Genomic DNA, 138,761 nt, shown 5'->3' with positions numbered 1-138,761 from the left:
GGGCAGGTATTAAGTGGTGTTTTTCCACTTGTCCTTTTTCACCCTGTGTCTGCCTCACTCTCCATGCGCTTGGACCTGTGGGCTACTTCTAAGATGATCTCTCTGACAAGGACCATCCCGCTGCATGGGGAGGGGAGGCTGGTGGGTGGAACGGTATTTTCCCAGTTGGCTGGTAGAACGGGGATCCTGACTGAGGCCTGCCGTGCTCTGGTTTTGGGAGCCTTGGGAAGAAAAAACATGGCCTGGGGATTATTCTCTCCATTGCTCCCTAACTCAGGGGAAGCGACAGGCGTCCAGGGCTTGGGGTTGGGGAAATGACAGATATTTCCCTTGGGAAAGGCAGCAGAGCAAAGACTCGAGGCTAAGATACCTAGGTTCACATCTGCGCTCCAGAGACAATTGACTTCTCTGTGCCTCAGTTTCCCACTCCTGAAACAGAGATAACAGTGGTCCGCAGCTGCGAGTTGTTGTGAGGATGGAATGAGTGAGTACGTGAAGAGCTTGGAGCAGGGCCTGGCACAGTGATAGTGTCTGCCCTGATGGTTATCACTGGAATGGGAGGAGCCAGCAGGAGGCAAGGGACGCACTTGGGCATGGCAGTCAGCCTGTCCTCGTTTGACCCCTGGCACCACCACGCCTGGCCATGGAACCCTCGGCAGGTCACTCCAAGTGGACTTTGGTGTTGCTGTCTGTAAAGGGGACTGCTGCTCACCTCACAGGATGCTATGAGGCCTGCGTGAGGTCATGTGTGGGCGCAGCAGCCTGGCACATAGTAGGCACTCCATACACTTTATTGTTTAAACTCAAGAGCGGTTGGTGGTCTACCTGGCTCCCATGTGTGACCTCGGGGAGTCTTGGTGGTGGAGGGCAGGAAGACAGGTCCTTTCTGTTCCCACTTGGCACTCACCTGCCTCTGGGAGCTAGAAGGGAGCTTGGGAGGTTGATACGGCCCTGGGGTAGAATCCTGAAGTGTGTGGTCAGCTGAGGCCTTGGGCAGTACAAGTAGAGGGAGCAAAAGAGAACTTAGCTTGGAGGTAAGTGACAGCATGTCTGTCCCCAGCAGGTATTTCTCCTCCCACCCAAGGTCCTGGGCAGTGGGCCAGCCTAGCCCAGGTTACCTCAGCTCATGATTCACTGGCGTCTTCCTCAGATGTTCTGTGGGGGCTGACAGTGCCCGAGAGGGTGGCAAGTGGGCCCAGTGGGCTGGCCGTCGTAGGACTGGGCCCAGGTCTTGGCAGCCCCTTCCCCATCTTAGTTGGGCAGAGAAACAAAAGCTGGGGGTCTGGGCCTTCCCCACCTGGGAGGCCTTGGCCAGGTTGCAGGGCCAGGCACCTATTTATCTATATACTTTCCCAGCCACCTCCTGGTGGCATCAGTGAAGGGAAGACGTGTGTGTGTGTGTGTGTGTGTGTGTATGTGTGTGTGTGTGCGCGCGCACATGGGTGGATAAGCAAGGCTGGGTGTGGGTGGAAATGGGAAGGGTGAAATTTTGCCAGCACCTTGGTGACCCGCCATGCCACTAAAACCCAGAGTCTGGGCAACAGAGTCACCTTCAGCCCCCACTGAGGCCGGGGGTGTTGAGAAAATGTCTGGGGAAGAGCTAAAAGTGGCAGAAACATCCTGTTCGCAAGTGCATAGCTGGATTTAACCCTTGCAGCGCTGTTCCGCCTACACCCAGTCTCCATAGACAGGAGAGTCCAGACACCTGTCTCTGAAGCTGGCCAGGCCCTGGGCCGAATCCCAGCCCCCACGGTCCCCAGCTCTCCTAGGCTCCTCTGTGTCCTGCATGGGGTGCCCGTCTCCTTCCTGCCCTCAGCAGCCGCCAGGCCTCCCTGTGGCTCTGCTTCTCTAAGAACCCCTCAACTCGGGGTGGGGGCTGCGGGAGCAGGAATGCCCCCTTAGAAAGAAGCCCTCCTCCCTCCTGGCACTCTGCTGTGAAGGAAGGACCTCCAGCCGATGCTGCTCCTCCCGCCGCAGGGATGGCCCTCCTGCCTGCTGCCTGGCGCCGCCCCTCATCCCTGCCAGCTAGGACATGGCATGCCTGCCCTCAACAAGTCACTTCTGTCAAGTTTCAGTCCCGGATCCGGGAACAAATGTCCTTGGAAAGAGCCTCTGTCACCTGCTTTTTGGGCTCCTTAGAGGACTGGCTATGAGGTTAGTGCTGAACTGTAGATAAAGCATTCCCCCTTTTTCGTTTCAGAGTCCTTTTGGTCAGAAGTGTCTGTGAGACCTCACAGAAGGGCACCCCTGGGCTCGACCTACCTGCCCCCCTGCTCCTTCAGGTGGGTGTTTCCTCATCGGCTACAACCCCCATGGCCCTGTGTCCCAGGGCAGGGGCGGGCTGTGGGAAGGTGCTGGGCAGAAGAAGGAAAAGGATACTACCCCGGGCTTTACACATGCGGGTTGGTCCTGTGTCAGCAGAATTCGAAGCAGCCCGCAGCTGAGACCCAGAGCCCTGCTGGAGTGGCCGTGGGGCCTCTGAGGGAGGGACCTGCTGACTCCCGGCTGGGACCCTTGGGGGCTGTTCAACACGGTGATGTTTTCTCTCCAGCTCCCAGCTCCTCTGCTCTCTCCTGCCCTCCAGTCTCTGCCTGTGTGCCGTTTGTGAGGCCTGGGCTTCTTTTCCACCTCTGGACTCTGGTCCTGGGCTCTGGCTTCCTGGCAGCAGCAAATAACTCCAAGCAGGGCTGCATGTTCTTTCAGCTCACCTGGAAACGGTCCTTGGCACAGTGAGCCTCTGGCTACCAGGACCAGCCTTCTGTCCTGCCTAAAGCAGTGCCTGGGCCCCCATCCCCCGGCCAGAAGCCTTGCTGATATCAAGGCAATACCCCACCCTGAGAGGTCCCAGCCCCCTTGTGTCATAGCATCTCCTAATATGCCCCTGTGATGCTGAACATTTCTTATACAGATATGACTGATATTCCCCAACCCCCACATCTGACTTCTCCTTTTCCACCAGATGGTTGGGCTCCCAGATGATGCAGACTCTGTGGCAACGTCATGATGACTGGGAGTTGCAACATCTCAGCTGACCTGGGGTTAAGCCACAGGCATCCTAGACAGTTTCTCCTATTGCCCTGCAGTGCGATTGGGCCTCTGGGATCCCTGCCCACATGTTAGATGTGTGTGATGCTCTAGAAGCCGGGGAGTCAGCCTAGACTTGGGATGGGCTCTAGGGACACTGTTGACGGCAACAGCCGATTTTTATTTTCCTTTTAAATTGTTTTAAATTTATGAAATATTTTATATATACAGACAGGCATATAAAACAAAAAATAGTGTTTTAATAATACGATACCTACCACTCAAAGAAATAGAATGTGACTACTACAGAATGCATGCCCTTTCCTGTTCCCACCTCACCCCTCAAAGGTTTCTGGCAATCATTGCATTGTTCTTTTTAATAGATTATTGATTTTTTAGAGAGAAAGGGAGAGAAAAACATCAATGTGAGAGCAGAATACTGATTGGCTGCCTCCTCTACGCCCCCTACCAGGCATCCCAAATCAAACCAGCAATGTCTTGGTGCTCAGGACGACGCCCAGCCAACTGAGCCATGCGAGCCAGGGCTGCATTGTTCTTTTAAAAAAAATTTCTCTCAATAGATAGATAAATAGAAACATTACAGTTTAACAAGTGTCAATCTAGCTACGACAGGGAAGGGCAACGGTGTCACTATCAGTACACTGAAGCTCCCAGGAAGGAAGAGCTGAGGGAGGAAATTGGGGGACCTACTATATCTGTCTGTGATTAGGGTCCCCTCTACCCCCCTGGGACTGACAGCGCCACCCATCCTTATCTACCCCCCTTCCTTCCCTGGGCTTGAAGCTCGTTGTGGAATTTTTAAAATTTAGTATTTGTTTTTGTGCATTTTGTAATCATAGTTGCTAGAGATACCTCAAGGTTTGGGCGTCTCCAGGCCTCTATAAAGAGAATGATAACAGCACTTACTTCATTGGGGTGATATGAAGGTGAAATGAAATAAGACTCTCATGGGCTTTGATGTGTCAAACCCTGGCCCAGACATCATGTGCCCAGCCATGGAAAAGAAGCTCAGAGCCTCCCAGTGGCCCCCAAGAGTCTCTCTCTCTCTTACCTCCGCGTGGAAGGACATGGTACCATGGGTGGGAGGGAGTAGGGTGCTTATTCCCCCATAACCAGCCTTCTCTCTGATTTTTCTTCTGACCTGAGGGACTCCCAAGCTGTGGGACCAAGGGGCCACTTCAACCTGTGATGACCCTGTGAGCAATCAGATAAAACCAGGAGGCAGCAGGGTCTGGAACCATTGTAGGGAGGCCTGAGGTTGGCAGCCTTCAGGATCAGAGGCTGCGGGTGCGCCAAGGGCCCACTCTGCCTGGTGGGAGAGTTAAGCCGGCCGCTTCCCGGGCAAGAGTTCTCCAAGCTGTTATATTTTGTTCTCTCTATCTCAGCGGTTCTCAACCTGTGGGTCCGACCCCTTTGAGGGTCGAACTACCCTTTCACAGGAGTTGCCTAAGATCATGGGAAAACACACATTTCCAGTGGTCTTAGGAACCGAGACACCGCTCCTCTATCCGTCTCCAGGCGCGTTTGCCCACACGCAGATATGCCCACGTACAGCGTGAGGAACTGGATTAAAGGGTCGCCGCATCAGGAAGGTTGAGAACCACTGCTCTATCTCTTCCCCGCTTTGCTCAAGTGTGAAATCCATCTCTAGGTGATAATGCTTGTTTATAAAAGCCATCTCTGAAATCAAAATCAGTTCATTGTATATGACTCACATTACTCAGAAGGACATTCAAAATAATGTATTAAGCGTATGCTGGGGGAGAGGGAAGGGTCTGATTACCTCGGCACAGCACCGCAGGGACACACGGCCGCTGTAGCCCTGAGCCAGTTGGGAGGAGCCAGGACAGGAGGGACAAAAGCTCCCATGTGGGCATGTAAGTCCTTATTCCCTCACCCTCAAGAACAGAGTGTCCGAGGGCTTCTCTCTGCATGTGAGGTCTGAGGCTGTCGGTGGTCCCCTCCTTTTCTCTTGGAGGGGGCACTGGGCGACACAGAGGCCTCTGACCTGCTGCTGATGCCAGTGGAGTTAAAGCCAATGGTGCACATATGTCCATTCATATAATCCTCCCTCCACCCTTGAAAATAAAACTCCATTCTTCAGAAGAGGACAGTGGGGCTCAGAGAGGCTAATCACTTCACCCAACGTAGCCCAGCTCGTAAGTGGCAGAGGCAGCCTCTGAATCCAGGCCATCAGATTCCAAGCCATGCTAAGAGCGGCTTCACCGCAGTGGCCACCACAGTTCAGGCCCGTCTTGGGAAGGGAGCCCTGCCTCTGCTCACGACCAGCAGAGTGTCAGGAGGGTAGGCTGGGCTATGGAGAATCATGTAGCGAGGGCACCAAACACATCCTGCTCAGGCCTGGGCCCTGGGGAGCTGCCCAGCTCCGCTGAGCTCCCGGCAGATGGGGGCAAGGGGTGCAGGGAATGCCAGCTGACCCTGGCACTGACTCCAGCTCTGGCCATGTCCTGCCTGCTGTTCTTGCAGGGATGGAGGCGATGGCGGCCAGCACTTCCCTGCCTGACCCTGGAGACTTTGACCGGAATGTGCCTCGAATCTGTGGGGTGTGCGGAGACCGAGCCACAGGCTTTCACTTCAACGCTATGACCTGTGAAGGCTGCAAAGGCTTCTTCAGGTGAGTCCGACCCAAGGGCAAGAAGAAGGAGAGGAAGCAAGATTTCCCATGAAGAAAACCCCTGCGTTTTCTATGTCTCCTTCCTCACTGTGCCATGGCATGTGCCAGTTCCCACAGCCGCTGGGAACCACAGGGGCTTGGTGAGGGGTATCTTCTTTCACCCCCCTCCTCACTCCATCTGTGTTCTCTAATCCTCTCAGAAAATGCTCTCTGGAGGTCACTATGTAGGTCCCCACCTTTCCATGAACCCTCGACCCACAGCCTTCTGCACTAACCCATGTGTCTATCCTTCCAAGTGAACTTCCTCCTCAGTTGACATGAACAGCTTCCTAATCCAAGAGACAGGCCTGTCCTTGGGGAAACCCAAGAATTCGACCTCGGAGCTTGTTCTCCCATACAAATCAGACTACTTCTTGGAGTGGAGGACCCTGCACCCCTAGTTGGTCCTCCAGACTTGATCTATGCCATATCTTCCTTCACCTGTGGCTTGCTTGTCCCAGGTTGGAAAGGCAGCTCCGAATGCCCAGCAGGGTCGGTAATGTGCCACATTCCTGTTCGGTCAGTGCCAGTTTCTTCACCAGCAGCCTCTTCTCTTTCTCTGTGAGCCCAGCATTGCTCGTGCAAACAGCACGGGGAAAGTGCTGGAAAGGCTAATGAAGGAGGTTCCTACTCAAAGCCAGGGCAGGAGGATGAGAAAGTGACAAGTTACAGGATGGGACTGGGAGACGTGAGGAGTCAGAGTGCGGCGCACACTGGAGGGAGAGAACCTGGAAGAAGGCATCCAGAAACGAGCTGGTACAGTAGTCTTGGGTGGAGGTAGGTAAAGGGAAGGACAGGGCTGTAGCCATCAAGAGCGGAAAGAGCAAACCGAGTCCAGGACAAGGACATGGAGGTGGGCCTGGCTCCCTGAACTGAAAGGCTCTTGGCTTTGAGGACAGTGAGTCAGAGGCCTCAGGACCTGTGTGGATCCCCTCTGGCTCAGGGGCTCCTGGGCTCTCTAGAAACACAGGCTCCAGGCTTACCTGCCTTTTGTCTTGGGAATCTGCAGGCCTGGAGTTTCATTGCCTTGAGTAATTGCTGGGCAGCGGGGTTTCTGTGGGTGCTAATTGCGTGTTTGGCCTGGCACGGGATGCCCGCTTGACTTCCTGGCAGCCTGCTTCCCAGCTTGGGGAACCAGACCAGCAGCATCGCTGGCTCTGGGTCTGTTGCCATGTTTCTCGTTCCTTTGGCCTGAAGCCTGCACTTCCCACAGGGTGGGCCTTCCAGAGCCCAGGCCGAGTGTGCCAGGTGCCACCTGGACCCCTTCTGGTTAGGGCCTGGGAATAAGGGGCTGCTTCTGTGTGCTAATGGAGGAGTCTGGGTGCACCATCAGGGCCTGCTTCCTATCAGGAAACCAGTCAGAAATGCTGTACAGCTGGCCATGCCATTAGTTAATTGTATGTCCTTGCTCAAACCTTTTGACTTCTCTGTTTCAGTTACCTCAACTAACCACATGGTACATTAATATATAATTCTCCCACTATGTAGATTTAACCTGAGGATTAACAAGATTATATATAAAAGTGCTTTGAAAAACACAAAGTATAATATAAGTATATTACTTTTTAGTACGATGGGTCAACACTGATGTTCTTGGTGGACGCCTGCCCGAAGAAAATAAACAAAAGTTTCTCTGGCCAGCCACCCTCCTTTTGTGTTTTCTTTCACATATTCCCTCACCAGATTTTTAAAAATATGTTTGTATTGATATTTAGAGAGAGAGGAAAGGAGAGGGAGAGAAACATTGATCCCCCTACTGGGGATTGCGCCTGTGACCTGGGCATGTGCCCTGACCAGGAGTCTAACCGGCAGCCTTTTTGGTGCACAAGATGATGCCCAACCAACTGAGCCCCACTGGCCCTCATCAGATTTTAATTAGCATCTATGATCCAGACATTGGGCTAAGGAGCTGGTCATATGAAGACTCTCACCAAAGGTCATGTCTCACCAGTCTACAACCCAAAGGTCTCCAGCAGCTCTTGGTGCTGTTTGATTAATTTTGGAACCCAGCCCTAGGTCCCCTCTCTTCCCAGGCCACCTACCACTGGGTTCAGCTCTGGAAGATGGGACCCATAAGTGGCTTCCGGTTGGATTATGGCATGCCGGAGGTCAGTTCCTCACTAGAGTAGCTCTGCACCTGAGCTTGCTGCCTTCAGACACACCTAGAGGGTCCGAATCCTTGGGACAAGACTGTGTTAGGCATCTGGGTAGAGGGAGGAAAGGTTCTCTCATATCCAGGGCCAAGTGTGGGAGATGGCAAATGGACAGGGACAGCACTTTGCACATCCATGTCACCCAGACCAACAGTGTGGCTGCATTGCCTGTGGACGCATTATGCTACCATAACCACCTTTGCCCCTTTCTTCAAGACCCCTTAGAGTCTGCTGCTGGCTGCTGGCCAAAACCCCTGCCTGCAAGTCCTGGCATTATGGACAGCACACTGCTTTTGTCTTGTCACCCTGCCCTCGGTCTGCGTGTATCTTCACTGTCTCTGTCTTAATAACTGAGCTTGGCTGCACTTTGTGAGGAGCCAACATCTCCGTTGCGGTTTGGTTTGAGTTTTGCTACACACACACGCACACACAGAGGCAATCCTCATCATTTGTGGATTCTGTAGTTGCAAATATTCTCACCTGCTAAAATTGACTTGTAATCCCCAAATTAATACCTGCAGCAATTCTGTGGTCATTTGTGGGAACGTGCAGAGTGGTGAAAGACACACACATTCCCGGCTGAGGGCCACATTCTGCCTACTGTTTCAGTTCTTGTGCTATAAACAAGTGTCCTTTTTGCAGTCTGCTTGTGACACATTTTTTGCATGTTTGTACTTTGTGCTGGTGATGTCACCTTTCAGATGGCCCCCAAGCCTGGTGGGAAATGTTGGCAAGTGTTCCCAAGTGCCAGGGAGCTGTGATGCGCTTTATAGAGAAAATGCACGTGTTAGATACCTTGGTTCAAGCTCGAGTTCAACATTAACAAATCAACAACATATATATTAAATGAGGTGTCTTTAAACAGATCACACACACAAAATAAGGTTATGTGTTGGTCAATGAACAAAAACGTTGTGATTAATGGTTCACGGGAACCTAACCCTGTATCTTCCCTGGGAGTGGTGGTTCAGAATTCGCTAATTCAGTGTTCGAGTTGACTTTATAGAGTGCAACTACCGCGCATAACAAGACTGGACTGGCTTTATGTAATTTATCTTTTCTCTTTCCCTCTCTCCCTACTGCTCCTCCTTTGCTTCATTCAAATTCTATTTGGTATTCTTCCATTTTAGTCTAGTTCAAATAGTTGTTTGAGAATCCCTTGTCACCTCTTTCTGTGAAACCCGGATCCCAGTGTCAGTGGTGGTCACCGTCTCTGTTTGGAGGAGCACTGTGACCTTGGGAATGCAGAGATACATGTGACCAAGTCCTTTCTCCCAAGTTCACTCACCCTTTTCAAGGCAGTTCTCAAGGAAAAAACGTCCCTTCGGTGATGGGTCACTGGCTATTTTTCAAGCCCTGGGGACCAGTAATCCTGTTGAACCATTTAGTGTTTCATCGACTTCTAAGATAGACTTAACTGCTCTGGGAGCTATTTGTGGTCATCCCAGCAGGTCCAAAACTCATAATCAAAGCCCCTAGGGGACATACCGTGTCAGATTCCTGTAAGCTACTGACCACAACGTTTCATCAATTGATCAATACATAACCTTGTTTTGTGTGTGTTTTTTGTTTAAAGACACCTTTTTAAATTTATATATATGATTTATTAACCTTGATTTCATGTCTAAACAAAGCTTGTCTAACACGTGTTTTCCCTGTAAAGCTCGTCATAGTTCTCTTGAACTTAGGAACGCTTAGATCCTCCCAGCAGGCCCAAGACTCACAATCAAAGCGAAGTGTGATTATGAAGGCTGGACAGTTCTATTGCTGTATGGCCAGGAATTAGAGACAATTATGAGCCAGTCCTCCGACACACGAATTCACCTTGCTCTCGTTTCCTGCTCCTTGTAATACATGAGCATCCTCAGAGGACGGTGGTGTTTCCAGTGCATGAGCAGGCTGACAGATGGTTATATGTCTTGGCTATATGTTAACAACCAGAGGGTAAGTAAGGCTGGAGGGGGAACTATGTAGGTCGACTACAAAGTATATTATGTAGTGGATGACCTGTGAGTGTGGATGAATCTCTAGTCATGAATGGCTTTTCCCAGGCTCTAATATAAAGGGAAAGGTGTAGAGAACAGAGAAGACAATCAGGGGGACCCCTGGATGAAGAGAATGAAGGTTATGTTGAAGTTTAAGAGGTGGTGCTGGAAGGCACGACTGAGCAGCAGATCACCGTTTGCCTCTCATCTTGTCTTCGTCCTCCCTGCTGACATCTCCTTAACCGGGACACTGTGCAGCTGTATGTTGCCAGGTGCCACGCCAACAGAGGCAGTGTGGAGAAATCCTTCTGGATTTCTAGCCATGGGGCTCTCAGGGACCTCGTCAGGGACAGGTGCTGTGGAATGCAGGGGGCAAAGGGGAGGCCGACGAGGATCCAGGAGCACAAGGAATGTTCCAACTTTCAGGAAGTTTGCCCGGCTGTATTCATAGCAACTGTGATGTGAAGGGAAGCAGAGAAATGGGGCAGATGTCCAATGACTTAAAATGCAAAGTGCTTAAAAGTCAACAGAGTAAACAAGTAGAGAGGAGAGGAGGAGGTCCGCACAGGCTATGCTATGAGCTCAAGTCAATGAGTCACCAAGAAGTCAGAACTTTGTCCGGGTCAGCTTGGCGCTGGCCTCCACCACAGCTGCTCAAGGATGTGAATGGAGAGAACGAGGGGCATTCTCTATGGACGGGCTAAGAGCAATGTTGGAAGCTTGGGGAGAGAAAGCCAGAGTCTTTGGAGAGGGACTATCACTGGCGTTGTCAAGAAAAGCAGCTGTAAAGATATGATGAAGATCTTACATTTCTTTTGGCCAGTGTTTTATTTCTTTGGGACTCAGCCCTCTTATCAGGGCTCGCTGGCATGAATCTGCTCTGTGCGATGACAGCGGAGGGCCAGCAGAGGGGATGGCCAGATGGCACCCCTCCCTTCCAGGCCGCACGTCTCAGGTATGCCTCTGTCCCAGCGGCTGGTTAGTCCCGAGGAGTCCTTTAAACAGCCTCCGCTTCACGCTTTGGGGCTGATGGGGCCTATTTTTGACGGGTACGCTCTCTGCGACTGAGACCTTGTAGACTCTGAGGAGGACCTCATTATGTAAGAGTACCAGAGGCTTTGGAATCAAACAGATCTTGACTCTAATCCTAGCGTTTACTCTAGCTGTGTGGCCGGAAGCAAGTAATGTCCCTTATGCCTTTTCTTATCAAGTGGGAAATGGGGATAATACGTATTCTGGAGATAATGTGCGAAGGGCTGGCGTAAGGGCTCTCAGCAGGTGGCAGTTATTATCATGTCCCTTTTTAGTGTCTTAGTTTCTGAGAACAGATCATTTTTTTCTTTCCTCTGTCATGGACCCTGGAGTGGCCGTGACTGGGATGTGTCAGCAGAGGTCTCTGAGGAAAGATCCCTGAGCAGAAGTTAAATATCAGGGGTGAAAAAGGAAAAACTGGGCCAGGAGGCTCTCGGTGACCTTTACTCCAGTCCGAGGCCCGGTGGAAACTGGCTGGTGCTCAGAGAAACTGGACGACAGCCACTGTAACTCGCACGAGGGCCGTGCGTCTAGACATCAGGAACAACATAAAAAGCAACAACACGTTTAGAGTCTTTGCTGCCTGCAGAGCCCTGCACTGGGTACACAGAGGGCAGGTGCGAGACTGTCGCTTCCAGGTTCTCAGACTCTCACTGGGAAGGTTAAATACCAGGCCTTCCTCCGCCACCCTTCGCCTCCCTCCCACCGCCCCTCCCGCCAGCGTGTCCCTCCCTTCCCCCGACTGTTTGCTTTGTGCCCAGGTCTGCTTCCCTTACTTAATCCTTACACCGGCCCGCTCTGCGGGGTTGCTTTCATTTCACAGATGTGAAAACTGAGGCATGGGAAGATTGAGTAACCTGCCCAGGGTTGTGTATTAGGATTTAAACCCAAACAGATCAATCAAACCAAAGCCGGTATTTCCTTCTAAATTGTAACATAGTTATAGTGGGTGGCAGATTTTTGTGCGTGTAAGCAACCCCTATGTATGGTTAAAAAAAAAAAAGATGCCAACAATTCAAAAGGACACATAAGTGAAAAGTAAGTTTCCTTCTCAACCCAATTCTGAGGCTCCTGTCTCCTCCCCAGAAGCTGTCATTATTATGAGCTCATTGTGTTTGCTTTTGGATTCGTTATATATAAGTGGGGGGCGGGTATATTATACTCGCCATTCTGCGTCTTGCTTTTATCTGGTAAAGAACGATTCTTCAAGCTTGTTCCCTTTTCAGCATTCTTCCGTGTCCTGGTCACAGCCCCATTGTTTCGCATGGCTGTGCCCTGCCATAATGACCAGGCCTCCAGTGATGGGTGTTTAGGTTCCGTCTCTGCTTCTCCAGACAGTGCTGTAGTGTCCACCCTTTGGGTGCATCTTTGGGCCCAGGGGCTGATTTACCCACAGGATGAATTCCTGGGAGCACATTTACTGTGCTAATGGCTCTGTGCATTTTACATGTTGGTAGATATTGCCAAATTGCCCCGCAAAAAAGAGGCCTGTGCTCTTTACCACCTTGTTAACCTATCTTCCTTTAAAGTTAATTTTTAAAACCCACCTGCTGAGAACCCTCTGATGCCATCACAACCGGCCGTGTCGATTCCATCTATCAGACTGGTCTTTCATATCAGACGCTCCACCCATCAGGGTCCTGTATCCAGACCAGGCTCTGTGACACTCAGAGCACAGCGGGACAAAGCCTAGGGCTGGTACTTGGCCTCGGGCACGGGTTTTGAAAGGTGTGTCTCTGCTGGCAGGGTCACCTACTGGTGAAGGACCTGCTGTCCAGGCCCAGGACTCTTCTGGCCCCAGGCACTTTATGCTTTTGTGAACTACTTACCTCGTGCTTTGGTGAATTGGTCTCTGGCATGAGATCTGGTCAATGTCCTCTCTCACCCCTGACTTTCTAGAAACTTCATCTATATTTAGCCTTGTTGTACCGCCCCTACCCCCTTCCGGAGCAGGGGTATAATTGTCAACCGTTCAGGGGATGACAGGGTCCAGGCTCAGAGCAGCTAAGGCCATGGGCTCCCATGGAAACCCGAGGCTCTCGTTTCTCAAAACCAAACCAGCTCACAAGCGGTTGGCACTGGGAAGAAGGCAGATGGGGTGCATCTCCAGGGCAAAGCACAGAGCCAGAGTTCTCCAGTCCGGCTCCCCCGACCCCTCGGGGGCAGAGGCTAGATGACACCCACGTGTGTGGCAGTGCCCTTAGAAGGTGGGAGGACAGAAAAGAGCTAGGCCTTGGAGCCCATGGGGCCTGTGTCCCAGCAACAACTGTGTTGGGCCAGACACCCTGAAAGGCAGCTCTGGGATCTGGGCTCCAGGAAGGGCCCGGGTCTGCCCGTTGGAGCTGGTGAGGGAGTGTTCCATCCCCCGAAAGCTGACCCACACTGATGTTCTATGTGGTGTGTGAACCCCGACTTCCAGCTATAGTTCCAGGGCCTTTGCTCTGCTTCTGCACTCAGAGAAGCATGGGAAGAGCTGCATACTGTGTTTTGCAATAATAATGTACGAGCTTCATAGTGCACAGGCTGCTCTCTGCAGTGCTCACCGATGCAGAGATGCAAGGCTGCTGGCTTTGGGACACAGTGTGGCAAAAATGAAAAGGTGAAAAGTGTAGGTGGCATTCTTTTTAAAAACAAAAACAAAAACATGTTTTTATTGCTTTTCAATGAGAGAAAGGGAGAGGGAGAGAGAGAGAGAAACATTGATCAATGACATCGAGCCTCCTGCACATCCCCTACTGGCGACTGAGCCTGCAACCCTGACTGGGAATCAAACCGGGGACCTCCTGGTGTATGAGCCGACACTCACCCAGCTGAGCCACACTGGCCTGGCCATAGGTGGCATTCTTACCACAGGTCTGGGCCCTGCTGTGAGATGACGTGCCTGGCCAGAGGCCTTACCATTTCCCTTTCCTCCCCCCCCCTCTTCCTTCTTCTCTTCCCCCTCCTCCTTCTTGTCCCTCTTCATCTCTTCTTTCTCCTCCTCTTCCTCCTTCTTTTTCCTCAGTGCTCCTAGGCTTCACACTACAACTATGAGGCTGGGAGCAAGAACACTGCTTTTCCACACAGCCAGCTGGCGAGAGGCTTCGGCTCAGTGCCGTGTGCCCTCTGCCCGCAGCCCCGGAGAATGAACAGAGGAGTTCTGAGCCAGACAAGACAGAGCGTGGGCAGGCAGAGCAGCCCCCACCCCCCGGGGGAAATGCCCGGTTATAGAAAAGAGGGGGATGAGAGTTTGCTCTGAATTAAGAGCTGCTGGCCTTTGAGTAGGTTTAGAGAATAACGGGCATTCTGGGACCTGAGCATTTGTGGTAACAGGTGGAGCCTCAAGAACCGCAAAGTGGAAAGAAGTGAAGGGAGAACCAAGTTCGCGTCCTGGAGTGGACAGATACGCCCTGTGGGGATGACAGCATGTCATTTTAGGGTAGCCCTAACAGTGCTCCCACACTCTGCTGTCCTCTGGAAAGCTGCAGTGGAGATATGGGGGCTCGAGGAGAAAGGCTTCCTATGTGCATCAGGTGGGAAGACGCCTGGTGCGGTCTCTCCCTGGGTCGTCACTGCAGGGCAGGACGCAGCCTCCAGTGGACTGGACTCGGGGCCAGACCACCCCCAGTAGCCCAGGCTACTCCACCTCCCTGTACAGCCCGGGCTTCTGGTTGGCCCCTTGGGTAATGTGAGTTGTGACAGGAGGGAACAGGGACCAAGGTCCAGAATCAACAGCCTCTACTTGCTGGGTACTGGGTTGTCCTTCACCTTGAACTGTGCTCAAGGGCAGCTGCTTGGAGCCCTTTGCCTGTGGGCTCAGCTTCACTGACTCCCTTGAGTTTCTGGGGATGAAACAGTACTTTCGATCCAGGAAGCTAAAGGCTGGGCCTCACATCCCAAAGGACTCCACCTTGGGAGCCTTCACTTCCTGTTGAATCACCTCACTAATGAGGTTCTTTACATCAGTGGTTCCTTATGTAAAACCAGGGGTGCACTCACGGTCTCCTGGGTCCCCTAGGCTCTCGGAGTCTGAGGAGCTGTGGCTGCCAGCAGAACTGCTCCCCTGGCTTCTCTCCCTTATCTCACGGGTTAGGTTGATTTGGTCCCCATGTACCTGTGTCGAGTGATGAGTGTATCTGTCCCAAACCTGTGTGCATTCTAATGTGAACAGTGAGTCATTTTTTACCAGGAGACGTAATGGGTGTATGGCATCTGGACAAAGTGATGTCACCAGCTCATCTCTGGGAGAGGGAAAGGGTCAGGCCTGGGCCTTGGCTTCTAAGGCTTGGACATCTCCACGGCTCCTTGGAGGAGGCTGCTACTCAAGAGAAAATGATTCTGCTGTTATCTTTCCCAAGCTGAATCCTGTCACTTGTCCTGAGGCAAAAAAGTGGGGCCTCCCCTTGCTGGGGCTGGGGACACCAAGACGAGCCTCTCAGACACAGACGACAGGAAACCTCTAGAAAGTGGCCTCTGAGCTTCCTCTCAGTGTCCCCTGTGGTGGGGTTGGCAGCAGGAGAGGCAGTGGAATTAGGGAAACGAGCTTGCACACGCGCACACGCGTTTACAGTGCATACCAGGGGGTGCTGGCTTCCTAGCTAAGAACCGCCGAGTTTTCTGTTCTCTCAGAACCTTTGCTTCCTTGCCTTTCAGAGAGCCAAGGCCAGACCTTAGGGCTCCCGTCTGCTCACCTGACCTCTTCTCCTTCTGGGCAGGTTATCTTGACGGCTAAAGCCATGGTTGGGCCTTTTCTCCCTTCTCCCTGCACCTGTGCACGTGTCTGTCCCCGGATCAGAATGCCCTAGCTGTGGATGTCTGGATTCTAGAACGTTAAGGCTGAGCCTGGCCTCCTCACCTCTCATGAAGGCTCAGTAAAAGCAGCGAGTGGTAATTCACTCGTGTGTTCCCTGTGTAATTAACGAGCAGAGTGGGGCGTGGACGACGTAAAAGTAAACAGACGCAATGATAGGAGCAGAGCTGGCAGTGAGGGGGAGCAGGGCACAGTCGGCACACAGCGCACGGGGGTGGGGGTCACGGAGAGGGGCCTGGGCTGTGCTGGGCCCCAGTCCTCTGGGGGCCTTGTGGGCACGTCCCTGCCGTCACGGCAGCCAGTGTCGAGCAGCTGGAAGGTGGGTGACCCAGTGAAGGTCCTGTCCTCTCTCGGCAGGCGCAGCATGAAGCGGAAGGCGCTGTTCACCTGTCCCTTCAGTGGGGACTGTCGCATCACCAAGGACAACCGCCGCCACTGCCAGGCCTGCCGGCTCAAGCGCTGCGTGGACATCGGCATGATGAAGGAGTGTGAGTGTCCGGGGCCAGGCAGGGGCTTAGGGCGGGACTGGGGGCACAGGGGGCACTGGCTGCTGTCTATGCAGGTTTGGCCAGAGGGGTGTGCCCTCTCTTCCCAGGTAGCTGCTGGCATCCTGGGCCAGCAGCCTGGGGAGGGTGGCGGAACTCCAGGGTCACAGGCACCAAGGGGCCTGAGAGTCCCTGCAGGCCCCGTGTATGGGTCTTGGAGGCCGGTGAGGAGGAAGGGCCGGGCACCACCTTCCTGAGCCCCAGAGCAGCCTTCCTCCAAGATGCCATCACTATGCTCACAGCTCCCTGGACCTGGGGAAAGAATGCGGCTCAAGGACCCCAGGGTGCTCTGGCCTTGGGAGAGGGGCTGCTGTGGTTGGGGAGGGGAAGAGTAGGGGAGAGCGATGAGGACAGTAAATGCTCAAAGGCTGGCTGGAGTCTGGGTGCCGCCTGAGCCCCGCCTCAGCCACTCTGGCCACAGGAGCACAGCTGAGGGCTGGTGCCCAGGGGATACTGGGTGGAAGGATTCTGTGAGGGGAAGCACTGGGCTCACAGGTGACCCTCTAGATCCAGATGGACAAAGAGGAACACACTTAAAGGACAGAGGACCCGTGGGACAGTTTCACATGTCCTGACCCCTGGACTTTGCATCTGAGCTCCAGTACCAGTAACCTCGTAACCAGTGTAGCCATTGATTTTAGTAGATCCTGGGAGGGGCCGCCAGGCCCTGCGGGGGCTCAAGGCAAGGGCACTGAGCTGGCCCGGGCATGGGTGCCCTCTGTGCATGCAGCCTCTGCTTTGCCCTGCTCACTGCTGTCTGAAATCTGCCCGACCCCTCCTGGCCCTGGGACAGGGCCTCGGCCTGCTGAGCTGGGGGCCTGAGGAGGCTGGGCGGCGCACTCAGATGCAGGCCCCACAGAAGGCCCTCCTGGCGATGGGGCTGTTTTGGATGGGGGCAGGTATAAGGAAGATGTATCGGGAACAAGGGGAACTGTTACAGGACAGAGCCGAGGGGATGGGAATTTTCTTCCTTGATGGGAAAAAACAATCTCTGTTGTTGGGAAATAGAGGCAGAGTGGAGGCCCTCACCTGGGGACCCCTCAGGCCTTGACGAGGTCCTCTCTGCTAGGTCTTGCCCCTTACTCCTGAGCCCAGCTCCTCAGCCAACACTGGCGGCCCTGGAAGAAGTTTCCAGGCCATGTTCCTCCTCGCCCCCACAGGAGCACGCAGGCCCCGGCACGCTCATCGCTGCGCCCAGGCCCCTGCCCCGCCCGGCTCCTGTGTTTATCCTGGAGCAGTGGCGGCTCCGGGCCTGGGCGCCTCCTGGGGCTTTGCACACATTGGCTGAATGCGGCCTCCTCTGTGCGCGGCTCTGAGCTGGACACAAACCAGGTGCGCACAGCCCTGCCCCTGCCCGGAGGAGCGCGCAGCCTCGGGGGCCAGGGAGCCGGGTTCTAAGGCTCCAGCCAACCAAGCACAGCCCAGAGGAACTCCCCTGGGTTCAGGAAGGCTCTGCCACAGGAGTTCCAGTCAGGGTCAGCCTCACTGATGTCCCAGGGGCCCCTCTCCCGTGTCTCAGGGAGAAGGAGGTGTTCTGTCCACTTGGAACAGGAAGAACACTTAGAAATCATCTGAGACACAGAAAGGTATAAATATCAGGACTGGAGTCAGAAAGCAAGTTGAGACTAGAATCCAACTCCGTGTCCCCTCCTAGATCCCTCCTGGTCCCCACAGAGAGCACAGCAGCATGGTGACAAGCAGTCCTGGAGTGTGTCAGGGGGCCCTGCCCCAGGAACACTACATGTTGGGGCCAGCCATCCAGAAGTGGGTGCCTCCCTAGCCCCCAGTCAGCTTTGTGCCTCAGTCCCCCCATGGAGCCGTGTCCCGGTCCTGCTGTATACCCGGTGTGGCCCTGTGCCCACCACTCTCTAGATGCCAGTGCAGGGAGTCGCACTGAGTTAGGGGTGGGTCCCAGAGCTCCACTTAAAATAGAAACCTTGGTCTAGCACTAAGCTCTCAGTCCACCACCCTGAAGAGAAGGTCTTCCAGGGACAAGTGTGGTTCCCCGCCTCGGCTCAGCCCAGCTTTGGGAGGCCTGTCAGTGTGCACGGGCCTGGAGCGCCCAGTCTTGTCCCTAGGATTGCTGCTCAGTCATCACCATGCTGGCTGTTGGCCCCAATGCTTAGCCGTTTAGACACAACTGACTGTCAACATTTGTAAACCACAGGACACCCAGGGCTCCCTGTGAGGGGAGCTGCAAACTCAGGTCCTCTAAGGAGTCCCTTCCCCAGAGGAGGCAAGGAGGGAGAAGGGGTGAGCCTGGGAACCAGTGTTTATTGACTATCTACTGAGTGCCAGCTATGTGTCAGACACATAGGTTTTCTTGTTAAATTCTTAGGATTCCTAAATATGTCAATACTTTTTAAGAATTAATAGATGAGAAAACTTAGAAGAATTAAAATAACATGCCTCTAAGCTAATAAGATGATGGTATCGCTATTCTAACCTAGGTCTCTCTGTTTCCAAAGACCAGGCCTGTGGGCTTCACCCCAGCACAGCCCCTCGGGGGTCCCAGTGGCCAGAGCTCCTCCATGGAGCATTTCCAGGCATTGCGTAGGGCCCTCCCAGATGAGCTGGGCAGAACTTCGTCCTACCGCAGCCTCTCCTTCTCTCTCTTCAGGTCCTGGTTGACTTTATGTTCATAGAGTCCTTTCATAGCTGAATTCTTGCTTCTTGTAGACCTGTCCCCCACAGAAGTACTTACTATTTTAACTTGCTTAACATTCTTACACTTGGACATCTTTCTACCCAGCATTAGCACAGCACCTCACACAGAGTGGGTGCTCAATAAATGTGTTGAATGCTTGAATGTTAGCTCCCATTTGCTTCTTTGTATTGCTACATCTCCCACTGGTCTACAGATCAGGAAGATCCCCCAAACCCAATATTATCTGAGTCATTCATTTAGAAAACCTTTATGTCTGCTTGCCTGATGTTGTCCGTAGGCCACCAGTGACAATCTGAAGTGTTTTTAAGGTGTTTGTACTTTCAGATCTTGCCTCCCTGACTTGATTCTCTGGCGTGGGAATAACTTACCAAAGTCATTTTCTCACTCGGCAAGGAACTTAGAAAGAATGAGAAAAGCTACCGGGAAGCCGTACGCGTTCCACAAAGTCTGTGTACCACAGATTTTTGAATAATATTTTCTTCAACATTGTTTCATTATATCAGTGATGAGATAGGAACTAACTCTTGTGTGCATCATTTAGCCTATGGCAAATTGTTTCGGTTATACGTCGTTTTGCTTAACGACATAGCACCTGTCAACAATGTTAGGTAAGGGCTTCACTGTGTACAGCTCATGCACTTTATTCTTTGGAGAGCTCATCAGATGTTTTCTCAGAACCTATTTGCTCTCATTCTAGGTCAGTGGCTTTTAACTTCAAAACACGTGCCCTTCTACGTGACAGTAAGGGCATTTTTAGTAGTAATTCATTGGGAAAATTATCTCCTATGCAATTAATAACCTTTTAAACAAGTAACTTATGTCATAAATCACAATATCATCTGCATATGTGAGAGACATATGGCTTATTCAGTCCCCAGACAACGTGGCCTGGAGGGAGGCCCATGGATTGGTGGCCCCTGTTTGAAACCAGCAGATCACAGTGTTTCTTCCTCTGGGACTTCACCGAGATGGGGTCCCTGTTTGATACAAGTGATCCAGAGGAACAATACCATTAGATTAACATTGAGCCTTCTTAACATTGTCCTTTCAAAGTAAATCCTTTACAAACTTTGCTCCTTTATTTAATTTTTCACACTCTTCAGATGGTTCGGAACACTTGGTGTGTTCAATGCTGAGGACCAGGGCCCTGCTGAGCAGTCACAGCCGGTTCTAATCAGAGGCAGTATGAAGTCAGGGTTATAACCATGGACTCTAGAACCACCCTGGACTGACCTGAATACCGGCTCCATCACTTGCTAGCTGTGTGACTTTGAGCAAGGTATATAGCCTCTGGACCTCAGTTTCCTTATTTGCAATATGGGGATAATAGTACCTGCCTTAGGTGGTTGTTATGAGGACTAAATACATGTGAGTTAATATAGAAGAAACACTTAGAATTGTGCCTGGTACATAAAAAAACAAAAACAAAAACAAAACAAACAAACAAAAACCCTCTATACATTTTATCTATTATTAGCACTTTTTTATTGCATAAAACTTGATCACTAAGATTTCCAGCTGCCAACAGATTTGAAGGAACTCCTCCGAGGGAGAAGGCACCCTTCTAGGGGCAGGCACAACGGAAAGAGACATCAGAGACAGGGAGACCGAAAGCCACGGAAAGTAGCACAAGACTGAAAAGCACAGCGGGCTGAGTCATGCAGTTCAGGGACACAGCCCTTTAGAATTCTGAGGTCATAACCTTGTTCCGGCAAAGTCCAGTAATTTTTCGGAATGATGCCTCTGAATCATCAAGAAAAGGTTACATGATGTTACAAGTGTTCTGTTACAAGGTAGTCTGTGTTGAAAATAGTTCAGTAGCAGTTATTGAAATAAAAAGGTAAGCTTGGCTCAGTTATCTGGTGGACTGGCATTCAGTATGTGCTGTTCCTGACATTGTGGGGTACATGCAATCTTGTCCTTTGCTGAGCCCAGGACGATGACTAGCACATAATAGGTACAATCAGTGTTAATGTGTTGGGATCCAATGTATCAGACTATTGAGCAAGTACCATAGCCAGAAAGCTTCACCCGGCCAGCTTTCATGGGGAAAATGCAAATGTTAAGATATGTCCCCTTGCCTTAGTAGCCTCTAGTTCCAGCGAAGGAGACCTTGAACTTCTTGGGCTCTCTCTACACAGGCATTTATAGGAAACTGTACCACCCATAAATATTACAGATTGGAAGGCAATCGGGTGCCAATGTATGTAGGACAAACTGGATATTATGCAGGAGTAAGAAAGGAGAGCTCAGGGCATATCCGGGCAATGAAGAAAGGCTTCCCAGTAAAGGAGAGCCAGCTGTAAGCCGGGCGCTGCAGAAGGGATAGAACCTGCACAGCCACGGTGGGGAGGAGACCCAGCGGACAGGCATCCTGCAGAAGGGGAAGTACAGTGGCGGGAGTGAGCAGGTCATGCTCACAGGTCAGCAAGCCCAGCCTGACTAGAGCAGACGCTGCATCCACAGGCCCTGGGAAATGAGGCTGGAGACTTAAGAAGTGAAATCCTGGAGAATCTTGAGTTTAGCTTGGACGTAGTAAGCAGTAAGGACCCAGGAGATGTTTCCGAGCAGGAGAGACATCACAGAGCCACAGGAATGGGTCAAGCCTGTGGACCCCTGCCAGCCCTTCTGGCTCCAGTCTCATCACCTCTGCTGCTCACCCCTCGGGTGAGCAGGAAAGACCAGACACCTAATCTTGGGTTCTCTAGGCTGGAGTCTTGCAGCTGCCTTGACTGGGATGCTCCCTGCTCTTTCCTCACCCACCCCATTTGACCTCTTGGGGTCTGAGCAGACACCCTCTGTGGGAGGAGGGTTGGCAGCAATCTGGGCAGGTGAGTCAGCAATCAGGGCGTGGCCTTCTCTCGGTCCTCCTCTCAGGAGGGCTTACCTCAGCTGTGGCGGGAACCCGCCATCTTATGCTGCAGGCGTCCCTTCTCTGCTGTGCCCGGGGCTCTGGTCGCCCACTCCCCCTCTTACCTTCTTTCATCCTCCCCCCACCTAAAGTGCCTTTCTTGAAGCCTGGAACCCACCCACTCTGAGGTTCTTGTTCCTTTCCCTGCTCTTGTGAAACTCCCCAGTTCTGTGGGCAGAGGCCCGGGCAACGCCAGCACAGAGCAAGTAGCTACAGGCCGAGGGCCCCAGTGCCCACTCCTGCCGTCAGTTCTCGGCAAGCCCCGGCCAGGAGGTCTGTTTGCCTGGCTTCTGTGCCAGGCATCCCTGCCCCCAGCCCCGCCCTCCCAGGCAGCTGCCCCAGTACCACCCGGAGCCCCTGCATGCATGAAGGGAACACAGTCTCCCCATCTCCAGACATCTGGATAGGAGCTGGAGAGAACTTCCCAGATTAGAACTGTGAGGTGTGATCACTGGGGACTTCCAGAGGACTTGAAAACTTGCTTGGGCAGAAGTTCAAGACTGGACAGACTGTTTTGCAGGGAACCAAAGATGAAAAGTCTCTGTTGGTCAGAAATCAGGTGCCTGAGTCCCATGCCTGGAAAGTTGGACATGGGAATGGCCACATAGAGGGGTGTTCTCAGCACCTCCTAGCTTCCAATACTGTGACTGTCCCCCTGGAGACTCATTCACCCTCTCTCCCCCTGATGTCTCCCTCAGGATTGGGAAAATTGGGAGGGGGAAGAAGAGGAGAATTAATGTTGACTGAGTAGCTGCTTTGTGCTAGGCCTGCATTGCATTCAATTCTCAAAACAGCCCACCTTTTGAGGTAGGTATTTTACTCCGCCGCCCCACATGGACACACTTTATGGAGGAGGAAAACTTTAGAAGAAATTAAATGGTCCAAACTCATCATTTTAAAAATATTTTTTTCTTTACTGATTTTAGAGAGAGAGAAAGGGGGAGAGAGAGAGATAGAAACATGGATGAGAGAGAACATTATTGGCCTCCTCCTGCATGCCCCCCACTGGGGATCGGGCCCACAGCCTGGGCATGTGCCCTGACCAGGAATCGAACTGGTGACCTCTTGGTGCATGGGTTGATGCTCAACCAGTGAGCCACACTGTCTGGGCAAACTTGTAATTTTTTAAGTGAAAGAACAAAAGCCCAGAGAGTTCAAATAGTTTGCCCAGATTCACACTCCGTGTGCATGAGAACCCAGCCTCCCTAATGCCCAAGTCATCCGCCTCTCAAGTCTTTTTCTTCCTTTCCCAAGTGCCTGCCTTTTCAGCATAGGAAATCCAATCTTCCACCCACAGAGTAGGTTTGGCCTCCCGAGGCAGGAAGCCTCTTCCCCCTTCCTGTGAGTTCGGAGTGTGTGGGGATGGTTGGGGCAGCCCTCCCACCTTGTGTCTTCAGCCACCAGAGGGAGGTTTCTTGGAGGAGCTGCAGGCCCCGCCCTCCTGATGCCCCTTCCTGCCCACAGTCATCCTGACAGACGAGGAGGTGCAGCGGAAGCGGGAGATGATTCTGAAGAGGAAGGAGGAGGAGGCCCTGAAGGACAGCCTGCGGCCGAGGCTGTCGGAGGAGCAGCAGCGCCTCATCACCATCCTGCTGGAGGCCCACCACAAGACCTACGACCCCACCTACTCCGACTTCAGCTGCTTCCGGGTACGGCTGCCTGCTGCCCTGAAGGATGAGCCCCCGGGGGCGGTGGGCTCGGGGAGTTGGACAGGGGGCCAGGACCTCCCGGCCCAACGGGGAGGGGACAGAGGAGGCTGCTCTGTCCCTCTCACTTCAGGGAGGCATCCCCCTCCCAGAACTTCCTTAAAACCACTCCCGTTGGAGATCAAGGCCAAGGTAGGAAGGTGGCCCCGAAATGTGAGCTTGATACTCTATCTGTCCCTTCCAGCCTCCAATTCGAGTGTGTGAGTATGGAGACAGCCATCAGTTTAGGCCATGCATGCGACACATGGCCAGCTTCTCTGGGGACTCATCCTCCTCCTGCTCAGATCAATACTCCGGCTCCCCAGGTAAGCGGGACTGCAACCCCCCTCCCTGGTGGGCGGGGGGAAGCGGCCCAGAGCCTCCCCACCTGCCTGTCCTAGGCCGCCAGTGGAAGGGTGGCGCTGTCACACTGTGGGCCACATTGTGTCCTCCGAACAGGTAGAACTCAGAAGTGGTCAAACTTGCCCAAGGGCCCGCTGGGAAGAGGCCAAGCGGGGGTCCCAGGCAAGGTCTGCCTGTGGAGCCTCTTGCTCTTCCTCTGAGCCAGGCTGCTGCGCTGGCTCCTGCCGGGGGGGTGGTGGTGGGCACCTGGTTCCTCTAAATGGCATTTTGAGTCTGGGCCCTATGGGGTTTTTTTGTTCAGTGTTTCCAGTTTTATTCATATATGATTGACAGGTAACATGGCATAAGTTTAAAGTGTACAACATAATGACTTGATCTATGTATACATTACAAAATGAGTATCTGTCACCTCACATAGTTAAAAGATTTTTTTGTGATGAAAATGTCTAAGATGTACTCTCTTAGCAACTTTTAAATGTACAAAACAGTATTGTTAACTCTATTCATCAGAGCCTGAGCCTTTGGGAAGGTGAAATTTGGCATGGAAGGGTCCCCTTACAGCGACCTTTACCCTGGAGCCCAGGGGGACGATAAGGCCCTAGAGGACCTGTCACCTGCAGCCCATCCTTGCTTTTCGTCGTGTGCTCGTACTCTACCTTCGTCTTCCTGCCTCATCCTCCTCCACCCGTGTCCTTCACCTCTCTACCTCTCAATCAACCCCAACCCTGCTGCCCTCTGCGTGGGGCCTCCTGTCTCCTCTGGGGAACTAGAACCCTCCAGACCCATTGATGGATCTGTGCCCAGATCCAGAATAGGTGGCAGGGTCTCAGTGCCAAATGGACAGAGACAGCAGTAGAGGCAGATTGTGTTTACCCACCCGCACTGACCACTGCATGACTGACCAGCCCTGCGAGCCCCTCGCCTGGGAACCCTTCCCTATCACTTGATGTCATATCCATTTACATCAGTGAGGGTCCATCTGCATGTTACATTGGTCTGTACTTCAGTTTTTAATAATAATTTTATATTATTTAGGAGTTTTGATACTTTTTTATAGGTGAATTGATTTGAGTTGTGCATCCCTACCCATACATAGTGTGATCAGTATAGCATATATTTATTTAAAAATTCAAACTAGTTAGCACTATTTATTTATTTTTAATTATCATACAAAAGTAGTAAAGTCCACATGTTCATTGTGGACATTAAGAAAATAAAAACTAGCCTGGCCAGTGTCACTCAGTGGTTGGGTGTCAACCCATGCATCAAGAGGTCACTGGTTCAATTCCCGGTCAGGGCACATGCCCAGGTTGTGGGCCAAATCCCCAGTGAGGGAAATACAGGAGGCAGCCAGTCGATGTTCTCTCTCATCGATGTTCCTAGCTCTCTCTCCCTTTTCCTTCCTCTTTTTCTAAAATCAATAAAGAAAATAAAAACTACATTGTATATATCATCTTTAATCCTACTACCTAAAGATAATCACTGTTAGCACTATGATGTATCTTTCCCATTTTAAAATTTACTTATTTATTTAAAATATGTTTTTGTTGATTTTAGAGAGAGAGGAAGGGAGAGGGAGAGAGAAACTTCAGTCATCTACCTCCTACATGCCCCCTACTGGGTACTGAGCCCGCACCCTGAGCATGTGCCCTGACCAGGAATCAAATCCAGAACCAGTGACCATGGGATGACCGAGCCACATCAGCCAGGGCGCTTTCATTTTTTTAAAAACATATGTATATTCAGAAATGGAATTGTGCCATGCATGGTCTGGTACTTTGCTTTTTTTCTCACAATAATACATTGTATTATATTTTCATGTCGTTCAGTATACATCTGGAGTATTATTCTTAAAGGATACATAGTAGTCTGGGGTAGGAATGCACAGTAACATAGCTAAATCTGCTGTCATTGGATATCTAGATTGTCTCCCAGATTTTCATTAAGAGAACAGTATACTTGTTGCTAAATATTTGCACTTATTTGGAATGTTTTCCTTATGATGAGTTCCTGGAAGTGGGATTACTGGTTAAAGATTATGTGTAATTGGCCCTGATCGGTTTGGCTCAGTGGTTGGAGCAGTCACGGGCATGTACCTCGGTTGTGGCTTGGTCCCTGGCCCTGGTTGGGGTGGTTTGGGAGGCAACCAGTCAATGTGTTCCTCTCACATCGATGTTTCTCTCTCTTTCTCCCTCCCACTCTGTCTGAAGATAAATGGAAAAATATCCTCAGGTGAGGATTTAAAATAAGAAGAACATGCGTAATTGTAGCGTTTTGACCGCTATTGTCAAATAGTTTCCCAGATGCCTGGTGAAGATCGGTGCCTCCGTTAGTGCCCCAGCGCTGCACAGGGATTGCCTGGTTTCCTGCATCTTCACAAATACGGTGTCAACATTTACACGTTTGTTTTTAGTTTGGAGGCGAAAAGTGTAGGTGTTTTACTTGGCAAATTTTTGATCACTAGTGAGTTTAAACATTGTTTTCCACAAGTTTATTGGTTTCAAATTCATTTTTGATTAGACATCATTAGGAACAACACGCAGGAACATAAAATCATGGTTTGAGGAAGCCTCACTTTTAGAGTATCTGTGATTTTTGGTTTACTGCACCACGCTGCTAAGAGAAGAGACTGGGAACTCGTAGAGGGACGCCTGAGCTGACGAGTGGCCTTGGAGAGAGGTGGTCACTGTGGAACACCCAGTCGAACTGGCCCAGCTGCCAAGGCACAGGAGGTCCTCACAGGGCTGAGCAGGAGGAAGCTTGGCCAATTATCCTTAAGTAGTTCCTTTTCTTTCCTCATCCTTCCTCAGATATGATGGAGCCGGCCAGCTTCTCCCGCCTGGATCTGAATGAAGAAAACTCAAACGACTCTTCTGTGTCCCTAGACCTGTCCCATCTCTCCATGCTGCCCCACCTGGCTGACCTGGTCAGTTACAGCATCCAAAAGGTTATTGGCTTTGCCAAGATGATCCCAGGGTTCAGGTAAGAAGCTTTGGAGACATTTGGGAAACAGAATCCTAGAGTGAGTTGGAAGGAGGCTTGAAGATCACAAATCTACTGCTTCCCAAAATAGAGAGTGAGGCCCTACCACAAATCTCCTAAATCAGAATCTCGGGATAAGCCCAGGAGTCTGTGTTTTAGGGAGTGCAGCCCTCTAGCATTACTTGAGGGTTATTCATCCCTTACACTCCTAGATGACAAAAGGGAAGCCCAGAAAGGTTTAATGGCTGACACCAGGACTTGGGGGCCGGAGCCCGTGTGTCAGAGTCAGGTCTGAACTGTTAGCTCACTGCTGTGTCCAATCAGCTGGCTTGGGTGTAATCCTCATATTATGATTTTAAATTAAACCTTCATTAACCCTTCACACCCAATTCTGAAATCAGGATGAAATGGTAGAGGGGAGAAAGGGTTGAGCACGAATACTTGTGAAGTCATCTAGGAGTCCTAGAGGGGACAGATGTATTGGCATATAAGATCTGGGCATCCTTCGCCCAGTTTACCCTTCATCCAAGGACATTTCTTAACCACGCTGGGACCTTTTTGCCCAGAGGATAAGTATAAGGAGCTCTACTGGCGTAGAGATCCTCTATTATGGATTCAATCATACAAATTTCATTGATTTATTCAAGTGTTTTATTGTCTTGATAATAATGGCATGTATAATACTTATATTTAAAGAGTCATGAAGTATCAAATAGTCTTAAAATAGTTTAAAGTTGACACTTTTAGTAGGTATGTTGGGAGGTAGTTATATCTATATGTATGTATATTCATATCCTCATTCTTTCTAAAAGTTCATTTAGAACATTGTCATAAAATGCATGTACAATGTGGCTGAGAAACAGAGAGAAACAAATCAATACCAAGCAATATTGTCATCATTTAAAGTAGTGGCAATAGTTGCGATTGTAGCAGCAGACGCGGAATGGTTCCTAGATACTGATGCTCAGATTCAGTGCTAGAGTATTGGGAACCAGGAAATGATTGGACATGGGCCAAATGAATGGAAACTAAAACGAGATGTCCTTTATTGTTTTGTGAATTTCTCCACTATGTAGGGACATCATCAGTTATTGTCTCAGTTACCGTATTACTAGCTAAATAATGGTCCTTCCCAAAGCTAAACCCAGCACTTCTCAGTTTGTTTTTGCCATGAGACAGCTGGCTCTGTGTTATTTTGTGCCTCTCACCACTCCGCATACCAGGGATTTTCCAACGTTCTTCCCCTGGAATTAACGTGACAATTGTAAAGAAGGAAGAAACATCAGATGGTGTTGAGACACTTACTCCATCGTGCGTGTTGTCGTAGTGAAAGTAGTGAGGGGCACTCCAGCAGGGAGGCAGGAGCAAGCTGCCGGGGTCACCTGTGAGCTCCGCATCGCGCCGGGCCTGGGATTTACCCTCTAGAGAGCCTCTTCTTGGAACAGACAACACATTCCGTGTAGTACAAGTTCCAACTTTCTCCTCAGCTCCTCGTGGTATTGTTTGCAAACTCCAAGTGTTCCAAAGTCTTGTTTTATGTAAACAGCTAGAGAAAAAAAACACTTCAAGGTGCCAGTGGATACATGGTAGCACCCGGCTTTCAACAAATTCAAGGGAACAGTTCTTTGTCTTTTCCTGCCTGGTGGGGAGTGGGATGAAAGGGCTTCTGATGCCCTGTCCAGATGCTAAGGTTTGGTGATTCTAAGTGGTGGCTGGGATGGCATACAAGGGAAAACTTTTCTGAAAAGAAAGTCACTCATTTAACCAAATTACCTCATTGCAGCCCCCTCCATTAAGTAACCCAACCCCCCATTTTTTCTCCCATGCCTTTGGCTCCTATCCCTTAATCTGCACATATGCCCTTACACAAACATCACTACCAGTCCTTCGATTTCACTCCCCGAGGATGGGCTAAGTCATCCCTTTTTCTTCCCTTTGTAGCCTCATTTTCCAGAGTTGCCTAGTCTAGCCCTGCAGTCATGGCCACAGGGACATGTATATGAGCAGGTACTGGAGCTGTCCAGTTATTGATGCAGAACCGTGCACCTTGATCCTGAACATGCTTGGGTTGGCTTTTCTCTCTTCAGCATGACTTGAGAAGTCCCTGAGCAGAATGTGTTCTGACAGAAATGGGATAGGCCTTGGCAAGAGCTCTTGGGGGGACACTATGTGGGTACTCTCTATGACGACTGGACAGAGGTGATGTGGAGCCTGCACTGGGGCCAGAGCCTAGGTTCTGGTGGGACCCAGGTGGAGCCAGCCCATCAGCTCTCCGGTTCTGCTGGCATCTGCACTTAGGAGTTCTGTTTTTCCAAGAAGTGAAAGAATAGTGGCTACATCCCTGGCGGCTTTGATCTTGCTGCCTGTAGGCGGGGGTGGAGGGTGTGGGGAGGGCAGGATGAGACTTCTGTGTGGGTGAGTGGGGGGTGGAAGAAACAGGATGAGACTCCAATGCAGGCATGGGACCAAAGTGGGGTAGGACTGGACGGACTGTGTAGGGTGGGAACTGCGCTGTGGGGTGGCCTGGGCCCTGCTCCTGACTCCCTCACGCCCTCCCCCAGACTCTCAGTCTGCACCTCACAAATCTCTCTCCTTCATTGTTGCAAAAGAAATGAATGGAGGACGTGGGGCCAGGAGCAGTCTTGGATCTGAGAACCAAGGACCACAGGTTTCACTGCCAAGAGAGACACGGGAGGGATCAGGCTAAATCAACTGGAGCCCAGCCCTGTGGGCTTAAAGCCCTCCACCTCACCGTCTTTCCATTTCCAGAGGCTCCCAGAAGCACCTGGGGGCCACAGTGCTTCCTCTGCCCTTTCCTCAGCATTCACTTGTTCATCTATCCAACCAACCACTTCCTTACATACACTGCGAGGGATAACAGTTGTTGACACGATCTGTCCTCCTGAGATTCAGTGTCTGAGGAAAGACACAGACATGTAAATGACTACTGGGAAGAGATAAGAGCTCTAGAGAAGCCTGCTAGCGGACCGTGGGAATACAGGCGGGAAGGGCTAGGCTCTGCCTGGGGGCGCAGGGCCAAGCTGAGATTGGGACACATTTCCCGAGCTCATCACAGGTACCCAGAAACAGCCACAGGTGTGAAAACTGATCAGGGTATAAATATTACACAGTCCCAGGGAGGAGGACAGAGCCTGAGGTGGTGTCTGTCGGCAGGAACAAGGTCTCTTAGGGTTTCTCCACCTCTACCCTCCCCCACCACACACCACCACCACCACACACAAGCTCCAGTTCTGGCTGTGAGCTGCACTTAGAAATACCCTGTATTTCCAGGCCGTGGGTGGCAATTCGAGGTCATTCTAGGTTTGCTTTCATAGAAACAGCATGTCCAGATGTCCAGATCACAGTAGGCAGAGCAATCTCTCTGGCCAAATATCTGTGTGATGTTTGACCACTTCTGGACATTCCTTTTTAGTGGGCTGTTGAACAAAGGGTTATGTACTAAGATAATCCTCACAAAATTACTTACAATAACAAAAGTTAGAAGTGACCAAAATGTCCCAAAATAGGTAGATAGGAGACTGATTAAATAACTGACAGTATGTTAATATAATGTAACATTATGCATCCCTCTCTGAACTGGGCGAAAGAAACTTTAGTAATGTAAGAAGTGAGACACAGAATTACTATGAACTTGAGAATTTTTAAAAAGATAGTTGCATAGAAAAAAAGATAAGGAGCTGTACCAAAATATTCATTGTGGTTATGAATCATTTTTATTTGATTTTATATTTTTTTCTGTATTTTCCAAAGATGTGCTGATAAACATGTTTTACTTGTATAATGAGTTAAAACTCAAATGAGGGTAGTATTTTTTTAAAATGTGGATTGGGCATCTAGAGAAAAGTGACAAGGATGATGAGATGTCTAGACACCGGGCCATCAGGGCTGTCTATCCTGGAAAAGATGCGAGGGGTACATGGTAATTTCCTTTATTTTTTATTTTGGTACATGCCCCTAGTGGGAACCAACCCAGGATTCTCTGGTCCGCAGGCTGACGCTCCAACCACTGACTCAAACTGGCCAGGGCTGCTTTCTTTAAATGGTTAGAGGGATGCCCATAGCTAATGGAGAGTCTGGTTCCGTGTTCCTTGAGAAGGCATAAGTACCAGCAGTGAATGAGTGTGTCATCGTGTGAGTTATAGATCAACAGAATAAGAGGCTGTTGACAAAGAGGTAACAACTTCATGGCTGTATCCAGAGGCCATGAGCTCCTTGGCTCCGGGAGAATTCTCGGAGGCTGTGTGAGAACATGTGTCAGGAATGCTGAGGAAGACACTGGACCACAGAGCCTCTAAGAGGGGTCTTCCAACTCTCCAGCACTCTGTGATTTTTTTCAATGCAGACTTTTTGCTAGACACCTTAATCATCTTTTTATGAACCAAAGTGTAGCCACAGAGAGGATGACAACCTGTCTACAGGATATCCAGGAAGAAATATACAGTTAGTAAGAATGGGGAAGAAAAACCAGAAGCAAGTTTGATCTTCGGGTCCTGCTTTTTCCTTGTCACTGTTCAGATAAGCCCAGCTCATGATGCAGAATGGTGGAACTAGTCTTTGGACTTTTGACTCATTAGCACATATTTGTTGACCCTCTCTTTTGCTCAGGGCTAAGTGATCAGTGTATGGGAAATGTTAAGTAATTAAGAGATGGTGCTTTCAAGTAGCTTAGAGTTAAGGTCCAGATAAGGCATATAAAAAACAGAGCTAAAGGGGAAAGGGCAAAATAGGAGTATCAGCAATGTGCAGGGGGTGTAAGGAATGGCTCCAATTCTGCTGAAGAGAATCAGAGGGTGGGGCTCCAGGGGAGACCCCATCAGATTCAGGATCAGAAGGACAAGATGGGGGAGAAGAAGGGCATTCTTGGCTGCAGGTGTCACATGCTCAAAGGTATGGTGGTGTGAGAACACAGCATCTGAATGTGGAGAAGTCCACAGTTGTTAGACTGGAGGGTTGGTGGGGTTTGCAATGGGAAGAGGGGTTGGAACTGATCTATAGAGTACAAGCTTGATCCTGTTGGATAATCGGTGAGGATTTCTGAGCACAGAAGTGTGATACTTCCCTGTAACAGCAGTAAGAAAGATGGATGAAAGACATGAGAAGTTTGACTCCAGGATTCTAGTAGGAGGCACATAAAAAAGATGATGGCGGTCTAACCAGAGAAGTCCTGGTGGGAGTGGGAATGGGGTCAAGGGTTCTAGAGATGTCCTAGAGACAGAGTTGGCTGAGTTTTACTACTAAGAAAGACTGGAGGACAGAAGGAAGGAGAGGGGATAAAAGCACTGGAGTTGTTGGCAACGACTCTGGCCGTGCATTTGTAGACCACCTTATTCATGCCGTAACCTTGAGAGCTTCCTCAGGCTGTTCTCCTGTCCCTAAAATACCTCTGGCTGCTTAGAACGGGGAGGTCCTGGCAAGTGACTAGGTTTTCTTTTTTTTTTAGTAGCTGAGCTTCTTCATTTCTTATCTTGACATCCAATCTTGAGTTGTTCTCCCTCAAGAAACAGTCTTGTTCTTTCCAACCAAGATTGAGGCTCCTCAATGAAGGATCCAGGGCACATACTAGTCACCTAGCAGGTGTAGACCTGTCAAAACACTACACTGGTTTGCATGACTTGAACGCCTGACCGCCACCTCTGCCTTCCCTGGCAGAGACCTCACCTCTGAGGACCAGATTGTGCTGCTGAAATCAAGTGCCATTGAGGTCATCATGTTGCGCTCCAATCAGTCCTTCACCATGGACGACATGTCCTGGACCTGTGGGAATGAAAAGTACAAGTACAGCATTGGTGATGTGACCAAAGGTGTGTCTGGGATGTTTTTACCCTTTCTAGCTCCCAGACTCTGGCTCCACCCATTCTGGGCCCTGATCAGGCAGCAACAGGGAGAAAAGGGCAAGGGTCAAGCCCAGTCAGGGTTGGAAGTGGGGTGGGGTGCAATGGGGGGCTCCTCAGTTATACCCACAGCATCTGGTCATTCTCTCTCATAGCTGGACACACCCTGGATCTGATTGAACCACTCATCAAGTTCCAGGTGGGGCTAAAGAAGCTGAACTTGCATGAGGAAGAGCATGTCCTGCTCATGGCCATCTGCATTGTCTCCCCAGGTATGAGGCCTAGCAGTGAGGAACTCAGGGACCTGGGACGTAGGAAATATAAAAATTGTATGGGATGTAGGAAGAGAGATTATTGTGATCCTGAGGATGCTATATTGGTGATGAGGCTCAAAGTGGGGCAGCCCTGCCTCAGTGTGGACTATACTCAGGAAAAAAGTGACTGATTTCTACCCAGGGATGTTTTCCTAGGCTGGGGAACCAAGGAATGGACATGGGCTCCCCTCCCCAGCATTCACTCACTCATTCATATATATACACTCACCAATGATTTATTGAGCACCTACTATGCACTAAGTACTCTGCTGGGCATGAGGATTCAGCAGCAAATAAGACTTCACTCCCATGAAGTGTAAGAGGAGACATTAAACAAATACTATTTAACACTAATTTCTAATGTGATGAGAGTTTTAAAAAAATAAATAACTATGTGATACTACAGCTAGGTATAATAGAAGGAGGGAACCTGATGTAGTCTGGGGTATGAAGGTAGGAAGTCATCAGGAATGGCCTTCTTGAAGGTCTTTTAAACTTTTGCCTGAAGGATCAGTAAGAGTCAGGCAAAGATTAAGAGGATGCTGAAGTTGGGTGTCTGTCTGTGTAGACCGACAGGTGGTAGGGAGATTGAACAGTAAGGACCCAGCTCAGAGCTCCTGTGCCTCCTCTTCCTGCCTCCCTGTGCCCACAGACCGTCCTGGAGTGCAGGATGCTACGCTGATTGAGGCCATCCAGGACCGCCTGTCCAACACGCTGCAGACCTATATCCGCTGCCGCCACCCACCCCCAGGCAGCCACCTGCTCTATGCCAAGATGATTCAGAAGTTGGCTGACCTGCGTAGCCTCAATGAGGAGCACTCCAAGCAATATCGAAGTCTCGCCTTCCAGCCTGAGTGCAGCATGAAGCTCACACCTCTCGTGCTGGAGGTGTTTGGCAACGAGATCTCCTGACTATAGCAGCCAGTGGTGGTGCCTGGGTGGGGCTGCTCCTCTGGGGCCATGTGCCCGAGCCTGGGGCTGGCTGCTGCCCAGCAGCCCTTCCCACCCACTCTTGTGTATAGCCCCTCCCCTCTCACCTCTTCTCTCTGCCCTGCCCCTCCTCTCTCCTGCCCAACCGAAACCAGGTGCCTGCTCCCTGTAGGCCACAGGCTGACCCCAGTCCCTCAAGACCTCAATCATGAGGAGTTGCTGTTTATTTGACAGAGACTCAAGTGAGGGCAGAGGGCAAAGGCTGAAGGTGGAGCCCCACCTGGGGATGCCCCCACCACTCTAGAAGTGGCTGCTGGCTGGTGCCCAGGGAACATGCAGGCAGGAGAAACACACCCATTCCTCAGGGACAGATACCTGTACCCCCCCCCCCGATTCAGGTCCACATGTCCAGAGCCTGGTGGGGATCTCCCTCCCCTGCCCCACCCTTGATAAAGAACTGTCCACAACCCCCACTTTATCCCCACTTCATCCTGCCACCGGTCTGTGCTGCTCTGTCCAGGGCAGCATGCCAAAATGGGGCCTTCTCCCTCTGCCTTCCTTCCCATCCTGGCCTGTCTAGGATACTCACTGCCAAGGATGACCAAAAACAGGGTGACTAAGGTCACAACTCCCCACTCGCCCACCTCTGCTGGCCAAAGTACACTTTCCTAACCCCTCAGAGCCCACCTTCATCCCATTACCATGGTAACATTCTCCTTGGAAGTAGCTATGGTGAGGGGCTTTCTGCCCATGGCTGGGACCACTGGCCCAGAACCCACCTGCTGAGAGACACAAGGAGGAAGAAAACAGGGCCCAGGCAGTGGAGTACAGGCAAACCCAGCCTCACCCCTGGGTTTGGATGGTGGCCCAGCTGTCTTTATCACCAATCCCATGGCTCCTCAGCCTGGCTCTAAGAGGTTAGTTGAGGTAGGAGCTCTCCTCCAACAATCCACGTGGCAGGACTGAGTTGCCCCCAGGTTGCAGGGAAACGCGGGGCGCCAACCTCACCTTCCCCTGCCAGTGCCTTACCTCCCCCCCTGAGAAAGGGCCTGCCGCGAGCTCCAGAGCCCTGCACTGTGTCCACGGGTGCTGGTGGGGCCGCACCCTAGTGGGACCCAGAGATTGGCCCATTCTCCCAACCACCCCGTAGTCTGGAGAAGCAGTGCCCACTCTGCTTACCAGTGGGGGCCACATCTTTTCCACCTTGGTGCGTGGGATGGAGGTGAAGACTTTCCAGACCCCAACAGCCTGAGTCACCCTCTCCCTGTCCAAGTGTAGTTCTAGGACCGCCGTTTCCCCAGGAGAGCCAGGGTGTGGGTGGAGGGCGAGCGGGTTGGCCTCTGGTGCCTAGTCAGAGAGTGTTTAGGGGTGGAGTCATGTGGGGTTGGTTCCCTTCTTATTGTTGCTCCACCACCCCAAAGTCAGAAGGAGCTTGGGGGGCGGGGCGGGGGATGGGTGCATAACTTCAAACTTCACATCCTTTGTAGCTAGACCAGCCCAGGAAGTGGAAACTCTAGGTCCGTTTACTCTGGGCGGAGTTCCTCGGGGAGTGAGTTGTAGGTATGTGGGACCAATGCAGCGAGGGTCCTTCCAGGAGTCCCAGAGGGTCCTTCAGATGGTTACTTGAGTTTGGGGAACACAGCCATATTTGATATCTCAACACAGAGGAGTTCAAGTCAGTAGAATACCCCTCCACCTGTATCTGTGTCCCCTGGAAATCCTGGGAGCAGTCGACTTACCAATGTCAAAGACGTAGTGTCCACCTGGCCCAGTATGTCCTCAGGTGGACAACATCTCACAGCCACGCTCCTCACTGCAGAATACCACCCTTATGATCGAATCCTGTTTATTACGTATGAATTGTTTTAGGAATCAGACTCTATTTTGTACTACACTTTGATATAGCAGGTAGTAGGCACCGCTGATTGAGATATTTATGGGGGGAGAACTTATGAAAATTCTATACAGTAATTATTATTGTTGTGTTATTTGATAAATTCGGGAGAGACCCTTGCTATCTGATTTTAGCTGCAAAACACATTGGTCCAGGTTGCTCTTTGGTGGGAGAAAAGATTTGAGAATCGCTAAAGTCGTTCAACCTCCTTATTATAGAAAACTGACACTTCGAGGGGGGCGCGACTCACCCCAACTCATATCACTAGTTAGAAGTAGCACCAGGACTGGACCCAGACTTCGGACTTCGGGTCCAGTGCTCTTTTCACTACACCACGCTTGAGCTCAGACTCCTTTCTCATTCCCTTAGAGGCCAACCTAGTCCCCTGGGGGAAGTGCTGATTTCAGACAGAGCAAGTCTGGACCCCAAACCCCTGCCTCCCTTTCCTGGGTCGTCACCCCACTGACCCATCAGGAGGGTGAGGGACACCTCAGCCTGTGTCTCAATGTGAAGCAGAACCCTCACCCCCACTGTGGCCCTGGCCAGACGGGGTCTCTGTCTCAGCTCTTATACTGCTGTGGCCTTATCAATAAAGTGCAGTTGTCTTTGCCATGTCTCCACCTTCCCAGCTCTCCTCGGACTCTGCCTCCTCCAGGGATCCCGACTGGGCACAGGGGGAACACCAGCTCCTTTGGCCTGGGACCCACAACAACCCAGCCCACACCCAAAGGGAAGTCTAGGAGCTGGAAGGGTTAAAAAAAAGAGAGAGAAAGTGAGGTTTCACAGGGCTGAATTGGAAGGAAATATGATTATCATCTACTTTAGGATGAGAGAAGGTGAAGGTAGATGTTTATAAATCTAAAACTTTTAAGTATATTATTGGAAACCTTGGAAAGCATGTGTCCCCATGTGCCGCTGAGCGAGAATCAGAGCGGTAGCTCCTTCAGCTGCCTAACTTAGGAGCAGTGGGCGAGTCCAAGCAAGGCCCACGGGAAGGTTGGAGTATAAGCAGTCGCCGAAAGCTGGGAATGACGCGGCAGAAGCGGGCTTTAGAGAGTGCTTCCTGAGCTCTTTCCAAGAGAAGAAACCTTGGTAGAAGTAAACCAGCGAAGAAAGCCCTGCTTACGGTAATGAGGATGGCTCACACCACATAGCACTTACTTTGTGGCAAGTGCTACTGTAAATAAATGCTTATCGAAAGCCAACTTGCTTTATCCTTCTAAGGACCCCGGGTAGATGGACTGCCATTACCCCAGTTTGACAAAGGGAATAACTTGCCCGAAGGCACACTGGTGGAGGGATGGGATTTGAACCTTTGGCAGCTGGCTCCAGAAGTCTTTAATGAGCTGCGACACTGTGCTGCTTCCTCATGAGTTGAGTGACCTGACCAGTCAGTCTTGCCAACTCTCTACTTAAGAGCACGTAAGGGAGGTTCCTATTCCTACAGGACGCCCTGAGATGGGACAGCTGGAGGGGCGGGATCAACCACTGGTTACTCTCAGGAAGCATTCAGTCATATGTACTGGGTCCCCTCAAGTATGGCCCTTACCTGAGAACCCTGAAAATGAAAATCAAACCTGTTATTGACAAAAATGTGTTTGATACTTGAAATGGCTCCTGTGCCCATGAGGGGGGATTGCAAATGTCTCCTGCATGCACAGGACTCCCAAGGCACCCACCTCTGTTCCCCCAGGAAGGGGGGTGTATGATAAAGAGCAGCATCAATAAACACAGCAAGCAAACAGAGCCCACCAAAACACCATGGTAATCTGAAAATGCGGAAACCATGTCCAACCATGTATGTATTTTGGATAAATTGGCCTGGGAACCTGCACATGTGATTTACTTTACTTTTTTTTTCCCTCCTCACCCGAGGACATTTTTGCATTTATCTTCAGATAGAGCAGGAGGGAGAGAAGGAGGAAGAGAGAGAGAGGAACATTGATGTGAGAGAGACACGTCGACTGGCTGCCACCCACACGACTCCTGCTGGGGCCGGGGACAAACTGCTATCGACGTATGTGCCCTTAGCGGGAACTGAACCCAGGACTCTCTGGTCCGCAGGCCGATGCTGTAACCACTGAGCCAAACTGGCCAGGGCTTACTTTACTGTTTCAGCAGTTTCTGCAAAGATTTCAACCAAATGTGTCACTGGGGGTGCGGTGGGAGTAGAAGAATTGAGGATAAGGCTTGAGGGCTATTTTGTCATGAAAAAAAATGAACAGACTTAGAAGCAGCTGCTTGAACGCACGTCTCTGGCTGGAGAAATGTGAAGATGATGCTCCTAGAAGCTTTTAGGGGAACCTTATTCGGTGTTTTATAGATGATCTAGAAGAACATGAAATCTTCAGTCCTGTGTGTTACAATACATTTTTTCCCAGTAAAACGAGAGGAATATAGTGATAAGTGGGATAAAAAAGTGATTTTAAGTTTTCACATTCCAACCTCCAGTTCTATATGTGTGCTGTTCAACAAAGTAGCCACATGTGACTTTTTCAATTAATTAGACATACACGAAAGCAAACATTTAGCTCTTCAGCGGCACTGCTACTCCTCAGTGGCCCAGGGCTACCAGAAAGGACAGTGCAGACAGAACATCTCTGTCATCGCGGAAAGTTCTGTTGGAAGCACTGGTCCTACTCCTCAGTGGCCCAGGGCTACCAGAAAGGACAGTGCAGACAGAACATTTCTGTCGTCGCGGAAGGTTCTGTTCGAAGCACTGGTCCGCACAACCCACTCTTACGGGTGCTGACCGCAGGTGATACGCTTCTGCTGACCGCTGGGCAGACAGCCACCGAACCGTTCGGCACCATACAGATGCGAGATAGGGACTGTCCTCCCTTTACATCAAGCAACGCTGCTACTGGCTGCTGTGAACGGGCCCCTCAAAAGAGACACAAAGGAGAAACATCTCACAGGCTGCGGGGTTGATAGGTTCAGAGCTTCATGTGGCAGACATAGGTCAGTGGTGTGCTGGGAAATACTGATTCCTGTAGTCTGGCGGCCAGCAAACAGGGCCTGCCTGGAGTGGCCAGAGCCCTTAGGTCGGTGTCTCTAGCTTCTGTGGAACTCCTTGGAGGTTGTCGGTGCCGCGCGGGCTCTGTCTATCTGCCCTCCGCTGAGAGGCCAAGGGGATGCCTGCTGACACCCTTTCAGACATTAGCACTCATGTGGGCAAGAGTCTGTGTGCTAAGTGACCAAGCAGCATAGTGGGGTATGGAGCAGTGGCTGGTGGGGGGATTCAGGAGGTAGGGGTCCCTGCTCCAGACAGCTGCTCTGAATCTCTATTCAGATATGTCATACACATGAGGTAGTGTTGCAAGTCCGATTCTAGGAAAGCTGACGCTGAAATGTAGGTTGAAGTGCAGAGAGTGTACTGGGGAGAGGTCTCAGGGTCACCAGCCTCGGTGGCAGAGAAGGACGTAGGATTAAGTAGAGGGTGAAGTGACCGTCTCCACAGAGGCCTCAACCAACCCTCAAGGGGAGCTCTGAAACAGGGATGTCCCTTGCCAGGCTTTTATATTTCTTCATGAGATAGTCATTGGATATTGGCTGTCTCCATGAAGAGTGTGACCTTCATGTGACCTTAAGCTAGGTGGCTCTTTTCAGCCAAGGGCAGGTGGGACTGAAGGTTGTTTCTTCACATTTTGTACAACCAGATGGGCCCTTCCAGAACAAGCTGCTCTGCCTTGGGGCGTAACCCAAGGCCTCCCGGCCCTCCCGGCCCTCCCCTAGGGCTCTAAGTCGTGGGAATCCCAAGCACTCCCTCTAGAGGGTGTTACCAGCTTCCTCCCAGCTCTGGGCTGTCAGTTCTTTCCCTAAATTATCTTGAGCTTCTCCACTAGGTGGTGCTGCTGCCCTATAGGGACAAGTTTGAGCTGAGGGCTTGGCCTCTCCCCCCCCACACCTGCCCTTTCTTTCTGTGAAGCTGAGTCCCTGACAGGGCAGGCACTTGGTGGCATTTGTCTCTCCTCATACCAGTGACCAAGCAGAGTGCATAAGGGATCTGCTCTCAGACTTTCCGCCACCTCTGGAGTCACAGCTGGGGAGAATCTGACACTCGCCCCTTAGCGATGGGCCTCCGGAGCTGCGCTCTGGTGCCTGGGGCCTCTGGGCAACTTGCAGGCTGGCCCCAGGTTTTCTTTGGGGTCCAGCCTGGTCGTGCAGCCCTTCCGGTCTTGCCAAGCACAGACACAGCACTGAACTCAGCGCTGGGGATACAGCAATGAATAAGACAGGCACTGCCCCCGAGAAAGGCACCATCCTGTGGGAGAAGACAGGCCTGCAAACGGACCATGACCAAGGATACAAATGGGAGCCACAAAATATAACATTTAACAGCATAAACTGCTGGGTCCGTGTCCTGGCTCTACCACGTGTTACCTGTATGACCTTGGACAAGTTACTTAATGTGTCTAAGCCTCAGAATCTTCATCTATACAATAGTAACAATAATAGTACTTACTTCCAGGGTTGTTGTGATGTAATCTGTGTAAAACACTTATCACACTACCTGGGCGGAGCCATGAATCTCACACCCTGCTCAGCATCATTATTACATTGCAGAGTGGAGGGATGGTCAAATACATTTGTATCAGGAGTTGGCACTGCTCTCATCCTCTGACCACTAACCCTTGCTGGGCCCTCTGGACTGGCCCCCGATGATCTCTTAGACCTCTGGACCTGTGGGCTCCTGCTCCAGGAATATCTACCCCAGCTGGGAGAAGGCATCATTGTGCCACCTGGCCACCAGGGGGCAGGTATGCAACTTAATAAGCCAACCGGGCCCCAACTGAAACAGCCGGCGTGGAGAGAAGAGTGTGGGAAAGAGAAGGGCGAGTGGGCACATAAACTGAAACACATGGAACTTTAGTTAATACGGTCCCCAACTTCTTTCAATTACGGTCTTTCTTTGCCAGCTTCGCTCCCCCAGTGACCACCGCCACTCGACTTCACTGCACACATAACCAACCCATAATTAATGTCAGTATTCTCTGGTAAGAAGTGGCTGGTGCCCAGAGAAGGGAACTCAAAATGAGCTTCAAATATCAGCTTGCTCCGTGTATTTGTTGTGTCATCGCTTCTCATTTTCACCCCAGGGCTTACTGGACCCTTGCTTCTTCGGCGAGATGCAAAGCCCACTATGATCAGGTCTGTCTGCTTCTCCATGGTCACGTGTCACTGTCCGGACACTGAAACTCAAGCCCTGGCCACCTCCAGCCACTTGCAGTTCTCCAACCATGCGTCTTGGCAGCCTGCCTCCACGGACCAGTGGTTCTCAGGAGAAAAATAAGGGCCCCAGAGAGCTTTTGTTTATGTGGGTTAGATCCATCAACATTTACCATGTTAAGAAATTTGAAAAATATAACAATAACAAATTTTAAAATAATAATAATGAATCTATTATAAGTTAACATAATTTTTATTAAAACAACCTGGTTCCCAAAGCAGAACAAATTTAGTGACGAGAGGGTATGGTCGTATAGTCTTGTAAGTCTCTCTACTGTCCGGCTCAGCAGAGCAGCTGGACTCTCAGATCTGGTTCTGCATTCCATCTGTGAAGACATCACACCTCATGGAACCTCTGGAAACTCCTCTGGACACAAGCGAGGGAATGAGAGAAAAAGGCAAATACTGTCTTAGTATTATTGTGAAAATAGTTTTGTCCTTGCAGAGCCCCTAAATGGGCTCAGGGACCCACAGGGTCCCCAGACTACACTTTGAGACCCACACTGTACACATTTTTTACACGTTGTTTCCTTGGCCTGCTATGCCCTCTGCTGCCCCCCGTGCCCCACCCCCAAACACACCCCAGTTTTCTCAACTGGGCATATTTCTACTGCTCCTTCAGTTTCCAGCTCAGACTTCATGTCTCCCGTAAACTCTTCCCCGAACTTCCCCGTGCTGTGCCCTTGCTTGCCCATCCACGTAGAATGCCCCCACCCTGTTGTAGAACGAAGTGTACATTGTAGTGGGTTTTAAGTTTCGATTTTGCCTTTGGGGCTCCCTTCTGGACTGGAACAAAGGAGGAAGGAATTGTATAAATTTAGCTGAATAAATGGATGGATGAATGAATGAATGCAAGGCCATGTGCCACCCACGTCTGTCAGCATCTGAAGAGCTGATCTTCACAGGAGATGTCAAGTTTTAAAAATTCTGCTGGGTCCCTACTAGAAAATGAGATGCAAACAGACTTATGCAAATTTAAACACCTTCCCCTGAACTTTGGAAACTGAGAAGTTTAGTCTCTGTGGCTTCAGAACCCGCATGCTAACTACCTCTCCCTACAGCATCTGCCACATCTGCCTCCTTCTGTCTGTGGACAGTTTGTTTTCTGGACCAAAATGCAGAATGAGCATTTTTCCCTATTTATATTTATGCGATTTGACTTATCCCACATCTTAACCTGCTTAAATCTTTGAATCCTCATTTTGCTATCTATATTCTCACCATCCCGCCTGGCCTTGCATCTTCCAAAATCAGGTCTGCAGACCATGTGCAGAGTTAACTGATACAGAGCCGTAGAATATGCCCTTCCTGCAGGTCGATATCAGTTCCCTGTGGTTCAGCTGTTCATGACCTCACTGGGAGCCAGGGAAGGGGGTCCGTAACGAGAGATTGAGTCGCAAAAGGGAATAGTTGCAAAGGTCCAGGCATGCACGGGAAATTGGGGTCCTTGCCAATGCTTCCACAACCCCTCCCTCCTTAGGACCCAATAGTCTCACCCCAAGTGTGGACAGATATTAATGGAATTAAACCATATCTGAGCCAAGGATCGGGGATCCAGTGATATTCGATATAAGGGATGCAGGAAGGAGTGGATCAAGTATCAAATTCCAAGCTGAATTGTTCTGCACATTCTGTCTGAGCTGAACTCCGGACGAAAGGCACAGCCTCCTAGACACTGGTTGCTGAGAGGAGAAAGGCCATGGGCAGTGGGCAGAACTTTCCTTGGGCATCCCTACCTTGGTGGGGGCTGGAGAAATCACATGTAGCTGAGCCTGGCAGCCCTTATTGGGCTCCGTGGGGCCTCCCCGCTGCCTTCTTCACGTGCACTCTGAATCCTACACGATGCCTGGAAAGGCCTGTGCCACCCCATCTAATTGAGAATCCTGGAGATGCCTGTGAACATCTGTGGCAGCTGGTGTGGGACTAGAGTGGGGGGGGCAACTATGTCTGAGTCTGGTTCCTGTTTCTCCATTTGCCCACCCGATCAGGCAGCCCATCAGGAGAGGTTCAGCCACCAAGTCCAGCCCAGGCTGGGCGTGCAGGACTGTGAGCACCAGCTTCTGGGTGCCAGGGAAACCCCGTCCTGGTGTCCCTCTGTTTTCTCCACCACCCCCACCCTGTCCCACTGATTTAAATGTCTTCCCCCCTCCCACCCTGGAGCCCCAGGGGGAGTGGCAGGGAGGAGATGGTGGAAGAGCCCTGGGCGATAAAGTGGGGATGGGGAGCAGAGATAAAGGGGGTGGCAGAGAAGCCGGCTCCACTTCCGCTCTGATAGGGACCCCACCCCAAGGGGCTCGCTGCCTTCTGCTGTGTTGACAGGAAGACCTTGAGGTGGTAGAGCAGTGGACGGGAGGGGAGGGCACCCTGTTGGTGGGCAGGATACGGTGGCCTTGGGAGATGACCGTTCTTGTTGGTTCACTTGGTTGTTAGTTCATTCCTACCACAGCTCCCCCACCACGAGCCTGCAGGGTGCTAGGCTGTGAGGATCACAAAGGCAGATGGAGCTCAGGTGGTCTCCCAGCCCCTCCGCCTGCCACTCCCAGCCTCGAGGGAAGCAGCCAAGGTAGTGAAGAAGAGCAGGCCCTCTGAATCCTGATCGGGTCTCTCACTGGCTGTGCAACTTGGGGGAAACTGCTTGACCTCTCTGGGTCTCAGTTTCCTCTTCTGTGAATGAGGACATCAAGTCTTTGTGAAGATGCACAGAGGAAGGCTTGCAGCAGGGCGCCTGGAGGGCCTCCGGCAGGGTCGCGGGTGAGAACAGCAGGCACAGCACTGAGGGGAGCAGGGTCTGAACGTGCCGTGGGGCTGCAGCCTCCTGTGCTTGTTGTCTCTCCTGTGAGGCGACAGCAGTAACGCTGCCCACCACATAGGTGTGAGTTCATACCGTGTTTAGAATTGTGCTTGGCAAGTAGTAAGTGCTTGATAAGTATTAGCCTTTATTAGTATTTTCATCACCATCTGGGGGCCCTCCCCTCTACATATACACAACCCAAGTCAGGGCTGGAGGAGGTGGAAGCTGGAACACACATGTGGGCCCTCTTGCTAAGGACCCGCTGGTACCCCAGCGGTGCACACAGCCCTGCTCACCAGACCCCCCCAGCTCCGTGCAGCGGGGCAGCTTCTGTCTTGAGTGGAGCCACTCCAGGCAGGGGACACTGGAGGAGGGGGTGGAGCTGGCGGAGGGGCTCCTGGCCCTAGGGCCCCCGGTTCCAGGCTGGGGCTCTGCTCTGCCCCATTATCTCCTCCAGCAAAACCTCCTCCACCCATCAACCCCCAACCGAGATTATAGACCCTCAACTGTCTCCAACTGCTCTGATTCAGGGATAAGGCTGGACCCTCATCCCCATGCCACACAGTCCCTGGCTACCCCCACCTCTGCCATGAAGTGTGGAGGGGAGGCTGCTTGCTTTGCTGGGAACCGGGAGCTGGTGTCCAGGGAGGGCAGGGGTAACAAGGAACAGGGTGGACAGGAGGACACTGCTCCCACCCACGGGTGGGCGGCCTCCAGAGCTCGAGGAGGAAAGCCAGTCTCTGATGGGGGGAGATCTGGTCGCCCCCTTTGCCCTCTTGATTCAGTGCTACTCAGTCTGTTTTGTCTCTGTGTCTCTTCAGTTTCTGCCTCTCTCTCAGGCGGCTCTTCCCCCACCCCCGGAGCACACCTGGCTCCTCACATCAGATAACCCAACCACAGCAGCTCCCCTCGCCCCAGCCCCGCTTCTACCAGCCCCCTTCGCGCCCCTTGCTCTCTTCCTCCCCCGCCTCCCCCACTTTACGCTCCCCAGGCTCACCTAGATCCCCCGGGGAGGACTGGGGGCCCCCATAGCCTTACAGCCTGACTAGGTAACGAGTGTGTGAAAGACACCTCTCACCCCCGACACACGTGCACACATGGCAGAAACGTTATACCCCTTTGCCGTGAAGGGAACTGCGTGAGGGGGTGGGACCAGGGACCAGCCTCTAGGTATGAGGAAAATCCAGCCCGAGGTGATGAGGAGGTGGGGGTCACAGAAAGGGACTGTCTCCGGGGCTGGGGGTTCCCAGCTTCCTGCTTCTAGGCAAAGACAAGGGTCTTCCCTTTTCCAGGGCTTCCTGCCTGCATGAGGTCACCCCGAATCCTGGGGCTGGAGGCCTTCCGCAGGCCAAGGTCTGGGCCGGGGAAGCAGCCGAATGTGATCTGGGCCATTCACAGACCCAGCCCCTGCCTCTTGCTCCCCAACAAAGGCCAGGTAGGGGGGAGCTGGAGCGGGGGTGCAAGTGGTGCTGGGGGCTGCTGGGTTCAGGAAGCGGGGACGAGGGTGCGAGCTGAGCAAGGGAGTGGTGGGGCGCAGGGGCGTGGGACCGGCCCCGGTGGGTGCCTGGGGGCTGGGGCTGGAGGTTTTAATGCCTTTTGACAACAAATGAATCATAGGCAAATTATGTGGAAATGATGGTGTAAATAAAGACATGTTATTTCAAGGCCCTAGTGTGTCAGTGTAGGAAGAAAACTGAGGGGGGAGGAGCAGGAGGCTTCCCAGGCCGGATGGCGCCCGTAGGTGGGGGCCCAGGTAGAGTTCCTGTGGAAGGCGGTGGGGTGATGGCCCACTTATATCTCATGTCACCTTCAGGGTGATGTGAAATGACAGGTGGCTGACCAAAGCCCGCCAACCCCTCCCCCAGAGCCACCCTCCCGCCCCCTAAGCTCCCTGGTGATCCTTCAACCCTCCCCCAACCTCTCTCAGACCCCTGTTAGCCACACACACTGCTCCCTTTCCCTAGCACCTGCTCTGCACTTCCCTTGGTCCTGTCCTCTGGGGCTGCCCCTCCAGGACCAGGACAAGGTCCCACCCCAGCTGTGATGCTGGAGCCAGTGAGCTCCAGGGGCTTCCAGCAGACAGAGTACCTCTGGGACCCAGAGAACCCAGGCAGAAAAGCTGGGCTTTTCCCATCAGGACAGTGCTGAGCTGTTACCCACAGTGACAATGCCTGGCACACGGACAGAGCACGGGACATACCTATACCTGCTAAATGAACAAAGTCACAACCTCCATGAGGATGTCAGGACCCTCCTTGCAGCCCAGGCTCGGCTTCTGCTCAACCTTCATCCCCACTCTCCACAGCTCTTTACAATGTTGACAAGTATTAAATTACTAGAAGAATATGTATACTCATACCACCTTACATAATTATTACCTATTGCAGGAATTTCTTCCGAATCTTTTTCTCTATGCTTATGTTGCATTTTTTTTAATACAGTTGCCATCATAGGGCATGCACAAATCTATATTCGCCTGTGATACTATGTTGCATTCAGATGCATCTTTTTAACAGCTTTATAATTTTTTATTAAGTGGAAATATAATTTACCTCACAATTTTCCAGTTGTAGGTGTTCAAACTGTTTCTAATTTTCCACATTACAGTGTGGTGGTGGACATCATTACACACTTATTCCGCTCTCTGCTCCTTGAATTTTGGCTATAGAAATCTAGTTTAGGTACATTGGGTGGAGTTATTGAGCCAAAGGGTAAAAACATTTTATAGCTCTTACTATATATTGCCAAATTGATTTCAAAAGAGGTTACACCACCAACAACAACGTGTACATTTCACCATACTCTCACTGGTGTTTGAAGGTGGCTTCTACCTTTATCTTGTTCTAGTTGGTGTTACTTTGAACATTTCCCTACCTTTGCTTACTAACTGTGTTTCCTCTTTCCCTGAAGAGTCGTTTCTGTGCTTTGAACTTTAGTCTGCCACTGTTTTAGTGTTTCTTATCGATTTGTGTGAGCTCTCTCTGTAAGAATGATTTTAAAGCATTGTTGATTGCAATTGAGCCCAATCTCTCCTTTTTGACGTTTTCTCCCACTTTGGATTCAGACATGGCACAAACCCCTGCTTCGTTTAAATCTCTGGCTGCTCCTTCTCAACCTTCTTCACTGGCTGCCACTCCTCTGCCCACCTGTAACCTTTGTTTTCTCAAGTGTCTGTATTTAGTCTTCTTCCAGATTCCCTTCTTCCCTTCTCTCCTCTCTTTCCCCTGCTCTGGTGGCCTCATCCTCTCCTACCCACAACTCCAGCTCTCACTGACGATGCTGGGTCTTTACTTGTCCCTCCCCCAACTTGCCCCATTCAGAGCTCCTTTCAGAACTGTCCACTCAATACCTCTAACCCCGTGATGGTCCCACCATCACCTCCTCCACATACCCATGGCTTGACTCTGTATTTCCCTCCAAATTAGCTTGTCCTCTTATGCGGCCTAGCTTTGCTGCCAATGCCTTTGGGCTTGGTGTCGTGTTTGGAGGGGACGAGGGTAGAGGCTAGCTCTCCTGAAGAGGAAATGAGAGTCTACCAACCCCTCTAGAGGAAGAGGGCTGGGAAGAGGAGACCATTTGTCTGAGAAGATGCTTCTCTGTGACTAAATTTCCCTGCTTGCCTATAAAGTGAGGCTGGTTCCTGGTCTAGAGATAGATGCTGGAAAGCCATAGTAGGTGGCTGTCCTCCCTGAGCAAATTAACTTTAACATCGACTTCACTGGTCTCTTTCACTTCTTGAGCCTCTTCCCCAGCAAGGGGCTAGAAAGGCCGAAGAGGAGGTTATGCTACAAGTCGTCTAAGCCTGGGCTGGTCAGTACAGTAGCCACTGGCTGCACATGATACTGAACACTTGCAATTTGGTGAGTCAGCATTGAAATGTGCTACAGGTGTAAAATTTAAACTGGATTTCAAAAAATTAGTATGAAAAAAGGATGTAAAATAGTAACAATTTTTTGTTTTGAGTACATGCTGACATGACAATATTTTACATATAATAGGTTAAATAAATACATAATTAAAATGAACGTCACCTTAAAAAAATTTTTTTTTTCTATATTGATTTTAGAGAGAGAGGAAGGGAGAGGGAGAGAGAGAAAGAAACATCGATGAGAGAGAACATCAGTTGGCCGCCTCCTGCATGCCCTCCACTGGAGATTTGGCCCATAACTTGGGCATGTGCCCTGACTGGGAATCGAATTGGTGACCTCTTGGTGCGTGGGTCGACACTCAACCACTGAGGCACACCTGCCGGGCAAAATGAACATCACATTGTGCTTTTACTTTTTAAAGACAAGTGGCTCACATTCTGTTTCTATTGGATGGTGCTGATCTAGACCCTCCCTGCAGGCAAAACCCGGCCTCCAGGCTGAGAGGGGATGACTGCTCATGACAGATATAGATACAGACCCCATGGAGATGTCACCACCCAGTCAGATACCGCAGGACAGACTTTCAGTGGCCCAGTGGCCCAGGCAAGGCATTTCCTGGGTAACTTCTTTTTTTTTAATCCTCATCCTAGGATATTTTTACATTAATCTTCAGATAGAGCGAGAGGTAGAAACATCGATGTGAGAGAGACACATTGATTGGTTGCCACCCACACAACCCCAACTGGGTCCAGGGATGAACCTCAACTGAGGTACGTGCCCTTGGCTAGAATCAAACCCAGGATTCTGGTCCACGGATGGCACTCTTACTGCTGAGCCATACCGGCCAGAGCCTGGGTAACTTCTTTAACACTGGACTTCAGAAGGCCCTCTGAGCTGGGGCTTGGCTCTCCAGAGCTTGTCTCTATGGGTGCCCTGTTACTCCAAACAGTCACCCAGAGCTTTGGACGTCCTCACCTCCATAATTCATGGGGAAGTTCTCCATCATTCACTAGGGCCAGGACTGGGCCCCTCTCCAGAGGCCTAGAGGCATCCTTCCTCCTGTCTAGCACCCTCTTTCCCACCCACCTGGGCGTAGGCTCAGCCCACCTGTGGGCAGGAAGGGGATGAGAGAGGAAGGCGGGCTTGGCATGCCCCTGGGCCTGTAGATACATTGGCTAGGTCAGCAGTATTTTGTGCTCCATCTCTAATGCCTGTTCTTCCTGTTGTCCTACCAATAGGGGAACAGAAAGGGAACCGGAGGGAGCCAGGAGGGAGGGCACAGCCTGCTGGGATGCCCTTCTCTACCTCCTCCTCCCTTGCCTGTGCCCCAGCAGAGCCATAGGAGGGCACCAGGAGCTGGGGCCACAGTCTGTGTGGGTCTGCCCTTCCTTCTCCCGCCGCCTGGCCTAAATGACTCCACCTCTCCTGGGTCGGGCTGGGATCCGAAGCCCCAGGCAAGTCGGGGAAGAGGAGCCACTCCTACTTTCCCAGCAGCTGCTGCTGCTGCCTCTTCCTGTTTTGCTAAAATTCTGGCTCTGGACCCAAGGGGGTGGGGGAAGTTGCCAGCCGCTCCCGCCCCCCAAAGGTCAACCTCATCCCCCTGGTCCTCTTAGCTAGTTATTTATAGCCCCCTAGGCCCTGGCTGAGGAGCTAGATCTCTCCTCCCTCAAATGTCAGCAGCTGTGGCTATTGCCCCAGGGATGCGGCCAGATGTGCAGATCACTCCAGATGTGCTGCTGCCAAGACTGGGAAGAGGAGGCAAGGCTCTTTCTACAGTCGGTTTGGGCATTCCCTGCAGCTGGGCCCAGGCTCCCCTGAACTCTGCGGCAACTGAGACAATACCAGAGGATCTCGGGAGGGTTGGGAAAGGTTCCAGAGAGTGTCCCCATTCCCAGAGCCCAGCCAAGCCACCCCGCACACCCCAGAGAGGTCAGTTTGGGCTAGAGACCCATTTGGATTTCTTTGCATAAATTAGGTCAGTATCATTGAGACTGAATTTGTAGGGAAAACTGTGGCAGAGAGGGACAGGAGACAGGGCGCTGTATTCTATTACTAATGTCAGCACTGAGCTCCATCCCTGACAGAGCCCCGGTGCCCCGCATGCGTCAGGCTGCGCGGAGCACTTCATGTCCTGATCTCAGGAGTCCTCACAACAACCCTAATATGGCAGGCACTCCATACCCCAGCCTGCAGATGAGGAAACTGAGCTCTGAGAGGTCAAATTACGGTGCTTAAGATCACGCAGTGGGTATGCAACAAACTCTGCCTAAGCCAAGCCGGACTCTAAATTCTTGCTTTTGACCGCAGTAGGCCGCCACCTCCCTTTACCATTCCTTTCCAGGTTTTTAAGTGGTTCCTTCAAAGTTCAGTGTGGAGAAGCACGGATCCCATCCTCAGGGTCTGCCCAAGCGTAGCGTGGCCTTGTCTCTCAGCCTCCTGAGCTGGAGTGATCTAGAATCACTGTCCCAGGCACAGAGCGGGGCAGGTCAGAGCAGGAGCAGCGGCCCAGCCTACAAAGACCTGGTTATCCATCGGGTCCCTTCCCACAAGGAGGTCCCGTGACTCTGAGCCCCACGGCTTCTCTGCAGCACAGGTTGTCGGAGCCCCTTGTCGGACAGTCTCCCATTCCCGGCTCTTTTCCTCTGCTGTATCCTGCTCCCCAGGAAATGATGGCTTCCTCCATGGTAGGAACTATATAGCTCTGTTTGCCTCTGTGCCCAAGAACCTGGCACAGAGGAGACTCAATAAATAAGAAGTTATACTCAACAAAGAGTTGCAGCGGTGGTCATATGTGGGTTGAGTATTTCGGAGTCTTAGTAAGGACATTCCCACCCATGCCCCTTCGTAGCCACCCTCACCCCATTTCACCCTCACCTCAACTCATTGCTCCTGTCCTGCCTCCACTCCCCCAACACGCAAGGGTGTAGTCCAAACCCACCCTAAAAGGCACTCCTGGGAAAGAGGCGAGTGTCCATAGGCCAGGACCTCCTCAAGGTCTTCCCTAGAGATTCTACAGCTGCAGGAAGGTGCCTCCTAAGAGGGACCATTAAAATTTGTAACAAGGTGGGACCCTGCTCTCCAGCCAATATAGCCACTGGGGCTGCAGAGGTCCTGCCAGGGGCATGGAGCCAAGCTGAGCCCCAGGTCTGCTGGTGGGTGGACCACAGCATCCCTGCAGGGCCCACTGGAGCGAGTAATTGTGAACTGGCTGCAGAAAAACATTCTGCAACTCAAATTAATTTTTTCTTTCTCATAATTAGGGTCTGGCCTGGTGGCTGCCTCCCTGACCATAATCTCTGCTGGCACAGGCATCTCTGGGGCTGGGCAATGCCCGCTGTGGAAGGAGCACTGACCTAGAAACTGGGGTGCCCGAGTTTTCTGCCTGCTCCCCATCACTGATTAATGATTAACCATGTCATGTCTGGCAAGTGATTTTCCCCTTGGGTCTTCAGTTTCCTCATCTGTAAAAGGAGTGGTTTGAATTAGGCCAGGGTGTCCCAAACCTAATCCCATTTTAGAATTACCTGGGAGCTACAGATGACTGGGTACTCCCCACCCCAAAGAGTCCAATCGGATCTGTGAGGCAGCTCAGGAATCTGTTTTCACAGGTTCTTCCAAGTGGTTTTGATATATTATCAGGTTTGGAGGATCTTATAGACTAGATAATCTTTAAATCACTTGCAGCTCTTGGGAGCAAAGACTAGTAAATGCAATGGCCGTATCTAGAGGTTTTGGTGCTGCAAGGTTTTATCAGAGGGCAAATGAGGGGTAGTTTATTTCATGATCATTATCGTTATTGATTATTATTCTGGCATTGTTGTTATGGAGGGAGATGGCAGTGCCCCCATCTGTTTGTTTCCATCACTAATGAGGTCTGGCTTCAGGGGACCCTCAGGTGGGGGGTGGACTGGGAGAGAAGGGAAGGGAGGAATGGGCCTTCTCTGGTGGGTGGGGCCTCTTGGCAAAGGAACCTTTCTTTCCCTCTCTCCTGGGTGGAGCTTGGCTGGATGGGCTTTGGCACCGACCTCTGGGGCTGAGAGAGTGTCTTCCCACCCATGTTCCTCCCCCACTTTTGTGTCTCAGCTGCCTCAGCCCTGGGGACTGCCCCTTCTCCTCCTCCAGTCTTGACTTCCTCCCCAGACTCCCTCAATCCTCACCAACCTCATTCCTGAGCCTGCTAATCTGTTTGCCACCCCTCTGCTTCCTTGCCTCGCCCTTGCACATGCCTTTCTCCCTACCTGGAATGTCACCCCCCTGCCCCCACACTGACTCACATTTCTGGGCTCCCGTAAAACCCAGCTCAACACTCGCCTGCTTCCTTCCAGCCAGGATCTGCTCAATTCTTTCCTCTTTGCTCTCTACCCATCCACGCTTGGAATAACAGAATCAAAAAACTGCTTTAGACTCAGAAAAATAAGTAGAGATGATCTAAACCAGATCCCTCATTTGACAGATGAGAAAACTGAGGCCCAGAGAAATTGTGACTTGGCCAAGATCACACAGATAGTGAGATTTTTTAAATAGTTGGCTTCCCAAGAGGCTTTCAAGTATTTTATGTGCTTGTTTTGTTTCCTCAACACACTGTGATCTATATGAGGGCAGAGGCTGTGTTTTTGTTTTTGCCTTTAATGTTCTTTATCTCCACAGTGGGGTGTGTGTGGTGGTGGTGGGGTGTTGGACCCAGGGCTAGAGAAAGCAATTCTAATATTTTTTATGCTATCAGGACAATAATTCTAAAACTCACATTGGTCCAAATTTTGCATATATTATCCATATGATCTCAGAGCAGCCCAGTGAGGTAGGTAGTCAAATTATTGTTATTTTACAGAGCAGGATACTGAGACTTAGAAAGGTGAGACCCAGGAAGTTAATGGCAGAACCAGGCCTAAAACCCAAGTCCCTTGACTCCCAGCCCCAGCCCGGGGCTCTGATGCCCACAATGCCTCTCTTTGAGCTCTCTCCTTCTGTTCCTGGCTGAACACCTGGAGTCCTCAAGGGTGTGATCTCTGCCATCTTGTACATTCATTGCTCCTACTTTGTTCTGGGTCGAGGAGAGCCTGTCTTTGGCTTCCTGCCCCTCCCCATCCTGTCCCACTGCTTTCTCCTTGTGTTCCCCCCACAGCATTGTTGGCACATAGACGCACACACATATACTCAGAACTGCAGGTGTCTAGGGTAACAGACCACAGGGGAAACCACATCACCTTTGTTGACACTGGAGGGAGGGAGTGGTACGGGGGAAGGGACTTGCTTAGTTCTCTCCACCTGCCTCAGTCCCCATGGTCATCTGGCCTCCCAACAAGAGCCATGTGGACTTGTAACCACACCCCAGCCTCTTCTTGACGTATCCACCCAGTTCTGGCCTAGGAGGACACATCACTTCTCTCAGATCCTGAAATCCTGGATGGGGGTCTGCCTGGCTGCACCCCAAAGCCACACAACACCCTCCCCAATTCTAGCCAGAATGCTTATGTAGTTCCCTAATCCTGCCTGTGCAATACAGCCGAGAAAGGTGGGAACCGGAGACGCGGTGACAGGCCTGAGGTCCATGAGGGAGAAAACTTGGCATCTAGGATGTCACACACAGGTCAGCTGGGACCTCCAATAACCAGGTTCACGCTGGAGCAGGAGACCTGACAGCAGCGTCTCCATTGTTGTGACCTGCCAGAGCAAATGCACAGGCTCTGAATCACATATTCAGGATTAAGTCACGTACTGGCTCTGTGGCCTCAAGGAAATCATTTTGTCTTTCTGAGCTTTAGTTTGTTCACTAAAACAATAGGAATAATAATAAGATATAAGTGAAAGGGCCTTGAACAGCATATGATACAAAGGAGACGCTCAATAAATCCTAATTATCTTCCCTCCCTTCCTTCCTTCCTGCCTTCCACGAGTTATATCTGGTCCCATAAAACCCTTTATTTAGAGTTGAGGACCTACCTCTCCTATTCATCTGCAACTTGAAAACCCTATGAATTGGCATGTGATCCCAGGTTCAGAAACTGGAATGTACAGCCCAACCCAACCCAATGAGATGACTGTCCTTAGAGACATCACCATCCTTTGGGGACTGAGCGCTTTGTGATTGCCGTTGTGGAGAGTGTGGGCTGAGAAATGGATTGTGGCTTCGGCTACCATATCAGGAAGGCTGGGACAGGAGTGATTTCGAGCCCTGAGTTTAGACCAGATGAGTTTCTGGAGCTTTGAATCCTGGCACAAGGTGGACCCCCAGTAATATTTGTTGAATGAATGAATGGCCCCATCACTTACTAGTTGTGTAACTTCGGTCAGGTTTCTTAACAGTTATGGGCCATACTTTAATCATGAGCATAACAATGATTACTCTTAAGAATAAATGATCTAATTTTTGCCAAAGGGATAGTATAGGACTGTTACATGATAAATAGCGAGAGATAGAAAAAGCTAATTATGGGAGGAAGGGAAGGAGAGAAAAAAGAGACAGAAAAAGTCAGAACCACAAAGAGAAACAGAAGAGGGTGCCTCCAGGTTTTGTACTGGCCAGAGATTCCAGGAAGACTCGGGGGAGACAAGGCAGGCCCTTTGGAGCTAGTCTTTTCTTCTAGGAGCTTAGCTAAGCAGTCCGTGAGAAGCCTGGACACAAGAGCTTTTAAAAAAAAACTTCCCATGGTAACCAGGGTAGAGGAGAGAGAGATAGCCTGTACTTTTCTGCCTCATGTCTCTTAGGGTTCTCGGAGGCTCTCTAACATATCCCAGCAAGGGACATGTGACTTAGAAACTAGCTTAAGACTCTACCATGGGAAGTGGGGTGTGTGAAGTGGTAAGTAAAGCTGGCAAGGAAGGGAGGGGCACAGTCCAGCTTCCCAGATGCAGGTCTCACATGCTATCTTCTTTTTTTAATATGTTTTTATTGATTTTTTTTCTTCCTTTTATTGATTTTAGAGAGAGAAGAAGAGAGAGGGAGATAGAAACATCTATGAAAGAGAACACTGATTGGCTGCCTCCTGCATGCCCCTCACTGGGATTTGGCCCACAACCTGGGCATGTGTCCTGACCGGGAATCGAACTGGCGACCTCTTGGTGCATGGGTCGATGCTCAACCACTGAGTCACACTGGCCAGACTCACATGCTATCTTTCTCTCTGTCTGTACTTTGGGGACAGTGAGTTCTGGCGTGTGGAGAAAACCATGTGCTGGTACCATGGAGACAGACACAGGCAGGGGGAGATGGCCTTTTTGCTCAAATCTCTCAGAACTCAGTGATCAGGTCAAGAAGAAAAAAAAGGCTCACAAATAAATACATAATTGATGCACATGGTAAAAATGAGCTCACAAGAGATGGATTTCAGTCCAGAAATAACTGCAGGAGTCTGAGTGGATTAGGAGAGGGCAGTGGGGGGGGGGGGGAGGCTAAAGGAGAGAGACACAGGGGAAAGGCTGAGAGCCAGAAGTAATCAAGCAATTTTTCTGGAGGCTGTGGGCACAGAGGAGGGATTTGGAAGGACAGCGATTTGGGTTGGAACTAAGGGCTGGGAAGAATACACCTGAGGTGAAAGAACACATGTCTTATAGAGTCAGCATGGGGAGTCCTGGGGGGAAAAGGTGTACTGGAAGTGTCCAGCTGGGGTATGGTCCTTGAAGGCCACGGATATCTGTCCCAATTCAGCAAATAACCATAGAGAGCTTAAATTCTGGGTAAGGTACTTAACAAGACACTACAAGAAATGCAGCCATGACTAAGTCAGTAGCTGGGTTAAGGGATGTCCACTCTTTAACATTCTTGAGATGGAGGAGAGTTGAGATAAGTAGACAGACTAGGTGGATAATGGTCAATGTAGAGAGAAAGACTGACAATGTGGGATGGGGTCCTTTAATGGAGGAAAGACCCCTTTGGCTATGGGAATCAGGGAAAGGCTGCTGGAGAAGTTGGTATAGACTTGAGGTTTGGAAAGATTTCAACAAGAGGAGAAAGGGACTGTGAAGACATTGGTTTTTGGAGGGAACACAAGGAGCCAAGATGAGGGAGCCGGAAAGAATGAAGACACAATGGGGAGCAGCCAGCAGCCCACTTGGACTGAAATAATGATAGTAATAATAGCAACTAACATTATTGAGCATGAAGTACCAGGAGGCACTGGGCAGAACAGCAGAAAAATAGAGAGACGTGTGCATGGTATGGTGCCATATAGCAGGAGGGCCTGGGAGCCAAGAAAGGACTTGTGCAGATAAGTCAACACGTGTACTCACTGCCTGCTGACCAGCGCTGGGACACCGAAAGGGACAGAAGTAGGAAGTCAGCTGCTGAAAATCCCAGGTAGCAACAAGTTATAAGGCTGGAGCTGTGCTTGTGGGAACTAAGAGTCTATGGTCAGAAGTTGGACCTCAGTGTGACCAAGCCCCCTTAGGCCACTGTGGACTTTCCTTCCCATCAGACGTGGCTCTGCCTCTGGCTCAGCCTCAATTTCTCCTTCTATAGAATCTTGAGACTCTTGGAGTTCCTAGGAATAAGGGACGGTCGGTCGGGTGAGACAGAGGTTGCACCCCTCCTTCCACTCGTGACCCCTCACAGGACAGGAGAGCCTAGTGTATCGGGTTGCAGACCTCTCCTCTTCCCAGTATGCCACTATGTCTTTGACCCTGCGGATTGTCAGAGGCGACAGGGCTGATAGGCTAGGCCGGGAAGCGAAGTGGTGAGGTCCTCAGCCTCTGACCCCTGGGTCTGACCTCCTTCCCTAAGTGGTGGTGGTGGGGGGGGGGGGGGGACGACGGCGGGGAGCGCTGCTGCGCAAAGCCGGCAGTTGCTGAGTTTATTAGCTGAGGGAGGGCTGGAGGCGGTTGCATTCCGATTCACAGACTGGAACATTTCTGTGATCCGCTGTAATGCACTGGGAGACACTGGGCACATTGCTGAAGTTTGACTCATAGGGACCGGGAGGGGGAAAGAAGAGGGGAGGGCTGTAGGGGGAGAGGAATGGGAGGAAGAGGAGAGGAGGGAAGGAAATCCCTTGAGAAATTTCTTTAAAAAAAGAAAACTTTCAAAATCCGCACCGCCCCCATCCCCTTTTTCTTTTAATAGGAACAGGCTGGACCCTTCTGTTCCCCTCAGCAGGCGTTAGGTGGGGGGTGGTAAGAGGGAGGGCTGGGCAGTGATTCAAATCAGATCCTGGAACTTTCCTCAGGCAAGTCGTGCGGGGGGGGGGGGGGGGGTCCGTCTGAAATTCCTTGCAGGGGACTTGGGACTCCACGCGTGTCCCACTGTCCCTAAGTGTGACTGCTGGCTCGTGGGCTGTTCTCGTCTGTACTTGTGTGCGCGGGGGTCCTCCCCTGAAGTGTGTCTGCGTAAATGACTCTGGCCCTGTGTAAACATGGATGTGTGTCCGTGCTGTGCACGCCAGGCTGCGGGCGCTCAGGTAGCCGGTTTCCGGGAATTGTGCGCGGGTCGGTGCGCCGCGGCTCTGCTGGGCGGCGGGCAGCGCGGCGACCGCGGCGGGTCGCGGCCGCGTCCCGCGTTCCGGGTCCCGCGCTGCCTCCCGGGCCGCGCGGTGTGTCCGCCGCCGCGCGGGGCAGCGTCTGCCGGGGTGGTGTGTCCCAGGGCCGCGAGCGCCGGCCCCCTCCCTCCCCTCCCCCTTGGCCCGCTCTCAGCCTCAGATAAAGCATTTCCTTCCATTGTCATCCTACCCGGCCGGCCGGGCTGCCAGGGCCCTCCCCCTCCCGGCCCCCTCCCTTCCTCTCGCCGTCTCACAGTCGCTCTGCAGCCTCCGGCGACTGGGGGGATGTGAGGCCGGCGCCCCAGCCCCCAGCCCCGCCATGAGCCCCCCGCTCTGAGGGCCTCGGCCCCTGGATGCACAGTCCCCGCGCTGGTGAGTACCCGGCTGCCGCCCCCAGCCCCGCCCGCCCCGCCCTGCGCGGTTCCCCAGCACCGCCCGCCCCGGCTCGGGCTCGGGCTCGGCTCCGGCTCCGGCTCGGGCTCCGGCCGCCCCGCGGCCCGGTCCCGCGTGCGCCCCCCGACCGCGCCCGCCCCACCCGGCTCCGCGGGGCTCTGGCAAGCTCCCGGCCGGGGCTGGTTCCGGGGCCGGAGCGCTCGGGCCTCCCGCTGGGCGCCCACATCCGCCCGCCCCAGGGCAGCGACAGGCCCGAGGGAGGGAGTTAGAGGCCCGGGGCCGCTGCTGCTCCGGCCCCGGGTCCCTTCACCCCCATTCTTGGGGAGGACTGATCGGGGGACTGGGGAAGGAGGGACGGCCGCTGGGGCCCCGGGAGGGGGCGGTGCTTCGGGGCGGAAGGTTTGGAAGAGCGAGGGCAAAGAGCAGGACCCACTGAGTTGGGGCCCGGCCCATGGTGCTGGACATCAGTATCCTCATCTCGCGGATCTCCGCAGGGCCTTATCCCGATCCCTCGGCTGAGGGAAAGTGATCCCCTGGATGGAGGGTCCCGGACAGGGAGCTTTCTCTGAGCACCGCCCCCCACCCTTGCTCACCCATTAGGGTGAAGAGACACCTGTGCCCAAGTGAGCTGCGGAGGGTTTGACAGAGGTGGGAACCTCAGGCTGTGTCCCAGGATGTGCGCACCCCCCAGGCCTGGGATCTGATGATGCTGGGGAGTGTGAGAGCAGGCTGCAAATCTGGAAGCTGGGCTGGGCTCTGGCAGGGAGAGTTTCAAGACCTGTGGGCTGGGAGAGAGCCTTCTGGGGCCTGCAGGCCACGCAGCTCCCCCACCCCCATTTCCTTCCCTCTGGCTGCCCATTCGGATCTGCACATTCGGATCTCACCTCGCCAGCCACTGCTGCTCCTCCCACCAAGTCCAGGCCATTCCCTTGTCCCTGTTGGCTGTCCTGCATACCCAGAGGCTCCCCCTGCATCTGGACACTGGCTATCTTGCTGCTGTCCATCCCTCTCCACACACCAGTTCAACATCTGCTTGAGGCCCCGCTTGGCCTGCCAATTTCTAGAGTGAGAATGGGGCATTGGATTTTAGTGGTCCTGTTGAGGACTCAACATCTGGACTGTTCAGCTGTTCTTGAGACTTGCACCTGGACCCAAGGGTCTTCCTCAAGACTCCTGCCCAGGTACTGGGCCGAAAGAAGGGAGATTGTGACTCAGTTTTCCACCTCCTAATGGGGTACCGTGGCAGACTATTTCTCCCCAGTAGGACCCTGTCTGAGAAGTGGCTTAGGCTGCCACAGATACATCTCACGCCAGCCCTCTTAGATTGCCCAGGCTCCTTTTTCAGCCTCTGCAAGCCTTCTCTTAGCTCCTCATTGCTTAGCATCTCCTTCTCCTTCTCTGCTCTCTGTTCCCTCTACCCACCCCAATTAATAAGTAATTCTCCTCTTTTCTGTAGTCACTTCTGAGGGAAACTAAGGCAGAAAGCCGGACAGTTGTGTTGTGCGCAGTGAACCGAGACTGGAACCAGGTCCTGGATCTGCTGGGACTCCTCCCCTGCCTTTAGTCCCCAGATACTCCTTGCACCCAGCAGGGCCAAGCTCAGAGCTGCCTCTGGTGTCACATCTGGAATGGTCTGGGAGAAGTGTTCTCCTGAGGCCTCTGTGTTTGTTAGCTTGAGCCCACGGGTGGGTGTTTCTCTGGCCATCAGGTCTTAAGCTGGGATCCTGAGGCTGGGAAGTTACATTCTGGTCTTGTACTGACCCTCCCAAGAATCTAAACTGGTCACTCTGCTTGGACACTAAAGTTCAGTTTCCCCATCAATCAAATGGGGAGAAAATTTCAGGTGCACTTCCCAGAGCACAGAGGAGGAGAAGCTGACTATAAAGAGAGGGATCAATGTTCAGTGTCTTCAGGGATAACAGACCCCATCTTTCATCCTTGGTGGCTTCTGGGAATGAGAGTTGGAACTTTTCCTAACTCCATAATCTCTTCAGTCCTGATGATGGGAGTAAGAAACTGGTATAATGGGGGTGGGGAGTGAGGACCCTCTCTGGGCTGTAGGCATGCTTGCCCAAGGACCTGGGAGACAGATGCCTGTGTAACCTCACCTTCTCTTTGTCTTCCTTCTGCTGGCCTTTCATTATGAGCTGGTAATTTAACAGTTTGGCAGGGGCCTGAGAGAACACGAGCTAACGCAAGGCCCAGGGTCACACAGTAGGGAATGGCGGGCCTAGTGGAGCTGGAACCAGACCGAACCCTGCAGGTGCACATTCTCCTGGTCTTCTCGCTAGCCTGGCTCAGGTTCTGCTCATGCCTGCCCCTCACAGCTTGGCCCCGGCCTGTCCTCAGCCAGACCTGAGTCTGGGGCCTACAGTGGCCTGGGAGCTGGGGGGAGGGCATCTGTGCTCCCTGAGGCTCCAGGACTCTGCGTTTGTGTGTATTGGATTTGTTCACTAGATGGGGCACTTCCTCTGAGGCAGGAAGCTTTGATTTCCTGTGGTGGGGGCGTTGGTAGGATTAGGAGTGGGGGGCTCAGCTCTGGTCACCCCCGTTGCTGTTGTTTGGAACCACAGAGGGGCAGACTTGTTGCACAAGTCTGTGTCCCCCAACCCAGGGGAGGCAGGACAGAGAGCATTGGTGAGGAGGCCCAGGCTGAGGTGGAGAAGGAGGCTGTGAGGCCACTGAGATGAGGGGGGCGGTGGGCAACACAGCAGGAAGCCTGGTCACCAGGTGACCCTACCGGGTATTGTGTTTCCCTGTGATATTTCCCCCTGTTTCTGTGGTAACCTTCCCTGGGGGACCCAGGCCTTTGGGCTGCAGGAAGGTGCCCCCAGACAGCCCTTTCCTTAGAGGCTTGAGTATTAGGAGGAGTCCCTAGATCTGGCCACCTCCCTAACCCTCTTGACCGCTAGGACCAGGGCCTGGGAATCTAGGTGAGTTGGCAGAGCAAGCACTGAGGGGTAATGGGGTAGAGGCCCTTTTGCATTTCCTTGGGGTGAGGAGAAGGGGAAGAGAGGGGCTGCTGGACTTGGAGGAGGGCTCTGTGCCTCTCCTCATCCCATCTCTCCACTGCCCTCCTTCAGCAGCACCCCTACCAGGGGGAGGTGGACAGCATGCAGCCTGGGGCAAGAGGTAGGGGTGGAGGTGGCAGAGGCGGGAGGGATGTTTTCATCAGCAGAGCATAGCTCCTTTGGACCTGGACCAGTTCCCAGAGGCAAAATAAATTCAGGATAGCGTCTGTTCAGTGTGGGTCAACATGTGATGGGTGTGTGTACACACTGGGTGTGTAGTGGGGGGCCTGTGTGTGTGCACGCGCCTCAGGCTGTGTTTGTAGATGTGGTTCTGTGACAATTTGTGATCCATGTGGTGGCTTTGTGTTGGGTCTTTTGGGAGTATGTACACGTGTAGTACAGATGTGTATCATCTGTATAGTGTATACCTCTGCAGTTTATGGCTCTGTTAGAAGAATATGTTCATGTTTTGGGGGGATGTATACCTGTGCAGAAACGGCTTTCTAATAGAAGTCCAGATGTTGGCTGGAAAGCACCATCTCACTCGTGGTCCTAAAATGTCAGTTTCTGGACTGTTTTTTTTTTTCGGAGTCACCTGGGAGTGTGTTAAAAGTAAGATCCCGAGGCCCTATCCAGACAGACTGAGAATCTGCAGGGGAAGAGCCTGGAAATCTGGATTTTAAATGTGCTTTAGGCAATTCTGCTGCAAAGCCATGTTTGAGAACCTGAGGACCACGATCTAGGCCAACCTCTTCATTTTTTCTTTAGAAGAAACTGAGACTTTTAGAAGGTATGTGGTTTGCCCAAGGACACAGGGCTTTTGAGAGGAAGAACCAAGCCAAAACTCAAGCCTCTGAAGACTGGCCCAGGGTTAGCCACGCAGCTTCTGTGTGTGCAGGTACGCCTATGTCCACACTCAGCATGATGGACGAACCCAGGTGAGGCTGGTGCACACACTGACTGGGCCTTGACCTTTGCCTCGGGGTCACAGGTGTCCTGACCTTGCTCTTTCCTGTTATATCCTGCTTGGGTATATACTCTCCTCCCTGGGGAAATCCTGGAACAACTGAGCATCAACCCTAAAGGTGATGTTGGCAACCAGGAGGCCCTATTTATTGAGCCAGTCATTCAACCGTTCCTCCCTTCGCTGGATGCTCACTGAGCCTTGCATGTGCCAGGCACCAGGCACAGATGCACTGAACACATCAGGAGCAACTGACCTCAGGGAACTTCCACTCTAGTGGAGGAGACAGACAGTAACAAGTAAGCAAGTAAAGAAATGAGTATATATATCTAGTTACACAGTGTGATAAGCCCCAAGAAGGAAATGAACTGGGTGCAGCAATAGAAAATAACAAGGTGGGACTTCCTTAGAGAGGGTGGCCAGGGGAGGCCTGCCTGAGGAGGTGACATTGATGCTTTTTCTCACCTCCCCAGACTAGAAGTGAGCCCTCAGAGCCTCTTGAGCATGTTTGGGAACTGCCTGGATCCAGGTGGGGGACCTGAATTGCCAGCCTCTTGCCTGGCATGGGATATAGCAGGGTGTCTGCTCCTCATGCTGCCCCCGGAGGTTGGCCAAGTGGGAGAGAAAGAGGCAGAGCTGGACAAGGCCGACATCAAGGCTGCTCCGTGACTTGGGGAAGCAGCCTTTCCTTCATGGTGCCAAGTCCAGGGAACTGTGGACATTTTTGGATGTTGGGAAGGTGGCAGCCTCTCTCCAGGAGCTCTCAAGTGCTCCCCCCTCCTGACCCTCCTGCCTCATCTTCCTCTCCATCTCCCCACCAGGAAACTCCTGTGCCAAGTTCCTCCCCTCTGGGTCCAGCCTGGCTGCCTCTGTGGCCACTGGAATTTATTTACCTGGCTCAAGAATCACTGAGGAGAGAGGGAGGGGGTCAAGGCTGAGAGAGGACCTAGACCTTGGAAGAGAGGACAAAACCCAAAAGAAGGGTTGAGGCAGGTGCCGTAAAAGACAGGGCAAAGAAAGGGCCGAGGCCGAGCAAACATCAAGGCAGGGGAATGGCGTGGAGGAGCTTTGGTAGAGCGCTGTAGAGCCTCTCCTGGGCCCTTGGAATCTGCTCCTCAAACTGGGGGACTCTCAGCCCAGAGGGACAGATATCAGCTAGAAGGCAATGCCCCTTCTGGTAGGTTTTTCTGGGGTACCTAGAGCTGCAGTCCGCAGAAAGGTGCGGCCCTTTCCTTAGAGAGCTGAGTGTTAGAGGAGTCCTCATCTAAGAGGAGAGGCCCCATCTGTCCCAACCTCGGCTGGCATTCCACTCTGGGGCTCCTTTAGGCTGCTCAGTGCTGAACCCCCCTGGACTCCTGCCTGGGTCAAGCTCAGTCCTAGCCCCTCCACAAACTACACCTCAGGGTGGGGAAGGGACTTCTCCTAATGAGGAGGGCCCTGGGCTAAACTCACCACTCACCCCCCCCCCCCCAGCCACTTCCTTTTTCCCTCCTGTTGCCTGCAGGGATTGGAAATCCTGGTGGTTAGAGACCTTGGGCCTTCAGGGCGAGCCTGTGTCCTGGAGAGAAGGAAGGGTACCCTGTTCCCCTGCAGTCACCCATTCCTCCCTCCCCCAGCTCCCAGGATGGCAGGGAGGAGCAGGGCAGGCTGGGAGCCACAGGGTCGGAAAGAGCCCGGGGTGGGGGAATTCGGCGACCAGGCTGAAACCGTCTTGTTTTGCTTGCCCCAGAAACCTTCATGGGCATCCGCTGCGCCCTCTGGGGCGTTCAGGTTGTGGAACTGCTCTCAGAATGACAGGCTGGTGGCACCCAGTTGGGGCAGGGGGTGGGGGTGGGGTGAAGGCGGGGAGCCCCAGGCAAGGGGGAGCTGGAGGGTTAAAAATAGCAGCAGCCGGGTTTCAGTTAGCAAATGTGGAGGCGGGGAGTTGGAGGCGGGGCGGGTGGCAGGCAGTGTTTGCCCACAGCGCAGGCTGTTTCCCCTGGGTCCCAGGAGTGAGTCACCGTGGAGCTGCTGGCACCGCAACCCTGGCGCAAGGGGCTGAGCGCGGGCTGCACCTCCGGGGCTCTGGAGGACCGGCATCTCCTTTCCCAGCCTGTAGAGCTGTCTTGAGAATTGGACCAGGGCGAATGTGCTATTCTGAGGCCAAAGACCTGGGTTTGAATCCCAGCCGAATGGCTGCGGGACCTTGTACAGGTTGCCAAGGGCTTAAGCCTTGGTTTCCTAGTCTTTCCAGTGGGGATTTTCTCAAATGCATCTGCTAGTGCTTGGTGGAGTCCAAAGCACCCGACAGGTGTTAGTTACCTCCTCAGATGTGCTGCGCTCATTGCAGAGCTTGGCGGGAGGGCCTTCCTCTGAGGACCAGAGGGAGGCATGAACGACCTTTGCAGAGTCCTTCTTTCAAGCAAACAGCTCAGTGTAACCTTGGGCACATGGCTCTCTGTGCCTCAGTTTCTCCATCTGTAATGTGAAAATAATAATAGTTTCAGGCTCATGGAGTTGCTACAAAAATTAAAGTAAGCAATGTTAGCACCATGCCTGGTATGAAGTCAGTATACACAGAATATTCGTCATTATTATAAATGTTATTTTTCATATCTTTGAAGGTCAGGGATAGGGAATGCTGAAGACATGAAGAACAGAAACTGGGCGCAGCCCCAGTTCGCAGAAAAAACAGGCCAAAGTCACTGTTCCAGATTCCTCCACCCATAAGGGCCTGGAGCAGTGGCGTCTGGAGCCAGAAGTCATAGGGTGGACTCCTCTCTTTCAGTTCACTGCCCCCAGACTCCCCCAGTGAGGCAGGACGCTGGGGGACCCGAGGATCTCCAGTCCAGCTGGCACTGGGGAGGGTCTGGGACGGGATCACCCCTGGCGACCTCGATGTGGAGTACCTTGCCAGCATCTGCTGGGGTGACCTTTATGCTAGCTCCTCCCTGGAAGCTCTTAAGAGGAACATGAGGCAGAGGAGGGATGGGAAGGTCAGTGATGTCAGCAGTGAGTATTCCCAGCACAGTGGCCCTGGGAGAGGCAAAGGCATCTCTCAGGAAATGATCATTATTCAGCCTACAGGCATTCACTGAGTAAGTCCTGCCTTTGTGCCCAGCCCTGTGCTAGGTCCTCTGTGTGCTGCAGGAGAGGCAGAAGACACTGGGTTGTAGATCACACAGAACCTCAAAAGATGAGGGATCCAAAAACCCAATACGTAGAGTCGATGAAAGTCCTGTGGTCTGGGTCTCTGGGAACCAGAGGTCACATCTTGACTGCAACCCAGTAGCTGTGCCAGTTATAATTAGGTGTGTTTGCATATACATATATGTTCGGTTTTTATTATTATAGAGGCAGTCTATGCGTATTGCAGGTAATCAGACAACATAGACAAGCAAACATTAAAAACTAGAAGACGCCACAATCCCAGCTGTCAGAGGAACTGCCATGATACCTCCTTGTACACCATCTCATTTCTTGACATGCCTTTATACACTATTTTTTACCAAAGTGAAATTACACTGTGTATGCTGCTTCTCCAGTCAGTGCTCTCCACCTTCCACGAAGCTACATTTTCATTTCATCAAATTCCCAGTTGGCCAGAAATTGGCCTTGACCACTGGTTGGTCCAAATCAGTACCCAGGACCAGGCATCTGGCTAGTGAGTTCTCTGAAGGCTGTGTAAGCACCCTGGCTGGATTTGTGGCCTGGAAAAATCCGGCTCACCAAGTCTTAAGGGCAGCCCTGGCCACAACAGGGAATCATGTCACCTGGAGAATATACCCTAAACACCTCGGCCATCTTCCAAAAATAACAGGCAAAATGAGGGGGACACCAAGATATAAGCGGGATGGCAGTCTTGGGGGTATTTACTGTCATTAATATTAATGTGGCTTCCCTGTTGGTGCCAGCATTCATCAATAGCTTGTTTCTATTCACAGACTCATACCCATGATGCTCCCAGGCATGGAGCAAGCCAGGATCCCCGCAGTGGTCTCTGCCTTCCCCTAACCTAGGTTCAAGGGTGCCAGTGGCCCTTTGGGCATATCCTTAGTCCCCAGGAGCCTGCCCTGAAGGTGGGTGCTCCATCCCTTCCGCCAGCCCATGGATACATTGTGTGTGTCCTGAGAGACAGAGAGAGCAGGAGAGCATCTCTTCCCAAGGGAATTTGCTCACTGTGATGGGTGACTTGCTGTGGTTATGCAACCTGCATTTACACAGACCTGCCGGCTCCCAGAGTGCTTTCACACCGCGTGTGAGCCTCCTCGGCAGCCCTGGGAGGCTCGCTTGGTTAGTTATACCCGGCTGGAGGCAGCATACAGGAAACAATAAAATGGTAACATGTACAGTGAAAAAGCAGGGAAAATAGAAAATTAAAAAGGAAGTGAAGATGGGGCTGGGGAGTACCTCCTGGAGACAGAAGCGTGTGAGGGACACAGGCAGAGATTATTCTCTCTGTTTTTATTTGTGTTGTTGTGGACGTTTTCTGGATGGAGGACCAGCACACTGTGGGAACATGCTGGCACTGGGAGTCACCCCTAGGCCTTCAGATGCCGGCCCCAGCTGTACCCTGTGGCCCCTCTGGGTAGAACTAGTTGTACACACCAGTGTAGTGATTATGAGCTTAGGTTCTGGGGTCCCAGAAGCCCTACTTGCCATCTGTGTGACCACAGCAGTTTTCTTACAACCTCCCTGAGCCTCAGTTTCCTTCTTTGTAAAATGAGGATGATAACAGTATCTACCTTAATAGGGTTGCCATGAGGACCAAGTGAGATAGTACAAGAGAAATGCCTAGTACAGTGACCAGCACACTGTAAACATTCAATAAATGGTTGTTGATCATTACTAATATTAGTTAATAATTATAATATGATCATTATTAATATTATTATTACTTAAACTTCTCCCCGGCAGTCTCAAGTGGCTGAGTGGCCCTTTGGTCGCACAGGTGCGAGCAGCTGAGGAAGGCTCTGTCTGGGCTCCGTGCAGCAGGGGGAGCAGGTGGGCGGCAAGTGGGAGTGGGTGCACACGGGAGGCAGAGTCTGGCCACGGAGGGCCCGGATGCTGAGGGAACAACAAGGAGGGCAAGCGAATGAACACGAGACCTCTGAGGGGAGAAGGAGCCGCTCTGAGAGGCAGCCCCAGGGCGGTGACCATGCTTCCTGTTGGGGCAAGGGCTGGCCCTTGAGAAAGATCGTCTGGGACTGTCTGCTAAGAGGGAGCAGCTGGTTTAAGTGGGGTACCAGGTGGTGGGGGAGGGGGAGAGACAAAGGCAGAAGCCGACAGCACCTCAATTCCTCTCCCCATGTTACAGATGGGGCTCCTGTCCTGACTCTTCAGGATGTTTTGCTTAAGATAGAAATGATGGTGGTTAGACATCATGGTGAACTTCCTATCTCAGGGATTGGAGCTCCTGGAGAGGGGGAGTGAGAGTAAGCGGGGACTTTTATTTTTGAGTGCTCTCAGGACTGGAAACGTGGGACCGTCAGGACCCGGGGTGGGGGTGCTGGGACTGGGGAGCCTGCCTGCTCAGGAATTCCCTGAGTGCCAGGGCAGGCCTCACCTGCTGTAAGGAGAAGGCTGGGGGTGACAGGAAGTGGATGCTGCCCCCCCCCCCCAGCCAGTAGCTGTGCTGTCCCTCTCACACCTTCACAAGGAGCAGGCAGGGAGGACTGAGTCGTGGGTCCCAGAGGCCCCCAGGCCGGCAGGGTTGGAGGAAACCCACTTTTCTTTGCCAGGGGATAGTGAGGCTCTCGGGAGCACTAGTCCTGAGCACTGACAGCTGCTCACAGCCAGAGGCCCAGCGCTCAGTGCCTGAGGGTCTAGGGGTCTCTGAGGAGAGGCCTGGAGCGGAATAGAGGACCTGGGACGGGACAAGGAGCAGGGAGGACGCCCTTCCCACCCCCAGAGAGCTCAAGCGGCCGCTGCCATGGTTACATCTGCTTCCTGTTTGATTCATCTCAAACAGCAGAAAGGGGGGGCGCGGCTCCCAGCTTGGCCACCACTGCGTGGGGCTGTTTACAACAGCCGCTTGCGGGATTCCCAGAAAGAGACTCCAAACCGGACATCCTGCGGCTGCAAAATACCCAGGTGTCAAGAGCTAAAAATAGCTGCCACCGGCCCCAGCTCGGGGAAAGGGGCAGGCTTGCTGCGAAGGCCGGAGGACCAGCTTTGCGGCTCTCACATCCAGGCTTGCTGTCGCGCAGCTGCTGAGCCTGCAGAGCTTCAGTCCCCTGGCCCTAGACCGGCAGGGCCTGGGACGTGGCAGCCCCACTCCCAGGCCTGCTCGCCTGGGAGCCCAGCCTCTGCCTCCTTGGGCAGCTGGCCCCTCTGCCTGGCTTTCTTTGGGAGGCTAATGAGAGAGCCTCGGAGGGACTTGGAACCTCTAGAGAGGGGATGTGGCAGAGCACCTGAGAGCGGGGAAAATGAAGCCGATGCTCCTCCAAGACCTCCTAACCTGTTGCCAGCCCATGTCCCCACATGCAGCCTGAAATCATTGCTGGAACCTGAGAAGCCAGCAAGCAGTTAGTTGCTGTCTAGAAGTCAGTCTTCAGGATTGTCTTCACCGGGCCCAGAGATGAAACAGCAAAGCTACTACCCTCCAAGCTGCAGCAGGGGTGGGGTTTACAGCTGGTGCAGATCTCTGTGGGGCTATGTGATTTCTCCGTTGTCCCCTGTGCCCGCTCTTTGCTCTGCGTGCTGGCTGGTGGGGAGTGCAGTTGCTGGGAGGAGCAGTTGGGTGTATTGGTTGAGAACATGGATTCTGGAGCCCAATTGCCTGGCTCACGTCCCAGCTCAGCCACTTCCAGGTTACGTGACTTCAGACAAGTTATTTAATACTGCTGGGCCTCAGTCTCCTGATCTATTTAATAGGGATAAAAACAGTAACCACCTCATTGGTTTGTCATGAGGGTTAGATGGATCAGCACATGGAACGCACTTAGAACAGTGCCTGGCACATAGGAAAGTATTAGTTTACAGAAGTTCAGGTGGGAGAGAGAGGCTGACACTGAAGTGGGGGAGGCAGGGGATAAGAGATGGGGCTGGGGCTGCATCTGGGAGAACATGGACTGTGTAGGGGAGGGGAGTGAAATGCTTATGCCAGAAAGGCTGCAGACACGCTCAGGGTAAGCAGTATCAATCACAGCGTTAAGGCAGCACCTACCACATGCTAGGTGCTTCACACTCAGTATTGCTGATCTCAGATGACTGCTTCCAAGCAGATATTCTTACCCCTTATTGCAGGGGCAGCTGAGGCTCGGCCAGGTTACATCGTGTGCCTGGCTTTCCATGCTGGTCACTGAGAGAGTCAGAGTTTGAATCAAGGTCCATCTGACCTTAAAGCCGATGTCCTCTACTATGGACACTCACTTCATCACATCATGCGGCAGGAGTTTCCAGCCAGCTTCCAGCCCCCTGGGTTCCGGATAAATCTGAGCAATAAGCAGCTTAGTGCCAAGTAAATGAGTAAGAGAATTTCTGGAAGGGGGACACAAGGAACTGTTAAAAAGGGTTGATTCTAGGGAAGTTCAAGGGAGTTGGATGAATGAGAAACTTTGTTTTATACTTCTTGAGGCTCTTTGAATATTTTTGGTATCTGTAAGTGGCACACTTTGAAATTTTTTTAAAATTATGTGCTTTATTTTAAACTCCTTGAAAGTGAGAACTGGGTTTCATTCCTGTTTCCATCTCTTCAACCCCCGGATGAGTGACCTCACATGGAGGTGCTTAGTACCTGCTTTTGGGGTTGACTTTTTGGGTTTCCCCAGCACTGGTCTGGGCTGGGCTGGCTGTGCCACTGACCTGCCAGGGGACCGAGACCTAGCCCCTGTCCCTCCCTCCCCTCCTCTGTGAAGCGAGAGTGTTGGCCTGAACAGTCTGAAAGCCCCACTAGTTCCTAAAGTTCTAGATTCTGTGGCCCGAGTGCCTTCAGGGAGAGCTTCTCCGTGCTCAGCCCTCTTGTGTCGAGACGCCTGGCAACCATGATGTTCTTACTGGTGTTTATTTATTTTTGGATCTTCCTGAGGCCAGTTCACCCCCAGCTCTCCTCTCCCCTGCCAGCCCAGTACGGAGTCAAGCTTTGCCCCGCCTGTGTCGGGGAGACAGAACCAGGCGCAGTGGGGTGTGCGGGAGTCGGCCCTGAACCAGCTCTTGGCCCTTGCTGCTGCTGCTGCCGGCTTTCCGCTGGCTGCTGGGGCCTGGTCTTCCTGCTTTTCTCAGCCAGTCAGGAGGCCAGGCAGGTGGGACAGCTTCAAAAAGACTTTGGAGGTGTAGGGAGGAGGCTTCTGGGTGGCAGTGTTCCTCGGGAAGCCCTCTCCCTGACAAAGGGCCTGCCACACCTGGGAGAGCAGGTGGCCAGGCAGGGCTCAGGTTTCTGCTGGGCAGGTAAAGGCCCAAGGCAGCAAGGTTGGGGGAGAGCAGCTCATGCAGGAGCCCAGGGGGGAGAAGAGTGGCCTCTTTGTCTGCTCTGAGGTGGCTGCAGCCCGGGGTCGACCACTGAAGCACCATTTCTGGGGCTCTTCGGTTCTGGATGAGAGCAGGTGTTCCGATCGGGGAGGTGACTTGGTCGGCTCGGTGCCAAGTAAACTGCCTCTTCACCCTGACTGCAGTTGCTTTCCAAGATGGAAGAAATGGGGGACAGCCAGGATTCTAAAAAGGACAGGTCTCCACCCTGGCCAGGAGATGTGTGGAGAAGGATCTGGCCCTATGAAGCATTCTCAGCCCCTCAGGTCCATTCGCTCCTGATCTTATTTCAGCTAGACCCCAAATTAATGGTAACACTGCTCTGAGAGAGGCCAAGGGGAAGATTGGTCCCCAACTTTATCCCCAAGCCTGGGATACAGGATGTCCACTTTCTGGTTTTAGTTCAGCTGCTGACTGCTGTGCCTTTCGATACCTTTCCTCCCTCTGGGACACAGGGGAGCTGTTCCCCAGGTCTTATCTCTGTTGCTCTGCATTTTTCTGACCTCAGAGGTTGTCAGCACAGAGCCAGGGAGTTAGGGGAGAAGCAGAACTTTTTCCAGGAATTGCTTTGGAAGCAGCCCCTGTTGGCAACACGCACGCACGCACGCACACACACATGCCCGGCCGCTTTTCTGAACAGAATTTAGATCATTGATCAGCATCACAAAACATCCCTTTGGGGGCCAGGTAGCAAACACAGCAGAGTTCAGGCCCATTAGCTTTCCTCCTATCCAAAGAGAGCATGGTGTCCAGGGGAGTGAAGCACAGAGAACCTGGCTCTGTTCCCAAGTGTGAATGCTGCTGACCAGCCCTCGGGCAGGAACCCAGGGCGGTAGGAGAGCATTCCCTGGAGGCCTGGACTCTAGGCCTGACATGACCTCTGGGAGTGCACCTGGGAGCTTGGTTCAGAAACTTCTCTTGGGGGATCAGGTCCTGCAAAAGAAAGAGGAGGTCCAAAGAGAGCCCGGGATAAGGGTTACAATGTCTTGGGTGGAGAGGCTGCCTCCCACACCAGTGTTCCTCGGGGCTCACAGACCTTGAGGAATATTCATGCCCTGTACTAGGCAGGAAGCCAGGAGAGAGAGTCATTATGTTCCAGTTACCAGTTTCTAACAGAGCCTGCTATGTGCCCAGCAAGGTGTTAGGTGCAGCTAGGCATGGCTTACAGATGACACCCCAGAGACCACAATTAATGACGTGCCCAGGTAGTAGGCACAGAATGGGGCTCTGGGAGGCCAGGAGAGGTCAGGATGTGCTTCATGAGGACATGGGCTTGGACTGCACTTTAAAAGATGGGCAGAATTTGAATAGGTGGAGTGGCATTTCCCTACCAAACATTGTCATTCAAAGCACGGGGCCTGGTGTTTGAAGGCGGTTGGTAGGAGTCTGTCTGTGCCTAGACTTGCCCCTCCCCCAGCAGCGCCTGCCTGCAGGGAGTTCTCCTTTTCGGCTCTGGAAGAGGAACTATGGCTGCCCTTTAGACACAGACCCAAAAGAGCAGCACTCGCCAGTTGTCCTCCAGAAAATATGCCTTCTGCCTAAGGAGGGCTTCTGGGTGTGCCCCTCCAGATGGCTTTCCAATCTCCTGGCCTCCTGTGTCCTTGGCCCTGAGCTGAGACAGTAGGAGGGAAAGTGTCCATCTTGGACAAGTGGCCTCAGGACTCATCTCTGTCTTCCCCTACCCCATCCAGTCTCTGTTCTCCCGCAGGGCCTCTCTGCTGCTGACCAGCTCCGGCCCTACCATAGGGTTTCATGAGTTCTTAGTGGGATGGGTCTGAGCTGGGCTTTGGAGCCTGGGACAGGTGGCCATTACCAGAAGGAAACACTTCTGTTTCAGGTTAATTGAAAAAAAGGCCGAGTAGCTCTCTTCTCTGGGGGAACAAGCTAAAGGACACAGGATGGAGCAGGAGGAAAGGGGTACCTACTATGGGGTCCTCGGGCTCTGTATTCCAGACCCACCACTTCATAGCTCCCGCCATATCTGATTTGACCTTCAGGCCATGACCCAGCCCCTCCCCACCGTGGAAGCTCTGAGTGGGTGCAGCTCCCCTTCTCCAGGCCTGCTCCTCCTCCTCCCTTTTGGCATCTTGAGCTTGGTCTCAACAGGTCTCACTAGCCATGCTGTCCCTCCTCTGGCCCCACCCTACCCCCCAGCCTTCTTCCCTTCAGGCTACAGGAGCCTGGGCCCAGGGAAGATCATATCTGAGCACATCCGGAGGGCTCAGGGCATTGTTGGGTGAACTGGGGCCTCCTTGGGTTCCCGCCGTGGACTGAGCTCCTATGGGGTGAGACATCTGAGGTGCTTAGTAGACTGGGTGAGGAAGAGGGAGCTGGGGGTTGCTCTCATCCAGCATGGAGATTTGAGGAAAGGGGAGTCTTCTCTTTTTGGGTTAGCTGCTGTTGGAGCCGCCAGGTTTTGGAGGGCTCAAGCTGGAGGGGGCCCCCTGGAGTGACAGGGAGCCTGCCTGGCTTGGCCCTCTATCCCCCCTTCCCTGCCCCTCCCTGCAACCCTTCACTCCATCCCTCTTCTCTCTACAGATGGGACCCAGGTGACCCCGGGTGCCCACTGCCCCAGTCCCCCTGGCACAGGTAAGCAGCAGTCCTGAGGGAGCCTGGTGGACGTGGAAGATGGGGTGGAAGGGACTTGAGAAGGGTGAGGGGCTGAGCGGTGGTTGGGCAGGGGAGCTGGCTGATCAGCCAGAGAGTCAAGGGGGTGGGTTTCTGGGGGAGATGGTGAAGTTGGGGTTTCATGGGAAAGGGGTGGGGAGTGGAGATAAGGAGACAGCTATGGATCCAGGCTGACCCCGGTGCTAGGAAGCAGGACAGGAAGAGGAAAGGCAGGACGCAGTGAAACAGGAAGGCAAGTAGGAAGCTAATGTTTATCCACAGGCCCCTGCCTCACATCAGGCTCACGGCTGCAATTGTTGGCTCCTTCAGTCCTCACGCCAGCCCTGCAGGTGGGCAGAGCAGCCCTTACAGGATGGGAGGATGCCTCGGCTGCTTGGGTGGGAGGGAAGGACCGTCTTCCTGGGTCTCTCACCTTCTTGCCTCCTATTAGGCTGCCCTGGGCAAGGAGGGGAGTGGATTTCCTGTTGTTGCCTGGGTTGGGACATGCCTGTGGGCTGGGGCTAGGGCTGGATGAGGGCTGCGTCTTTCTTACTTCAGCCAGTGTCCACTGAGGACCTGCTAAGTATATATCTGAGGCCTAATAGTTACATATGGCGGGGAGAAATGAAGGCCAGGTATCCTCTTTGCTTTCATCCTGCTGTCCAAATGTGTACAGGCAGGTTGGGGAGATAGCACACATAAATAAAAAGAAAAATAACAGCAGGTCGCAGTGACCTGTGCCAAACGAGGGGACAACTGATTAATGTTTATCCATTTATTTGAGAAACATTAAATTCACCACCCATTATTTTTTAGTCTTCATAGATGTGTAATTTTCTAAAAATTTAATACAGAAATTAGACAAAGAAACATTAATGAACCCCACCTCTGTGCCAGGGCACTTCCTTAGCGTTTCAGGGGGATACAGAGATTTCTTCATTGATTCAACCAGTATTGAGCGCCAGTCATGTGCTAGGTACTGCTCTAGATTCTGGGGTAGGGAGCCATAAACAAAACTGAGTCCCTGCCCTTCAACCTTAAGTCAGATGTGGCCCCTGCCCACAGTGTTTATGAGGCACAGAACTGTCAACGTGACTGGGTCCAGCAAAGAGTGAAGACAAGCTGGGCTGGGGAGAAAGGGTAGGACCTGGAAAAGGAGAATTGAGGGGTGAGGACAACACCAGCAGGGGGACATTGTGAGCAAAACTCAGAGGATAAGAGGCACGTGGGCTCATGACAGAATGGGAGCTGATGGCTGAAATGGAGGGTTTGCGCCCAACCCTTTGATGTAGGAGACAAAGTTGAGAGAAGCTGGGTTAGCACCAGATGGTTCAGACCTGCAAATGCTCAATGACCCCTAGAGCCATTCCCAGGGGTCAGGCAGAACCCCTCCCGCTTCCCAGAAGACCTCTGCCCTGGAGGCCGCGGGTGCTGGGAGCAAGGGATGGGGCCGCTCACGGTCTGTGTGTGGCCGAAGCCACTCGTTGCCAGTCTGGTGGCCTGCCTTGGGTTCCTCGAGGTCCCTCCTGCATCATCAGGGAGTCACACCAGGAAGCCAGGACACCAGATGTGGAAGGACTGAGACCCATCCTGGGGCAGGAGTGTGTTGGCATTGGAGGCCTAGACTCCACCAGAATGGCCTGGGTTCCCTGGATGGATACGTAAACAAGGGGTCGGGGGTCGGAGCTGTGCATCGCCCGTCTGGTCTCCTGACATCCAGAGAGCCGTGTGGGCACCTCCCTGCGCTGCTCCTCTCTCGTCTCCATTTCAGTGAGAGGACGTTAGAGCAGGTGCCTCTTAGCAACAGCCTGCTGCAGGCCCCTCCTCTTTGCACAGTGAGGGCCCCCCATGAGGGAGGCAGCTTCCTGAGAATCCATGCGAGAATGGAGCTGGAACACTGGCCCCGGCATGCTGCCAGTCTGCCCTGGGCTGGGTACCTTCACCTGAGCCTCAGTTTCCTTATTTGGGAAAACAGAACAGTAATAGCTACTTCCCAGGCCTATGATGGTGATGAGGTGAGAGGGTTTGGCAGCCACGTGTGCACACGTGCTGAGATGTTAGGATAATGACTAGTAGTGGCGGAGCTGGGCCTGGAGGCTGCATTTCCTGACTCCCCGGCTGGTGCTTTGCCACAGTGCCTTCAGTGCCCCTCAGCCGCAGGCCCCGAGGACAGCATTGCATGAGCGCAAAGAGGCCTCCGGAAAGGTTTCAGGGCTCGTGTGCTCTGAGGGCACATGCTCCCACCCCCACCAGCCTCTTCTTCTCCGGGAGCATCTCCGGCTGCTCAGCCCAGCCCGGCCCAGCTGGCTGTGCTGGTGGACAACCTGGTCCAGCAGCGAAGTATAAATAGCCCTGCACCCACAGCCTTGGCAGGGTGCTCCTGGCGCAGGTGCAGGGGACACTTGAGAAGAGGCAGGCGCCTCACCACTGCAGGCCCAGAGCTGGCGTGAGGGCACCCGAGAGTGGGCTCTGTGGGCACAGGGGCTGTGCCGGCCTGGGGTGGCGGCCAGGGATTGGCTGTAGGTTTGAGGCACCGCTTCCTCATCCTATAGCCTGGGATAGAATAGGAGGGTGGTGATTAAGAGAGCCTGTGAGGCACTTTGGGGCGAGAGGCTGAATAAAGGGGACTGCGTACCTGTCTGATCTCTGTCTTTGAGCACAGCTCACTGGGGGCAGCTGGGCCAAATCCTTATTCCAGAGAGGCAGAAAGGAAGGAGAGGCAGGGCCCAGAATGTACCACCAAAGGGCTCTGAGCCCATCTCTGGATCCCCACAGCCCTCGCCTGCAGGGGCAAAGTACTTGGTGGAAAAGCAGTGCGCTCAGAGCCAGGGGCTCGATTCGAACCCCACCAGCGATAGACTAACCGTGCGCAGTTTAGACGACCTCCTTTCCCACGGGTGAAACGGAATGGAAAATACCTGCCTTATAGGGCCGTGGTGAGGATGAAGTGAGGAAAAGGCCCCTAGAGCATGTTTGCCATTTTGAGTCAAGTGAGCCTGAAGAAGGCCAATGAGGCTGTAACCATGCACCTGCAGACAAACGTTCCTGCTGACTCTGCTTCCTCTGTGTCCTCAGGCTGCCCCAGGCCCCGCGCAGACACGCCCGGCCCTCAGCCCCAGCCCATGGACCTGCGGGTGGGCCAGCGGCCCCCGGTGGAGCCCCCACCGGAGCCCGCGCTGCTGGCCCTGCAGCACCCCCAGCACCTGCACCATCACCTCTTCCTGGCAGGCCTGCAGCAGCAGCGCTCGGTGGAGCCCATGAGGGTAAAGATAGAGCTCCCTGCACACGCAGCAGCCTTGAGCTCAGCCCCCAGACCGCCTCCCTCCCTTCAGCCCCGCTCCAGGCCCTGGCCCAGTCCTCAACTCCTTGCCCCTTCCTGGGCGGCCAGCCCTGCCCACAGCTCTCAATGGACACACCGATGCCCGAGTTGCCGGTGAGGCAGCAGGAGCAAGAGCTGCAGCAGCTTCTCAATAAGGACAAGAGCAAGCGAAGTAAGGATGGTGGCCTCCTGCCTGGTGCCCATGGCCCGCCCACCTGGGCACAGACAGGCTTGGGTGGGGGTGTGGGAATGGCCTCAGCGTGGGTCTCCCTCTGCTTCCTGGGCTCTGCCTGTGAACATAGGTGGGTGGAAATGGGGGGTGCCTGAAGCGGGGCCTCGGACTTGGCCCTTGCTTGAGGAATCTCTGCGACACCTCGTACCGGGGGTGTGGACAAGGCAACAGGCAGAAAATGCAAGGTCACCTGTCCACCCCCCCCAACCCCCCCCCTGCTTTTCTGCCCCGCAGGTGCGGTGGCCAGCAGTGCAGTCAAGCAGAAGTTGGCAGAGGTGATTCTGAAGAAACAGCAGGCAGCCTTAGAGAGGACCGTCCATCCCAGTAGCCCCAACATTCCCTACAGGTAACTCCCTCTCCCACCTGCTCCCCCATGTCCCTGCCACGCCCTCTCCTCCCTGTTGTCCACTCATATACCCTCTTCTTCCTCCCAGCTGCCTCTCACCTGATCCTGCGCCTCATCTCACTCAGTGACACCTGCCCCAGTCCCCTCTCCCAACTGACACCTGCCCTCTTTAACCATCTCCCCATCCCCCACCCGGAGCCCTTCCTCTGTGCGCACACACCCCCTTGGCTTTCTTCTTCCACACGAGTTCCTTCTCTTTTTTGTGTCTCCTCTAAGCACAGAAATACCCTGATTCCTAGAGCAGGTCCCTCCCACCGGAGACAGTCCCCAGTGTGTCTGGGACCCTGGCTCCTCTCCCTAGAGCAGAGGTCTGCGTGTGGGCTGCTGGAAGGATGGGTGGCCCGATGCTGCCACCTGGAGATGGCCCCTGTTCCTGCCAGTCCCACACTGCCCACCCTGCTGGCTGCACCTCCCCAGGCAGGTCCTGTGGCCATGCTTAGGAAAGGGCCCCTGTGCAATGAGGTGACTGCCAGGTCTCTGGGTGTCCCCACCCCTCTGAAGCAGCCTTGGCACTCACCCCACAGAGCTCTCGAGCCCTTAGAGACCGAAGGAGCTGCCCGCTCCATGCTCAGCAGCTTTCTGCCTCCTGTTCCCAGCCTTCCCAGTGACCCTCCAGAACACTTCCCTCTGCGTAAGACAGGTGAGTGGGACAGGAAGGTGGGGACCCTCCTGGGAATTAAGGACAAGGGGGGGGCTTGAACATGAGATGATGGGGAAGGAGGGCTAATGGGGGGGAGGTGTAGGGCCAAGTAACACTGGTACTCCCCCAGTCTCTGAGCCCAACCTGAAGCTGCGCTACAAGCCCAAGAAGTCCCTGGAGCGGAGGAAGAATCCACTACTCAGAAAGGAGAGCGCCCCGCCCAGCCTCCGGCGGCGGCCTGTGGAGACCCTGGGAGGTGAGCTCCAGCGTGGGGTGACTGATCTTGTCCTTTTGGGTCAGGTCCCACCAACACAGATCCCTTCCTCAGGGTTACCCTGGGTGGTGGTGCAGGGGTGTCCTACGCACTTGCCAGGAGGTGAGTTGCGGCTGAAAGCCAGCCCCTGCTCTGTTGGTTGAGCTGACTTCGGCCCAGGAGAGGTGCCTTAGAAAAAGTGTCCAGAGGCCCTGGAGACTCGCAGTAGCCTCCTCCTTCCTACCCTTCGGGAGGAAAGCCAGAAGCAGAGGCCGCCCTCCTGGCTACTGCCTGGTCTCTGACCGTGCCTCCCTCTTCTCCCCCCTCAGACTCCTCCCCGAGTAGTAGCAGCACACCGGCGTCAGGGTGCAGCTCTCCCAATGACAGCGAGCATGGCCCCAACCCCATCCTGGGGTCAGAGGTAAGGCCTTGCTGGCTGGTCTCTCCAGGGCAGTTCTGAGGCTCAGCCTTCCTCTCAGCTAATGGCCCTGATCAGGCTGGGGCTGCTGGGGCTGGGCAGCCCCACCCGAGCCTCCTGGGTGTTCTGGGGAAGGTGTGCCCAGGGGTGGAGGTCTGGGACCAGTGACCCCTGCCCTGCTCCCCATGGCAGGCGCTCTTGGGCCAGCGGCTGCGGCGGCAGGAGACCTCTCTGGCCCCGTTCCCCTTGCCGACAGTGTCCTTGCTGCCCGCAATCACACTGGGGCTGCCCGCTCCTGCCAGGGTGAGTGGCTGAGGCGCCCTCCCCCATGCCAAGCTCCCCAGCTTCCTTTGCTCCTTCTCCTGCTGCCTCACCCCATCACCTTCACTGTTCTCTCTACTGGAACCTGCTCCCCTGTGACTCCTCCCCACCTCTCCCCAGGCTGATGGTGACCGCAGGACCCATCCAACTCTGGGCCCTCGAGGGCCTGTCCTAGGGAGCCCCCATGCTCCCCTCTTCCTGCCCCATGGCCTGGAGCCCGAGGCTGGGGGCACCTTGCCCTCTCGCCTGCAGCCCATTCTCCTCCTGGATCCCTCAGTCTCTCACACCCCCCTGCTGACTGGTGAGTCCTGCTGCTGCTTCTCCAGGGGAGGGGCTGGGTCCCTGCACCCTGGTAAGGGCCTACCCCCTCTTCTGCCCCCCATCTTTCTGTGCATCTCCCTGCTGAGTCCCTGCCCCTGACCTATGCCCCTGCTTTCCATTCTTCCCCACGGTTCTCTCCTTATGCCCCCCCCAACACATTCTTTCCAGTGCCCGGGCTTGGGCCCCTGCAGCCCCTGCCCTTCCACTTTGCCCAGTCCTTACTGACCACCGAGCGGCTCTCTGGGTCAGGCCTCCATCGGCCCCTGAGCCGGACCCGCTCAGAGCCTTTGCCCCCAAGCGCCACCGCTCCCCCATCACTGGGCCCCCAGCAGCCCCGCCTGGAGCGGCTCAAACCTCACATCCAGCTGATCAAGGTGAGGGGGACTGGGTAGGGAGGTGGTGAGGGGTTGCTTAACTGGGCCCTTGGGGGCTGAAGGAAGAAGGGGGGCCTTGGAAGGGCAGGGATCTGGAGGGTCAGAGCGAAGAGGTGGCCCCTGCGGGCCAAGAGCAGCATGGCCACGGAGTCCCAGCCAGATGCATGGCCCGCCGGCCCGCCACGCCCCAGCCCACACCCACGCCCAGCATGGCTTCTCAGCGGGCATCTTCCCTCCCCAGAGGCTAGCCAAGCCGAGTGAGAAGCCCCGACTTCGGCAGATACCCTCGGCTGAGGACCTGGAGACAGACGGTGGGGGAGTGGGGCCACTGGGGGATGACAGCCTGGAGCACAGGGAGTCCAGCCACGGGCAGCACGAAGCCAGAGGCCCTATTTCTCTCCAGCAGCATCAGGTATGGCAGTGCCCAGGTGCCCCTAGGAAGGTGTAGTCTTTGATGCTGGGGCCTTGTGTAGACGGAAGGGAGGGAGACGGCCTGTTAGAGCAGGGAACAGCTCTGAGACCCATGGGTGTCCTGCCAGAGGCACCTGTGGTGCAGAAACACATGCACACGCATGCACACGTGGCATATACATGAGTGCAGGCACACTTAAACACGCGCTCCAGCTGCCTCTCAGGCTCCAGTGAAGCCGTATCCCTTGCCCGGTGGGGCTAGCCTTTCACGGAGCCACACACTCGCACCCCAGTGCTTCTCCCTGTGGCCGGGGTGCTGTTCCAGGAGGTGGCTAGGGCAGGAAGTGGGCAGAGCCCGGCTCAGTGCTTTGACCAGAGCGCTCGCAGCACGTGAGTCGGGCCATGGGGGGAGCGTGTGCTCGGGCTGCGGTAACAAGTACTCCGCACTGGGCTGCTTCGGCAGCAGAAACGTATTGCCTCAGTTCTGCAGGCTAGAATCTGAAATCAAGGTGTCGAGGGGGTCGGTGCCTTCTGAGGGTTGTGAGGGAAGGAGCTGTTCCAGGTCTTTCTTGTCGGCTTGTAGATGGCTCTTCTCCGTGTGTCTTCACGTTGTCTTCCTTCTGCCCATGTCTGTGTCCAAATTCCTCCTCTGTGTAAGGACAGGAGTCGCGTTGGTGTGAGGTTCCCTCTAACAACCCCGTGCTGTCGTGGCTGCCTCTGTGTAGACCCCGTCTCCAATTAGGCTCACATTCCCAGGAACTGGGGTTGGGGTTTCTTTCACACGTATGAGGTGGGCCCGTAAGATGTGGTGACAGTCCCCACATGTGCAGTGGCTCGCATGGGTCCTCATGTCCTCGGGCAGTTGCACAGCCCTTGGCGATGAGACCCTGGTCAGAGCCGGGCCTGAGATCCCCACCTGGGTTCTGGCTTTGGAGTCCGAGGGCCCAGGGAGCTCTGGGGGAATGGGGTGGTCAGTGTGGGGTGCACACCTTCCGGGGGCTGGCCAGTAGGGAGCTGAGAGTCAAAGGCCAGAGCCTGGCTGGGCGGCAAGACGAGAGGCATCCTGGAATCACTCCAGAAAGGGGCCTGCGCGGAGGTTTCTGAGACCTGGGGCGGGAGCACACGGAGCAGGATCCCGAGAGCCTGGAAACTGAGGCCCCCTGTATCCCTCAGGTTTTCCTCTGGGAGCAGCAGCGACTGGCCGGGCGGCTCCCCCGGGTAGGCACTGGGGACTCTGTGCTGCTTTCCCTGGCCCAGGGCAGTCACCGGTCCCTGTCTAGGACTCAGTCATCCCCAGCTGCGCCCGCCTCACTGCCAACCCCGGAGCCCGCAAGCCAGGCCCGTGCCCTGCCCAGCTCAGAGACGCCCTCCAGAACCCTGCCCTTTACCACAGGTAAGACCTGGATTGGCGTGGGGCCGAAGGAGGGGGTGGGACACAGCGGCTCGGGCGCGCGTCCATGTCTGCGTCATGATCACTCAGGATGAGGCCACAGAGCACTTTCTTGGTCTTGGTAGATCCACAGGTGTCCATGAAGCAGGGGGAGTAGGTGGTGGTTCTCATTTTACACATGAGAAGACCAGGCTCAGGAACTCTAAGGGGACGGGCTTGTGGTCAAATAGCAAGCTGGCAGCCAGGCCTGGCTAAGAATTGTCAGGATCTCCTGACAAGTTCAGGCCTTTTAAAAACCATATTTACTGTTTTTGCTCTGCTTGTAAAAAAGAGCCCAAGATAATTTTAAAAGTTTTTGAAAAGTGCAGAAAAGCATAACAATAGAATAAAGATCACCAGTCAGTGTCCCACCACCCAGAGGCAGCTACTCTTAAATGCTGCTACATTCTGTCCGTCTTTGTTCCAGCCATATGTACACACACAACGCCACTTGTACACAATGCCATGTGTGCACATACAACACCATATACACATTGTACCTCCTTGATTCAGTAAATGTATTATGAACACTTTGTGATATTAATCTTCAGAAGTGAGATGTTTATAGTATTTCATCACAGTATTTTATTTTTATTTAAAGATTTCTTACTGATTGGGCAGTTAGACGATTACTCATTTTTCCTCATTTTAGTTTCCTTGTACATAAATCTTCACTCATGCCTGGGATTGTTTTCCAAGGGTCACTCTCAAGGAGTGGCATCCCTGAGTCCAATGGTGTGAGCATTTTGAAGATCGCTGATGTCCTGAGACTTGTTGAACGGGACCACCCAGCAGTGTGCAGGGCCTCCTCTAGGTGTTCTGCTGGTCAGGCTAACAGTCATTTCCCAAAAACTGCACCTGTCTTGTCACATGGCCCAGCATCACTGTGGGCTTCACAGCTCCCAGTTTTGGGGTTTCTGTGGAATTTGGCCTCCTCTTGTTCCCCCTTGGTAGCCTATTTGAGTTAAGACATCCAGTGTGAGACCCCGAATCAGGCCTCCTCCGTTAGGCTCTGAGTTCTTGATGTCATGGTGATGTGCTAGGCCCGTGAGGAGGGTCAGTGTCGAGAAGGCGGTGGCCGTATAGCAGTCTTGTTGGCTGGGGTTGTGTAGGTGAGTGTGTGAGGTGGTGAGGCTGCCTGGGTTAAACAGCTGGGGGTGTGAGTTGGTGTGAAGGGCCAAGTTCAGGATAGGATGTGGGGTGTGTGCCAAGCCTGGGTCCGAGTGGGGCAGGGGCGGGCACTGGGGACTCCCTGGGGTCTTGGTCTGACCGCTGCTCCCGCCAGGGCTGGTCTATGACTCGGTCATGCTGAAGCACCAGTGCTCCTGCGGGGACAACAGCAGGCACCCGGAGCACGCGGGCCGTATCCAGAGCATCTGGTCCCGGCTGCAGGAGCGGGGGCTCCGCAGTCAGTGTGAGGTGAGGAGGGGGTGGGGCTTGGAATCCAGGAGGTGAGAGCGACCAGAGGAAGCGGGTGGAAGCCCTGGAGGCAGCGGAGATGAAGGGGGAGGCAGGGGGTGGAACTGGCAGGGAAGGGGCGAGCAGGGCCTCAGGAGCTCTGTGGGCCCTCCTCAGTGTCTGCGGGGCCGGAAGGCCTCCCTGGAGGAGCTGCAGTCTGTGCACTCCGAGCAGCACGTGCTCCTGTACGGCACCAACCCGCTCAGCCGCCTCAAACTGGACAACGGGAAGCTGGCAGGTAGGGGCCCAGTGGTGTCTGGGGCCCTCGTGTCCCCCCTGGCTCACCTAGCCGGTTCTCTTGTCCCAGCTCTGCCAGCCCGTCCCTCCAGCGTCCTTGACCTCCCCACGCCGCCCCAGTCCCTCTGCGGCCCGCCCCTCACCTGTGCACCGCCCCGGCCCTCTTCTCGGGGCCTTCCTGCTTCCTGGCCTGGCCAGAGGCTGCGAGGATTCAGCCCACGCACACTGGGCCTCTCTCCGCAGGCCTCCTGTCGCAGCGGATGTTTGTGATGCTGCCCTGTGGTGGGGTTGGGGTAAGTGTGCCCAGGGGTCTCGAGCAGGCATTACCGTGGGCTCTCAGATCTCCTCCTTGCCATTCCCCCAGGTCCAGCCCCTGCCTGCTTGTTCTTGGGGTTCAGCCGGACCCAGCGGGCCAGGGGCTTTCCCATAATGCCCTTGCTGGCTAGAAGCTCCTTGCGGACAGTGTGTCTTCAGCCCACCAGGGTCTCCCGAGAGTGGAGCCCTGTGCCGCGCACTTAGAAGGTGCTTGTTGAACGTCCAGCGAGGCTCACAGGGCAGGGGCGAGAGCATCTCCGAGACCCCAGGGGTCGGGATCGCCATTCCACTGGAGTGAGCCACAGGCAGTCGGGGCTCCTGGGCTGGGACTGTGGGGTGCCTCCACTCCCCAGCTTCCCTTCCTCCCTCCTCACCTGCTTGGGTGCGTGCCTTGCCTGAAAAGGTCCTGCAGTGGTTCCCCAGCAGGTGTGTGGAGGCAGGGGATGGAGGCCTAGTTCTGGAGGGAAATGGGAGCTGTAGCTGGGGGGCTGTTGGGAGCCAGTCAGCGCCCTATTCACAACTTCCCATTTCTTGCCACTTTCTGATTTTTCCAACTGTTTTTGCTTCTGTTTTCTCCTCCCTCCTCTCCCTCTCTGTCTCTCTGTCTCTGTCTCTCTCTCCAGCCTCTTGAGACTCTCTCTGCCTTCCTCGCCTCTCTTGGTCCGCCTCGCCCTCCCCATCTCCCCATCATGCCCCCCGGCCCCTCCCTAGCCTTGAGGCCCAGGGACTGGGTTTGGGGGGCCTCCCAGCCTGGGCTAGGGGCCCTGAGTGGAAGACAGTGGTGCAGACGGCCCCTCGAGCTCCGACGTCCCGCAGGGCCTGAGCAGAGCCAGCTGGGGCTTAAAACCCCCTCCCGGCCCAAACCCCAAGTCCCGCCCAGGTAACGCCATGCCCCCTCCTCTGACCGGGGAGGCAGGCGCGGTACTGCCAGCGGAGTGCTGGCCACACACGGGCTGGTGATATGGACTGAAGCTGGGACTGGTCATATTGGGACTGGGGGATACAGGAGGCCTTGCCTTTGGGCGGTGGGGCACTGGGGAGGCAGCACTGTCTGCCCAGCTCCCTGCCCCTGGGGTCCTGGCCATGGGGTGGGCACCACCCATGGGCCCTGGCTCCTGTGGGAAGCCTTGGATGATGCGGGCCCTGACTCTGGCCCCCACAGGTGGACACTGACACCATCTGGAATGAGCTGCACTCCTCCAATGCAGCCCGCTGGGCCGCCGGCAGCGTCACCGATCTGGCCTTCAAAGTGGCTTCCCGCGAACTAAAGGTAGGAGATGTGGGTGGAAGGTGGGCAAGCCACAGCGGAGGTGGCAGGACGGGCAGCAGGGAGCGCCAGACCCAGAAGCCCAGACGTCTCGTTTCTTTTGGATAGCACCACAGGGCGTTTGAAGGGAAATCGAGCGCTCTGGGCGCCAAAATGAGATTTGAACCCTAGGCTCATGTTACTTGGTGGTGAGTCCAGCCACTGTGACCTCAGACCTTTGGTCTCTAAGGGATGCAAGGTCTTGATCACCCAGGATCATTAACATAGACCCAGTGAGTGACTGTAGCCAAGCGGCAGAGCGCCTCGGACCTCCGTGCACGGGCAGATCGGTTCTTCGAAGCGCTGAGGTTTTCTAGACTGGGTTGGTGCTCTGGGCTGGCTCTACAGGGGCTTGTGCTGACTCCACTCCCCCATCCCCGCACTGTTCAGGAGCTCAGCCCAGGGCGGTCACAGTGTCCTCAGTGTCACGGCCCCTTGGTGGGTCTCTGCAGCCACGGCGCAGCCCCGGGTCTAACACCTGGGCTCAACCCGTGACAACCAGGCAACTCGCACACGTTGTTGAACCCGCCTGAGCTTCATATGTCTCCTGTCTGTAAACCAGAGATAATGACAGTGTTTATCTTTTGGAGATGTTGTGAGGGTTAGATAACATTTACCTCAGAGATGTTGTGAGGATGAAATCCAGTGTTTACAAAGTGCTTAGCACAGTGCCAGGCACTTAGTTTTGGCCCAACAAACAGCTGTTGTTATTACAAAGTGGTCACAGTCAGGACACACGAGGGTGGGAGTCTGTGCTCATGTCCAGCCTGCGCGCAGAGGATGCCCAGCCTGGGGGCTGAGACTGGGCACTTCAGGTCCATCCTGGCTCTGGAGAGGAGCCTGGGGCTGGGGGCAGGTTTATGGAGATGGGGTCAGAGGGCTGGCCATTTGGTTGATAAGCATTCTTTCCATTTCCAGAACGGTTTTGCTGTGGTTCGGCCCCCAGGACACCATGCAGACCATTCCACAGCCATGTAAGGCCCGGGGAAGGCCTGTGTTGGATGAGCCCTCTGGGGCTGGGCCAGGCCAGGCGCGGGTGTAGAGAGGAGGCTGGAGAGGTGGAGGCACAGGAAGGAACGGGCTGTCAGGACCTCTCTTTCCTCCTCCAGGGGCTTCTGCTTCTTCAACTCGGTGGCCATCGCCTGCCGGCAGCTGCAACAGCAGGGCAAGGCCAGCCGGATCCTCATTGTGGACTGGGTAGGTCCTGGTGCCCCTTCAGACCCCAACCCTGTGGAAGAGCCCTGAGCCTGGCATCAGAAAATGTGGCTTCACGTCCTGGTTCTGCATTGGCTTCCTGAGCCTCAGTTAAAACGTGGATGAAGATAACACCTACATCACGGGGCTGTTGGGATGCCCAGAGGAGATGGTGTAGGGAAGGCCTCCAGCCAGAACTGACTCCCACAGTGGGAGGAGCCACTGGAGTGCTGTCTTTTGGCCTCTCTCGGCTCCTTCTGCAGATCTAATTTCCGCATTTCCCCTACAGGTAGTGACAATAACAATAACAGCAGATAACATTAACATTGCACTGATCGCATCTAGACACTGATGAACTTTACATGTGATGTATTAATTCCTGACTGTAATCTGGTTCTCAGAAAGAAAGTGAGCACAGAGCGGTTAAGTGACTTGCACACAGCCACGCATGTAGGATGTCCTGACTAGGATTTGAAGCCAGGTGGCTGGCTCTGGCGTTCATTCATCTAACTAAGCTACTCCGCTCTGCATCGACATCTGCGAATAGGACATTCCTGTGCAGAAGCTGGGGACCGTGGAGAAGCTTCCCACACGTGCACCATGCACGGTCCTGTGAGTTACCAAGCTCAAAGCCACAGCGTTTCCTAGGATGGACAGCACTGGGCTTCGTATACCTGCCCCTCTGTAACTGAGCTTGGTGTCTGACCACACGCATTATTCTTTGACCTTGGACAAGACACAGTAGCGAGGGTTTCTGACGTGTCATCCTGGACTCTTCCCTGTCCTCCACTAGTCGACTCACAAACACGGTCACTGCCAGGCCTGCCCTTGGCGTGCCGCTTCCCCTTCAGGGTCTCCTAACGTAGCCACCTCCGTTCAGCATGTCAGATACACGTCTACATACAGGGAGAGGCTGAGGTTCAGAGAGGGCCGTGGATTACTTGGGGCTACTCTACAGGTTAGCTTTTTACCTTTCCAACCTGTTCCTGTCTCCATCTCTAATTTCAAACCTGTCCTAATCCACTGCCCATCTCCCGCACAGGATGTCCACCATGGCAATGGCACCCAGCAAACCTTCTACCAGGACCCCAGTGTGCTTTACATCTCCCTGCATCGCCATGACGATGGCAACTTCTTCCCGGGCAGTGGGGCTGTAGACGAGGTAACCATATGTTGGGTCTGTCCCTTCCAGCCCCATTAACTCTCTCTCATGACCCTAACTCTGACTCTGCCTCTGTCACAGCTAGCTGTGTGATCCTGGGGAAACTGTTTAGCCTCTCTGATCCTCAGCTTCTCCATCTGAAAGTGAAGCGGGTGTATGAGCTGGTCTTGCAGCACTAACATTCTGGGATTCCTCTCCTGGGACTCTACTCTCATGTCTCTTCTGCCTCCGGTTCTCCAGGTGGGAGCTGGCAGCGGTGAGGGCTTCAACGTCAACGTGGCCTGGGCCGGAGGTCTGGATCCCCCAATGGGAGACCCTGAGTACCTGGCTGCCTTCAGGTAAGTGCTCTGGGGGCCCAGAGAAGGCCCAGCCCATCAAGGCCTCCCTCTCCTGCCCTTTTCCCAATGGCACCAGCTTGGAGGCACTCAGTTGGTTTGTCAGCCTGTTCTCATCCAGGTACCAGACACTATAAGCCAGCCCGGAACCCGGGCAAACAAAAGGGAGGGCACTGTTACGCTGGCCTCGAGGAGCCTCCAAGTCCAATGCGAAGACAGGAAACAGAATTAAAAAGTTAAAGGGTGCTTTATAAAGTCAAGGTTACCAAGAGCCAGGGTTGAACCAAGTGCCGGGAGACAGGCGGGGTGCAGTGAGCAGTGCAGCTCCATTCAGTCAAAAGAAGCTGCCTGGAGGAGGTGGGCTTTATGTAGGCGAGAAACTCAGTGGTGGAGAACGAGAAAGCGGGTGACGTCTGTATTAGGGGAGTAGCTTACGGAAAGCCGTTCCAGAAGAGCAGTGTGGGGAGCCCTTAGCTATTTCACTCTGGGTCCCCCCACTCCATTTGGGAAAAGGAACCCTGGAGATCTTCTCCATGAGAGCTAGTTCCGTAGGAGCCCTGGACTGGGTTCCTGGCGTCTGTGTGCCCATAGCCTAGGGCCTTGAGAGACACCAAAATGGGCCCTAGAGGCGGTCAGGGATGGAGGGAGGAAGCTGAGGGAGGCAGCAGGGGCCAAGGAGGAGAGAGTGGATGTGGAGAGCCCAGGACCTCAGAGGCTAGTCATCCAGGGCAGCCCTTAGGTGGTGAGTGGTGAGGTGTGGTCAACTCAGTCCAAAGTGGGTGGCAACTAGGTACCGAGTATTTCTAGTCCCTGAGGCTCAGTGGTCTGTCCCTTTACTGTAGCTCTGCTCACTGCACTACTCTCTCTCTTTCTTTCTTTCTCTCTCCCTCTCTCTCTCTCTCTCTCCCCCTCTCTCTCTCTCTCCTCCCTCTTTCATTCCCTCTGGTCCCTGTCCTTGCTCCTTCCTGCCTTGTGCCAGTTAAGCGCTCTGGGTGGCTGAGTCCTCAGGCTGCGCTGGGGACATGCGTGGCCAGCCAAGGTCAAGGAGTCAGAGGGATCCCCTGATCCTTCTGGGAGACTGAGTGTCTTAGAGTCCTAAGAGCGGAGTGCCCCACAGCCAAGTTGGCAGGAGAGGGCCAGCACCAGGTGGGGTCCCCTGGCCTCTGCCTGCCAGCCCAACAGTGCGGCGAACCCTCCTTCTGGCACCCTCACAGGATAGTCGTGATGCCCATCGCCCGGGAGTTCTCTCCGGACCTGGTCCTGGTGTCAGCTGGGTTTGATGCTGCCGAGGGTCACCCAGCCCCACTGGGGGGCTACCATGTTTCCGCCAAATGTAAGGAGGGCCCAGCCCAGGGGAACGAGGGCTAGGCTGGGAGGGGAAGGCGGCTGTGTCCAGCCAGGACCATGAGTATAAGGCCTGGGGCCTGGCAGCTGGCCCTGGTGTTCTCTGGGCTCCCCTGGCCTAGCACAGCCCAGGTCCTTCCTCAGGACCCGCTCCGCTCACCATGGAAGGCCTGACTGAGTCACACCCTGGGACACGAGGCTCGGCCACAGACCCCCACCCTAACTGTCATTCCCAAGCTGGGCTGGCAGCGTCTCCTGAGGGAGGATGGGGAGGAGCAGTGTTCTCAGAGCAGAGGGAGCCCACTCAGCCTACTGGGCCACAGGGCCTGCAGGACAGAAAGAGACGGTGTGGCTCAGTGCAAAAGATCCAGCTGGAGTCTGAGTCCATTCAAGTCCTAGCCATGCCGCTTCCGAGCTGTGCACCCTTGCTCACGTCCTGTAAGCTCTCTGAGCCCGAGTGAGGCACACTGGCAGGTCTTACATGGGACTCCATGTGGAAGCACTTGGGAAAGTAGAGAGTTTTGCATCACTATTTACAGGGGAAGAACAAGCAGTGATGTAACAGGCAGAGAGGGTCCACCTCTCCTCTACCCCCACTCCCTCCCATTCTTCCCCCAACAACCTAGGTTTTGGGTACATGACGCAGCAGCTGATGAGCTTGGCGGGAGGTGCAGTGGTGCTGGCCTTGGAGGGCGGCCATGACCTCACAGCCATCTGTGACGCCTCCGAGGCCTGTGTGGCTGCTCTTCTGGGCAACAAGGTGAGCTGCTTGCCCCATGCAAGCCCCTGCGGTACAGGAGCCCACCTCTCAGGACTACCCCAAAGAGCAGACAAATGGGGTGCTTCCCTGAGGGCTCACAGATAGGGCAGGGGTGGCCAGGCCTAGAACGAGGGGACAGAGTGGATGCTTCCTGCCTGGGTAAGGTCTGGAGCCAGCGCGGCCTGTCCTAGGGAGACCCAGATGCACATGCCGATCTGTGCGTGGAAAACCAGGCCCTTGGGGTGGCAGAGAGCTAGACCATGGGTCCCCGAGACCGGTGGCTGATGTATTGTTTTCTTCTGTAGGTGGATCCCCTCTCAGAAGAAGGCTGGAAACAGAAGCCCAACCTCAATGCCATCCGCTCTCTGGAAGCTGTGATCAGGGTGCACAGTGAGTGTGGAGAGGACACCCGCTGACCCCCGACTTGGGAGAGCCTTGGGGGTGCTGTCCCCAGTGACCGGTACCTCAGACCTTCCCCTGCCAGCCAGGCCGAGAACCCTGGGGCTGGTCAGGAGCAGGCTTCCTAAAAGTTACCTCAGCCAGAATGGGGGGGACCCTCCCCAGGAGTGGTACCCTCGGAGCCCTCCAGGAGGCTCCAGCAGGGACCACCAGGCAGTGGCCTCCTTACGGCAGGACTGACCTCCTGTCTCCAGCCACAGTCCTAGGCCAGGGCCAGGCGAACGGCTACACTCAGGCCTTGCTTGCTAAAAGTGCATGTCTACCTGCTTTGGGGCTGGGTCTTAGAATAATCCCACGTTTGGAAAGCACTTAAAATTTTCATCTTCAACCCAACATCTATGGAGCACTTTGTGTGAAGACCCACGATCTATGCAACGGATACAAAAGTGCATAAATTAGATTTCCTCACATCTGGGGCTCAGTAGGGGAGCATAGGTAACATAGAGACGCTGCTGGAACTTTGAACGCAGCCCCCACAATGGGCCAGGCTCTGGGCGTGTTCCCTGGGTTTCTTGCAATAGGCACAGTGGGCACATCCACAGGGGAGCCCAGGGTGGTGAGTGGTTTGCCGATGGCCATGCAGAGCAGCTATGATGACGGTCAGCTCGCCCAGAGCTGTGTCCTTCCCTCCCATCTGCCTCGGTCCTGTGTCCTGGGCTGATATGAGTGGAACCCTGTGCTCCAGGAGACCAGGGCTCAGGATCTGTCAGGTCTCTCTGATACCGTCCCTGACTGTGTAAAAGTGGGCCCCACTGGTGCTCTTAGGAACCCCGCACCTAAGGGTGGGTCAGAGGCGACCTCTCAGAGGTGACCTCTCAGAGGCGACCTGCCTAGTGGGTGCTCAAGCGGTTCTGCCACCCCACCCTGCCCTTCAGAACGGCTTGAGCACCCACTAGGCAGGTGTGGCAGGCTGGAGGACCTGTTTTCCCCGGCCTTTCTGACTTGGCTTCTTGTCCCAGGTAAATACTGGGGCTGCATGCAGCGTCTGGCCACCTGTCCAGAGTCCTGGGTGCCCAGGGTGCCGGGAGCCGATGCAGAAGAAGTGGAGGCAGTGACCGCACTGGCGTCCCTCTCCGTGGGCATCCTGGCTGAAAAGAGGTAATGCCAGACCCCTGGCCGGCAGCCTCTCCACCCTTAGGCCCTCCCAACGTGAGGATCCCAGATTCCGGCACAGCCACCCCAGCATTCTTAGTCTTTCTGGGGAGGTGGGCTGAGGCCCTTTCTGCAGCCCCTGGCCCTCCAGCAACTCCATTCCCGTCCTCCCCCAGGCCCGCAGAGCAGCTGGTGGAGGAGGAGGAACCTATGAATCTCTAAGGCTTTGGAACGGTTCTGCCAGCCCACCCTGCCCTTCAGACCTGGCTCTTCTCACCTCTGGCAACAGTACCTGTTCCTGGGGTCTTCCGAGGTCCTCTGGGCAGGTAGTTGTGGCAGAGAACAGCCCCTTGATAGTCACCCCAAGGAGCCTGAGAAGACCCCTGGATCTAAGATAGGGACCAAAGAGGACCCTGAGGTTGCAGGCAGGGCCACTGGCCAGGCCCCAGTAGGGCTGTCCCAAGACCAGAGACTGTCCCTGTGGGGTCCGGGCCCCTGCTGGGCCCCATTCCTCAGGACTGTATGGAGGAGGACTGGCTCCGTCGGGCCCACCTATGACCACTATTCTTGGCGCTGTAGACCCCGGACTTTGCACACAGCCCCAGGCTCCGCACAGAAATGTGAACCTGGCCTCAGCCAGGGCAGCCCTTCCTAGGCTCTGAGGCTAGAGTGGGGGAGGGAGATGGTGGGAGGAGCCGAGGTGTCCTGTATTCCTGAGTGCAGGGGGAGTCCCTCCTCCTGCCTGTTTACTCAAATGACTATGGAAGCCACCCCAATCCCCCCAGTACTCCCCCCGCCACCACCACTGGGCAGTGAGACAAAGCTCCCTCAAGAGCAGGCATTAGTAGGCCTCCCGTCGGTGCCTGCCCCTGCTAGAGGCCACCTACGTCGACCACCTCAGTGCCTTGGTGGAGTAGACGGGTGCTCTTGGGGTTCTGTGCTTCCTGATCCTATGGTGCCAAACCCTCATCTCCCCTCAGAAGCACAGTGTGACCTCCAGGGATCCTCGGTCACTGCCTCTCCAGGAGTGTTCTCATTCTGGGGTCTCCCCCCCCAGCTCTGACTCCTGACCCACATAGGACTAGCTTGGCTGAGGGGGAAGGGGGTGGGAGAGTAGATGCAAGACATGGGGGAGGGGAGGCTGCCCTGGCAAAGTCAAGGCTTCTGGGGTCCAGGCCTGGGGCCAAGAAGGAAAGTATTTGAGTGCGTGTGTGAGTGTGTGAGTGCGTGTGTGCGCGCGCGCGTGTGTGTATATGTGTCTTCCCTAGGATTACCATACCCTGTGTATGTATGCATGTTTTTGTAAAAAAGAGGAAAAAAAATGGAAAAAAAATCTGAACAATAAATGTTTTATTTGCTTTAAAGGTGCATGTGACAGGGCGGAGGGGTGTGCGGTGGGCACAGCGTGCTGACTCGGTGTGGAGGAGGGACCAGCCCCCTCCAGCGCCTCGCCCTTGTGGCAGCTGCCCTGCAGGAAGAATCCATGCTGAACACACCCTAGCTGCCCCCGCCTGCCCCACCTGGGCTGAGTCCACAGACAGAGGGCCCGCTGAGGGGGGATCTGGTCGCTCAGACCTGGCTCACTAAGGCATCACCAAAGAGTCGTGAATCAGACTTACTGGGTTCCAGGCCCAGCTGGGAGATCAGGTGTGTCGTGTCACCTCTCGGGACTTCTGTTTACCAGTTAAAGGCTCCAGAAATAGACACTGTTTATGGTTCCTGTTCTAACGCACCACAACTTCTTAAGCGTATCCTGAGCCTCAGAGAGAGAATGGGTGAGGCAACAGGCCCGGACAAGCTCACCCAGTGTAAACAGAGACAATGGTGCCAGGGCTGCCAGCGCCTGTCTTACGGTTCTGAGTGGGCCAGGCTTCTCCAGGCAGCAGGAGAGCCTCATTACCTTACACCTGGCCCCAAGCCCTCACAGCCTGTCCAGAGTCCTGGGTGCCAAGGATGCCAGGAGCCGATGCAGAAGAAGTATGAAGGGAAGGGGGTTTATCCCCTTCCCATGTGTCCTGTCCTCCTGGGTGACAGACACTACATCCCATAGGGGTGGCTGAGGCTGTGCCCATGGGCATCCTCACCCTGGCCAGGGTGTGCGGGAGCCAGAGGAGGAGACCCAAACCAGAGGGCTCCCCCATGCCAAGGGGCCAGAGGGAGAGGGTCTCCAGCCCCTGAGACACCACCCCCTCCCCTGCCCACCAGGGCACAATGAGCGCTAAGGAAATGGCTTCATGAGATAACTAGAGACCCAGCACCCCAGCCTTCCCGCCCACTGGTCTCACAACCCCCTCCCCCAAGAAACAACCAGAGGCTGTCTGATACAAACAGTTGCTGTATTCTGCTAAAGTGACGGTGACACAGATAAGGCAAAGAGCTGAGGGGTGGACACAGGTGGGGAAGGGGTAGACCGTGCAAAATGGCAACCTAACAAAAAGACACGTACCAGTAGACCCCCCCCTTCCTGTCGGGTGAGCCCTTGGGCCAGTGTATGGGCAGATACAAGCTCTAGGTGAGGGGCAGTGATGAGGGGCAGGAGTTGGGGGGCATCTCAATGGGGGGTGTTCTGAGTGTGACCAGGGGCAGGCGTGAGAAGGCAGTAGAAATGCCAGGCTGGAGGTGTGCAGACAGGTCTGAGGGGTCCTTCCAGCCCACAATATGCTGCCCCTACTCAAGCTCTTCTGAGGGCAGAGCACCTTCCCCAAGACCCTCAGTCTGGCCTGGTTTGGGGAGTCTTGCTCTGAGGTGTGTGAGGGAGGACTTGGGTGGTGAAGGAGATGAATGGCTAGCACACTCATGGGAGGCCAGGTCTGGGTGGAACAGGGACTTTGAATTCTCAGCCCAAGTCCCCAACCCTTGGGGGAACAACAGGGTGGGATGCTGGGGTTGGGGGTTGAGTCTCTACTAGAGACCCCTTACTTGACCTGACCTTCCCAGGTTTCCACCCTGACCTGAAGGAGAGAGAGTTCCTGGGGCAGCAGGGACTCTGCTCCCTGCCCCCAGGCAGAAGTCAAGGCCTCTTTCTCTTGACAGTTGCACAGGCCCTGTTTACAAAGATTCCTCACTTCGTGCTAAGAAAATAGATCCATCTGAAAAGCTTCCCTCCAGCCAGGCCTATGAGGAACAACAGGGCAGGACCCCTTTCCACCACGCCCAGTCTCCCCCAAAGTGGACGGGACAGCTTCCTGGGAGACCAAAGTCTTCCTGCTGTGTATTTCCTGCCATGGTTCTGGGTTACGCCAGGGATGGGACAGTCCCACCTGATGTCTCAGAAGCTGAGTCCAGGTCCTGAGGACCCCAGGGTGCAGAGGCCACACCCCGTGGGTCAGAAATCGCTGAGGATGCTGATGTCGGCAAAGTCAGCCCGGTAGCGGTGGGCGTAGAGGCTGAGTAGGAAGGCCCACTTGAAGGCAATGAAGCTCCAGACGCAGGACAGGTAGTAGCTGTTGGGGTCTGTGAGGCCTGCAGGGGCAAGGGGCCCGACTGTGACTGGAAGGCCTTGTTCTCTTCCTTAGCCCCCATCCCACAAGCCCGAGGCCACCCCTCCCCAACCTCCGTTAGAGGCTGAACCAATCCTACAGAGACCTTGAGTGTGACGTTTTAGGGTTGCAAGCAGTGGGGATAAGGAAGGGCAGGGCTGGCCAATCACAGGTCTGTATCATCTACTCTGCTTTTGTCACTTTTACCCTAGGCTACTTCCAAGGGGCTTGAGCATCAGATTCTCTAGGGGCAGGGACAAGGGCCCGCCACCAGGGGGCACTCCCATCCCACTACATGGCACTGCAATTAACCAGCAGTGCTCTTGGTGCTCAGCACTTCCCACGCATTTCACGGAACCCTTCCAACCCCAGGGGATGGGTGCTCTCATTCAACCCACTCTAACAATGAGAAAACCCAGACACAGGAGGTTAAGTGATCTGCCCAGTCCCCTGGATGTAAGCCCCCTGCCCCGCCACCCCCAGAACTGGCCCTCACTCTGATGTCCGGTGATGGCCAGCACGAGGAAGGTGCAGAAGGTGGCGATGGAGAGAGCCGAGAAGAGGATGCCCACAAAGAAGAAGCCACGCAGCCCTTTGAGCCAGGTCCTCCAGTAATCCTGCATGTACATCACGTGCGTAACCAGGACCCACAGCGCCAGCACACCTGTGGGACAGACTTGGTCAGAGGGACAGACACTGAAGTCCCCTCTCCTCCTGCCTGCCTCCAGTCAGTGACCCCAGGGCCCCCCAGGGCCCTTTAGGTCCCCTTGGCCAGCCCTATTTGCACAGTACTAAGACAGCGCTGGTCTTTTCAGTCCCATTCTCTCATGACTATGAATGGAGTTTTCTGAAGCTACAGGGCCTGGGATATCATGAGGACCTGATTGCAAAAGCAGATAGGAGAACCTGTCTTCTATTCAGTCACACAGTAAAGAGACTGGCAAAAATATAAAAACATATCATCCTCATTTTTGGGGTTTGTTTTGGAAAACATGACTATTTCCTCATACACACGCAAAATGTTACTTGTATTAATGCAATGTTATTTTTAATATTACTTTAAAATGTTCTTAGTTTTAATTTCTAATATGGTACATATCAACGATGAGAACACACACAAACACAATTTTCTTGGGGTTTCATTACTTTTCAGGAGTGTAAAGGAGTCCTGAAATCATAAAGTTTTTTCCGGCCTGCTTTTCTAGGGACTTCCCACTACCGACCCTAAGGGCCACAGATGTGGGAAGCGGTCCCCTCACCCTGATGCGCCTCCACCCAGCCCACCGGGACCACAGCCTCAAAGTTTCAAGACCATTCTCATGGCCATCCTCCATGTCACTCCCTCCAGTTTGCTGCAAAGGGCAGGCCTGATGCCCCCGGCCTTGCCTGGGCCCACCCTCTGGGCCTGGCTGGTCATTTCCGCTACAATGCCAGCTGCTACTCAGCCAATACAATGAGTGCCTTCTGTGCCAGGCCGCGCCTGCCACGCAGCCCCGAGTGGAACAGATACCAAGTCATTGGTCAGGGTCCAGAGCAGGCCTGCAGGGCCCCCACGAAGAGGAATGAAGAAAGAGAGGGTCCCCACAAAGAGGAGTGAAGAAAGAGACAGAGTCAGCTACAAGGCTGGTGGGTGTGGGCCACACAGGCTGGGGGTCCCAGGAGTCAGGAGACCTGTGCACATGTGCACAGGAAGGATGGACATCTGGCTGGGGAAAGTGGTTGATTATCTGTGGCAAGAAAGAGAAGAAAGGGAAGTTGATAAGGAGCTGGGGGTGGGAAGGGTGCTTTGACTAATTTTTAGGCTGGGTATGAAGTGTAAGAGAGTTTGTTAAATCATCTATCCTCTTTCAGGTGCCCAAAATACTTCATAAAATCTTTTTTTTTTTTTTTTGAGTTAGGAAGAACAAAAGGCAGAGGGGAGCATCATCACAGAGCTATGCTCTGGTTACCAGCTCAGAAGTTGTCACAATTCAGGTTGCCTGGCAAGGGACAAAAACCACGAGACTGCAAGCCAGGAAGCCTGGGGCCTGGCACTGCTGTGCTGCTCGTGACCTCTCAGAGCCTCAGAGTTTCACATCTAAAGACAGTTAAGCCCAAAGGTCCTGCCAGCATGGAAACTTGGCAACTCTAGGGTTCCAACCTAGTGAGGGTGCAGCCCCACCAACCCCCGCAGCTTCCCCCCTCCTCCTGTCTTACCCACACTCTCCCAGCTCTGGCCCTGCCCACCCCAAACTTCCAATGGAACTGGGGGCCTGGAACATGGGTCCCTTCACCCCTGAGATCAGGATGAGCCCGGATAAGCATCTCTCCATCCTGGATGTGGGAGCAGGCCAGATGTGGACTGAGTAGCGACCTCCAGCTTCAGCTCACATCCTATGCGATCTGGACTGTGTGCCAGCCACCCTTCCCAGAGTCTTTCCCTATCTTCTGACATGCATCCTGAGTGTTCGTTTGGGGGAGCCATGTGGTTTCATAAAGGGCCCTAGGAAGGAGGCTTATGGTCACTGAGTGCATTTGAGGCACAGTCAGAATGGCACCTGTCTGGGACAGCCCACTTGCCTCTGCCTCCTTAATATGCCATGGGGTACCTGGAGCAGCTGAGCTATGAGATCCTCTGTCACTCAAAGATTCTGGAAGCCAGCTCAGGAGAAAAATAAGGAGGTTAGAGCAATTCCTCTGTGACTCAACAATTTCTGGGTTAGGAAATGCTGAAGTAGGGGCCCATGGAAATGCCATCTCTTAGTCCATGGGCTATGCTCCAGTGGTGCCCTCAAAACCCCCGCCCCCACATACACCCATGCACCAAAAAGGGCTGAACAGGAGGTAAAGGAAGATGGCTATCTTGGGTGTTCCAGGTCCCAGTTCTTTGTTAATAAGCAGGCACAACCTTCCCCACCTCTCACTTCCCCGGCACACAGACCTCACCTCTAGATAAACCCAAGCCAAGTCTGGAAGCAGGCTCATTCTCACCCACCCTGGCTCCCACCACATTCCAGGAAGCAGGACCTCCCCCACCAACTCCACCCAATGGTGTTCAGTGGAGGAGCCTTCACTGGCCCCCTCAGGCAGGAGGCAACTGTTCCTCAGCCCTGCCCCCTTCCCTAGGATACTGTGGGCTCCAGGAAGCCTGGTCTGCACAATTCAGGACAGAACGGACAGGACCCCAGTCCTACCCAGATGCATGTCCATGCTAGACCCCACCCCTCACCTCACCCCACCTGTTTCTGAGTGCCCCCTGTTCCACTCAGAGCTCACAGCCAACAGGTCAAGGGCATGGAAGGCACAAGTTGATCAGTGAAATTATCCCCAGTGGCTAGAGTGGAGGTTCGGAGACAGGAGGTGCCCAGGGGAGCCCGAAGGGAAATGTAGACAAGCAGACACTGGGCCTGGGCCCTGCTATGTTCTTACACCCCTGCCCTCTACCCCTGCCCTGAGCCCTAGTGCTCCTCTAGCTCAGGCTCCCATGGGAAGAACAGAGACACTTAGACTCCCGGGCAACTTTTCTTTTTTACGTTCCTTGCTGTTAGATGTAGAGCAAGAGTGTGTGTGTGCTTCCCCAGGGTTCCTACAGCAATACGATTTCTTCTGTAACTGCCTTTCCTCTGAGCTTCTTCTTCCCAGGCGCCACCACAATGGAAAAGGGCGGGTTCCTTTCCACTCTTGCCGCTGGTTCCAGGGGCCCCAGACTCGCCCAGGACCCCCAGAAACCAGGACCCTCACTGGCCGCTGCCTGGCACTCAGGGAGAAGGAACACACGAGGGCTGCCCTCTGGTGACTCAGCAGTTTCTGAGCTGCAAAATGCAAAGTCAGAAGTGGGGTGCTCATAAGTCGGTAAATCTGCTGATGTGTCACCCCCAAAAGAGGAAGAAGTCTGACTGGCTACAGACTCTCAGAACCCACACAGCGTGGAGAGGGCACGTGCTAGCCCTGGCCTGGCAAGCCCTCTCTCACCCACCACACCACCACCAGGCAGCTTTGGCTCTTCCACGGCCACCTCCTGGTCATCGAAGGCCGGACTGTCAGGGACGCTCCAGGACCCTGCTCCGGCGGTCGCTGCCCTAGTGCCTCTCTGGCCTGCCTCAGAGGGAAGCCTGCAGCGAGGGACAGAGGGCAGAGTGTGGCTCAGAGGGAAGCCCCAGACTCCTGGAGCATAAGCCAGAGGGCCTGTTTCACTGCCCTCCAACAGGAAGCTGTGTGATAAACGACAGGACACAAAATTGCAACATCCCAGACCTGAAGACAGGGAGTCTCTGCGATCATCTCCTTCCTGGCATCTTCTCTCACTCCTTAGAAGTGAGGAAACTGAGACCCAGGAGGCATCAGTGGGCACAAGGTCACACGGCTGGCTAGGGCTCAGTGCACCAGGCCAGGCCAACACACCAAGCTCTGATATGGATGGCCCTCCCTCCTTACCTTCAACCAGCCCCTCATTTCAGGTCTTATCAGTACAACCACAGGGCCTGGCCCGAAGACTCCACCTTTCTGAGGGAAATCAGCAGGGCTGACAAGAAAACAGCAGGGCTGCCCTAGCCGGCTTGACTCAGCAGTTAGAGCATCAGCCTGGGGACCCAAGGGTCTCAAGTTCAATTCCCAATCAAGGGCACATACCTGGGTTGCAGGTTCAATCCCTGGCCCTGGCTGGGGCCATGTGGGAAGCAACTAATCAATGTGTCTCTCACATTGATGTTTCTTTCTTTCTCCCCTTCCCTCCCTTCCACTCTATCGAGCGAAAGAAAGAAAGAAAGAAAGAAAGAAAGAAAGAAAGAAAGAAAGAAAGAAAGAAAGAAAGAAAGAAAGAAAGAAAGAAAGAAAGAAAGAAAGAAAGAAAGAAAGAAAGAAAGAAAGAGAAATAAAGAAAGAGAGCGAGCCCTGGCCGGTTTGGCTCAGCGGTTGGAGCGTCGGCCTGCGGTACAGAGAGACCCGGGTTCGGTTCCCGCTAAGGGCATGTACCTCGGTTGCAATTTGTCCCCGGCCCTGGTTGGTTGTGCGGGTGGCAGCCACTCGATGTGTCCCTTCACATCGATGTTTCTCTCTCTCTTCCTCTCTCTCCCTCCCGCTCTATCTGAACAAAAAATGGAAAAATGTCCTCGGGTGAGGAAAAAGAGGAGAGGAGAGGGGAGGGGAGGGGAGGGGAGGGGAGGGGAGGGGAGGGGAGGGGGAGGGGAGGGGAGGGGAGGGGAGGGGAGGGGAGGGGAGGGGAGAGGAGAGGAGAGGAGAGTATAGAGACGGCAGACAACAGGAAGAAACTGCAAGGGGAAGAGAACCAGGAGAAACAGGGTAGATGGTGAAGGTGCAGGGGTGGAAGGAGGAGTCAGGGGTCTGTAGATAGGTGAGCAGAGGTGGCCTGGCTGTCTCCAGGTAGAACAGAAAGCCACAGGTGGTAGGGCATCCAGGTAAGCATGACAGCAGCCCAGCCGGGGCACCCACCACTCTTCCTTGGTGACTCCCCAGTGTTCTGCTTGGCACTGCTTAGGCTGTGACTTTGTATGCCCCTCTTATAAGGCAGAACTCTTACCTCCCATTTTTCTCTACCCAGGGATGGTTCTCAGTAAGCTCTGGGGCAATGAGTAAATCTAGTTATTGTCCTTAGTCCAGTTAGGGATCTTTGGGGAGAGGATTTTAGTAACGGAATAAGATCATCATGTGTAAAAGCATTAACCACATATGAATTTTTTCCAAAGTTCTTTTTCCACACATACTATTTCATGTAGTTGTGTAACCCCAGGCAAGCTATTTATGTACTCTAAGCCTCAGTTTAAGCCAGATCTGTAACATGGGCACAATAATAATGCCTACTTCACAGGACTAACATAAGGATTAAATGAGACAATGGAAGCAGACTGCTTAACACAGTGCCTGGCACATAGAAAGCATTAAAAAAAGTTAGCAATGCCCTGGTTGGTTTGGCTTGGTGATTAGAGTGTGGGCCTGTGGACCAAAGAGTCAAGTGTTTGATTCCAGTCAAAGGCGTGTACCTTGGTTGTGGTTCGGGTCCTATCCTGTTCGGGTCCTGCCAGAGGCAACCAGTCGATGTGTCTCTCTCACATCGATTTCTATTTCTCTCTCTCTCTCCCTCCCTCCCACTCTATCTGAAGATAAATGGAAAAAATCCCCGGGTGAGGATTTTAAAAATAGATAGCAAGTAGAAATAATATGTTTCATCTTCATACCAATTCTCTAACACAGAGAGGTTAATGGCACGCCCAAAGGTTGCACAGCGAGGAGCACTGGTGAGCACCAGCTTCCACCAGCGCACTGACGTTCTCACTCTTGTCCTTGCCTCCCCTTCCCTTCTTGAGGCACAGAAAGGGTGGCCAGGGTGGGTTAGCAGATATTGGCGGAGGACCCACAGCACAAGGGTGGCAAAGAGTCACCAACCTGGCGAAACAAAATGTCCAGTTTCCATCAGATCCCTAGCGCGCTCCTCCAGGTCTCCACTAAGGACTCTGCAGAGGTGGGGTCCACACTAGAAGGTGGCAGGTGGGCTTCAGCCCTCCTTTCCACTAACCTCTTCTCTGCCCTCACCCAGCCCCCAAGGAAGAGACGCTCGAGGGGCGGGACCCCCCAGAACAGGTGTGTGTGTTTGGAGGGTCCTCACACTTAGCCCAGTGACAGCTCTGCGAAGGAGGCGGAGAGCGAAGCGGGTGAGCAGGGAGGAGGCTGTCACGGGGCGGGGGGCGGCGGGCGGAGGCGTCGCGAGCTGAGCCGGCGGCGGTGGCCCGACGTTCTATGCCAACCCCAGGGGCGGGACGTCGCAACCGGGTCGCGCGGGGCTCGGAGAACGCTCGGGCGCCAAAGGCCTGCGCTGCTAACGGATATTTTCGGGTAAACACCCCACCCGCTCCCCCCGGGAAGTGCCGCCCGCGAGGAGCCCTGGGAGCAGAGCGCCTCCCGGCGCCCCCGCAACCGGCCCCAGCGCCCCGCACCCCGGGTACCTGCGAGTCCCCCCATAGCCGCTGTCCCCGGCTGGCTGTAGACCACCGTCCAGACGAGGAAGATGGAGAAGCCGGCCACGGAGCTGAGGCCGGAGTAGGCGGCGCGGAGGCCGAGCTGCCGGCGAGACGGGGCCATGGACTGCGGGCGCCGGGCGCGAGGGCGAGCGCAGCGGAGTCACAGGTGCAGGGCCCGGCGCCGGAGCCGAGCCGGGAGCCGCCGGCCGCCCGCGCTCCGCCCAGGCCCGCCCCCCGCGCTGCCGGCACAGCGCCCTCCCCGGCCGGAGGCCGCCCGCGCCCGGAGCCGCAGACCGCGCCCGCCCGAGTTGGCAGCGTGCGGTTGCTGGGCTTTCTGATCATCAGGGGGCACCTTAAATGGCCGGTCCGGGGCTTAGCCTCAGACCTGCCCTGTCTGGATATTTGGGCATTGGTGGGGCCCGGCGATGCGAGTTTATGGAAGCTAGCTGCGGTGGCTGCTTTTAAAACGTGATCTCTGACTAGGAGGCGCATTCTCATTAAAATTTGAGATGTAAATGTCTCGTGAAAAATTAAAACATGACTCCTTCCACCCTGCCCCTATCAGCCAGGTTCCTTCCCAGACTGTTTAAGCACCCTCAGAAGGTACTTCATACACTGAAGTGTGAGAACCCCACCACCATCACCGTCTAAATACCCAACCCTCAGTGACAGCTCCCTTCCCGGCCTTCGCCACAAGCCCCATCCCCCTACCCCAAATCCCTACCAAGCATCACCTCCACCCTCAGAATCACACAATTCAGAGACTGGAAACTATAGCAGGAATATATTGAGCTCCCACCGTAGGTCCAGTTTCCTACCACCGGGAGCTGGGGGGAAAACCCGACCTAACACAGAGCCCTGGAAACACTTAGAATCTGGCTGGGGAGGCCTATCACATACCTGCACAGAACAAGTCGTATCTCTTGCGTTCATTTCTTTTTGCAAATTACCACAAATGTAATGGCTTAAAATAACACACAAAAATGGGTCTTACTGAGCTAATACGAAAGGGATGGCAGCACTGCCCTCCCGGAGGTGCAGGAGGAAAATCGGCTTCCTCGCCTTTTCCCGCTGTTAGACCCACCACATTCCTTCATCTTCAAACAAATCCTTTGCTCTGACCCTGCCTCTGTTGTCACCTCTCCTTCTTTCCCTCCCTCTTTTCCCTTATAAGGACTCTGGTGATTAAGAATCTGGGTAATCCAAAATAATTTTCGCACATCAAAATCCTTAATTTAATCACATCCGCAAAATCTTTTGCCATGTAAAGTAATATACTAATACATCCTGGGGATTAGGATTTGGTCATCTGGGGGGGGGTGTGTGTCATTTTTCTGACCACCCTTCTGAAACTAAACTCCGTGAGCAGGGACTATACCACTTTCGTTCACACCAACATTTAGATGAGTGCCTGGCACATAATAGCCCCTTAATAAATATTTGTGGAATAAATGAATGAGGGTGAATAAAGGTAAGAATTAAATAACAACCATGCACATGAAATCTAGACAGGGCATGATTGATTAATGGCCAAACAAGGACGTAAACCAGTGTAAATAAACCCTATTTGCCTCATTTCAGAATAGTCTGGGAGCTTCTCAAAAAAGAAAAAGATTCCCTGACAGTTTGGCTCAGTGGTTGGAGTGTCAGCTCTCAGACCAAAGAGTTGCAGGTTCGATTCCAGTCAAGGGCACGTACCTGGGTTTCGGTTCGGTTCCTGGCCCTAGTCACAGCCCTCCTCTGGAGCCGCTGGTGGAGAGAGTTAGAGCTTGCCTAGAGCTTGCTAGGTCAGAGAAGGGCAGGAGCCCCAAGGTCCAGAGTGCACTGCCCTGGAGGGCCTTAGAGCTGGCTGGCTGGGATAACACTCCACGCAGTGGGAACAGGGTGCATACAGACAGCACCGAGGGAAGAAATAACAGGTGGGGTGGGGAATCTGTGAGTAGGTTGTGGTCTGTGGGTGGAATGGTGGGTTTTGAAGTTAGAAATGTTATGAACATAGAGGGCTTTGAATATCCTGCTGAGAAGGCTGCCCTCTCCCTGTGGAGCCAGGGGAGGGAAGAAATTAACAGTTCTATGTTCTAGAAATGTGGCCAGAGTCAAAGTGTGAGGGTGACATGCCTATACAAGACTACAAAGCAGAGAGACAAGTCCTTTACCTCCCTGTGCTTTAGTTTCCCTGCCTATAAAGCGGAGACAGCAGTGATATCTACTTCAAGTGTTGTGATGAGGACTTGGTGCTTAGAAGAGTGCCTAGCACATAGTAGGCCCTCAGTAAATACCCTCAAGTATGATTAGTAGCGGCACAACAGCTGCCATGGCAAGAGATGCTGTGGGGAGTCTGAGAGGTGGGTTAGGTCCAGGCAGTGAGAACGGAACCACGGGAGCTGATTCAGGAGATACTTAAGCTAGTTGAACCCTAAAGGTCAGGTAGGAATTAATTAGCTGGGCAGACAGAGGAGAGCAAAAATATTTTGAGTGGACATATTTGGAGTATTGGAGAGTAGGGAACAAACCTGTTAGGCTGGAGCATGAGATTGTGCAAGAAAATAATGAGGAAATAATTCTGTAACAGTAGCTTCGGCCCAGGTTGTAAAAGAAGGTTAAGGGCAGGATGAAACTTTTTCTTAATTGTGGAAACTTTTTCTTAACTGTTGAAGGACTTCATACTCAGATAGGGTTACCACTTAATCTGTGACCCTGGGCCCCTAATTCAATACAACTTTCTGCCAAGAAAAAATTTTCTATATCTGCACTCTCCAAAATGGTTGTACTCACAGGTAGCTATTATGTATTCGATATGGGACTCGCTGAATTTTTAACTGTTTTAAATTTAAATTTAAATAACCACACATGGCTAGTGGCTGTAGTGGCTATCATATTGTTGATATGTGGCTAGTGGCTTAGTGGCTATCATACTGTTGATATGTGGCTAGTGGCTGTAGTGGCTATCATACTGTTGCTCCATCTATACAATGAGAACGATGGTGTGCCTCACAGGTTTGCTATAATGCTTCAAGTCTATTGAAATTCTGCAGTGAAAGCACTCACCACAGTAACGGAGTATATTTTTATTGCTGTTGTTGAAATTATTGCTATTGTTATTGTTATTATTAAACAGGAGTAGCATGACATAAGCCATGTCTTGGAAAAATTATTTAGGCTGTGGTATCCAGGTGAGATTGGATGTGAAAGAAAATTGTAGAAGAGAGAGCATTGACAGGCTAGTTCAGTGGTCAGGTGTGAGTTGATTGAGATTTTACCTGGAGAAAGCCCAGGATTATGGAGCTACGACACACAGGTGTGCACCACACCTACACTCCTTCCCACATCAGCTTCTGTACTCTCAGAAAGCACGCTCCCCTCCCAACCCAAGACAGATCCCACTGCCTGCCCCACCCCCAAGACAGCCATGCTCCCTGCCTGCAGCAGAGATTACTAATGCCCACCGTTAGCAGCTCTTCTCCTGGCGCATGACCTACTAAATTTGAACTTGGAACACTTTCCAGATTCCCTGCAGTTAAATTGATGCCATGGGATAGAGTTCTGAGCAATGGAATCAAAACAGAAGCAGTGTGTGCCATTACTAAGCTGGACTCATAAAAATCTCCCATGTATCCCCCATTCCTTCTCCCTAGTCTGTGATGATTTTAGAGTCCACATGTTGAAGACAGCTGCGTCAAATAATGGAGAGAGCCTAGGACCCTTGAATGAATGAATGGAACAGAACCACTCCTTGCATCAGCCCCTTGTTAGACCAACATGAGTGAGAAATGCACCTTTGTTGGGCTAAGCCATTGAGATTTCAGAGATGTTTGTTACAGCTCACTGTGTTATCCCAACACACCATCCTCATTCCATTTCAGGTCACATAAACATATCCTCTATGGCTAACCTGTCTGGACTATCAGTCCCTCTGAAGTCAGTTAATTGGGCCCTGCCAATATTAAGACAGATTCCTGACTCCCACCTGCAGGGATCTTGCCTCCTAAGACATTTCTTCCTCACTCCTCCAAAGCAGGCACATTCCAGACAGATGTCTTCCTCCGCAAGGCTACGTCAAGGTTACCTCCACTAAGTTATGTTCCAGCTGATAAGGCTTGTCAGGGCTTCCTCCTCTCTGCTCCTTAATCCCCGCCCAGCAGAATCTGGGGCATGTCCTTGTTTTTCTATGGCTCCAGCCCCAAACCTAGGTGTCATTACTGAGTCCCCCCTTTCCTTCACCCCCTACATCCAATTCATTAGCAAGTACAGTGGCTCTGTTCTTCCTTTCCGTCCCCCCGCCACACCCTAATCCGGCCACCATCATCGCCTTCAGTGCCCCCTGCAACAGCCTCCAGACTGGTCTTCCTCTGCTCACTCTTCCCCTGCATCCAGTGTCCACCCAGCAGCTGGAGTGGTCTTTAAAAATCACAACCAGAACATGGCACTCCCCCACCGCAGCAGCTCCCCACCGCTCTTAGGGTGAACTGATGAAGGCCTCGCAACTCCAGCCAGGTCCAGCCCTGCTCATTTCCCTCTGGCACACTGGCTTCCTTTCTGTCTCTCGAATGTGCCAAGTTTGTTCCTGCCTCGAGGTCTTTGTACTTTGTGCCTGAATGCTCTCCTCTGAGTGCTCCTAATATGAATCCCTCATCACTCTAGTCTTGGCTCAAATGTTACCTCCTCAGAGAGGCAATCCGTTCCTATTTAAAGTACAACCCTTCACCTGATTTATTTCCCATAGCACTTACACTATGTGAAATTATCTTATGTATTTGTTTATTCTTTCCACCCACGCCCCTGCCACCCAGCCGGAATATAACCTCCATGAGGGCAGGGGCCTTATCTGTTAGGGACCAACTTCTCTGGGTTTGTCTAGGACTGTCCTGATTTTACCACAAAAAGACCACATCCCAGAAAACCCCTCAGTCTAGGGCAAACTGTGGCGGTTAGTAATCCTATTTCCTGCCTTGATCACTTCTGCATTCCCAGCACTTAGTCTAACACCAGGTGCAGAGGTAGAACTCAATAAATATTTGTGCAATGAATAAAGGAGAGAAGGACTGGCTTTCCATAAAAATTCTGTGATTCTGGCTCTAGGGGGCAGCCTTCCCCAACCTTGTGTCCTGAGACCCAGCTTTGCAAAGTTGAGCTAAAATATCCTGTGCATAAATTTAGGTGGTGAGTTTCACAGAATCCTCCCCAAAGACCTTACATGGTCCAATGGCCACCCCCTCATGGAGTTTAAGGCTGTGAACTTTGGTTAAGGCAGCTGGAGGCTGTGCCTGACATAGAGGTGGATCCCCTGTCTCCACCCCACTTCGCCCCCCCCCCCCCCCCCCCCGCGCCTGCAGCTTCATCTTCCTCCTGAGGTCAGGTTTACAGACCACAGAGCAGAAAAGACTGTCTTAGAGAGGAGGAGCAAGTGGCTCACTTGCAGGGAGAAGCTGGTCCCATCATGAGCATCCCAGCTGCCCAGGCTGCAGGAAGGCATCCCGAAATGAGGGCTCAGATATCCAGGGGGTCGTCTTGGCTCCCCAGTGCTACTCCCCAGGACTGTGGCTGCCTTCTGGCCCTAAAAGAGGATATCTTCCCTTCTCAGGGCTAGAATAAACCTGCTCGGTGTCTGGCTTCTCAATGAGACCCACTTCCTCTGCCTGCCCACTGACAGCCAGGAAGTCCACACAGGGGCAGGTTGCTGAGTAAGAAGATGCTGAGTAGAAGTAACAGGAGCTCAAGAGCTTACTGAGTATCTGAGGCAGGGTGAGAGGCGTCCAGGTGCGGAGATGTGGAGCGTGTGTTATCAGGGCTGCAGCAGCCTTTGGGAGGGCAGCGTGGAGGGGCCGGGACCTGTTCACCTCTCCTAGTATCCTCTGGCGACCTTCCTCTCCTGATCTGAACGTCCCAATCAAGGTACCTACTCCAACTCTCTTTTCCTTTTCACTTTGAGGTTGCCATTGGGTGAGGGGAGAGGGAAGAGAGAGAGAAGGAGAGAGGTAAAGCCTGCAATTAACCTCTACATGGCCTTCCACCTGGTGCAGCAGGACGGGAGAGAATACTAAGGCGAGCGCAGGAGGGGAGGCATTAACTCTTCCTAACGGACAGAGCCAGACACGGGGATTAGTATATATTTGTCCTGTAGATTTGAATTTGGGGGCTTGATTTACTGAATGAGAAAATTAACCACAGAGATTTAATCAATACACACAGATCCTCCTCTAGTCCAGCTGCAAGGGCACTGGGTGAAGTAAAGGGACTAGAAATAAGGTTGTCACCTATGCTCAGTCCAGAGCATGGGATCCAAGGTTCAAGTGGCCACATTGAGGTGCTTCCAGGAGGAGGAAGAGGGTAGAAAGGTGCCAGGAAGAAGGACAGGTCTGGAGGGGATGGGGGAGGTGAAAAGGACCCACGGTAGGAGAGGGGAAATTAGTTTACCTGTTTAACTAGAGAAACTTCTCTTGTGAGCCCTCTGGATGCAGGGCCCTGACTACGAGGTCCTGTAGCCTTGGGCCAAGCAGAGCCAGTGCCTGTCCTCTGGGAACTTACATTCTCCTGGAGGGGAGATCACTGATAATAATCAGGCAATTATTTCAATTCAGTTGAGGTGAGTGCCAGGCATTTTGCAGAGAAATGGGGGGGGGGGTGCTGGTACAAGCTGGGGTTCTATCAGGGGAGAAGAACCAGGCTGAGGTCACAGCTGCTCTGCCTGGCTCCCGGGACCCCAGCGAGCACCCTCAGCTAAGGCCTGAGGGGCCTGGGGCCCAGGGAGAACTGAAGCCTCAGGGAAGATTACATCTGGGTTCGGGCCTCTCAAGGCCTCTGCTAGGAGGGCAGCCCAGAGCGGGACCTCACAGAAACCTGGCTGGGACCCTGAGCAGCAGGTGCCGCCTCTGTCGGGAGGGAAAACCGGGCACCTGGAGGAGAGGGACTGACCGAGGCTCTCCCACTCAGAACTGCAAACCTGCCTCTTCCATTTCCCTCTGTACCCCGTTTCTCTCCACTTCCTGCTGTGGACCCCATCTTCGCAATGTCCTCTCTGGGGGAGGAAACGGGCAGTGGGTCTGGTGCTCGGAAGTCTGTGAATGTTCAGCTTCCTCTGTGGCCCCTGCACTTCCTGAGTGGGATGTAGGGCAGGATGGGGGGCTGCTCTGAAGGGGCCTCTCTCTCTGGCCTGCTGGCCTGACTACTCCCATTCTTGCCCCTCCGTCAGCCAGTGCTCTGGATCCAGACAGAACTGGGCATCTGCGAACCCGGGCTGGGGCTCCACCAGGACCCCTCGCGGGCCCTGTAGCTGCCTGCCAAGTCTCTGTAACACGGGGCAGGGTGAGCAGAGTCCGGGTCCTGAGCAAAGGCTGCCCAGGATGGGGCGGGAGATGGGAGTGTCGGAGCTGGGAAAGGCTGGGGATGTTGGAAAGACCAAAGGGGAGGAAGTAGCTGGGTGGTGGCTGGGGAGTGGTGCCGTTGGGGGAAGGCTAGTGCAGACCAGAAGCTGCAACACCGGTGCAGGAGTGAGGAAGGACACTTGGAGCCTGAGGAAAAGTGGCCAAAACTGGACTGGAGCCACCATTTTAGAACATTGATCACTCAAGTTCAGATGCAGTGTCTCCTGGGTATTTGGAACACACACACACACACACACACACCCCTTGAAAAGCAGCAGTTGGAGGGAGATTTCAGCTACTAATTTTTGCATCACGCCAAATTTCCCTAGTGGACAGGCCCATTCCCCCTCCTTCAGCACAGCTCCAGACCCGCCCCTCCATCCTCCCTGCTCCCCGCCTCTCCCTACCCTTGGGCTGGCCACTGCATCATCACTAAAGGCCAGCTCAGTGACTGCGTCCTTGCCCTCTCACACATGGGTAGTTTGAGCACCTGCCAGAAGAATGTGCCTCCAGGAAAGTCTGGGGTCCCTGCCTTGCCTTGGTCATCTCCCCACTGGTCCCCAGCCCTTGTGGACCTCCTTTTAGCTTGCTCCCCTCCCCCACCTGGAGAAGGCAGGAGCCCATCTCTCCTCAGCTTCCCTGCTCCACCACTGTCATAAGTGGCTCATGAGTGACTGGTTTTGACCTAGTCAAGGAGGTTTGGCTCGGTGCCCATCAGTGTTCCAGCTCCTTGCCTCTGCCCCCACCCCAGGAATGGGCAGAGAGGAGGTGGGGAAACTGAACTGGAATCACCCTTGTGGGAAGGAGCCTGGGCCAGCAGCACAGGACCTTGAACCTTCCAGAGCCAAAAGATAGAGTCTATAGGATGGTACCTGTCTTCTCTTCTCAGTCCCTCTCCATGTCAATCAACCATGGCCAAGGTCCCAGGGATGCTGAAGGAAGCTGCAATGGCCAAGGTACCAGGCAGAGCCCTTACATCCTCTGGTCTCCAAGCTGGGCCTTTCTGCAGGAGGTCTGGCCCACTAGATACCTGTTAGTTAAAACTTCCTCCAGCCCCCACTCTCCTTCCCACCAATCAACCTCAAATGACATCGCTAAGTCTGTGAGCAAAGTTTGCAGCACAGGACAAAAGGAGAAAAGAGTAGGAGACAAAGAAGCAGGGACGGAGGGAGATGGAATAAAATGCCCTGAAAATGAACTGAAAAACCATCCCCCATCCCTTCTACCCTGCCCTGGGTGTAGGCCCTCAGCAGGCACCAGATGACTTCCCACAGTTCCCATTCATTTCATGTCCACCCATAATCATTAAGCACCTTCTTTATGTCAGACACTGTGCTGGGTAGGGAGGCCCGACCAGATTAGCGTGTTAGGGAGATAAAAGAAAATTTCACTAGATGCTATGGTCCCGAAGCCCAGCATCTGCTCAGTTTTGGATCTTTAGTGCACAGCAGAGTTCCTGGCACTTACAGTGAATGCTGTGGAAAGAATGAAAGATTCTTTTGGCATTACATAGAAGGACGGAGAAGGCAAGTTTGAGAGTGGTGGTCAGGGAGGCAGTACAAAGGAGTGGTATGGACTGTGGGCTCTGCCCAATTCAATGTATGACCGCGGACAAGTTACTCCCTCTCTCTGAGCCTCAGTGTATAGGGATTGTTCTGAGGATTAAAAGATGATGCCTATAAAATGGAAAACATAGTGCCCTGCACATAAGATGTGCTGGAAGAGTCCATCACTGGGCTAGAGCAGGTGCAGTGGGGTGGGGCATAACGAAGGGAACCAGACCTGGAGGCTGATAGGATGGGGGAGAAGAAGGGACTGAGGTTCCTTGCTTAGGCAGTGGTGAGGTTCCTGGAGTAGGGAGCAGAGAGGGGCAAGGCAAGAGAAGGGGCAGGTGGGTGGGAAGGGAGTTTTCAACCTGCCTAGTGAGAGGGAGCTGTGAAGATCCAGGAAGCTGTGGGCTCCACACGTGTAGAGCTCAGCCAAGAGGCCTGGGTGGGAGGAATACAACCCAGAATCAAAGCCAGGGGCTGAAAAGCCCCCCTTACCCATTCATCTCCTAGACTACTCCTTGGGAGCCTCTGCAGTCTACCACCTGCCTCACAGGAATAGGGCAAAAAGCTTGTTCTATGGGTAGACTGGCCAAGGGGCCCTGCTCTTCAGCTTCCGTCATCTGCCTGTTCCTCCCCCACCTCTGCAGCCTGTGTGCACCCAGGTCGGGGGGAAATAATTCTGAATGTGGGCTTTTCCCGCTTGGTGGAAACTCAGTATATTTGAGAGGTGGGATTGCAAGTAGTAAAGCACACAAGGCTCTAACCACTTGGATGAAATCACTCACTGCTCCACATCTTCCCAGTGTGGGACCTTGGACATGTCACTTGACCTATGGATGTCTCAGCCTCCTCATTTGTAAAGTGACGTAACAGTAATATTTATCTCAGGATTGTTGTAATGATTAGATCAGTGAAAGTATATAAAGTGTCAAGAACAGGGCCTGGTGCATGATTATTATTATTATTATTATTATTAATCTGTCTAACACACCTGCCAGGCATCTAATGATAGTCAGGGCAGGGTGGAGGCTACACCATGGCATGGCATGATTGTCCCCATGATGACTCACCATCTGGCTTGGGATGTCTTCCTCAGATATGCTAACCTAGTCCCCTGCCCACTCCAGGCCTCAGCCTCAATCAAATATCTACTGAGCCATCCTTCTGCTGGCTAGCCCCCACCCAGGAACCCCAAGTCATAAAACCCTGCCCTATCACTTGCCTTGGTGGGAGGCAGGGGGCTTTTCTGTCAGTTATAAGAGTGAGACAAATGGAAGGTCCAACCCCCATGGTCTCCCTTGGCTGCTAGTGAGCAGGTAGTCACCAGGCCATCTTCTCAGACTTCCAGGGAGGGGGGATGAGAAAGAGACGTGACAAAAGAAAGGCAAGGACAGTGTGGAAGGGACATGGGTGGGAGGAAAGTGGGGTTGGGACATGTTCATTTTCACTGATTTGAATGACTTTCTTTAAATCCTTGCACCCCACCCCTCAATTTGCACCCCTTCCTCTCTTAGACATGTGGTCCAGATTAGAAGAATGAATATGATGTATACACAGCACAGCACAGCATGGAGGTTAAGTGAAACCAGGCAGCCTGAGTTCGAGCCCCAGCTCCACTATTTACTAGCTGTGTGGCCTCAACAAGTTACTTGATACCCCTGAGCCTCAGTTTCCCCATCTGCAAAGTGAGAATAACAATAGTACTACTAATACATAGGGTAGTGGCAGAGATTACATACATGTGAAGCACTTGGAACGGTGTCAGGCACTGACAGGCTACTGTGGCCCGCTGAGAGGTCCATAGAAGCAGATGTCCTGCCTCATTCCCCAGCTCCTTTCCCACCTGCCCAGGGCCAGTATGAATAGTGTTCTGACCCCACTGACAGTCTCTGGAAACTCCCCTGCAAGAGCTTCTAGACCAGGTCACTGGCCACAGCAATCGGAAACTTCAACACCCCCCCCACACACACCTAACTCCCCCTGAACCCTCTTTTCCAAGCACACCTGTGACCCAGCCTTTTATCCCTTCCTACCAATATCCAAGCTATCTTCCTTCTATCAGATTCCCAGAGCTTGTGTGGGTGGATTTGGGCTCGGGACCAGATTCATCCTCAGGTCCCCCTCCTTCCCTGGAGGGGCATTTAAAACTCTACCATGATTTTTCAAAGTGTGGACACAGCGGAGAACCCTGGGGGGTATCTATTCAAACTACAGATTTTCCATTTCATACCAATAGGACTGAATCTGAATTGGTGGGGATGGAACATGCATTTTGATAAGCTCTTAGGAAGATTTTCTAATACACATTAATCAAAATTAAAACTGGCAGCTCCCCCCCCACCCCCCCACAGTTTGGCTCAGCTGTTGGAGCTTCCGCCCACAGACCAGAGAGACCCAGGTTCGGTCCCACTAAGGGTGCATACCTCGGTTCCAGTTTGTCCCCGGACCAGGGTCATGTGGGTGGCAACCAGTCAATGTGTCACTCTCACATCGATGTTTCTCTCTCTCTCTTCCTCCTTCTCTCCCTCCTGCTCTATGAAGATAAGTGCTCTCCTGGGTGAGGGTAAAAAAACAAAAAACTGGCAGCCCCACTCCAGCTCCAAGACAACAATCATTGGTGGAAGATGGGACTCGGTGTCCCAGAGCAATGGGATGGAGCAATGGGATGGACTGTGAGAGATGTGTTTTGCCCCAGTCCAAGCAGGCACAGCAGCAGAAGGAAAGGGACAGAGATGGGGTCAAAAGGCAGCGAGTCCTAGAAAGCCCGGGGCGGGGCGCGCACCTCTTTCTAAAACCCTCATTAACTTGCTGAGCAATTACCCGTTGCCTCGGGAGTCGCACTGTCTGCTCTCCGCCCTGTCAGAAGCAGGAGTGGGGCGTAGAGGACGGCACTGGGCTACCTGCGCGGAGGTGGAAACTGGGGCCCAAGGAGGGGACGAGCCTTGGTTCAGAGATGGCCCCGGACTCTGCAGTCCCGGGCCGGGCTTGCACCCGCAGCGCCGCCTAGGAGCGCGCGGTGGGGGCGTGGCCCTCTAAAACCCCCTCTTCCTCGAAACTCGGCCACTTGCCGGAGCGCACTCCTTCTCCAGCCTCAACTTCCCCAACCGCGCTGGGTGTGCGCAGTGGGGCGGAGAGTGGGGGCGTGGCGTGTGTATCCGGGAGCGCAGCGGCGGGAGGCTGGGCAGTGGGATTCCCCTCCGGAAAGCAGCCCGATCCCTCCCCGGAGCAGTTCGAGACCCTGAATCGAAACAGGAGGCAGGACGCCCCAGCTGGGAAGCGGCCCCAGCCCGGATTTCCCTCCCGGGTGGGGCCACAGTGACTCACCTCCCACCCCCTCCCCGGTTTCCTTGTTTGCATTTCTTCTCTGGGCCACGTGGCTGCTTGTGCAGCCACTCACCGCCCCTCCCCGGTCACCTGGCCCCAGTGGCCCCGGCACACACCCCGGGGCCGCTCCTGCCCCTGGGGTTTTTCAGGGCTCTGACTCTTGCCTGCTCCGCACACCCCCGAGCTGCTCTTCACCCCTGCCGGCGTCGGCCCCCAGTCCTACGCCCTCCCTAACCATAAGGCCGGGCGCCTCCTCCCTGCCCCCTCCGCTTGTCCGGGGAGGGGAAGGGGGCGGGCAGCGCAGGGGGTGTGACAGCTCCCTCCCGGACCTGTGCCAGCTGCAGCCTCGCTTCAGTGCCCCGTGCCAGCTGGCTCTTTCGTCTGGGACGGAGGTGGAGGCTCGGGGCTCCTTGTCACTGAGGGGGGGAGCCCCCCCCCCCCCGTACGCTCCAGTCCTCTACCCACCCAAGAGGAGCTTCTCCTCCCAGCCCTGCCTCTGGCTGCTCGGGCAGCCGGTCCAGCCAGGAATTGGCCCTGGTCACAGAGCCTGGGACTCAGAGCCCGCGCCCTTCCAGGATCCCCCTACCGGAGCAGACTAGGGCTCGCTGGGGGTCCCGCCCCCAAGCCTTTGGCTAAATCCTGCACGGCTGGGCGAGCTTGAGAAGGATCATGAAGGTGGGTAAGGTGGGGTCAGGGCCGAGGAGGAGCAGAAGAGGAAGCTGACGCGGTGGGGAGTTTGGGTGGGAGAGAGTGTGTTGGTTAGGGGTGAGGGAGGAGGGGAGGAGAAGGATTTGAGCTGAAGCTGCATTTCTGGGGGATCCAGTGAGTCCATAGCCTCAAACTGGGAGGTAGTGGAGATCCCTGCAGGGACTGGGGCAGCGGGGTGGGTCAGAAGTCCAAAGAAGACCAGGAAGGAGGGCCCTAGCTCCGGCCAGCCGGAGACCCCTAAGTGCGCCAGACCGGCAGGCTTCAGGGAAGGTCTTCCTGTCCCTCCCCCAGCTCCTGGCTGGGTTGCAGCACCTCCGCCTGACCAGTCCAGAGGAGTCTAAGGAAGTGGTGCTGCCTGGAGGAGTTGTGCCTTGGTCCAGCTGCCCCAGCCCCATGGCTGTCGGCCTTTCTCCCCTCCTCACAGGTGGGCTGGCCAGGTGAGAGCCGCTGGCAGGTGGGCCTGATTGTGGAGGAGAGCGCAGACCTGGGAGCACCACCGGTGGGAGGTCTTCCAGACGTGGTGCCAGAGGGGACGCTGCTCAACATGGTGCTGAGGCGGATGCACCGGCCCCGAAGCTGCTCCTACCAGCTGCTTCTTGAGCACCAGCGCCCCAGCCGCATCCAGGGGCTTCGCTGGGTGAGTGCCCATCACCTGCCCAGGCGGGGACCAGGGCTGGAGGGGAGTCTGAATAGGGAGCACAGGCATGCTGGTGGTGGCCCAGCTTGCTCTGGGGGTGTAGTGGGGGCTACCAGATGGACAGTGGGTCAGGCAGCTTAGCTGTGGTATGCGTGGGTGGCTCACACAGCTGTGTCAAATATGTGTGTGTGGTGCCCAAGTGCCTCTACTTAGGCATGGGGGAGAGGCACGGTATTTGTCATTTCTCCATCACCTCTGTGTGCCTTGGGTTAGGGGCTTGTGTGTCTTCCATGTGAGGGTGGGAGGCATGTGTGAAACACAGGGGGCCAGATCAAGCCAGGGGTGAGGTAAGCTTGGTTACTATTCTTCATGTATCACCGTGGCAACATTTCCTTTAGTGAGCGACTGAACTGCACCTATTCTGCTTTTTTATTTTGGGGTAAGGTGGCATGTGAACACTGCTTGGCATCTGGCTTTGGAGAGCTCAGGGGTCTGAGAAGTTTAGAGTCGGAGCTAACCGGAGCTCCCTTGCCAGTGAAGAACACCTCTGGAGCTGCAAAGGTGAACGAGAGAGCAGGAGAGGGAACGGGGGTGAGGTGCAGGGTAATGGTTGCTGGATCCAAGCAATCAGAGAAACTCTTCCCAGCCACCAGACTTCATAGAGTGACTTCACCTGAGATGCAGCGTGTGTCTTGTGTGCCCACCTGTGTGTATGGGGACGGGTGCAGGAGGGCCCTTGGGTAATGGGGTGGAGGGAAGGCAGTAGCAGGTGACAGACTTGGGAGAGTTCATCTCTTATGGGCAAGTCCCACTGAGTAGAATGACCACCACCTTCTGCCTCCTTCCTCTCACCTCTCTCGATGCCATTTGTATCTGCCAAAACCGGAGGCTGAGTTGAGAAAACGGAGGCCGACTAACATGAGGGGTCATCGTGGTGATCGGAATTGAGAGGAGAATTTAGGTTGCAGTTCCCCAAACCCTCCCTCCCAGGGTCTTCCTGATAAGGGGCCTGAGTCTAGTGCAAGATGGGGTTCTGGAAGAGGCAAGGGTGCTGGTCACTTCTGGGCTTAGCTGTCCCCCGCACCCCCTTCCGGGTCACTGGCAGTAGCTACTGCTTGGAGCCAGTGGGCTGGAACACTCCCTCCCTCCTTCCCTCTCAGGCTATAATTACTTGTGCATTTCCTGTCCCCTTCCCAGCTTGTAGAGGCAAGGTGGAGAGTGGGGGGAAGGTCAGGTGCTAGGACAATGAGGTCACTGGAGGATCCCCTGGGACCCGAAGTCTGGGAGTAAGTAGAGGAGGCCGCCAGGCTGTCTCCTGACTCCTCCAACCTCTGGTGTGCTTGAGGAGGGTGGACGGGTGGGAGTGAGGGCTGCTGGAGTGTAAATGGGGTCAAAGGCACAGAAACACCCCCCCCACCACCACCACCACCAGGAAGAGGGACAAGTGGGGATTGGTGATTAGAGGGAACTTAGTTTTTTAGGGCTGGGACATGGGCCACACCCTCTCCTGATGACCATCTCTGGGAATGGGGGTGGGGTAGTTTCAGCCCATTGTGTCTGTGTTTGAGACTCTGGGTGCCTATAAAGCTGCACCTCTCATCTCTGGGTGATGCTTTTGGTCCATGAAGAGCTCGCACGAGAGGAGTGCAAGGAGGGAGTATGCACACAGGGTGAGGGTGGATGTTGTGAGGGAGTAGAGCCTGGAGCCCCAGGAGGACAGTGCCGGGAGTTATGCAGTCTATGTTTACTTCTTAGAAAACTAAGGGGAAACCCATCCACTTCATGAGGGCTAAAGAGAGTGCTTTCTGTTCCTACTAGACAAGGACAAGAGAAAATAAAAGCAGTTACAGCAGGAAGGCCTGAGGTTAGATATAGAAAGGACTCAACCAACTCTTATAAAAGTGACACTGGAATGGAATGGACGAACATCTCCTTTGGAAAACATGAAGGGGAGAGGAGGTTGTCTGGTGTCTGGGAACCAACGAAGGGATCCATCTGTTTAGAGGCAGGGGCAAGATCTGGATGACCTCTGCTGGGTCCCATGAGCTCACAGAAGCCTGGATGCTTCTCTTTGAGTGATTGTTTTGGGAGTGATGTCTCTCTGCTCTAACTCAGAACTACGTGATTTTATCCAACCTGTCCAAATAATGGTAGTAGCTGGTGGTTATCTAGGACTTCTGTCCCAGGCACTCTCATAAGACCTTTATCATATCAGATACTCTCCGATACAACAGCCCTGTGAGATAGGTGCTAATGTCATCGTCTCATTTTAGAAAACTGAGGCATGGAGAGGCTATGACAGATCCAGAGTTATATAACTGCTAAGGGACAAAGCAGGACTTTGGTCCTAGGTAATCTGGCGGCAGAGCCCAAGCTCATGATATATTTTTTCTTGATACAGATGGTAACACTGATGCCCCCAAACATCACCCGACCCCATGCATCCTCTCCCTGTCCCACTAGAACAGCCAGAGACCCTAGCCATGGAGCTAATGGAACTGGTCTGACAGGTCCCCGCACAGCTGTCTGGCTCTATGCCCGCACCCCCGGGGGGGGGGGGGGGCTCTGACAGCAGTGACAGGGAGGGAGGGTGGGGCTGGCCATGGCACTGGTGCCATGGGAGCTAGCTAGCAGTTCCTCTTCCTCTCTGAGTCCTTCCAGTGAACGCATGAGAAGAGGCGGTGGGCGAGAACCGTCACCTCAACCCATGTCAGCTACTTCTTTCCCATGGAGAACCCCTAAGCTGACACTCAAGGTCATCAGATCAAGGATAGATCAGCTGAGGTATATTTCTTGCATTGTCCAGGTAATAGGTGCCCATCATGAAATAAAGATTAATCAAGTTACTTAACATTTATAAGCAGTTACTACAAGCCAAGTGCTCTCTATTATGAACTCCTTTGATCCTCATAACAACTCTATGGGATAGGTACTTTTTTTTTTTTTTATCCTCAACCAAAGATATTTTTGCATTTATCTTCAGATAGAGCAGGGGGGAGAAAAGGAGGAAGAGAGAGAGAAAAACATCAATGTGAGAAAGACACAACTACTGGTTGCCACCCACATGACCCCAACCGGGGCCAGGGACAAACTGCAACTGAGGTGCGTGCCCTCAGCGGGAACTGAACCTGGGCATTTCTGGTCCACGGGCCTACGCTCTAACCGCTGAGCCAAACCAGCTAGGGCGGCATTGGTACTTTTATTGTCAACCCCATTGTACAAATGAGGAAACTGAAGCACAGAGGTTAATAAGCAGCCCAAACCAGCTGGTAATGGAAGAACCGGAATTTGAACCCAGACATCCAGCTCTAGAGCCCACACACTTGACCACTGCCCCTGAATAGTTCTCCACCCCGACATGGCAGGGCCCGGAGGGACTAGGATGACAAAACTATTGCACTGTGTTTGGCCCAGGTTCTGCAAGCTCACTTGCCCGTGGGACATTCCTGAGAGCAGAACCTCTACTATCTCAACCTCCATGGCACAGTCAGGGAAACGGGGGGGAGGGGGTAGTTGCTATGGAGACAGCAGGGCATAGTGGTAAGAACATGGGCTTTGGAACCAGACAGGCACAGTGTGAATCCTGATGCTTATCCTGATGCTTATATTTACTACTCTCAGGGTAGGCTATGTGACCTCTGAGCCTCCTTCTCGCTAGTGTGAAACAGGAGACAAACACCTACTTTCAGGGTCAGTGTTGGGAGCAGTTCTTCAGTAGGAGCTTCCATTTCTAAGTGTGTAAGTACGTCCTCTCTCTGGGCACTTGCTTTCCTTGGCAAAATGAGAGGGCTGCCTTTAGGTCCCCCTTCAGCTCTGATGGACCAGAGCCCCCAGCCTCTGACCCTCCTGCTCATTCCCTGGGGCAGGACAGGAAATGGCTCCAGCCAGGCCTGTGGATCTGGGATCTGGGCGGTGACCAGCCTGGCTATATGACCTGGCACCTCCCTCCTGATGTGCCCTCCAGGGTCAGAATAATACCAGGAAAGGAGCCTGGGTTGTGGGCACCAAAGGGAGCTGGGGCAGGGACTGGGCCACCTGGGCATTTTGACATGAACAACAAGTCATTAGCACTGGGCACTGTTTGTTCCAACACTGGGGCTGGCTGGGTAGCATTCCTGCCCTTCCTCCTTCCCTGGCTCCTCCTCCTCCTCATTTCCTGTTGCTAAGTCTCCAGGGCTCTGTGTCTGGCACCAGGCTGGGCCCCATGACCCGGGCAGGGATACCCTTGGGACACCTAGTGGCTTCCGCCTAGCGCTGGGCCAAGTGTCCTCATGCCAGACCTCAGGCCTCAGCCTGGCACGTGATGGAAGATGCCAGGACCAGAGGAGGGGGTTCTGGCCCCAGGCCTGGTTGTACCCCAGCCAGGTTGTTTTCAGGGACCTGAGTGCAGCTGGGGAAGCAGGAGAGAGAGGCCTGGGGAGAAGAGGGGAGAAGGGAGAGGAAGGGGCAGGTGTGGTGGGTGGAGTGAGACCAAGAATGTGAGCACTTCTGGTGGAACTCGAGTTTATCCATGTCTGGCTGTCTCAAGTATGTATGACTGAGTTACCTGAGTGCCTCATCTCACAAGTTTTGTTTCCTCATAAATCAAAGAGGACAGAGAATACCTGCCCCGCCCAGTTCACATCTGATCCTCTTTAATACAGGATCAGAGGGAATCACAGAGTGATCATGCCTTTGGGAGGGCTCCTGCAGGGTAGGGCATCCCGTCCACAGCTGTCCACAAATTCCAGTTCTCAGGTGGCGGAAGAAAAGGGTCAAGAGGTTTCCATGGCCAACATCTGGGGCACAGAGGCTGGGCGGCTCAATTGATACAAAAGGCAAGAAACCTCGTCAACTAATGTTTCTGCATAAACCCGTCTTCCGGAGCCTGTCCTGGTGCTGCCGAGCCCCCCTCACTCGTACAGGGTGTTGGACTGGCGGCAGCATCTCTGGGAGGAAAGGGGCTTTCGAGCAAGCAGCGCCTTTGCTTCACAGATGAGCACGAATAGCTGCCATGTACATGCAGCTGCGGCCAGGCCGTGCTTTGAACATTCACTATGCATTAACTCACGTAATTCTTTCAAAAGCCTGAATAGGTATTCTGAGTGTTTTGTAGATTTTATAGACAAGGAAACTGAGGCAGGGAGAGGTTAAATCGTATTGAGTCTGATACTTGGAGGGGTGGGGATTTGAATCCAGGAGTCTGGCTTCAAGGTCTGTGTTAACTACTAGGCCGCACTGAGGCCCACATGGGGCAGGAGGCTGCCCACGGTCCTGTTGTTGGGGTAGATCTTGGCTCCGGGATCAGGACTTGTGACCCCAGCTGAGGAGCAAGTGTTCCAGGCCTCCCAAGCCCCTCGCCTCCTGGCCTCTCAGGGCCTTCTTATCTCAGGTCCTCATGCTCTTCCAGGAGCGGGGTACATGGGAGCCTGGGCACACCTGGGCCCTGAGTAAGCAGAACCAGGATCTTGGGGCACTCACCTTGGGGATGAAGTGCTTAGGTGTCTGGGGACAGGAGGGGGGTGGGGAAGAGGTGATGTCGGGCATACTGGGTGCTCAATGCGTATTTGTTTACAGTCGTCCTCCCTCAGCTCGGGGGTTATGTTCCAAGACCCGCAGCACACACCTGAAACCAAGGAGAGCGCCAAACCCTACAGATGCTGTGTTTCCTGTGCATACTCACCTTGGCACTTAAAGGGAGCACTTTGCTGCCTGGCGTTGGCATGTCTGAATCTCTAGCATCACTACTGGCGCACTTCGGGGCTGTTCTTAAAATAAGGGTTACTTTTCTTTTTTTTAATCCTCGCTGGAGGATATGTTTATTGACTTGAGAGAGAGAGAGAGAGAGAGAGAGAGAGAGAGAGAAGAGAGAAAGAGAGACATCAATCAGTTGCCTCCCGTACATGCCCCAGCCAGGTATGTACCTTGACAGGGAATTGAACCCACAACCTTTTGGTGCACAGGATGACACTCCAACCAATGGAGCTACACGGCCAGGGCTAAGGGTACTTGAACCCAAGCTCTGGGATACCACACGGTGTGTGATGACCCAGACGACTAAGTGACTAAGAGGTGGGTAGCTTATTCAGTGTGGATGTGCTGGACAAGGGATGATTCATGTCCCAGGCGGATGGCACAGGATTTAATCACACTATTTAGAATGGCACACAATGTCAAACTCATGAATTGTTTATTTCTGGAATTTTCCATTTGGACCACAGTTGAGTGTGAGTGACTGACTGAAACCTTGGAAAGCAAAGCCACAGATAAGAGGGAGACGACTGTATTTGTTGAATGAGTAGCTAAAAGGATGCGTTTGGAGTCAGGGATTGGGCACGGGGTGGGGGTGGGGGAAGGGTGGGGTCCAGGAGCTGGGTTTGAAGGAAGGCCTGGCACTAACATGTGGACTCTTCCCATGGCCCTCAGACGCCGCTCACCAACAGCGAGGAGTCCCTGGATTTCAGTGTGAGCCTGGAGCAGGTAGGAGCCTGAGGGTGGAGCTGGGCAGGGGCAGCCTGGCAGGGGGTCAGGGCCTGAGCCAGCTGCATTGGCCCCTTCTAGGCATCCACAGACCGGGTGCTCAGGGCTGGGAAGCAGCTGCATCGACATCTACTGGCCACCTGCCAGAACCTCATCCGAGACCGAAAGTACCACCTTAGGCTCTACCGGTGAGTGGAGGCCTAGTCTGCCTCCTTGCCCATCCCTGTTTTCTCTTTCTTCCATTCTATTCCCGGCATCTGGGCCTGGCCCTGCGTCTGGCAGAACTGGGGCTGGGCCTAGGAAGGTGCCTGTTGGATGGAGAGCTCCTCCCTCTCCGCCCCCCTCTGCTATTTGACTGTCCTTCCTTGTCCCTGCCCCTTCAACTCTTGTAGGCAGTGCTGCTCAGGCCGGGAGCTGGTGGATGGGATCTTGGCCCTGGGGCTTGGGGTCCATTCACGGAGCCAAGCCGTGGGAATCTGCCAAGTCCTGCTAGATGAAGGTGCCCTCTGCCATGGTGAGCCTGAGCCGAGGGCAGGGCTCCTGGGCTGGGCAGTCCTGGGGAGCAGGGTCCAGGTTAAGGAGGGATGGGCATTGCAGTGGGGCCTCATACCCACACAACCTCCCCGCCTCCCCTCCTGGACCTCCTCCCCACAGTGAAGCACGACTGGACCTTCCAGGACCGAGATACCCAATTCTACCGATTCCCGGGGCCGGAGCCGGAGCCCGCAGGCGTCCACGAGCTGGAGGAGGAGCTGGTTGAGGCCATGGCCCTGCTCTCCCAGCGGGGGCCTGATGCCCTGCTCACTGTGGCACTTCGAAAGCCGTGAGTGGGCACTCTGCACCCTGCGTCCTGTGACCCCAGGTCCCATGTGGCTCCCAGACCCCACAGTTTCTCAGTTTCATCCCCGAGACCCTGGCTGGCTCAGAGGCCTGGGCTCCGATCCACACGTTGCCACAGCCCTGTGATCTGAGCCCTCCTCCCCCGCTGAGCCTGTTTTAGCCTCTGTGACCGAGGGTGGGCGCAAGGCCCCTGAAGATGACCGCTCTGAGGGGTGCCATTGGCTGCGGGTGGGCTTACGGGACCTCAGGCAGGTCTGGATTCAAATCTGGTTCTACTGGTTGCTGGCTGGGTGGCCTTGGCCTTTCTGTGCCAGCTTCCTCTTCTGTCAAAAGAGAGCGCGAGCACCCTCCCGGTTTGTTGGACGGCAGATTGAAACGGTGCGGGGGCAGGGCTCAGTGCCGTCCCGCACAGGGTGAACTTGGGAATGGCTGACCCTGGTAGTGATGACAGTCCTTGCTGAGGCACCGCCTGCCCCAGGCCTGGGCTTTGTGGGTGAGTGGTCTGGGGCCCCGAGCTCACCCTCTGCTTCCTGGCCCCCCTCGCCCTCAGCCCCGGGCAGCGCACTGAAGAGGAGCTGGAGCTGATCTTCGAGGAGCTGCTGCACATCAAGGCCGTGGCCCACCTCTCCAACTCGGTGGGTCTGCAGGCCTGCCCACCCGCCTGGCCCTTTCCCTGGAGCGTCCTCTCCCTGTGACCCCCCTGAGGAGGTGCCGGCCGCTGGGCCGGAAGGCACTTCCCTCTCCTTCTGCCTGTGGCTTGGAAATTTCCAGCTTCCCACATCCTGGTCTGGAAGTCCTCCTGCCTCTCTCAGCCCGTTGCCCCGCCCTTGCTTTGTCTCCTGCCACATCCCAGGCCACCTGACCTGGCTGCATCTCTGCCCCCAGCACTCACGCGTTGGGGCCTTACCTCTCCACCACCAACCAGGCCCTCTGCCCTGCACTGCCCACTGACCCTCCTCTCCCTGCCCCACAGGTGAAGCGGGAATTAGCAGCAGTTCTGCTCTTTGAACCACACAGCAAGGCGGGGACTGTGTGTAAGTCCGACAGGAAGCTGGGCACTGGGACCTGGACATGGCTGGGGTCCGCAGGGAAGTGGGGGGTGCTGGGCGCGTCTGATCTGTGCTCTTCTCAGTGTTCAGCCAGGGGGACAAGGGCACCTCGTGGTACATGATCTGGAAGGGATCTGTCAACGTGGTGACCCATGGCAAGGTGAGTCCCTCCTCCAGCCCCCTGGGCTGCAAGTGCTCCCCGGTCCCTGTCCTCATGGGCAGTGCCTCTGGTGGACCCGAGGCTGCTGATCACCCAGGTCCTCTCCTGCCTCGGTGCTTCTCCCCGCCACGGGTCTGTTTCGTGTGGGCTGGGGCCGGGTGGCTGGGCCGTGACGAAGGCCTGGCCACAGGGGCTGGTGACCACCCTGCACGAGGGAGATGACTTTGGACAGCTGGCTCTGGTGAATGATGCACCGCGGGCGGCCACCATCATCCTGCGAGAAGACAACTGTCATTTTCTCCGAGTGGACAAGCAGGACTTCAACCGTATCATCAAGGTGACATTGCCAGGGAAGGGAGGGCAGGGGACGTGGCCAGGACAGTTCTCTGGAGAAGTGTGGGGCAGGAGGAAGGAGCAGAGAGAGCCTGTGAGGAGCAGGGAGAGAGGAGACGGAGAGTGGAGGGATGGCTGGGGGCGGGAGCACGGCCCTGGGCTGTGAGGAAGTCCAGGCATGCGATGAGGTTCAGGGAGCCCGTGAACCCCGCTCTGTGTGGGAGACCACGGGGGCAGTGGGGCTACAGAGGGGTGGGGAGCTAGAGTGCGAGGGGCAGTGTAATGGAGGGCGGCCGGGGAGGGTGGAGCAGAGAAGGGGCTCGGGTGTGAGGAGCAGGGGTGGGGGTGAGGCAGATCACGGGGCAGGTGTTGAATGGGTGGGAGAAGGGCTGAAGGTCCTTTTTGGGCTCAGGGTCTGGAATGGGGGAGGTATAGGGAGAGGCCCTAGAAATGGGGAAGGGTCATAGCGTGTGCTGAGCACTGGGTGTGGCTTGTCCTTCAGGATGTGGAAGCAAAGACCATAAGGCTGGAAGAACACGGCAAAGTGGTGTTGGTGCTGGAGAGAACCTCCCAGGGCGCTGGCTCTTCCTGCCCCCCAACCCCAGGCCGGAACCGGTAACGCACCCTCCCAGCTCCCTCTCCACCTTCGCTCCTTCCTTTCCCCAGGCTTTTCTCCCTTCCTCCATGTCATCCCCCTGCCTGCTGGCCTCCTGGGGGTGGAGAGACACCCCAGGACTCAGGTGCAGACCCTGAACCCGCCAGCCCTCCACCCCAAAGTGGGGCAGGGCGGGCGCATAGGGAGAGTGATATGGCTGACTATGGACTCTGCCCGTTGTGGGAGGGGGCGTGGTGGTACAAGGGCATCGATCATTCCTTCTAGGTATACGGTGATGTCTGGTACCCCGGAGAAGATCCTAGAACTGCTGTTGGAGGCCATGAGGCCTGATTCCAGCGCTCATGATCCAACAGGTAGGGGCAGGGGGCACCTGCCTGTTCTCTGACTCATCAGGTGGTCAGCGCAGCCTGGGAGAGGGCTAGGCACCTGCCTCTGACCTGACTGGGTGCTGGGTTGGTCGGGGGGCCCGTTGGCAGGAAGTGCTCATTCCTGTGCTCTTGGCTTGGGTAGGGAGTACAGTCACAGGGGCTGCGCACTGGTGGTGTGTTGACCATGGTGAGACTGGGGGATGGACACTCCAGCTGTGTGTACCTGTGTTCAGTGGGCTTGACCTGCTCCCACCTGACTCCCATCCCTGCCTGCCCTACAGAGACATTCCTCAGTGACTTCCTCCTGACCCACAGAGTCTTCATGCCCAGCACCCAGCTCTGCCCTGCCCTCCTGCACCAATATCCTTCCAGCCCCAGGTGACTAGGATGGCGTGTGGGATGGGGAGAAGGGATAGCTCATAGCATGACTGTGCTGAACCCTCCAAGGAACCAGCCTCATGCCCGGCCCAGCTTGCCAGTGGGCCCTGGGAATCCTGCCCTTCCCTTGCCTGAGGTGTGGGTGGTCAGTCGGATGTTGTGGTCTCCTTGACCGGTGCCCACCTTCCACGCGGAGCCTGCGGGAGGCAGTGAGCAGGAGCGCGACACCTACATCTGCAACAAGAGACAGCAGATCCTGCGGCTGGTCAGCCAGTGGGTGGCCCTGTACGGCCCCATGCTCCACACGGACCCCGTGGCCAGCAGCTTTCTCCAGGTACCTGGGACTGAGGCAGGGCTGACTGGGCTGCCTGGGTGGACAAGGCTGTGGCACTCAGTGACTCTTGGCTCCTCCCAGAAACTCTCAGACCTGGTGAGCAGGGACGCCCGGCTCAGCAACCTGCTGCGGGAGCAGTGGCCGGAGAGGCGGCGGCACCACAGGTGATGCTTCGGCTCTGAGTTAACTCGTCACAGGCACGGCAGGCAGTGCCTCGGGGACCGAGGGCACCAGCTCTGGACTCAAACCCGGGGCTTAAATCCAGGCTGCACCTCCCACAGCAGTGCTGCCCTGAGCCCAGGACCGCACCCCGGGGCCTGGGGCCTTGTCTATAATCTGGGTGAGCACCTCCCTGGTTGCAGGGTGGAAGGAGTCACCGCCCTCCGAGTGCAGAGCAGGGCCTCGCGCGGGCACACCTGAGTGCTGCCTGCGGCTGGTTGCTCGTTTGTCTAGTCCAGCTCCTGTCCATCAGCCGATACCTCCAGCCCCCTTGCCGTTTGCCCTCACGCACGCGGTCAGCCATCCTCACACATCACCAGCCACTTGTGTGTCACTCTCCGCCCCCGTGCACCTGCTGTCCTCACTTCCTCCATTTGGCACGTATTTATTGCCCAGCGGCCTGGGTGCCAGTTCCTGCTGGCCCCGCCCGGTGACTTTCCTAGAGTTTAGCTTCGCCTTCCCAGACATTCCCATGGGGACAGCTCACCGGAGCCAGTGCCCACCTGACCCCTGGGCCCATTTCTCCCTTGAACCCTTTCTCTGCCCTGCTGGCCTGGGGAAATCACTGGATCCGGGGTCCCAGTTTCAGCCCCAGCTTTGCCCCTTTCTCGGTGATTCTCACCAAGTCTGTGAAACTCCGAGCCTTGGGTGGGGTCCAGCCCTGGGCTCGGGACCCTCCCATCTCACCCCCTTCTCCCTTGCTCCGCAGGTTGGAAAACGGCTGTGGGAGCGCGTCTCCTCAGATAAAGGTGTCTGCTCCGCATGGGCTGCTCTCGCTTCCGCAACCCCAGCTCCTCCCCCTGCTGCTGTCAGGGCCCCCTTCACCCTGCTCTGAGGGGCGGGTCTGGGATAGGTGTTCCTACGGGCTTCAGGTGGTGCCGGGCCTGGCCTTATGGGACACAGAAGTCTAAGGTCACCCCTCGCCCCACTGCCACCCTAGAGCCAGTCAGTGTTCCCATCTGGGGCGAGACGTCTGTAGGGCCTGAGGGCCAGTGCTGGACGCCCTGAGGAAGGCGGGCCCTCCTAGGGGTCAGCGGTGGCCAGCGCTATTCCCAGCAGGGCCCAGGGAGCTAAGGGTGACGAGGAGGGGTGACCGGAGCTGAGATGTTTGAGGAATGGTGGGAAGGGACCGGAAAGGTAGGCTGGCTGACTGCAGGGAGTGCTGCCTTGGGAATCAAAGCTGAAGGCCTCACGGGGCTTGCTGGTCTCCCCGGGCCCAGCTGCCTCTCCCAACTCACCGGCCCCCTCCTCTCTGCCGAAGATGCTCATGGGCTCCTTCTCTTCTATAGGTGAAGCTTGTTCCCACCTCAGGGCCTGGAACTTTCTTTCTCTGGCTCTTTGACTACCTGGATCCTTCTTATCGTTCTGATCTCAGCCAAAATGCTGGGTTTCCAGAGAGGCCCCTTTCCGTCTTTCTGTCCAGAGCACCCCTCCACTGGCCACTGGCCTCCAAGGTGTCTACTGTGACTTTTTTCAAAGCATTATCACCATGTGGAGTTGTTTTATTTGTCTAGTTGCTTATTGATTGTTAGTGTCTCTCACATCCCACTAGACTGCTGGCTTCATGCACAAGGGGCCTGGACCTCTGTTTCTCCAGGGCTCACGGCACTGCCCGGCCTGTCTGGCACTTAGGAGCCAGCGTGGAATGGTCCTCATGGGCCAGGCACTGTGCTAGGAGCCCACAGTGCAGTGGGGGCTGGGAGAGCCACCTTGGCCTTAAAGGGCTTACAGACCAGCAGGGGACAGAGCTGCCGAACAGTCTCATGCTTTCTAAGGGCTGAGACAGGGATCTCTGACAGCAGGCAAGGGGATGGTTGGCTCAGGGGGGGAGGTCGTTGAGAAGTAACTTTGGAGCTGAGAGTGGCAGGGTGTGAGGGGGAGGGGCCCATGGAGGAGGGGTTGTGGGTTTGACAGGGCAGCTGACAGCTGAGTGTTGGTAGATAAGAGCAGAGAGAGGGAAGAACAGGTTAGAATTCCTGTGGGGCCACTTAGCAGCTGTGTTGCCTTGGGCATGTTACTTAACCTCTCTGAGCCTAATTTATCTCACCTATAAAATGGTATTAATAGCAGTAATAATATTTTTGTCAAAAGACTATTCTGAATAGGCAGATGCTTAGAATAAGCATGTCCTCAGCCTGGCACGTAGCAAACAGCAAACTGGCACATGGTAGCCGGAGGTGGCGACGGGGCCCGCTGAGGTGTACTCACACCAGAGCAGCGCGGGCCTATTTGGCAGAGGGCTGACACGCACAGGGCACACCTCGTTCTTAGCCTTGCTCTGTCCCTTCTCCTGGGGCCTTGGTCCCAGGGCCTCACCTGGCTCAGGCTCACTCAGCAAGCAGAGCCTGTGGGTGTGCGTGCCTGCAGGTCCCGAGCTCCCAGTGACAGGCCCCTCCCTGGCCCTGCATGCCTCCCTCGGTGTCCTCCCGGCCTTACTTTCTCTCCCTCTCAGGCCCGGAACATGCCTGTTTGGCTCCCCAGCCAGGACGAGCCCCTCCCCAGCAGCAACTGTGCCATCCGAGTTGGGGACAAAGGTTGGTGGTCTGAGCCAGCCAGGATATAGCTCATACTCTGCCGCAGTCACCCTTGACAAGGAGGGCACCCTGTACTCCTCAGGGCCTTTGTCGGCCTCCCCCGCCCCTTGGCTCAGGGCCTCCCACCTGCTCTGTGGAGTGTGCCCACCCAGGCTTCTCCTTAGTGCCCTTGCCTGCCTCTTTGGGACCCTGCACACTGTTCGCAGCCCTCTCTCCTGGGGTGGGAGACCAAGCAGCCCCTCCCACAGCTCAGCATGGTCTTCCTCTCCAGTTCCCTATGATATCTGCCGGCCAGACCACTCGGTGCTGACCCTGCAGCTGCCTGTGACGGCGTCAGTGAGAGAGGTGATGGCAGCGCTGGCCCAGGAAGATGGCTGGACCAAGGGACAGGTGCTGGTGAAGGTCAACTCGGCAGGCGGTGAGTTGTGTCTGAGTAGGGTGGCCCCAGGGGAGAGGCCCCCTCAGAGCCATGCCCCATCCCCTAATTAAAATCATTATCATCTTCATCAATGTTAATGATGGCTGGCATTTATGCGAGGTTGATGATGTCTCTTCAAAGTGCTCCAAATGTGGTGTTTAACAGCATGAACTCTGGAGCCTGCTCCCGCATTTGATCCCAGCCCTTCAGCTCCCTGTCTGTATGTCCTTGGGCAGGGACCTTCATCTCCCTGCGCTCTGTGTCTTCACCTGTAAAACGGGGGTGATGAGAGTACACGCCTCACAGAGGAATTGTGAGGACTAAGTGAGCTCATCTAGGGAAGTGTTCAGACTGGTGTCTGGCACACAACACTCCTTAGGTATTAGTTGCTACCAGTAGTATTATCATGCTTATACATTCATTTAATCCAATAACAATATTATGAGATAGGCACTTTATCCTATTTTTAGGCAAGGAAACAGGCTCAAAGGGATTAAGCAATTTTCCCAAGCTCTCATAGTGAGCGTAGCTAGCCTTTGCATTTAGGTAGTCTTCATTCATTTAGTCAGTCAGCAAACATATCTGAGGCTCAGTTGTGGGCCAGCGATGTGTTAGGAGCTAGAGGTGCCATGGCAGGCGATAGAGCAGCTTGATGGTTAAGAGCATAGACTGGACTCCCAGACCCGTGTTGGAATCTGAGATCCACTGCTAGTGAGCTGTGTAATCCCGGGCAGGGTGTTTATCCTCTCTGAGCCTCTGTTTCCTTGTCTGTCAAAGGTGCACTGTAATGGGACCTATCATATAGGTCTGCTGTGACTTTAAAAAAACATTTTTTTAAAAAAATTCTTCACCCGAGGATACTTTTTTTTTTTATCATCAGATAGAGTGGGAGGGAGGGAAAGAGAGAGAGACATCGATGTGATAGAGCCACACCAACTGGTTGCCTCCGCACGACTCGACCAGGGCCGTTGGAGACTAACCGCAACCAAGGTACATGCCCATGACTGGAATCGAACCCACGACTCATTGGTCCACAGGCTGACGCTCTAATCGCCGAGCCAAACCGGCCAGGGCTGCTGTGACTGTTCATGAGATGCTGTGTAAAGCACCTAGCATGGCGCCTGGCGCAAAGTCAGTGGATTTTTAAGACCTGCCTTTGGAGAACTTGAGACAGTAAAAACCACTGTTGTCTGTGAAGGATGCCGCCCAGGTCTGACAGCTGGAGCCCAGGGCAGATTGGAATCAGGGGCATCCAGAGAATAATGGCAAGGAGTGGAAACAGAAAAGCCAAACCACCTTCTCCCTTCAGAACCTGGGGAAAGAGGATGAAGTCACCTGTGCCTATAAGTGCTCTGGAAGCACTGCCCTCTGGTGGCCGGCTGGAGAGTTGCGTTTGCCCAAAGCCAACATTTATTGACACCCTACTCACGGGCCAGGTGCTGTTTAGAGAACAGATTTCTAGAGTGTTTTGATCGACACCCTTGTCAGTAACCAACATTTTATTACAACCCCCTGCTATGTGTATATTTTCTTATAAGTCATATACACAAATTCCTCCACTAATGTTATATAATTATAAAACTGCACACAAAATAGAGGAGCAAAACAGATGAGAAAAATAAATTTAAGTAGAAGAGCTACTATTTTTTCCTGCACACATGGATGGCCTTGTGTACCTTACTTTGGAGGCCACTGGTCTAGGGACTGAGGACTCCAACATGACTGGAGACACAGTTCCAGTCCACATGATCTGGTGGACATCAGCACCAAGACTTCTGTAAAGGCATTTCCTAGATTTCACAGGGCTATTTATATATATTATATAATACTTATAGCCACTATTTATATAAATTATTTCATTTTACTGTGCATAGTCAGGGCAAGCCTTATTGTTTCCACCTGACAAAGGAGGAAACTGAGGTTCAGGGGTGTTCCCACCTTGTCCGAAGTCTTCCTGTCTCACAAACACCCCCTTTCAGTCTCCCCGGGCGTGCTGCCCTGGGCAGTGTGGATGTGTGGGTACGGGCACCTGTGCATTTAGAGTACCTGCCTAGGACTCTAACCCTGATTCTGGGAGAAGGACCTCCCAGCCTCCCAAAGGGGCTTCCACCCTGCTCCCGGCCTCGCTCCCTGTCCCCACCTAGTGAGTCCTCTGTTCTCTTTGCAGATGCTGTTGGCTTGCAGCCAGATGCCCGTGGTGTGGCCACATCCTTGGGGCTCAACGAGCGGCTCTTTGTTGTTAACCCACAGGAAGTGCATGAGCTGGTAGGAAGTGCATGCTGAGGAGAGAGTGGGCCTAGTCTGGCTGCTGCTGGGCCTTAAGCGGGGAGGAAGGAGTGGGCCTCAGCTGATGGGGTATTCCAAAGGATGGGGGGGAGTGGTTGGGAGCTCTCCAGGAGAAAGGAAGACCTGCTCTACTAGGGGCTCCCAAGGGGATAGGAATCCTCCAGGGAGGGGTCTGGGTATCAGGGAACTGTCAGGAAGATGCCTCCTTGGGAAGCCCCATCCTTTAGAGGTCCCTTCACTCTCTGCAACACCCTTGCCCTCCCCAGGACTCTTCTGGTCATGGGCACAGAGTCTACCCCAAACTCTTTTCTCCCACCTGATACCTTTCCTCTGGATTCCTTGGGCACCCAGCTGAGTACTATCTCACCTGCAGACCCCACACCCAGAGCAGCTAGGGCCCACTGTGGGTTCTGCTGAGGGACTGGACCTGGTGAGCGCCAAGGACCTGGCAGGACAGCTGACAGACCATGACTGGAACCTCTTCAACAATATCCACCAGGTGCAGGGGTCAGAGCTGAGGGAAGGACGGCAGGTGGCGGGGTACCCAGCCTGGCATGCGCTGATCTCTTGTGCTGCTCCCCACCCAGGTAGAATTGATCCACTATGTGCTGGGTCCCCAGCACCTGCGGGACATCACCACCGCCAACCTGGAGCGCTTCATGCGCCGCTTCAATGAGCTGCAGTACTGGGTGGCCACGGAGCTGTGTCTCTGCCCCGTGCCCGGCCCACGGGCCCAGCTGCTCAGGAAGTTCATTAAGCTGGCAGCCCAGTGAGTACCTGTGGGGTATGGGATGTGTTGCAGAGTTCTCAGGCCACTTTTTCTTAAACCTCCCTGTCCCTGGTCAGTATGTTGCCAATCTGCCATCTCCTGGGTGCCCTGGTGACTCTGCCTCCCCACCCCATCCTACTCCAGTTCCTGAAAAGGCAGCCCTGGCCTGACCTGCCTGGTGGTGGGTCCAAGGCCTGGATGTTGTCTTGATGTGGGGCTCTGTGGGTGTGGCTGTTTCCCCTGAGGGTCTCTGGTTCTTCTGCTACCAGCCTCAAGGAACAAAAGAACCTCAATTCCTTCTTCGCTGTCATGTTTGGTCTCAGCAACTCGGCCATCAGTCGCCTGGCCCACACCTGGGAGGTAGGTGTGACCTGGAGGGGGAGGCCTGGCCCTCTGCACCCGGGTCCTGAGGTTGGGCCCCAAGCCCATCCTGGGAGTCCTGCTGGGGACAGGACTCCTGCCCCTGGGCAGTGACGTCTCCGTCCACCTCTCCTTCGCAGCGGCTGCCTCACAAAGTCCGGAAGCTGTACTCGGCCCTTGAGAGGCTGCTGGTGAGTGCTGGGCCTCGGCTTGTCCCTGCAGAAACCCCGAGTCCTGGCTTCCAGCAGTCCCCCACTTGTCCGTGGTCACTTGCGAGGTTTCTACCCCTGAGCCAGGGCCTGGTTGTCTCTGGGCTGTGAGTCTGGGGAGTTGGCTGAAGAATGGGTGTTTACCACCACAGTGGGTGCACAGAGCGCTCTGTCCCTCAGTGTGTAGGTGCTGGGGAGGTTCGCTTGCTGGGGCTCTGAGGTCCTGAGTGAAGACCAGGACAGGCACCCACGGCCTCTGGTCCTGGGCTCAAGGCGCCAGTGGGCAGCCAGGGGACGCTGCCTCTGGACCCAGGAAGCAGGTCCCAGCACCAGAACCCAGTTGCCTGGGCCTGCCAGTGGGTCAGGCTAGGCCAAAAGATGAGGACAGAGTTGAGAAGCTGAACTTCAACTCCCAGAGATTGTTGGGGGTTCTGAAAGGTCTTGACAACGTTCAGGAGAGAACTGGCTCAGAGGTGTTCCTGTCAGTGTGGCGCTGGGCGCTCTCGAGAGGAGAGCTCAAAGGAACGTGCCTGCCAGAGAGGAGGCGGTGGGGGAGAGATCCTTGAGGCCTCGGGCCCTGTCACTGACGCCACCACCACGGTGCTTGGGGGCTAACTGGAAGCCAGGAAGACACACGCACACACGCACACACGCACACACACACACTGGCCTTTCCCTGCCGAAGGCCACAGCCAGCCTGGGTGAGGCCTGGGGCTGAGGAGGAGCTGAGCTCCAAGAGGATGAGCATGTGGCCCTTCTCGATGGGGCGGGGCTTTGGGTTGGGCTGTGATTTACAGTGAGTTTTGGGGGGGGGACCTTCCCTCTCTCACTCACTGTGGCTCCTTCCCTCCCAGGACCCCTCGTGGAACCATCGAGTATATCGCCTGGCCCTCACCAAGCTCTCCCCTCCTGTCATCCCCTTCATGCCCCTTCTTCTCAAAGGTACCAGGACTGGAGCTTACCTTCCAGCCTCCATCCTATTGTCCGTTCCTGCGCCCGTGTGTATGTCCACCCAACCCTCCCTGAGTGACGAGTTCACAGGCTAGACGCAGTTAGGACAGACAGGCAGACAGTGGTGACACTGATGGAACATGACATGACGCCTAAGGGGTGCAAGGGAATTACCCCAGGAGGTCAGAGGGGAGCCAGAGGAAGAGGGCAATAGAGATGGGCCAGGCCCGAGGCCCCTCGTTATTGGTCCTGCACCTTTCTTGGGCTGCTGAAAGGGGAAGGCATTTGGGGACCTTTGAGCACACGCTGTTTCTTGGCAGACATGACCTTTATCCACGAGGGAAACCACACCCTGGTGGAGAATCTCATCAACTTTGAGAAGATGGTGAGTTCAAGGAGTAGTCGTCTGCTACTGAATGGGTTGGGGGTGACAACTACGGCCCTGGAAGGGGGCTGGGGGCGGGAGGTGGTCTAAAGTTAAAATAACCCTTGCCTAACTCCATGGTGTGCTGGAGGGCCTGCTCCACGGGGGCTGTGTCACCCTCCAGCAAGCGCCTCCCCCAAGGCCTCTTCCTCCCTGAGCCCTCCTGACCTCTCGCAGCCTTGGTCCCTAGGAGCACCCCGCCGGCCCCAGGCCAGGGCTCCTGCCTCAGGTCCTTCTTGCTTCATCCACAGAGAATGATGGCCAGAGCCTTGCGGATGCTGCACCGCTGCCGAAGCCACAGCAACGGTGAGAGCGCTGGTCCCGGGGCCACAGTACGCCCTCCGAGGCCTGGCTCTGTCTCCCTGACCCCACTTCTCCCCTACCCAGTGCCTCTCTCACCACGCAGAAGCCGCGTCTCCCACCTCCACGAGGACAGCCAGGCGGCCAGGACGTCCACATGTGAGTGGGGGCAGGCTAGGTGCTGAGGAGTTAGCCATCATACATGATACATGGCACCTACATACATGACACATAGACGATACATGCAGGCAGCGTCACAGCCCTCTGTGAAGCAGGTGGAGTGTGTTCCAACATCAAGACGCGCCGTCGGGCTGACGTGGGAGCAGCGTGGCAGAGGCCGCGCTGGTCCGCGGAGAGCTGCGGCCCGGCAGGCTGCTCCAGGTGCAGGAATGGGATCCACCATCCTTCCCGTTCACACCACACTTTGATTGTACTTTATGTATGTGTTTGTTCTGATAACATCATTAACATTTCTGGGCCCAATCCCAGCCTGAGCACATCGACAACAATGCCTCTCTCTGTGATCCTCCCCTCCTGTCCCCTTGCTCCTCACCCACAGCAACTACTATGTGGAATTGTGAGTTATTTATTGTCATTTTTTTTGTTTTTTTTAATGAAACTTAAAAATTTTTTTATTTGTTCATTTTCGACAGAGACGGCAGGGGGTGGGGTGCGGGGAGAGAGAGGAAAACATTGTTGTTCCACTGCTCTGTGCACTCATTGGTTGGTTCCTGTGTGTGCCCTGGCCGGGGATCAGGCCCACACCCTTGGTGTATCAGGACAACACTCTAACCAACTGAGCTACCCGGCCAGGTCATTTTCTTCTTCGTTAAAATAGCTTTAATACACAGACACACACATCTTTTAAATGACTCATATAATATATGTATAATGACAACAAATAGTCCTTAGTTTTAGTTGTTTGTAAACTTAGCAAAAGGGATATTATGCTATATGTAATCTTGGAGATCTGCTTGTCTTGTCTCCCCCCTGGTCGTGGGGGAGGGGCAGCAGTCTTCGGGGCTGGCGGTGGGAAGCAGCTGGGTGGGTGGTAGGAGAGAGGATGGGCTCTACAAAGTGTCTGTGCCTCCCTGACTGCCTCCCCCATCCCGCCAGGCTCGGAGCAGTCCCTGAGCACCCGGAGTCCAGCCAGCACCTGGGCTTATGTCCAGCAGCTGAAGGTCATCGACAACCAGCGGGAACTGTCCCGCCTCTCCCGGGAGCTGGAGCCTTGAAGAGGGGGCTGGGGTTGGAGCAGCAGGCACTGTCTGCCTGGAGAGCCAGGGCTCGCCTGGGCCAAGGGGCCGCAGGCTGGCCGCAGCTGGGCAGGGCTCTCCGAGGAATGGACTCGAGGCCCTGGATCGGGCAGTGTGGAGGCAGCTACCTCCTGTGATGACTGTCGGCCAAGGAGAACCTCGGAGTGGAATGAGCGGCCCGGAGCCAAGGAGCGGGGACAGAGAGGCCGGAGCGGTGGGGGAGCGGGCGGGGGATCGGGTGGGGAGCGGGTTGGGGCGTGGAGCAGGTGCCGGACTCTGTGTTCAATAGAGAGCTCTCCACACCAGGTGTTTTCCAGACTGTGCCTTGTGGCTTTGTTGTCCAGCCTGTCCCAGCCCTGTGGCTTGTTTTTGCAGTGGACTGAGAGTGTGGCATGTGTGTGGCAGGGGTGGTGCCAGTGGTGGGGAGGGCTGGGGCAGTCCTGCTTCTCTTTCCATAGCATGGGAGAGAAACAGCTGGGTGAGGTCGGGCTGTCAGCGAGGGAGTGGTGGTCCCCTCGGAGCCTCCCTGTTACCCTAAATGAACAGAGATGCCTGTGTTCTGAGCCCAGCCCTGTGGGGTGTGGCCGGGAAGGCCAGGAGCTGAGGAGGATGTGCTGTGCCCTGGAGTGGACCCAGAGAGGCTGACGGAGCAGCTCCACTGCCCGTGGGTGGTCTCTGGGACCCAGGCAGGGCTCCCAGATTGCTCCCTGCTGTGGAAATCTAGCCGCAGCACCTGCTGGAGCCTGGAGCCCGGAGCCCGGAGCCGTCATTGGCGGCCAGGGTAGCTGTCAGCTCTCCACGGGCTGGGAGGACTATCACAGCCCAGCTTGGCTGTCTCCTTCCACCGCCCAGAGGGGAGTCCATCCTTGCTGAGGCCTAACAGGCTTCCGGGAAGTCAGGATTTCTCATCAGTGATGAGAATGGGCCCAGCAGGCTCTGTCAGCGTCATGTCCTCTCTTCAGCACGTCCCCTGGGAGCTGGTTACTGGGAGGACCCCTTCCACTGCTCTCTGCTCCCCATGGCCCTGGGCCTGGCACGGGGAGGGGCACTGTCTTGACCTTGGGGATGACCCCAGGTCAGGCACTGAGCAGCAGGGTCCAGGGCACGAGGAGGAAGTGGGCCCTGCACCCCCTCAGCAGGGCTCAGGCTGCACCCGCCCCGCCGCCCCTCACCCCTCACCCCACACTGCCAGTCCTCTCATCCCTGCTCACGGGCACATGCGCGCCTCTTCCGGGAAGCGTCAGAACCCTCGGCAAGAGGCCGCACAACTGGGGTAGAACCTTAGGTTTCTAAGTGAATCTGAGCAAGTCACTGAACAGTTCTTTGCCTCCATTTCCCGTCTGTAAGAGGGGTGTGATGACCTTAGTCCGGTTTTCAGCGACAAACCAGTCAAACTGCAGCTCTGCCCCCACAGCCCATGTGACAGCCTGGGCAGGCCTGTGTCCTCAGCCAGGCGAAGGACAGCGTCACCTCAGGTGAGTCAGGCAGAGCCCACTCCCCAGGGAGAACCTGGGGAGGGGTAACCAGGAGCGCGATGGAGGACCACTGGGCACAGAAGCTTCCAGAGCTGAGCAATCCCAAGGCTGAGCCTCGGCCTCGATGAGTCAGGACTTCCAGGGGCTTCCTTCTCTTCTAAACCCTCTGTCTGTCAGGGTTTTCGTCTGCCACAGCCCTTGGCCGTCCTTTCAGACTCCAGGGCAAGACCAGCCCTGTGGCCATGAAGCCAAGCACGGCGGGGGCTGTGTCCCCACCAATGTTTCTCCTCTTCTCTTCAGTCACATCTGCGTTGCTATGAAATTTTGGCAACTTTTGAATCTCCCTTCAGCCCTGCAACTTCCCAGCTGCTCCAGGCTCTCGGGCAGGACATCACTGGAGCCGCTGGGAGAGGCCTTGCCAGGACGATGTGCCCAGGTGGCAGGAGGACCCAGACTTGGAGCTGGAGGCCCTGTGCCTGGGCGTGTCACCGCAGAGGAGGGAAAGGGTCCAGGTCACAGTGACTCTAGCTCTGAGGGTGTCCCTTGTCTCCCTGACAGCCCAGGGGCGGGGTGGGGGCATGGGTGGGGTGTGCAGGGGGCTCCCAGTCTGTGTTCCAGCTTCAGAAGGCCATGACGGGAGGAGGGATTCATGGACGGCTGAGGGAAGGAAGCGCAAGGTCAAGCCTTTGAAAAATCTTTTGCCTCAAAGGAGGTAAAGCAGAGAGGAGATGTGTGTGTGTGTGTGTGTGTCCATGTGTGAGAACAAGATGGAGAGAATAACTCCTTCTCTCAAATACACACACACTTGCTGTTCCCTTTCCCCTATCCTTCGCTTCCCTGTGCAGGCCTGAGGCAGGCTGGGGGCCAGGCCAAGACTCTAATTGTGGGGTGCACACCAGGGAGCGGCACGTCCTCAGCAGGCTGAACAGGATCTGGGGAAGGGGAAAGGCAGGCTGGGGAGCCGAACCCTTCAGCTGCTCCAGCTTCTCTCCCTGGGGGCAGCCTCCCCTTCACTCCCCAGTCCCGCCCGAGCCTGAGCTGGCGACCGAGCCAGGGTGGACTTAGAGCTCGTGGGGGTGGGGTTGACTGGGGGTGTCGATTTGCTTTCATACTCCTCATGGCTGTTCTGCTTCCCAAGCTACAAAGAATAAGCTTCATTTTTTAGAGAGAGGGGAAAGGACACACACACACACACACACACACACACACACACACAGGAATATCGGATTGGTTGCTTCCTACATGAGCCCCCACTGGGGACTAAACACACAACCTGGGTATGTGCTCTGACTGGGAATCGAACCCTCGACGAGCCACACCGGCCAGGGCAAGATTAAGCTTCTTAATATAGCTATTATTTCCAGTACTTACTGTGCTAATTGATTTGAATTGTTTTCATCCTTTCTAGCACACTCACTTCTATTATCTTTTCTACCCTAATGAAAGGGCAGGTATATTAACCCGTTTACAGTCAAAGAAACTGAGGTGCGTGTGGGAAGGTTCCCCTGAGGCCATGTTGCTGTTAATGATGGGTGGACGAGCTGGATGTCTTTCAGCCATGCCCAGGCCCTGGCCTTTCCTCCTGCCCCCGGAACTCCAGATGCAACTCCCCGAACCCCAGCATTTCCTAGACCCAGGCATATAAATCCCTCTTTCCCTCCCGCCCTCCCTCCCTTCATTCTGGAATCCTTGCTATGGACCTGCTAGAGGTTCTGTGACTCAGACAAGCAGTCCTGGCTCTTCAGGGAGACCACCAGCCGGGCAGGTACAGAACAAGGCCATCGGAAAGGACGAGATGGCTCAGAGGACAGGTCCAGAGAGCGGTGGGTGCCTCGGGTTGCAGGGTGTTACTGCTCACCCCCAAGCGTTTAGGCCCATGGCTGCTCCCATGTTGGAATGCAGGTACACAGCCCCCATCATTGGGCCCCCCAGAGCCCTGCACACCAACCTGCAAATCTGCAAATCTGCCCCCCAGAGTTGGGGGTGCTCTCAGCTGCCCACTGGTACAAACTGCCAGAGTGTCCCGAGTATCAGCTATAGGGGCTGGTGGCGGGGGCAAAATCTCTGATCTAGCAGTTGTTCTTGATCCCTCCCTTGCTTCCATGGATGTATAGGCCAGAATGTAAACACATTTCCAAAATGTGTCCTCACACCCTGCCCCATACACGGAGTTCTGGGCTTCTCACACATCTGCCGGGGCCATGGGCTTGAACGAATTAATAAGTGTCCACTCAGGCCTGTCCAGTGGCCCCAGGCACCCTGCTCCGAGGTTCGGGACTCTTCAAGACTCAGCCTTGTCCTCTTGCTGCTCAGCCTGACAGGGCACCTGAGGGCAAAGGGGCTTCCTTCCCAGGGGACAGGTGGCGGCCGTCCCTCCCGGCGATGATGACACCAGACCACGCTAAGAGCTGGCTGAGCTGTGCTTAGAGAGCATCTTCTCTGCCATGCCTGGGGCCGTCCTGGGGCAGGTGGCCTTGCTGGGCCAGAGGAGGCTGCTGCTGGTGGAACACTGGGGGAGGAGCGTGGGCTCAGTGACCCCCAGAAGGAAGAAGAAGTCTGGGCTCGGAGCCCAGCCCCACCCCACTTTTTTTTAATAAGAAAGTGTGAGATGCGGGTGCGTTGTGTGTATT

General features: G+C 54.3%; 4 protein-coding genes across 11 annotated transcripts in view; 3 read left to right on the top strand and 1 right to left on the bottom strand.

Annotated features, from left to right (window-relative positions):
* The window catches only part of VDR (vitamin D receptor), a 51,340-nt gene extending 17,430 nt beyond the window's left edge, over window positions 1-33,910 (top strand). Inside the window, exons 2-10 of the mRNA XM_036251926.1 lie at window positions 2,201-2,282; window positions 5,533-5,680; window positions 16,036-16,166; window positions 23,267-23,451; window positions 23,693-23,813; window positions 26,661-26,832; window positions 32,503-32,654; window positions 32,840-32,956; window positions 33,651-33,910. Coding sequence (XP_036107819.1) covers window positions 5,535-5,680; window positions 16,036-16,166; window positions 23,267-23,451; window positions 23,693-23,813; window positions 26,661-26,832; window positions 32,503-32,654; window positions 32,840-32,956; window positions 33,651-33,910 — 1,284 coding nt within the window. The 5' untranslated portion in view covers window positions 2,201-2,282; window positions 5,533-5,534. The remainder of the gene's footprint in view (window positions 1-2,200; window positions 2,283-5,532; window positions 5,681-16,035; window positions 16,167-23,266; window positions 23,452-23,692; window positions 23,814-26,660; window positions 26,833-32,502; window positions 32,655-32,839; window positions 32,957-33,650) is intronic.
* Window positions 33,911-57,493: 23,583 nt separating this feature from the next.
* Window positions 57,494-91,773, top strand: HDAC7 (histone deacetylase 7). 4 transcript variants are annotated; one of them, XM_036253078.1, is made up of 26 exons: window positions 57,494-57,550; window positions 72,530-72,580; window positions 75,674-75,861; window positions 75,987-76,089; window positions 76,384-76,495; window positions 77,152-77,195; window positions 77,326-77,451; window positions 77,778-77,869; window positions 78,059-78,169; window positions 78,308-78,488; window positions 78,677-78,882; window positions 79,124-79,294; window positions 80,467-80,686; window positions 82,008-82,141; window positions 82,298-82,418; window positions 82,661-82,710; window positions 83,895-84,002; window positions 84,957-85,012; window positions 85,148-85,235; window positions 86,275-86,394; window positions 86,635-86,732; window positions 87,944-88,062; window positions 88,700-88,833; window positions 89,139-89,223; window positions 90,252-90,390; window positions 90,561-91,773. In XM_036253078.1, exons 1-26 carry the CDS (start codon window positions 57,532-57,534, stop codon window positions 90,604-90,606), a joined length of 2,922 nt encoding a protein of 973 aa, XP_036108971.1. In that variant the 5' UTR covers window positions 57,494-57,531; the 3' UTR covers window positions 90,607-91,773. The 4 variants fall into 4 exon arrangements, with proteins under 4 accessions (XP_036108971.1, XP_036108970.1, XP_036108969.1 ...); XM_036253077.1 differs by having other exon boundaries at window positions 77,080-77,195; window positions 79,163-79,294; XM_036253076.1 differs by having other exon boundaries at window positions 77,080-77,195.
* A 928-nt stretch (window positions 91,774-92,701) lies between these two features.
* Window positions 92,702-100,973, bottom strand: SLC48A1 (solute carrier family 48 member 1). Its single transcript, XM_036253081.1, has 3 exons — window positions 100,799-100,973; window positions 94,360-94,527; window positions 92,702-93,846 (listed from the first exon to the last, which is right to left on the bottom strand). The coding sequence occupies exons 1-3, from the start codon at window positions 100,932-100,934 to the stop codon at window positions 93,710-93,712; spliced, it is 441 nt and encodes a 146-aa protein (XP_036108974.1). The 5' UTR covers window positions 100,935-100,973; the 3' UTR covers window positions 92,702-93,709.
* A 5,490-nt stretch (window positions 100,974-106,463) lies between these two features.
* Window positions 106,464-134,863, top strand: RAPGEF3 (Rap guanine nucleotide exchange factor 3). 5 transcript variants are annotated; one of them, XM_036251576.1, is made up of 29 exons: window positions 112,998-113,723; window positions 114,181-114,393; window positions 120,799-120,852; window positions 120,934-121,040; window positions 121,245-121,366; window positions 121,507-121,675; window positions 122,243-122,327; window positions 122,666-122,726; window positions 122,825-122,901; window positions 123,092-123,238; window positions 123,737-123,849; window positions 124,115-124,203; window positions 124,500-124,578; window positions 124,780-124,930; window positions 125,012-125,094; window positions 125,859-125,898; window positions 126,439-126,603; window positions 127,602-127,683; window positions 127,955-128,101; window positions 130,269-130,366; window positions 130,761-130,886; window positions 130,975-131,156; window positions 131,426-131,516; window positions 131,657-131,707; window positions 132,580-132,667; window positions 132,997-133,061; window positions 133,352-133,406; window positions 133,488-133,559; window positions 134,517-134,863. In XM_036251576.1, the coding sequence occupies exons 1-29, from the start codon at window positions 113,718-113,720 to the stop codon at window positions 134,633-134,635; spliced, it is 2,937 nt and encodes a 978-aa protein (XP_036107469.1). In that variant the 5' UTR covers window positions 112,998-113,717; the 3' UTR covers window positions 134,636-134,863. The 5 variants fall into 5 exon arrangements, with proteins under 5 accessions (XP_036107470.1, XP_036107469.1, XP_036107472.1 ...); XM_036251577.1 differs by lacking the exon at window positions 112,998-113,723 and adding an exon at window positions 106,464-106,705 and having other exon boundaries at window positions 133,352-133,559; XM_036251579.1 differs by lacking the exon at window positions 126,439-126,603.
* Window positions 134,864-138,761: the final 3,898 nt, after the last annotated feature.

Source organism: Molossus molossus, unplaced genomic scaffold (genome assembly GCF_014108415.1).
Source record: "Molossus molossus isolate mMolMol1 unplaced genomic scaffold, mMolMol1.p scaffold_m16_p_10, whole genome shotgun sequence".
NCBI lineage: Eukaryota > Metazoa > Chordata > Mammalia > Chiroptera > Molossidae > Molossus > Molossus molossus.
This window is presented reverse-complemented; position numbering and strand designations above follow the sequence as displayed.

Excerpts from the sequence above, each read along its gene's own strand:
- RAPGEF3 (XM_036251575.1), top strand. Across the intron at positions 125,095-125,858 it reads GAGAGGCGGCGGCACCACAG|GTTGGAAAACGGCTGTGGGA; the intron begins GTGATGCTTCGG and ends CTTGCTCCGCAG. Across the intron at positions 128,102-130,268 it reads GAAGGTCAACTCGGCAGGCG|ATGCTGTTGGCTTGCAGCCA; the intron begins GTGAGTTGTGTC and ends TTCTCTTTGCAG.
- HDAC7 (XM_036253076.1), top strand. Across the intron at positions 77,870-78,058 it reads ACCCCATCCTGGGGTCAGAG|GCGCTCTTGGGCCAGCGGCT; the intron begins GTAAGGCCTTGC and ends TCCCCATGGCAG. Across the intron at positions 88,834-89,138 it reads CTGCTCTTCTGGGCAACAAG|GTGGATCCCCTCTCAGAAGA; the intron begins GTGAGCTGCTTG and ends TTTCTTCTGTAG.
- SLC48A1 (XM_036253081.1), bottom strand. The coding sequence starts at position 100,934 with ATGGCCCCGTCTCGCCGGCAGCTCGGCCTCCGCGCCGCCTACTCCGGC. Across the intron at positions 94,528-100,798 it reads GGCTATGGGGGGACTCGCAG|GTGTGCTGGCGCTGTGGGTC; the intron begins GTACCCGGGGTG and ends TCTGTCCCACAG. Across the intron at positions 93,847-94,359 it reads GGCCATCACCGGACATCAGA|GCCTCACAGACCCCAACAGC; the intron begins GTGAGGGCCAGT and ends TTGCCCCTGCAG.